At 32.9% G+C, this 144,179-nt stretch overlaps 11 protein-coding genes, 1 long non-coding RNA gene and 2 pseudogenes across 12 annotated transcripts; 5 read left to right on the top strand and 9 right to left on the bottom strand.

The window, feature by feature from the left end:
* The first annotated feature begins 2,372 nt into the window (after positions 1–2,372).
* On the top strand, positions 2,373–3,420 carry LOC132607217 (NDR1/HIN1-like protein 10). The gene has a single exon (XM_060321092.1). It carries the CDS (start codon positions 2,512–2,514, stop codon positions 3,178–3,180), a length of 669 nt encoding a protein of 222 aa, XP_060177075.1. The 5' UTR covers positions 2,373–2,511; the 3' UTR covers positions 3,181–3,420.
* A 2,122-nt stretch (positions 3,421–5,542) lies between these two features.
* Positions 5,543–6,575, top strand: LOC132607216 (NDR1/HIN1-like protein 10). The gene has a single exon (XM_060321091.1). The coding sequence runs from the start codon at positions 5,673–5,675 to the stop codon at positions 6,360–6,362; it is 690 nt and encodes a 229-aa protein (XP_060177074.1). The 5' UTR covers positions 5,543–5,672; the 3' UTR covers positions 6,363–6,575.
* Positions 6,576–9,563: 2,988 nt separating this feature from the next.
* On the top strand, positions 9,564–10,335 carry LOC132607215 (NDR1/HIN1-like protein 3; annotated as a pseudogene).
* Positions 10,336–12,300: 1,965 nt separating this feature from the next.
* Positions 12,301–16,850, bottom strand: LOC132605450 (uncharacterized; annotated as a pseudogene).
* A 7,884-nt stretch (positions 16,851–24,734) lies between these two features.
* LOC132608311 (uncharacterized) lies at positions 24,735–25,268 on the bottom strand. Its single transcript, XM_060322351.1, has one exon. It carries the CDS (start codon positions 25,266–25,268, stop codon positions 24,735–24,737), a length of 534 nt encoding a protein of 177 aa, XP_060178334.1.
* A 5,003-nt stretch (positions 25,269–30,271) lies between these two features.
* LOC132607214 (protein SMAX1-LIKE 3-like) lies at positions 30,272–33,973 on the bottom strand. Its single transcript, XM_060321090.1, has 3 exons — positions 32,535–33,973; positions 31,562–31,736; positions 30,272–31,337 (listed from the first exon to the last, which is right to left on the bottom strand). Exons 1-3 carry the CDS (start codon positions 33,686–33,688, stop codon positions 30,444–30,446), a joined length of 2,223 nt encoding a protein of 740 aa, XP_060177073.1. The 5' UTR covers positions 33,689–33,973; the 3' UTR covers positions 30,272–30,443.
* Positions 33,974–48,807: 14,834 nt separating this feature from the next.
* On the bottom strand, positions 48,808–53,064 carry LOC132605449 (uncharacterized). The gene is made up of 3 exons (XR_009569190.1): positions 52,714–53,064; positions 52,545–52,603; positions 48,808–49,685 (listed from the first exon to the last, which is right to left on the bottom strand). It is a non-coding gene; the product is annotated as an uncharacterized LOC132605449 (long non-coding RNA).
* A 2,600-nt stretch (positions 53,065–55,664) lies between these two features.
* On the bottom strand, positions 55,665–57,215 carry LOC132605448 (F-box protein CPR1-like). Its single transcript, XM_060318595.1, has one exon. The coding sequence runs from the start codon at positions 57,134–57,136 to the stop codon at positions 55,847–55,849; it is 1,290 nt and encodes a 429-aa protein (XP_060174578.1). The 5' UTR covers positions 57,137–57,215; the 3' UTR covers positions 55,665–55,846.
* Positions 57,216–75,391: 18,176 nt separating this feature from the next.
* On the top strand, positions 75,392–79,918 carry LOC132605447 (cytokinin riboside 5'-monophosphate phosphoribohydrolase LOG7-like). Its single transcript, XM_060318594.1, has 7 exons — positions 75,392–75,656; positions 76,818–76,915; positions 77,639–77,669; positions 77,759–77,858; positions 77,979–78,049; positions 78,981–79,124; positions 79,535–79,918. The coding sequence occupies exons 1-7, from the start codon at positions 75,546–75,548 to the stop codon at positions 79,631–79,633; spliced, it is 654 nt and encodes a 217-aa protein (XP_060174577.1). The 5' UTR covers positions 75,392–75,545; the 3' UTR covers positions 79,634–79,918.
* Positions 79,919–84,332: 4,414 nt separating this feature from the next.
* Positions 84,333–89,274, bottom strand: LOC132607213 (2-Cys peroxiredoxin BAS1, chloroplastic). The gene is made up of 7 exons (XM_060321089.1): positions 88,939–89,274; positions 87,313–87,387; positions 86,247–86,328; positions 86,051–86,130; positions 85,010–85,135; positions 84,734–84,847; positions 84,333–84,636 (listed from the first exon to the last, which is right to left on the bottom strand). The coding sequence occupies exons 1-7, from the start codon at positions 89,140–89,142 to the stop codon at positions 84,520–84,522; spliced, it is 798 nt and encodes a 265-aa protein (XP_060177072.1). The 5' UTR covers positions 89,143–89,274; the 3' UTR covers positions 84,333–84,519.
* A 1,718-nt stretch (positions 89,275–90,992) lies between these two features.
* LOC132605446 (putative HVA22-like protein g) lies at positions 90,993–93,993 on the bottom strand. Its single transcript, XM_060318593.1, has 4 exons — positions 93,493–93,993; positions 92,535–92,591; positions 92,153–92,429; positions 90,993–91,401 (listed from the first exon to the last, which is right to left on the bottom strand). The coding sequence occupies exons 1-4, from the start codon at positions 93,609–93,611 to the stop codon at positions 91,120–91,122; spliced, it is 735 nt and encodes a 244-aa protein (XP_060174576.1). The 5' UTR covers positions 93,612–93,993; the 3' UTR covers positions 90,993–91,119.
* Positions 93,994–101,669: 7,676 nt separating this feature from the next.
* On the top strand, positions 101,670–104,631 carry LOC132607212 (transcription repressor OFP8-like). The gene has a single exon (XM_060321088.1). The coding sequence runs from the start codon at positions 101,778–101,780 to the stop codon at positions 102,432–102,434; it is 657 nt and encodes a 218-aa protein (XP_060177071.1). The 5' UTR covers positions 101,670–101,777; the 3' UTR covers positions 102,435–104,631.
* Positions 104,632–128,490: 23,859 nt separating this feature from the next.
* LOC132605445 (transcription repressor OFP13-like) lies at positions 128,491–129,690 on the bottom strand. The gene has a single exon (XM_060318592.1). The coding sequence runs from the start codon at positions 129,394–129,396 to the stop codon at positions 128,710–128,712; it is 687 nt and encodes a 228-aa protein (XP_060174575.1). The 5' UTR covers positions 129,397–129,690; the 3' UTR covers positions 128,491–128,709.
* A 4,771-nt stretch (positions 129,691–134,461) lies between these two features.
* Positions 134,462–140,722, bottom strand: LOC132607211 (ubiquitin-conjugating enzyme E2 variant 1D-like). Its single transcript, XM_060321087.1, has 4 exons — positions 140,530–140,722; positions 136,208–136,347; positions 135,763–135,888; positions 134,462–134,840 (listed from the first exon to the last, which is right to left on the bottom strand). Exons 1-4 carry the CDS (start codon positions 140,561–140,563, stop codon positions 134,700–134,702), a joined length of 441 nt encoding a protein of 146 aa, XP_060177070.1. The 5' UTR covers positions 140,564–140,722; the 3' UTR covers positions 134,462–134,699.
* Positions 140,723–144,179: the final 3,457 nt, after the last annotated feature.

The raw sequence follows: 144,179 nt of genomic DNA, 5'->3' as shown, positions 1-144,179 counted from the left end.
TTTTTTTTCTTGTCATGTAATTAATACTTATTAGCCGTATTTATTTTAGGACGACTTAGTATTTTTAGATTATGGTCATTTTCTTTATGGCTTATTAATTAGCAATATTTATTTTAACCGATTTTATTATCTTTTGTTGAATATTTTAATACAATGTCATCACTCTTCTCACATTTTGTGTTATTTTCTTATGAAACACTTTAATTACATAGTTGTATCTTACTAGGACTAAAGAAATATTTGAAGTAAAAGTTATATATTTTGTATCAAGACTATTCCGAAACCAACCCGAATAACCCGAGAAAACCTGAGGTTGAATAACCCGAATTTTATTGGTTTGGTTTGGTATATAAATTTAAAAACCCGACGCAATTGGTTTGGTTTGGTGTTTAAGAAATCCGAACCAACCCGTTCCATGTACACCCCTAGATATAGATATACTATATTCAAGCACGGAAGGCCTTCTTACCCTTTTCTTGTTGCTAAATGGTATACGACACGCAAGCTTGAAATATGAGATATAAAATTATAAATTGTTTAATCATCGAAAGGAAGAATGTTTAAGATAATAAAAAATGATAAAAAAAAGAAAAATAGAATAGTTTGTAGATAAGCTAATGATGTCTCAAGTTCAAACCATTACTCAAATGTTACTACTATTCAAACTAATAATTAATAAAACATAATTTTGAGTACCGGATCCCCTATACTTTATCAAAAAGAAAGAAAAAAATTTCGTGTAATTTCTTTTTGATTTTCCATCCGATATCTGTAATGGGATAAATTTTTTGATTAATTTGAATTTGTGCTACGTTGTTTAATTACTTTTGTTTTCCTTCTTGTTTCCATCATCAGACAAACCAAATGTCCTAGTCCTACTAAACTGCTTGATAAATCAAATGGCGTCAAACATATCATTTTCAAAGTGCAAATTGTCTTCGTAGAAGTTTCTACTCTTTTTCTTTTTTCCTTTATTTTCGTCATGAACTAAAAATTCAAGAACATGTATGAACTTAATCTTTCACGCGTAACAAATTTTTAGAAATAATAACGACGCTTGAAACCATCTTCACAAATTTCAACATCAATGTATATGTAGTCATAAACGAGACTTTTCATTACCTAATCAATATAATACCTATGGAGAATTAGATATTGACCCTTACAAAATCTGACATCTAACTTGTCTGAATGCTGTTTTATATTCGAAAGGTTAGGTTGGAAAATAAGAAACTCCTAAAGAACGGAAACGTATAAGAGGAAAGTAAATTGAAAACTATATTGAAAAAAAAAAAAAGAGTTTCTCTGTTTTTATTTTAACCTTTCTCTTTATTTTATTTCAAACCAAATATTATGAAATTTTTAGGCAAAACAGTTGTGAATGATATGATAAAACTTAAATTACTTTAGAAAACTGGAGATAATTCACGTTTATGCGGGTCAAATCAAACTTGGAGTAATCTGCTACGTGCGATTCTTTAACGACATTACAATGGAAAAGAACAAAAGATAAATACGTAAAAGTTGTGTATCTCAGACCTTTACGTTAGTTTTCGTAATCACTTGTGAAGTTAAAAATTAACACAAAGTTCCTTCTATTACTCCATCCGTCCCCATATATGTGTCTTAATTATTTTCCTTTCTGGTCTGTCTTGAAAAGAGTGTCTCTTTGTATATTTAGCAAGTTGACAATTCATACATCCTACATGATAAGTTTAAAACCACAAGATTCAAAGAACATTTTAATACATTACACACATCTTAGTTTAGGGCCACAACATTCAAAAGTCACTTTTTATTCTTTAAACCTTATGCCAAGTCAACCTAAGACAGTTAAATTGATTCGGTTTGACTTTTTTTTTTAGTTAAAACCAAACCAATTATGATCAGATTTTATTTTTTAATATCAAATCAAGTCAAACTAAACCACAATCGGGTTTTGTTCTTGGTTTGACTCAAATTGTTAGTTTAATGCAGTTTGTCGGTTTTCTCTGTAAACTCCTACATAGCACAATTTAGATATTTATCACTACCAATTACTATTCTCATGGCATCCCTTTCAAATTAATTCTTCTTAACTAAACACCATCTATAATATACAACACAACATGAAGAAGTCAAGTGGATAAAAAAAAAAAAGAATTGTTGACTAAAACTTAAAGTCAAGGACCATATCTTAAACGGAAATTTCTAAGAAAAGCCCTATTCAGTACATTGATAGTATCAAGGCATTGACAAAAAGCAACCGCGTCTTTCAAAATCTGGCAACACAAAAACACGGCGGTTTCTACTAATCAAACCGTTTATTCTTACCAATTCCACAATATAATTTCCATTCTACACAAATAATATATATACACATTAAACCAAACACCTATATATATTCACCTCCACTCACCATATGATATATCATTCTCATCTATATTTTTGTATTCTATAGTACAACAAAGGAACAAAGAATAGTATAAGTTTGTACTTCAATTTTTCATTCTTATTTTTTGTTAAGGTACTATGCCAGAACAACATTTGAACGGAGCCTATTATGGTCCGTCCATTCCACCACCATCCAAATCCTATCACCGCCGTGGCAGTAGTTGCAACCCATGTAGCTGTCTCTTTGGCTGCCTATGCAAAATAATCTTAACCATTATCATCATCCTTGGAGTTATTGCATTAGTCGTCTGGCTCGTCCTACGTCCTAACAAGGTCAAATTTTACGTGACAGATGCCACGTTGACACAATTCGATTTGTCCACCACAAACAACACCCTTTACTATGATTTTGCTCTCAACATGACTGTTAGAAACCCCAACAAGCGAATTGGGATTTACTACGATTCGATTGAAGCTAGAGCTATGTATCAAGGGGAGAGATTTGCTAGTCAAAATTTGGAACCGTTTTATCAGGGTCATAAAAATACTAGCACTTTGAGTCCAGTGTTTAAAGGACAGAGTTTGGTTCTATTGGGAGACAGAGAGAAATCGAATTACAATAATGAGAAGAATTCAGGTATTTATGAGATGGAAGTCAAACTTTATATGCGTATAAGGCTAAAGGCTGGTCGGATTAAAACACACAAAATTAAGCCCAAAATTGAATGTGATTTCAAGGTTCCTCTGGATTCTAGTGGCAGATCTTCTACTAATTTTGAGTCAAAAAGATGCCATCTTGATTGGTAGATTTTTTCTATCATGTTGGCACCATTATTTAATTTGATCATCTTCACATTTAGATGGAGTTTATTTCTGTTTTTCTTCTTGTTATTGTTGCTTCATCTATTCTTTGGATATTAGCAGATGGTATTGATTAGGGGATTTCTATCCCTTTTCTTTTTCCGATGTTGAGTTAGTGATCATTGATATACATATTATCATATTGTTATTTGGATATGGTTGTAAATAAAATAATGAGTTGCTTTATTTTTGCTGATTTTCTTTATTCTGGATACTTTCGTTTGTTTAACAAGTTATTAGTTTGGAAGTTGATTAAAGTGAATGAGGGCACGTGGGCTTAGAAGAATAGAAGATACTAAAACCAATTGTTAATTTTGAACAAAAGGCCAAGTTGACATTTTCCTTTCACATAGGGTACATAAAGTACAGGTCAAGTTGCACGTTGGATGGTGAGTGAAGGGTATATTGCAGAAAAATACAATTGGTCCCTATAATTGGCAGTTTGGTTCAATGGGAGTTCAATTTGTCGATTTGAATATTCATCTCTTGGTCTCTCTCGTAATATAATTGTTATTCGCTTTGTAACAATTTATCTAACACGCTTTTCATTTTGATTTATCTAAAAACGAATGTCATCATGATATTTTTAGTAATAATTTAACTTTAATATTTTTATTTTATTTTTAACGAAATGATTTATAGCCATATTTAGTCCAAGATTTGTTTTAGATCACAAATTTTAAAAAATTTGCTTTCTCTTTTGAATTTTGTGTTCAGTCAAACAATATCACATAAATCAAAATGGAGATAGCATACACTATAATATCTAGTATCTACGTACAGTAATGTAGGCTCAATACATTAAGGATACGTAAGCATTCGGATCGTCATTTTAGGGGTTGAAAAGGTGCCCAAAGTAAATTTTGTTTGAAAACTTTAGGTTTAAGTGTTCTATATACATAGGCGTCCATTTTTGTTTGAAGACTTATTATCATTAGCTTAAAGTTTTTTATTTTTAGGGTTTAGATTTAAGTGTGTTTTTTAAAGAGTAACTTTATTTCGAATATACGCGAATTTTTGCGCTCGGATGTCCGATTTACGCGATTTTTTTTTTGCAATATACTAAATAAAGTTACGCATTAAAAAATAAGACACTTAAGGAACTCTTAGTGTTTTTTTCCATAAAAAGATCGCAACATCTTATTTTAATAAATCTTTTTTGTTTTTTGCAACACTTAGTGTTTTTTTCAATACTTTGACCAACGATTAGTCGTGTGTCAAGACTCCAAAATGTAAATATTTTATATAGAACCTGATATTTTTTTCTGCGTACTATAACGTAGGATCAATACATCAAGGATACGTAAACGTTCGGATCGTCGTTTTAGGGGTTGAAAATGTACCCCAAGTAAGTTTTGTTTGGAAACTTTAGGTTTAAAGTATTTTATTTTTTAAGGTTTTGATTTAAGCGTGTTATTTTTTAATCAAGGCATAACTTTATTTTGAATATAAATCTAATTCAATTAGATAAAAGCGTATTTAAAAAATACAGGGAGAAAAGTTAGTTGTAAAGTGGTCAAACTTTAGATGGTCATAACTTTGCACTCGGATGTCCGTTTTACACGATTTTTTTTATTATGCATATTTTTTCGAGATCTATGCGGACAAACGGCCATAAGTCAGTTGGCTGAGCCGATTTAAAAAAAAAAACACCTGTTATCCTATTCAATTTCAATTTTCCCCTAAATTGATGTGAAGTTTTTAGTTTTCTTCACTTATAATATGATGATACGCAATAGATTTCAACATAAAAATATCGGGGCAATGTAGTTGTGAATGTCAATTTCACTTTTGTGGTTTCAATTTTCGAAAATAAAGCTGACTAATTTTCTCGACATATAAAGTTGACTAAAATAACCTTATAAAAATAGAACACTTAAATCTAGAATTTTCAAACAAAACTACTAGAAATTTGACCAATATTATAAGATGCATTTTTTCACCATATTCATTTGAGAAGAATTGCAACTTATAATACTTTTAGTATAGATTTTAAATATTTAAATTTTTATTATAAAATATTAAATTTATCTAATCTAATTTAATTTCAAAAATTAGTTCTCGAAAAGAGAAATGAGAAAACAATTTTGTTAACAGAGGGAGGGAGAAAGTTATAAACTCCACTACGTTATAAACAAGTGATAAAATCTTGACTAGAAATAAGTCAATGATAATATTGATTGGAACTTTCTAGGCACAATCTTTTCTGATTTCTACGAAGGTCGCTACAAAAACCACCGCGTCTTTCAAACTCTTAACCATATCATACAACACGGCATTTTCCACTATATAATCTAACATTTAGCTCACCAAAAATATATACATCAACTTCCATCCTTACCCCACCCCTCATATCCACATTTTGCTTCATATACTCCAAAGAAACAAATAAAGTTTAGTTACTTTTGTATTTCTGGTTTCTCTTCAAGGTACTACATATGCCAGAACCCAACTTGAACGGAGCCTATTATGGCCCCTCTATTCCACCACCAACCAAAACCTACCACCGTAGCCGCGGTGGTAGTAGTTGCAACCCATGTAGTTGTCTCTTCAACTGCCTTTGCACTTGCATCTGCCAAATAATCTTCACCCTTCTCATCATCATTGGAGTCATCGCGTTAGTCCTCTGGCTCGTCCTACGTCCTAACAAAGTCAAATTCTACGTGACAGATGCCACGTTGACACAATTCGATATGTCCACTACAAACAACACCCTTTACTACGATCTTGCTCTCAACATGGCTGTTAGAAATCCCAACAAGCGAGTTGGGATTTACTACGATTCGATTGAAGCCAGAGCTATGTATCAAGGTCAGAGATTTGCTAGTCAAAATTTGGAACCATTTTATCAGGGTCATAAAAATACTAGCACTTTGCATCCAGTGTTTAAAGGACAGAGTTTGGTACTATTGGGAGACAGAGAGAAATCAAATTTCAATAATGAGAAGAATTCAGGAGTTTATGAGATGGAAGTGAAGCTTTATATGCGTATAAGGTTAAAGGCTGGTTGGATTAAAACGCATAAAATTAAGCCCAAAATAGAGTGTGATTTTAAGGTTCCTCTCGAGTCTAATGGAAGATCATCATCTGCTAATTTTGAGGAAACTAGGTGCCATCTTGATTGGTAGATTTATTCCATCATGGCACTATTATTGATCATCTTCACATTTAGATGGGGCTTATTTATGCTCCCTTGTTCTTTATATTCTTTAGATTTATTGTATTTCCTATATTCATTGGACATTAGTAGATATTCTTGATTATGGGATTTCTGTCCTTCTGTTTTTCCGACGTTGTTATTTGGATATATGTGGTTGTTAATAAATAATGAGTTTCCTTTATTTTTGCTGATTTTCTTTAATATCACGAGGATACATCAGTTTCTTAAGTTGATTAAAGTGAATGAGGACATGTACGCTAAGAAGATACTACATGCAGTTTGTTAATTATTAATTAGAAGAGTCTGACATTTTCCTTCCAATAGAGAATATAAAGTAAAGGTCAAGTTGCACGTTATATGGTGAGTGAATAGAGAAAAAATAAATTGTCGATTTGAATATTCTGCTCTCTATCACAATATAATTGTTAGTATACAACATAATAGATCATGTTAATTGTCCTCTGTATAGGTTCTCAAATAGCTCAAGTATTATTTTTACTTGATATGAGTACGAGTCATTTCAAGGCAGAGTTAGCTATTAAGGTCAAGTCATTATCTGTTGAGAGACCACAAGATATTTTAGCATAAGATCAATGACGTTAAGCTAATGGCATTTTTCCCCTCCCAAATGATGGAGAACGGTGAATGTGTTGGAAAAATGTTAGAGATGATCACATTAAGCAGAACAAAATAAGAGACAAATAAAATATAATGATAACAATAAAGATAAAACAGAGTTGAAATTGGAAAATCCCGGTTCAAGGCACGCTATGGATGCCGCTGTCTTCAGAGTAGATTTCCGTCGCTACCCTGGTGCAAATAGCAAAGTGACATTCTACTCCCAAGACACAATGAACCACAGGAATCTTTCTAATGTGCACTCAAATAGAAGTTCCGAAGAACTCTTTTAATCTCTCGACTGCTTTAGTAAAGGAAGAAGCACGAATGCAGAATTTTATGTTGCTGGAATTTTTCTACTTCTGAAATATTTTCTCAGTCTGAAAATCTACAGCATGCCTATTATTTATAAGGTGTAGAAAACAACTAACACACCTTTTCAAAGAAAGGATGCAACCGTTAAGATTGGATGATACCTTTTCACAATGAATAGGTGTATCCTCTGTACAATGGGTAACTCCTCTTTATAATATATTGTGTCTTTTGAAAAGGAGGGTTTAAATTTTGAATCACATCTAAAATAAATTCTAACAGAATGTGACTAGCCAATAGGCATTTGCCAATAGAGTTTGTCCTGATTGTGACACACCTGCTGCCATATCGTATGTATACCTCCTCGTCTTCTTCTTTTTAACAGATCCTTCACGTTTTATGTGAGTGTGTTCAGATCATGAGTGTCAAAAGAAATTACGTGTTTGTGTGAATTCGGAAATATATTTTTTGCAAATGTTTGAAGTAAAATTTACTTATTTGAAATTAAAATAACTTAGCATAATTAATAATTCAAAATATTCAAAATAGTGAAAAATATTATGATATCCTCAAATAATAATAGTGTCATATAATAAAATGAGATAAGAGAGAATACTCTCTCCGGTTCAAAATAAGTATCCACTTAGTCTTTTTCACCTTCCTTAAGAAAACACTAACTCCTAAAACAAAATAGGTACTTTAATTGAACTATCATTCATTAATAAGGCTCTTGCTAATTTATTATTTTGAGTAAACAGGGGCATATTTGAAAAAACAAAAAAGTTAATTCCTTCTTGATTTTGTAGGTGAACACTTATTTTGAACTAAAATAAAAAAGTTAAGTGAACACTTATTTTAAACCGGATAGAGTAAAACAAAACGAATGTTGCGTACACTTTTAAAAGTTTGAGAGGCAAAAAAGACAACATCCTACGTCCCTTGAATGCTATAATTATTTCTATGCACAATGGACCAACCGGTAGATGTCTATTTACAACAGTTTCAAACTCAGAGAAACATTCAATAGGACCAGGCATGTGTAAAATGTTCCCTTTTCATAAGGAATACCAAGAGAGTTTGGTAGGATAGGCATATTAGGAAAGTGGTACAAAAATAGACAGCACAGCTGTGCAACAAGAGTTGTGTCAAAAGTATCCAAGTCACAAACGTACATTATTATATGAAATGAAGTTCTAATCGAACTTCCAATTTAGTCACCAGTTCATACTCAACATTCAACAATATGTGTATAATGTGGAATTGAAATTCAATCTATGAAAAACGTTTGAAAACGAGTTAGAAGGCTTATCTTAAAGAAAAATAGAAGTTACAGTAGTTTTAACTATTCGATTCAAATGTGTGTTCTCACTTTCTTTTCTTAATCTCCCCAAAAAAAAAAAAAAGTGAATTTGACTTTAGTATTAAACCACATGAAAAATCTTGTATCCAAATCGGCATAGCACTAGCACTTTAAGTAAATCTCGCTTGTTTGATTTGCACTGTCAATAAGCTCTGCTGCCTGTGTTAGAGTCTGATGTTGTTTTTCGAATGGAAAACCGTTCTCTCTAACTAGTCTTGGTATTATACACTAGTGCGGAGGAGAAAAATGCATTTAAATCACGGATGTGGGACTCTAACATTCTCCGAACGTCTAGGACTTGACATCTCTGGAGTGTGGATAATATAATATAGGGACTGAACATCGGGTAAAGCAAAAATTAAGATAGGTCCGACTCTGTACCATAATAAGAAAATAAACCTTAGGCCTAACTCAACTCAAAAACTAAATCATGAAGTCAAGAAGATTACCCAATACCATAAAAGTTGACCAAACACCCCATATATAGCCTATGTAGGACTCTAACAAAAGTCTTTGTCTAAAAACCAAGTCAATGACGTATAAATCTTTTGAGGGGAAATTACTGGGCCCAATCTTCTTTGTTTACAATCTGATTAATTTCTAAGAAGGTACCAACTAAAAAAAGTAACGCGTCTTTCAAATTGTAACGACTTCAAAACACGGCCTTTTCTTCTATTTAATCTGTACTATCCTATCTCCATCATACACAGAAAACACACATATCCATATTTACATCTATATATACAACCTACCAAGTATCCAAAAAGAAAAGTACACATTCAACTTCATCCACTAAAGCATCATCCTCATATCCACTTTTTGCTGCATACATATATATACTCCAAAGAAACACAAAAAGTAAACTTTTGTATTTCTTGAACATCAACACTCTTATTATGGCCTACCACCGTAGCCGTGGCAGTTGCAACCCATGTAGCTGTCTCTTCAACTGCCTTTGCACTTGCATCTGCCAAATAATCTTCACCCTCCTCATCATCATCGGTGTCATCGCGTTAGTCCTATGGCTTGTTCTACGTCCCAACAAGGTCAAATTCTACGTGACAGATGCCACGTTGACACAATTCGATTTGTCCACCACAAACAACACCCTTCACTACGATCTTGCTCTCAATATGACTATTAGAAACCCCAACAAGCGAGTTGGGATATACTACGATTCGATTGAAGCCAGAGCTATGTATCAAGGCCAGAGATTTGCTAGTCAAAATTTGGAACCATTTTATCAGGGTCATAAGAATACTAGCACTTTGCATCAAGTGTTCAAAGGACAGAGTTTGGTCCTATTGGGAGACCGAGAGAAATCAAATTACAATAATGAGAAGAATGCAGGGGTATATGAGATGGAAGTGAAGCTTTATATGCGTATAAGGCTAAAGGCTGGTTGGATTAAAACACACAAAATTAAGCCTAAAATTGAGTGTGATTTTAAGGTTCCTCTGGAGTCAAATGGTAGATCTGCTAATTTTGAGGAAACCAGATGCCATCTTGATTGGTAGACCATATATTGTTTAGATTATTCTTTTCTTATCTCTTTTGTTTTTTCTATGTGGATTTAGCATTCATGGACATATGCATTATTGTTATTTGGTTCTTGTTGTTAAATAAATAATGAATTTATTTTTCTTCTCAATTTTCTCTCTGAATTTCTTTGTTGTGGATATTTTTATTATTATCTCTTGAATGATTCTTGCTTTCGTTGTTTTAGTATGGACGCTAATTAGAGTTTTGTAGGTTGTGGGTAAGATCCCTAATCCAAAACTATTACTCCTAATTTTTACCATAAAAATCTCTGACTTTTTCTTTCAAATAAAGATTACAAAAAATAAAGGTTAAAGTCTAATCTCCGATCCTCAGGTTGACATGGCAAAATAGTATAACTAGTTTTGGTTGATTTTTCAAACAATTTTGATACATCAGAAAATAACTTACCTAAAACCAATAGTAAAAGCGTCCCCCAAAAAGTTTATACTACCTCGGTCATAATCTTCTCATATTAGGTGAGCTAAATTCGCTTTTCGGACAGACAAATTTGATTGTTCAAGAGATAAGTTTGAAAAGAAAGTCCACTATAAGAACTATAGTTGCACGGAGGCTCCCTCTCATTTCAAAAACCTACCCTTGCACCCCTTGTTGGGCAACACATGTTACATTTTCCTCCTTTTCGATTCACCAACCACTATTTCTTAAACAAGTCATTACGTGGCAGAGAGCTACCTGTTAAAGTCAATTTCATTATATGTTAACGTTAGTGGTTTCCCAATCAAAGAAGCCATAAGGCTTTTTAGTATAGAAATCAATGACGTTACGTTAATGGATAGTCCTTGAGGTTCTAATAAAAAAGTACAATAAACAGAACCTAACTTGACGGATGAGATAAAAATTATTATTCGGACGGTCATCAACAACTCGACTCGTATTAAAGTAACACTTTCACACAGCGACATTCAAACAATAAAAAACTAAGGGCCTGTTTGGAAAGTCATCCAGATAATTGAAATTGGGTGTAATTACACAATTTAGTCTGTTTGTTTGATCAAGTAATTACAGAGTTAGATAAAAATTGGGTGTAATTGACAGGGTGTAATTACACCCTGTAATTACAGGGTTACTTTTTAGTTTGTTTATTTTTTTACTTTAATTTCTTTTTATTTTTAATTTCTATTATTTTGATTTTTTTGATTTTTAATATTTTTATTTCTATTATTTTAATTCTTTTTTATTTTTACTTTTTAATTATTTTTATTTTTTAAAATGTATTTTGCTTTTTATACTATTTATTTTTCATTTTCTTTCTTTTCATTCCCAACCTTTACTTCTTGTGGTTCTATGTGATTGCTCGTATTTTTTTATTTTTTTATTTTATTCATTTAGCATAATCGTGTTATTATTCTAATATTTGAAACTACACCTCTTAATATTGGAAAGAATGAGTCATTAACGAACTTGACATATAACGAGTGACGTTATTAAAGTAGAATTTCATTGTGAATGAGGTTATAGATTTATATTTTTCCTTTCTTTTGAATTATTTACTTAAGTTACGTTAGAACTTACTTATATAATGTTGGAATTTGACATAAGAGTATTATGTTGAACTTTTTCTTTTTTTTTCTTTTGAATTTAGGTTATATTTCCAATTTTAAGTTATTTGCTTTCACATTGCATGTTGTTTATTTTTCACTTACATTTGATGGATTTTTTGTGTCAAACATTTGAATAATGTTATGGCATTATATTTACTAATATTTTTTTTTCAAACATCCAATCCATGACGTTCTCACAAAAAAAGTCTTCTTTTAAGTTTTATAATTAATTAAAATTAAATATTAATTTGAAAAATATATATCAATTATTTTTGTTACAATATTAGTTACAAATATATGATTATTAATTAATATATTTTCAAGAAACAATGTGTTATTAAATAACTAATTTAATATCATTTATAAAGGCAATATTTTTTAAATATTAATTTTAAATTTTTATAATTAAATTTTATTTTTAAATTAAACTGACTTTGTAATTACACTTGTGCAACCAAACAACACGCTTGTAATTACACTGTAATTACGTTATGACAAATAAACAGGTCGTTGTAATTACACCACTGTGCAATTACTAGGCTGTGTAATTACTACCCTAGTAATTACACCAATTCCAATTACCAGGTGGCTTTCCAAACAGGCCCTAAATTATTCTAATCATCAATTTAGCATTCTAAATCAAAACTTACAGGCAAAGACACATTAAAACAACTACACACACAAATATTCTTTGATGTGTTGAATTCCAAATGCTATCATCTATATTGTGTCAACATCGGCTTTCTTTTTCTTCAAGGCCCAAGTGATGGAGACTGGTGAATACGACTAATCCAATAGTCATTTTGCCACAAACACTGTCTAGCATGTGATTCACAGGCTGCCAACGCTGGTTCTTTCTCAATTCCAATTGATGTAGTTCACTAACCCCTGTTAGTATCAGTGGTATAACCCGCCAACACTACGAAAATCTAAATCTAATTCTGTAGACATGTGAGAAGAAGAAAGAGAATGAATCTCTGGTATGAGAAAACGTCAATAAAATCAGGATCACATTAGTAATTTGCAGCTTAAATTATGTGTATCCAAGAAAATGACTGGCCCGAAAGACGAGCTTCGACACACCTAATTTTTTGTATGAATTTCTATAAATACTGTCGTTAATGCTGTATCGACTCTTAGATGTTTATCAGAATATGTCAGGCTCGATTCATGAGGACCAGGCATGTGTAACGTGTTTCCACTTTAAATAAACATGAAAAGAAAAATTGCGAGGACACGCTATATGTGTTTTATAGTTATGAAAGTGGTCTACAAGTAGATAACATATAGGTGCCCACATGTGTTGCCCCAAAGACCCATAGGTCACAGACGTTCTATAAAGTGCTGTTTCAATTGTTCACATGTTAAATACATAAGACATGTATATAATGTTGGAAATTGAAATTGTTGGACGTACATTAGGATAATTGATCAGTTACTTGTTCTACGAAAATGTGTAGCAGGTCAGTCCAAAAAGAATTTCAAACCACCCTCAGTAGAATCAGCAACTATGTCAAATATCAATTGGCACAGTCACAGTTCTCAATTGATTTTAGTAGCAACTTCTATCAATATTTGAAACTTATTGTTTGTGAAAGGTAGTTTGCTTGAAAATTGCAGTTTCTTCTTCATCAGTCTCCTAGAATCTTCAGTTTTTTGGATGTGTTCATGTAAGGTCTGATCACCCACTCAATTTGAGTGTCATCTTGATTCAGTGTTTCCGGCTTTATCTGCAGCATAAAAATTATCCAGTGTAAGCTAGTCAGAGGGTTAACAGATGAGGACATTTAGTATGAAGTATTGGGAACTCAAGAAAAAACAAAACCGCCGCATGCTTTATCAAAGACCATAACCGGAAGACCTTATATCTTTATATTGATACTGAAAAAGAAGTAGAAGAGGATCATGCGAGCAATACATTCATGAGACGATTGCAACTCGAAGATAAGACCTTAATTTCTCGTCAAAGTTTAAAATGGAGAATATGAGTTGCTAACAAAAACAAATGACCAAGCACGCAAAACTCAACTAAACAATACATGTGAATAGTGTGATTACCCCTATTATTATCTTAAAACAATCAATAAATCAAATGAAATACCAATCAAAGCTCTTCCACAGTTCAAAAGCAAGGAGCCAATGCCTGAAAAGTGCAAGATTCTAGATAGCAAGACTAGAGAAACCCTGAGATTAATACTTGAGTTAGCAATAAGGATCCCAAAACAACTGGTAGTTTAGTTGCTTGACATCTATTATTACGATACATTATTAGAAGTTGCAGCAATTCTATGTCTTCGTTTACCCTTCAGACTCTTTCATGAGAAAAATGTGGACAAAAATGATAGCCCTTCTCCCACAGGGATATTTTAATGTAGAGATGGTGGTCTTGCTATAAGGACTGAAAGAGTCAGATTACAGTTTAAGAACCATATGGAAATATGGAGGCAAACAAGACCTCTAAACAAACTATTTTTTGAATTATAATTACCTGGTAGAGCCGCAGTTCAAGTCGAGGGCTAACAACTCAATTGATTTTAGATCTCCATGCTTTTCATAAATGTGGCATCTGCATTTTACAATCAAATTTAGCACAAAGAGCGAAAGAAGCATTCTTTGACAAACATTAGATCTAAGTCCTGTCTAGCATTCCTTCCCTCACAGGAGAAAGGCCTTTTCCTCCTTCCCCTCTGGATACAAGAAATAACCTTTGTTTCGATGTAAATGACCCAAGGAGATCCTTTGGTGTATAGAAGGCCAAAGTATTAAATTTGGACCCACTAAACATTAACATCACATAACTCCTCACTTGACCAAAATATTACAACTCATCCAAGTAGCAGGAATCAGCATAATATTTCTTCATATAAAAAGTTTGGACCGGATATCTCCCTATCCCGTGTGGCCTTCTAATTACACTATGTGGAGTTTCCCCTCCTCTTCCTCTACCTTTATACTCTGTGTCTGCATCAATGTGCTCCTATTTCTTAGAGCTATACCTTTGAGAAGCAACAGTATAGCTTATTACTATTCTTTCTGCCTCCCTGCTCTCTTTTCTTTTGGTAGACTATTGAGTTTGAGACATTACACCCCACTATTAAGGAATGATACATATAAGTTACTCGATGGGGAAAGGTTCCGTTATGCAAACTTGTAGGATCAAAGACATCTCCCTGGAATTATCAGGTTATCAATAAGCAACAATCTGTTTTCAATAAAGATAGGGGTTTGTCTTGCATAATAGGCTAAAAACCACCTATTAAAACAGTAGTCAGCTAGATGCCCAATTGTTTAAGGAAGCTAACGCGAAAGCTATAGCTCACAAACTCCACTCCTCAGACCGTATAATACAATTCGTTGTCAAAGTAGTTTAATTAATATGCACAATAAACCAACCTGAATGAGATATAGTCTGACTGGTTGGCAAATGCGAGTACACGTTTTGTATCAAGCTTGGGCACTAGAAAGAGAAGCTTCAGTATGTTAATTGTCCTCTCACCAAGCTGTAGCAATTGAAACATGCCTCATGAATACAAACAGCATACGAAATATTCCGATAAAAGAAAATTAGACAAGGAGCAAGATAGTTGGGAGTTCTATGAAAGAAGCCACACATTATGGATTTGAGGGCACGAGAATATTCATCATATACTGAAAATTTCATCGATTGTCAGTGAGATTATTGACAATTGAACAGCCACAGTAAAGCTTTGGCTTAATAAAGAGAAAAGACAATTTAAGAATTTCATTGGGATGCATAAAGGGAGGCATACCTTAGTTGAAAAGTTGTTGAAAATCAAATGCGGGTAAGCCTCAGGCATTGTTCCAATTGCTTTTTTGTCCCTAATATCATGTCTTGTAACCTGCAAGTACAGGATATATCAAAGGGTATCATCAGCAACTCACACCAGACAGCAAAAGACTTTCAAACTATACAAAGGAAAAAGTAAGCCCCACTTACCACATTGAGCAATCCAAAGTAAGCAGTCGGACCAAATGGTAAATGACTAACGATGATACCATCAGGAACACCACGATGCTCATGGACCAAAATTACATCTGTAAAATCATGAGCTCGGCAAGTTTCAATTATTTCTGATATCACCTGCAAAGAGGGAATAAAGTAAAACATATCGGATTGACACAAGAATCGCAAAAATAAATAAAGCTTGTAAAAGAGATAGTAAACCAACAGCAAACAAATGTATAATTTTTCAAAATTTTGCAAAAAAAAAAAAAAAAAAATCCTTTGAAGTCAGAGTTGAAGGAGTCAGATACAACAAAAGGGAACTGGCAGATCATTTGCAGTAGCCTCAAGCGACACCTGGTCTCACTTCTACAAGCATGAATCTCTCATGTTTTAAAACGCAAAAGGTCACCACTAGTTTTATTTTTATTTATAGTTTATTTATTTGTTTATTTATTATTATTTTGGGACAAGTTCGGTCATCACTAGTTTTCTCATCATGTACTGAAGAACCAAACAAGAAACGAGCAACATTGGAAGATTCCATAAAGCAAACCAACCTGACCACCATGATTCATTCGTTGTCCATTAGGGAATACAAAATTTAATTCCTGTCACCAAAGAAAAAAAAAGTGACGGAAGATGAAAACTATTACGTTGAGAGAAATGAATGATCAAATGAACTATACTGCAAACACTAGGTTCGACAATAGCAGACAACGCCAACCTTGACAAATTGAGTAAGAGGGGCACTAGGATTTCTTGAAGTTGTAAGCAAAATTTAAGGATCTTTTTCGGTTGCATTTGCATATTCATCATCGATGGTTGATTTAGGCACTGCATCAAAGTCATGAACAAAAAATTAGGCAATATACATCATCATATGACAAAAATGTATAGCAATCACAGAACAATTCTACTTCTACTTGTACCTATAGAGTAAAAAATTCCACATGTGAAATATAAAAAGAAAAACGGGAAGAGATTTAAGAAAAGCACAATAAGCATGATGTACATGAAAGACATATTTTTTATATAAATATCATGAAAGCCATTGCATTCTCATTACATATGCTTCAATTTAGTCTTGATTAATAACCATTAATAAGGTAAACACTCTTTGGGCGCCCACCAACGTGAAGTCGAGAAAAGAGAAAAGCAAAATATTCTTCTCACTCTTTTTTTTTTTTTTTTTTGGGCGAGGGGGGGGGGGGGGGGGGGGATAGGGTCTTCTGCGTATGTTTGTTCGACTGGGAAAGGAATGTAAAACAATAAAAAGTGGTCATTTTTAACTTTAAAGAAAAAAATGCAAATTTTGTAACTGTTCTTTACATCCCTTTCCTTTTCCTGTCAACCAAATGATGAGTCTCATTGTATGTTGTCCACATAGTACTGGATCCCTAATAGTTCCTGTTTTGGATGCATTGTAGGAGTTATTTTGCAGGAAAGTACAACCAGGACAATTTTCCAAGCAAGTGCAGTTTTTGTTAATGGAGCAACTGCAACCAGGACTATTTTGCCAAGCAAGTGCAGTTTTTGCTAATGGAGCAACTGCAACAAGCTTCGGCGCCCCTCCACCCTTAGTCAGGCAGTCCACAACATAAGTTTCCATTGCGTGGTCTAAGACTACGAAGTTTCTAACTTTCTATGACTCGACTTACAGGGGAGGCCTCGACAAATAAGTGAGTTAGCAGCTGCCGGTGAATATACCACAAATTAATAAATTATAGTTGAAAAATGAAATGAATAAAGTGAAGAACAAAGTAAATAAATATTCTTCAGGCTTGAGGCGCGGATATCTCGCTCTCTTTAAGGAGATTCAAGCTTACTGCGGTAATCTTCACCGGTCCAGCAGTAATACTCTGATTTGTCCCCTCCAGGATACAACAGCCCGTCAACGTCGTGTGACTCAAACAATTCCGGACTAGTTGAAGAGTCCAAAGCTCCACCATAAGAACACATTCCTTCAACATAAAAAATTACTCTCTTTTGTAGTGAATTAGTTGGGACTTACTCTCAACTCTATTTTTCACTACACTAACCTCACTTTACAACATATTCTCACACTTCAACACAATATTTCTTTCATATTTTTTGTACACCACAAAGTAAGGATAAATAACTATTTATAGGTGAGGAATTCATCCTTCGAATAATTGGATGAAAAGAGTGGATTAGTGGGTTATTAATGTGAGAATAATGATTTAGAGGTTACATGACTTACAATACATAAAGAGGAAGAATGTGGGTGAGTAAAAGGATTAGTGGTAACTTAAGAACTCTTGTGGGCACATTCAGCTAACTAAGAACGCGTGAAATAATGCTCCAAATGCAGCACTTTAATGTAATATTTTATATTAAAATGCTAACATAAACCAACAGCAGCCAATAGAGTAAGAAGTAATAGCAAATTCAGTCCAATCACAAGAATCTCCTAGTGATGAACTCATTTTTTCCTGGTCAATGCCTTTATATGCTCCAGAAAATAAGTAGCTTAAGAATATTTAGTTCCCTATAGACAATCAATTCTGTATTTATCGAACATAATAAGTAGTAAATTCATGAGCTGTCCAGAATACATCATCAGAACTGGACTTCAGTGAGGCAGCAGTTATCAAGTCAAAATATGGTGTTAATTTATTTGGTGATGATTATATATATATATATATATATATATAAGAGAGAGAGAGAGACCAGATTTTGCTAGGAAGGAACAAAATATAGGGGTTATTGTAGGTAGAAAACTTCAAAAGTGCAATAGGATCATTCAAGCGTGTAGTGCAATTAATTCCATGTGCACTGGCCCTGACACTATGGTTATTAGTAAAAAGGTTCACAGTGATCAATTTTTTAGATTTTGCGCTTTTTTATGGCCTTAGGGATCGTTTGGTAACTTGGTTAGCAGCTAAGCTATTCATGTATTAAATCCTGCATAAGTAGAACCACGTTTGGTAGCATTCTTTTGATACATATAAAATTCAACACACCTAATATGATGTTTGGTTTGCAATTTAGAAACCTGCATAACTAATACATATATAAGTTACGAGGAACCTAATGTATAATTTTATGCACGCACGACAGAAGATAGAATAACTAATATATGAGTATTGAGTAATTAAACTCGAAATAACTAATACCTGCATAAAATAATACATAAATTCTCTCATAACTAATCCATGCATTACAAATCCTGCATAACTCTAATCAGCTACCAAACGACCCCTTAAAACATAGTCCGATGCAATCAACTGTCTACTAAAGTAAGCAAACACACGAAACACGAAAAAACCAATATGTTTATTAGAAAAAGGACGTTTTTGACCCACTTAAGTAACAACAGGGGCATTATTGGACCAAACTATTAATGGATGACATGTTTGTTCAATTTGGCATAGTTTAAGTGCATTTTTTTTTTATCCTTTTCCAATATAAAAATAGTCTAGGTGCATCTTCAAGGTTAATTTTTTTGGCCAAGAGCAGCCTCTATACAACAAAATTCACAAACTATTTGCAGTTCCGTTCGAAAATGCCTTAAACTCATCAATTTAAAAGAATATTATACCTTCTAAGGCTTGTCTAATTTTGCGTTTTTTCCTCATACAACAAGCGTTCCTTTCCCTCTAAGCTTTTTCTGTACATGTATTCTCTTAGCAATCTAATGTTCCTTATGGCTCCCTAATTATTATGTCCTTTTGAGGTTCCGGCTAAGGCTGAAAAATGGAGACTGGCTCGAGTGTTTGATACGGTTACATGTTTTTGGTGGGGTAGAAAGCAGATTATATACATTGGGCTTTGTCTTAACTTGGACTTTGAAAAGTTGGAACAACCAACTTGGAACCTAATAAGCCCAATTAAACTCAACGACACCAAATAGCCGCCGTTTGAAGCACGCTTATTTAAAAAAGGGAAAAGGACATATATGGCCGATCACTCATAAATAATTCCACCCTCTAACTTAATTTTTTCAAATCTAAATTATACCCACTAAACTAATCTCATCCATTAGCCAAAATTAAAATAAGACAATTTTCAAATAAAAATCCAAACACAAAAATGTTTGAGGCAATTTTTATACTCCCTCTGTTTCAATTTGTTTGAACCTATTTCCTTTTTAGTCCATGTCAAAATGAATGACCTCTTTCCTAATTTGGAAACAAATTCACTTTATGAATGATTTACAGCCACACAAATTTTCAATGCTTATTTTGAACCACAAGTTTCAAAAATCTTCCCTCTTTTTTAAATGTCGTGCCCATTCAAATGGGTTCATATAAATTGAAACGGAGGGAGTATATAATATGTGTCATTTGTGTATAAAATATGTATCAGTACCTATCTGTAATGTATATAAACTGTATAAAATATGAATCACTAAGGTATGTATCATTTTTGTATATAATATGTATCATTTGTGTATATAATATGTATCATTTTTTGCATAGAAATTGTATATATAATTCCAGCATGTGTATATAAATTGTATCAGTCTTGTATAGAAAATGTACCATATGTATAAAAAATGTATAATAGAAACCGTATCATTGTGGTATATAATACGTATCACTATTGTATATGTAAAAAAAAAATCATATCATGATTGCATAATATGTGTATAATAAATGTATAATTAACGTATAATTTATGTAAAATAAATGTATGATTAATTCCAACATATGTATATAAAATGTATAATTCTTGTATATAAAGTGTATGTATAATTCCAACATATGTATATATGCTGTAGCAGCCTGTGCTGTTGGGCCGACCAGCGTTGGCATTATTTTGGGCCGAGCGGACTCTTGAGGGTATTAGGCTCAAATATTGGCCAAATGTGGCATTACTTTGAGTCATTGGACACACAGTGTCCTTTTCCCTTTAAAATATGGTCAGTTTTCTTAAATTTTATTTACAATTAACCAGTTTTGGCAAATTTCAAACTGAAACTGATGTTGTCGCTACCAGTGGAGGAGCCAAGATTGTTGTAAAGAGGATAAAAAATTTAAAGAAGTAAACACGCAAAGAAGCTAAGGGGTTTCAACATTAATTATGTATGTATAAAAAATAATTTTAACCTTATACATAAAATGTAATTTTTTGTCGAATGGGCCTCGGACCTTGTCCCTTATTGGCCCTGCCCCTGCTTCGACGTAAAACCTTGGGATTGGAAATTGTACTCTATCAAGCGTAATTTCATAGCGAAAGGTTTAAAGTTTGACAAGTCTTAAGTTTAAATTCAAACCTGAGATCTTAAGTTAGTATTTAGCAAAGCTAGACTTCAACTCCGTAGATCTTGAAAACTTCAAAGTCGATTGTTCGAAGTTGCTTTTGAAGCGTCTAATTTTTATTTATTTATAAATATTTAGCTATTCTTTAAATATGAATCCTGAAAACGGCTATATGTGAACATTGTCCATAAAAGTACCTGATGGTTGGGTTGAGCAAGTATACTGGATAGTGTATAGGACGTTTTGGGCTCAATACAGAGCCCATTAACTATTAAGTCCAATAGCGTTGCAAGTCACCAAATTGATTTCAACTTTTTTTGTGTAGGTACACTCTGGCAGGTAAATAAAAAGTGAAAGTTATTTAATTAAAGAACCGTTGGAAATCAAGAAATAATTATAAAGAGTTATTTAAATAATGATAACGTTTGTATCATTTATAGTTATGCAAATTCATGGTTATGATCCGAATTAATTTAGCTCCAAACATCCCATTTGCTGATTTTAAATTGACCTAGATTATCGTTTAATATATGGCGAGCGTAAATAGCACAACTAAATTTTCATACTTTTTTCTTCGGTTGCAGTGAAGATGATCCATACATGTGTTTGGCCTAGCACTATATTTTTGTAAAACAAACACTAAAACTTTCATTATAAATTTTTGACAAGTTTAAGGGGCTGTACATGTATTAAGCCTAAAGTATTTAAATTTAAAGCACAATCTGCTAGTTGAAGTTAGTTGCATGTAGTAAATCTATTTCATAAATTCATAACAAAAACGACATAAACTGAACAACTTTACATTTTAACTCAAGAGATATTGAAATCTATAGCAAACAAAGACTATAATCACATCTGTCATACATACACTGGACAAGTTTAAATTTAATTAGATCTTCTTTCAATCCAAACACCACTAGCAAAAAAAATTAATAATTAAATAAAAGTAAGTGTTGATAATATATACTCCTATCTGAAAAGGATTACAGTGAGTCTTCATTAAAAAGTTATTGAGCAATGCAGATATACTGGAGGGAATTTTGAAAAGGTTCCTAAAAGCTTATATAATGATGATGTCTTATATTCCATGAAGGCTTCGCACAGAAGTTTCTATAGCCAATAATTCATCTTCTTTTAAGGAATATTTTCAAGAAAATAAAAATGGATTTTTTTCAATCCCAAAATGGTTCCCCTATATCCAGTGCCGACCATGTTGTAGCGTCCACTAATTTTATGTCCAAAAGGCATATTAAGAGGATAAATTATGCCTATATATGAGTACAACATAGATATCTATAGATAAATTGTGTGCCAATGATCAAGAAAATAAGGAGAATATGCTTTCATTTCTTTTTTCCTCATATTAAATTAAGTAATCATGAATTGAAGCGCTTGAAGTTGTTAATTTGAACTTTATAATAAGCTTATATTTATAATCTCTGTGTTTGGAACGAAATTTACAATTTTACTTTCTTTCTCTCAAAGAAATTGGAGGAATCTTACGTTCTAATTAAATCACTTTACCTGATTTAATTAGAACATTTTTACATACTAAATTAGATTGATAACTATAATCTTCTTTTGGTGCTTCGAGAGAAAAAATAACTACTACTTCTAATTATCTAAAATTTGTTGGATTAGAGTTTTAATCGTTTCATCATAGAATACACGACTTAATTATGTCGTTCATATGGGATAATGTACATGCATGTACATCGACTAAAATATATTCAATAAGACAATTATAACGTGCTAGACAAATTCACTGTCTCGGATAAATGACTTATTTGATCGGCTTCTTGGAGCTGCACACCACATGACCATTGATTTATAGGTCAACGCACCAATTATTCATAAGATTTTTTTGGAAAAGGGAAAAGAAATATTATGCTACTGATGGGCTTAAACCCTTCACCTTTAATTGTGAAAGGTAACGAATGAGTTATATACGACTCAACCCTCATCGACTATGGACTTTGTATAGGAGCATTACTGAGTTCTTGGTGAGCCATAGACTTGTTTTGGGGAAGCTATTTACGCATTGTATTTTGTTACTTTGAGATTTGGAATTTGAGTTGTTTCCGAATTTCTATCATTGGACGAGAAGGACATCAATGCAGATAATATTCTTCTTCTTTCTTTCTTATGGGATTTCACTGGGTATGTTGTTGTTATTTCTTTCAACAAGCCTTAAGTTTGTAAAGAATTTCCATGATTACATTAAAACGATTTTTACAACAATCTTAATGTATGATGACTATATTCTAAAGAGTTTGCTCCATGAATTGACATTAAAATCTTGTTTCCTTTGAACACATTTTGAAATTATTTAACTGGGAATAACTGCTACATATGAATCAAATATATTCCCCATTCCCATCTTACAAGAGGGAATATATTCCCTCAAAGAGGAACTTGAGATTAACTATAAACTGGATAATTACCTAACTCAACAAAATTATACTATAGTTTTAGAAAATTCGGTCATAGATTCTTTGTAAAAGAAACCGAAAATAAATCTGCCTACTAATGCTTTTCATGTCTCTAAATTCCATTGGGCTTAAAGCAGATGCGTCGGAAATCTCATGTGATGACTTTTCTTACACAAAAAAGTTCCTTGCGCACGATGAGAGGAAGAAAGTGTTCTTCAGGTTCATATATCTTTATAGCATAAATTATTGTATATGTTCTTTGATAAATATCATTATTATCATAAAAATTTTAAATTATTATTATTATTATTATGATAAGAGGATGAAAAGTGGAGAAAAGGTGAGGCACTGAAAAGGTACGAAAAAGGTGCATAAATAAAAGTACTCTGAGATAAGAAAAGTTTAAAAAAAGCTAACAACTTTTTTGGTGTTAAAAGGGCCGTCCACTTTCTGCAATACTAATACTTTATAAAGAATATTTCAGTCATTAATATAGTTCATGCATGGTGGAGGATCTCACTTTGCTTCCCCACTTTTGATGGATAATCTAAGATTCCATGTAAACTCTTTCACATCTCAATAATATGATGTATGTGTTTCCTTGCAGGACATCACCTAGCTCTCTATATGTATTAGTTTATGCCGACCATTTTTCCCTTTTTCTTTTATCTTCCAATGAACAGAGGTAAATTTAGTATTTGAACATTTCTAGGAGATAATCTCTAAGTGTTAATAATTGTATTCGGAATTTAATAATATTCAATCTTATTATAGGGATAGTTTATGTGACGCGCATGACATGAGACAATCATAGAGAAAGATTGACAGACTTTTAGATTGACATGGTTCTTAAAAAATGTGCACATAACACCTTAGCCGAATTTCACACCAATTAAGTGAGAAAAGTGAAAAGTTTTATAAGGCATAACACAAATCCAATAATACATGGGCTTTTGAATTTGATAATGGTGTAGCCTAGTTGATAAATTTGTGAAGTCTATTGAGCTAAACCGAACAATATGTGTCATGAATTTGGATAGTGACAAATATAATGGTATCAAAACCTGATAGTACTCCCTCAGTATAATGGTGGGGCATACCTCAACAAGGACGTTGAGTGTCTAATGGAGCCGTGGTGTATGACACTTCTTATCGTTACATAAAAATAACAATTTTCATCATTACATAGCAATAAATTTAACAATACAATATAATAAAATAAAAATAAAAATCAAAACAAATTTTATATTTTAAGATAACAATATGAAAGGTAATATAACCATTTAAACAAGCTCTAGTAATAAGAAGGATAACTGGTTGGGTTACACACGGGTATTATATTGGCCCAACCTAGAGTGCGCCCTATAACTCCACGAGTTCAAATCTATATTATCCGAAGCAACCCCAAACACTCTTCGACCGTAATCATAATTATTGCCATCATAATCTGATCTAAATCCATTAGTTTGGTAATTTAAAAACTGGCATGAAGTTGACAACCTCACGGTATTTGCTGAAAATTCCTTATCATTATTATAAGGTACTGCAAGATGAGGCCTTGACCTAGAGAGAATATTTAAGTTATTAGAGGGCTTGTGTTGCCCAGAAATAGAAAATATTAATGTTCTATTGTAGAGCGTTACCAAACCAGAAAAAAGCTTCACAGCATAATTTGCAATTTCTTCTGTCTCATATTTAACGAAGGCAAAACCTTTAGGTTTATCAGTTTCCTTATCATGAGGAATGTACAAGTTAATAACATGACCTGCTTGAATTAGAATATTATATAGCACACAATCGCTTACTCTTTCATCTAAATGTCCCACATAAACACTGCAATTAGGGTTCTCACTCATGGTTGGGTTTGAACTTTATTGACAAATTAAATAACCAATAGAGAATTAGAATAAAGCAAAGACGAAGAAATTTTTTTTACTCAAAATATGAGTTTATGAATGATATGTACAATTCTTTACTTGCATCTCTATTTATAATGAAACAAAACCTACTTTAATTAGAAAATGGAAAACCTATTCCGACATAATTTTGACTACAAGTTGTCTTGATATATATATAAATTAAATAATTAAATTAATAAATACCAAATCCTAAGTTATTTGTTTTATTCATCACCGACTTCTAGATGGTTTAGTAATATGTTGGTATTCAGACTTAGAGTTGAGAGTAACTTCCATATGAGTATACCAAAGTACGAATTTAATATTATTAATAAGTTTTTCAATTTTATTCAAAAAAAAAAAGGACTCTAACCCCAATAAACAAATAGGAAAAAGAGACCAATATCTTTTTTTTTTTTTTTTTGGTTGCATCGCCCTAATGAAAACGGAACTAGACAAAAAAATCTCTTTAACATATGTGATTTGACTTATATATGCCTTTCCTTAACTTTTTAGGGCTCGTTTGGTTGGGAAAAAACTTATTCCGGGATATTTTATACCGGGATTAGTTATTTCCTCCTCAATGTGGAATAAAATAAGACTACAATTCCTGAATAACTAATCCCGAGATTAGTTATTCCGGATTTTTATTTCAACCAAACATGTAATAAGGAGGCACTAAAATTTTATCCTAGGACTATTTTTGCTTATCCTTCACACCAAACGACCCCTTAGTTTTTTCATAGATAACCCTAATGTTATTTTCGTTCTTAAATATATTCCTGAGCAATCACAAAAATAAACATGTCCCTCGAACTAAAGGTGAAAGCCAAGTTATATTTGATTTTTTTGGTTTAATTGTTTAAGGTATATTTGAACTTTTTTAATTGCTCAAGAGCATGTTTTATCTTCTAAGAAATTACTATAGATCGTTGCATGTTTGCTACATGTAACTTAACCAGATGGTGAAAAAAAAAAATTGACACCTTCACCGTACAAAGTTAACTCAAGAAATTAAGTATGTATATTGTTATTTTCTTAAATCAGTTTTAATTTTTTTAAAGTCATGAAGTGATAATTGTGACTCTGTAAGCCCTTTACAAAAGCCGGGTATTATCCGACAAATTCCATTCTTATAGTGATAGGTTCAATTTAAAGTATAATAAAGATTATGCTTTTGGCGCAATAAACTTATTTTAAATTTCAAAAGGAAAAATAACAAGAAAAGAGAAAGAAAAACAGCACATCTTAAAGTTAAGAGATTCTTCTTTAGAAAATTTTAGTACCTTTTCCTTTCGAAACTCTCATATTTTTAATCAAATCAATTTGGATTATTTTAATTAGATTTTTTGGGAATAACACGTTGCTAATATTCTACTAACTTTTCATATAATGCTTTCTGGAGATAAGAATGTTGGGTTTACGAAGATCAAAGTAAAGAAAAGTAATTCTCTTTCCCAAAACGAATCATAAAGCATGAAAAGTAGTGCTAATAACCCTTTTGAGATTTATCGGATTTTCCTGTTCTTTCTCTGCTTCTCTAAAACAAAATGGAAATGTTGATCCTCCTTTGCAATTTGCATAACTCATATTATCATAGTGTTACGTATCGTAATTCATAACACAAACTCATTTTGTGGGTCTTTACAATATATAAGTACCTTTACATTTTAAACATAGAAATATTCATCAAATTCCAAAAGAAGTTTGTTACTGTATAGAAAAAAAAGATATTTGGATTATTGCTGCAAAAAGTACTTTTGGCAAAAAAAAAAAAAAATTGTTGCATAAACTTTTCCTAATGGCTGTTATTGCAACGACGTGCAACAACTTTTTTTTTTGTTGTCAAAAGTACTTTTTGCAACAATAATCAATACTATGGCAACAAAATGAAATTTTTTGGCAACAAAAAAGTTCTTTGCCAACAATAAAACTAAGTTGTTGCCAAAGAGTATTGAACTTTTTGTTGCTATTTCTATACTTTCTTGTATTAGTGGCTGAGCCAAAACTTTAAGTGGATAAAAAAAAATTATATCCAATAAATTCAACAACTTATACATATTGAAAAAGAAAAAAAAAACCATTTTTACCATATTTGCAGTGTATAATTTTTAACAAAGAAGGTTCAATTGACCCCTTGCATCCCTCTGGCTCCTCCTCCCCTGGCACCACTAACTGAGCGTCCTAGCGGAATGGTGGTACAAACGTGGGGGGATTTAAATCATCGGTATAGTGAAATAGTTCAAATTAAAATTAAAATAAAGAACAAAGGAATGGGAATATAAGACAAACTCAAGTCACAGCTAAGGATAGCAGCAGCTTCGACCAGTGCTCCCAGCCAATTTTTTGGTTATCAGGGTGACAGATGAAATATATAGTCATTTTTTGAAGCATACATTATCATATTTTTGTAAGGTTAACGGGATTCAGTGAACCCCTACCATTCACGTAGGTCCGCCTATGATTTTAACCCTTAAACTACTTTAATTAGTAGCATAATGCATAATAATTATTCTTCAATCACCAATTTGGTTAGTTACTTTATATTATGTTTGGCTTATTTCGTCGTGCTTATGCGGGTTACTTGTGATTGGTTTGAGTATGAACAATGACGTATCTCTCAAAGGAAATAATAACTTCAAATTGTACAGTAGGATTTGAAGATTATTCTTTTCTTTGATTAGTTTTCAGAATTAATTAAATAGTTTATTTTTGTTATGAAATAATATAAATGCAAAGACAAGAAATGTATTCAAAGAAGTTGAGCGAGAGAAACTTTATTTCTCTTGAAATTGATGTTCAAAATGAATTGATGTAACTTTCTATTTATAAAATAAAGGAAGTTGCTCAAAGCTTTTCCGGAAGCAGCTGGCATACTGCCTATATGAACTACTTGTTTAATTGAACGCTTCTTCAATAAACTGCTGCCTTTCCGGGAGATGCTTGCAAGCTTCTTGCTTAATTGCAAACATCTTCGAAATTGTTGCAATTCTTTCCAGAAGCGGCTTGTAAGCTGTCTGTCTGATTACTTAGCTTGCAAGTTACTTGATTGGTTGTAAGCTTCTTTAGGAAATTGTAGGAATGGTGAATGGACATCTACCATTCAATGTGTTCATAATGATTCTTGAATTGTTTTAACTTTTTACAAATAATGAAATCGTCTCAAAATGATCATCCTACTTACATTTTTTTTCATATAAAGTCACAAAATTATTTTTTATCATTATAAAATCACCAAACTTATAAACAGTCTCTCAGAAACTAACTATGACCGGAATTATGTTCTGATGCTTTACTCGATCGCTTTCTCTATTCTCAATTTCCAGGAAAAGTCTTCCTTAATCCCCAAGTCATATGCTAAAAGAAAATGATTGCGACTACTAAAATTTAGAATCTTACAAGAACATAATCATAGTGTCTTGGCTTTCTGATTAAAGCTCCCATATAAGCAAATAAAGCAAAAAAAAAAAAAAAAAGTAAAAGAACATGGAATTTTGAACAAAGAAAAAAAAGAAGAGGGGGAGAAAAGGCAAAGGTGAAAACAACAATACATTTACTTTTGATCTGTAAAAACAAAATTTCACAAGGAAAGTTCATTTGGACCAAGTTGTCTTTGAACAAAATTTGTGTTTCAATGAAAAGAAGGAAACCAACCATTTTTTCTTTAATTCCCCAGTCTATAAAAGGGAAAAAATGAGAAAAAATGTCGGTGACATAATGAAATTAATCTCTCTTTTTGCTTTTTCATGAATTTTACCATCCTCAGATGTCAATGATTATCACAAAGACAGAGAGAATCTCACAGCTCAACTCAAGCAGAAGAAGAAAAAATAAATAAAAAAATCCTAACAGCTTTATAAGTGTTTTAGTACTTAGAAGCACCAACAAGCTTTTATAACTGACAAATAGGAATCGTAACGGAGTTTCACCTATAAAATCTGAAACTACATGACAATAGTTATTTTTCAAGAAAGGGTTGATAAGTGGCCAGTGAACTCTATTTCTACGAACCTGAATTAGTTAGGCTAGTAGATTCTGGATACCAAAATTTGATGAAGTCATTCATAACCATGACAATTTTTCAATTACAAAAATTAAAAGATGGTTATTTGTAAATTTGACCCCTAACAACATATGGTTATAAATTAAATAAAACTATGATCAGTCTATTATTGATGTTCAATTGGTACAATAGAAGTGACACATCATAGACTTTACCATGATAATGTCATTATGCCATTCTTGGAGTAACCCCATCAACACTAATTCACTAATTACTCCTTTCTCCTAGCTACTAGGAGTTCCCAAAGTAAATTGGAGTATGGTTCAAGTCTCATTATTGTCTTTGTGAAAAGGATACTACCTGGTTAGAAGCATAAATTTTTATTACTTTTTCTGTGCATTGTGATATGCTTGAATCATTCAGGGCAAGAACAGTAATAGAGAGGGTCCACTTCCACAAGTTCACTAAAAAGGAACTGATGATGCATGTTTATTATCTAGTTATAATCATACGTATTAGCTTATCTTTCAAATCATTCAATAATAATGGTCTCCAGCATTGTGGTGATCCCTTTAGTCCTTTTTTGTGGAAAAAAATATTCATATGATATGCACTTAAAGGCAGTGTCATATAAGTTTTACCGTTCAACCAAATCCAATATTTTCAATATAAAATTTTAATAAATCCTAAATCTTGAACTTGTAATTCTCAAAAGTATGATGGGTTTAATGGTAAGAACATAAAAACTGAACCCATTGATTATTTTAAATTTTAAATTCACCTTTTGTTAATGCACTATAAATTGGGGCCAGCTTATGAATGCTCACTTACTGTATTACTTCATTGTGATTCATATGAATTCATCTGTGACCAATATTATACAAAATAAAAATTAAAAGAACATATAAATATCTGAGATCGCCATGGTAGAAAAGGGCACAAAAGAATCGTGGATGAAGAGAAGAAAACTAGCACTAAGGACCTGTATTGGAAGTTCAATTTACAAAACTTTAGTACAGGAAAATTGAGGGGTCAGAACTCTTTGACCTACTATTTGAAAAGAGAGAAAAAAAAAACCAACAAAGAAAAGTGAAGAAATTAAGTCATCTCATCAAACATAATAATATAACCTATTCTACTATAGTTCTTGAATTTTGGAAACAAATGCATTTGTCAACACTTTGAAGAATCCCAATATCATCATCAATTGACAAATCTTCACCACTCCCATATTGATCATCAATAGAGAGATTCAAATCCAAAGAAACACAAGGACTTGTAGTTTCGTCACATTTTTGCTTCACATTAGGTGAACAAGCTCTTGACTTAGAACCAAAATTCTCACAACTCAAAATAATAATAGCATCATCAAGACTCACTTCTTCACCGTTTAAATTAGTAACTGATCCTCTTTCAATAGCCTTCTTGATTCCCCTTAGAGAAGAATAGTCAATTTCCTCCAAATCCTCTAAGTAGAAAACACAATGAGAATTAGAAGAAATTGCTTGAGCAAATTTATCAACGTAGCTCCAAAACTGTTCATCTCTTGACCTTTTGTTCCTTAAATTAGAACAAAAATTGCTCATAGCAATCGACACGAAATTCGAGTATGATCCAAACACAATATTGGCCAATTCTCTAGCAATTTTCTCCTTGGCATGAACATCAGGACCTTGGAAAAATAGCCAAGTTTCTTCTTTTCCCTCATTAGTTAAAGATTTTTCTTTTCTTCTTATCATTCTGGACCTGCATTGCAATATTGTTGCAGCAATTTCTTGAATAATAATTTCCTTTTGCCATGGGACAATTACTTCCAATGCATTGGATAAAATGTTCAAGTTTTCAGAATTGAACTCTTTGAACTTTGGAACAGAACAGTCCATCTCAATGATCAAATCACTTGAATTAGATGCAGAATTAGGGGTACTTGAAATTGTCTCACATGTTTTTCTATTGGCCCAAAATGGCAAATTGCATGTTGTACTATTCCACTTCTTGTGCAGATCTTTGACTGATACACAGTTCTGATTTTCAAAAGAAAAAAAAAAGAGTTAGTTTTCTTGACAAAAGAGAAAGGAAAAGAAGAAGGAATTGCTTTGATGACTCTCCTAAAAATGTTGTCGCATCCGTGTCAGATCCTTAAAAATGCACCACTTTTGGAGGATCCGACACACATACATCGGCATTTTGAAGTGTCGAGAGCAACATAGGTCATGTGTGGAAAGCTAATAAAAGATTGGAAAATAACCTGATCATGATGATTATTTGAAGTAGTATAGTATTTTTTTTGCCTCTCATCTTTAAGCCATGAAGGTATATTTGACAATGTAGATTCACTGTTACAATAGCAAGTCAGTTGCTTTTCCTCTCCACATGAGAATTCACCTTCAGATGTCTTACTTCTAAGTTCAATTTGTGTATCACTGTTGAGAAAATTCACAAATAAAAACGAATTATATGAGTTGATACAAACATTGCTATCAAGAAATTAAAAGCATGTAAGAAACTAGCTTTTGAGGAATACTTGTATAAATGTAATAAACTAAGGTATTGCTTTTGTTCTTTCTCTTTCTCTTTTTCACCACAAAATCATTGAGTTACTTTATCAAAAGAATTTCAAGAAACTAGCTTCTCAGTCTTTGGATCTATGTTGCACAACTCTTCCAAAAAAAAAAAAAAATTGGTGTGTGTGGATCCTTCTAAAGTAGTGCATTTTTCAAGGATTTAGCACTAATACAACAATATTTTCGAAAATTCCGAGCAACATAACTTTGGATGCAAGGCATATGCATATAGAATGAGGAGGCTATAAAAATCCAAGAACATTTAGAAAATACTGAACACATTATTTGCAAGTTGAAGTTTTGCGGCAATCATCTGTATTTGCAAATACTTAAATTTCAGTTCTTGGAATACTCGTAAAATACTGGAAACTCGTTTGAACGGTATTTCAAATGAAATAATGATTTTCATTCACAAAATTTAAATTCTAACTTTTATTTTTCAAATGAAATCCATATCCTAAAACAATTTTAATTTTCAAATTCCTTTTTTTTTCTAGCTTCAACCAAAACTAATTAAATGCCTAGTACAATCAGACTTCAATTGAAAAGCATGTCAAAACAATCCATTTTAATATGCATGATATCTAAACTATGACAGAAAAGATTATCCTTCCAATTAGGTAACTTTAATAGTAGTACTAAATTGAACTGTTTTACCTGTCAGGGTTGAGACTGAGGCCCAAACTTCCACCAGGTACGGTAACAGGATGCAGGCCCCAAACAGATTCCAATGAATTGTTACCACTTTTGCATCTCATGTAAGTTTGAAATGTTGCAATTCCCACTAGCCAAAATTTCTCAATTTCACCAAAACTACATACCAATCTCCCAATTTCCATAATCATGTGCTCCACAGAACAATAGTAGCTAATAATTCTCCTTTCCCCATAATTAGCTCTATAATCAGCGATCCATTTAAGATCACCTAAGTACAAAACAACTCCTTTTGCTACTAAACTCTTAATAAGACAAGTCAACTCTCCTATTCTCTGGTCAACTTCTTCTCTTTGGATATTACCAAAAGTTGAAAGTGGTAAGCTTATGAACTTAATTTCCTTCAAATCATCAGGCACATCTCTATTTTCAATTTTATTCATCACCCCTTTAATCACACCTTCTAAATTATCAACACATTCACTAACCATCACAATATTTCTCCTTCTTTTGTTCATTAAACTTTCCACTACACTCATCACATCCTCATGTTTAATTGGAAACGGACTTATTTTACTATTTTCTTTAGGCTTAGGAGAAGGATTATTCTGAGAGCAAAGTTCTAAAGAAACAACTTGTTCAACATTGGTTTTAACTTGAGTACTATCAAAACCAGCTTCCCTCATGACTCTACTAACACTAGGATCATCTAAAATAGAAATGATAAGTTGTTCAAGTTCTATTTTTACAGCTAAAAGAGGTTGTTGCTGATTCTCAATCGAGCCCCGCCTTTGGTGGGCTTGGGCTCGCTTGAAGGCAGCAACAAGCGCGTTAGAGATGGAAGGATACTGAGAATGATGATGATGATGATGATGATATTGTTGGCCCAATAACATGGGACTAGAAGACGAAGCAGGAAGACGATTGAGTGCCACGTTGAAGCAAAGCTCTAGGGCTTTGCATTGGAGAGGATGAGAATGAGATTGAAGGCAAGCTGTTTTGAATATGCCATTTGAAGAAGAGAGCATGTTGCTTGCTACATGGAGGGGTGTTACTTGGGCATGGCCGCGCCGTTTCGCAAGTGTAACAGCTTGTTTGACAACACTTGTTGCTTCTATTGTTAGAGCTTGTTGTATCGTGCAGCCTCCTGTTCTCATATTTTTGATGAATATTCAGTTTCAAAGAAGGATGAAAGTAGTAGGAAAGTTGTAGGATTAAGGGAGTGAAAATAATCTTGCTTTCATGTGTACTAGGTTAGGAGTTGCAAAAAACAGAAAGTAGCTAGAAGAAACTAAGATAGTTTGTGATGTGGTTGAGCGGAATTGAAGAAGAGATCCAAGAACTCAAGAAAACCCTAATAAGAAGCCTTTGCAAAGTTATACCAAAGGTGAAATCTATTCTAGGATTGTGTAGAGAGAGAAGAACATAGTAGAAGTAATACAAGGAGGAGGGGATTTTATATGTATATGTTTTTCATGACTTTTAAGTTATATGTATCTCTAGCGGAAGGAATATTTTCACTATCAGGTCATATTTACCTGCTATAACAGGTAATATGCCTTAGGATTATTCCAGGGAAATTTATCTGTAAATATCTGTTGAATGCCTTAATACAGTCAACCTTCTCTATAACGGCGTTATTTCAACAGATATTTTTTTATTGCTATAGCAAAATATTCTTATAGAAGATATATAATATTACATAATATGAAAAATCGGTTCTAAAAAACTTGAGAGTTATAGTGAAACATTGTTATAGATGATTGTTATAAAGAGATTTAACTGTGATATAAAAAATTGCTTACCCTGATAATGTCATTATTTTCTTTTCAAGTGAGAGATTGATGTGTGTGTGTGTAGGGAGGGGGGTGGCGAGGGGAGGAGGTGGCTGTGGTAGCTGTTCTTTTCTTGTAAGTGAGGCAAAATTTTGTAGTGGAAAGTGGAATGCATGTGCTGACAAGGAGGAGGAATTGTACCAGTATTAAAGGCAATTCAGCTTTACCTCTTTATTTAGTAGAATATGTAAACCAAAAAATTAAATCTACTTTTAGTACATGGAATGTGGAAGTGGAACTCTCCCTTTCATGCAATTATTATATTAGTCTCTAGCTATTGATAATTCATAAAAGGTGATAGTACTATACTATTGGATATATATCAACGCATATATTTTACATTTGGAACAGCAAATCTTGGTCTCTGATCGTACCTCAATTCTTAGTGGTCATAACATTTTTGACATCTAGAGAAAAAGGTACAAGAGGACTAAATTGGGACTAGCTAGACTAGACATTACTTTAACTCAAAAGACGGAAATTCCTCCAAACCTCTCCCTTCTAAAAAGCAAAAAAGAATATAATCAATTTCTAAAAGAAATTCTTTACAAAATCTATATGTTAACTTATTGAAAAATATTACTCCTGTGTTCCTTTGTCCAATTTTATGTAATAATCTTTTATTTTTAGTCTGTATATTTGGGAACTTCTAAACTTTCAATTTTACTCTTTATGACATGAATTTTAGAGTCAAACAAATGTTTATGATATGTTTTAATTCACAAATTTTAAATTTTTTTCTTTCTTTCTTAAACTCCGTGTCAAGTCAAACGATATCATCATATAAAATGAGATGAAGTGAGCATGTAACTCTGATGTTAGTTTCTTGAGTTAGTAATTAGAGTGTAATTTAGCATCTAGTTGAAAAGGATTAAACATGTGACTGCTGCATGTAATGGAGAGAAAATGAGGAGAAATTAGAAGGGGGTACGTGTCTGAGGGAATCAGCTAATTCTGGAGTACGATTTTCTTCCTAACTTAAAAAATAAAGGGCCTCAATATAGTAATTGACTACTTATTACATGGACATACTTAAAGAATAAGCTTCAAGCTCTTTATGCATGGGGATTATGATAACTCAGAAGAGCACTTTAATCCCCTCCCTACAATATCTATAGTTTAAGGGTCGAATTTTTTTATAACCACATTGTTTCTTCGGATATTTTTTTTTTACTGTTGTAGCGAAATTTCGTTACAAAGAACATGCATATAATATAACATAACACGAAAATCGATTCCAAAGAAAATATGACTGTTATAGTGAAATACTATTATATAGAATGACTGTTATAAAAACGTCTGATATTTGACTGTACATCAACTATAAATATGTATTTCAGGTCTCATTCCTATTGGGATCGAAATCAGAGGGCGTCATGCTGAAGCTAATAGCCTACACATGAAAACTAAAATAAAAGCATAAAACTATTGAGAGAATAATCTCCCCTAAACAAAACTCTTTAAGGACTACATTGTGGATGCTATTGTATGCTCCATTGATAGAAGAGCAAAACTTCTCCTCCAAGGAAAGAGATAAATATGGTAAAGTACTTTTCCACAAAAGAAATTATGTTTGAAGTAAAACACAATTATGATAAAATTCAAATAAGATAGGAAATTGAGGACAAACCCTAACAAATCTCCCTTTGGCCTGAATTTTCTGACAAAATAATCTTGATCCTCTTTCACATAATCTTCATCACTGCTGCTTGTCATGATTAAAAATATTATGATTTAAAAATTCAGGACAAACCCTAACAATTCCTTCGTTTAAAATTACAACATCTGAATTTTGGACCCGATCGAATGTCTACCCGAAAATGTAGTTGGTTAAGGCTCATTAGACCTTTTGAGTTTTCCTCTTAACTAAAATGATCTCATATGGAATTTTTGTTCAACTTTTATCTTTCAGCAACTTGTTTAATTACTTACAATTTAATCTTTTTAGTTAAAATATCTAATCAAATTACAATCATCGACCACGTAACTATCATGTATTAATTTTAGAATTGGTCCAATGGATAATTTGTGTTTGGTTTTCTTCTCTTTACGTTTATAAGGAAGTTTGTGGGGGCAATTTTCACTTTTGTCTTGGACCATGGGCTTGATTTTTCAGCGTGAGATATATCATATAAAGTAGAGCTATATTCCACTTCGAATCCACCGCATATACCTTTGCTAAAACCGATGAGAGAAGCAAAATGAAATCTAACAAATAAACTAAGATAAAATGTATTAGCACTCTGTATTTCTTGTACACAATTAACGAGAGATCTCCTATAAATCCCTAAATCATCTTTTATCATTCTGGTAGAATGCTTTTAGTCTCTCCAACCCTAAAGTAATTCTCAGAAGGGCCTTTTTTTGGTAAAATATAAACTCCCCAAGAAAAAGAGTCTCTTCTAGTTCTCTGTTTCCTTTTTTGCGGTTTTTTTGCTACATACCCTTTTGAGAGTGACTTTTGGGATCTCAAGAAAACCCAAAAAATGTCTAGTGTATATATGGGGTCCCTAGAAGAATATTAGCATTTCAAATGACTTGACATAAATTGACCTTGTCGTGAATGTGGAATATTGTCTCCAAATTCCAGGCTGTGCCTTTGTTCCTCTTTGTTTGAGCAATCTATACAAATTAGAGAATATTATTCTCCTTGTTTCAATTTATATCTCTTATTTTAGTTGTTTTAAAAGAATGTTACACATTTAGTAATTCTTTACAACATCTCACGTGATATATTTAAAATCATAAGATTTAAAGAACATTTTGCTACATCACACGATACATCTTTAATTTAAGATTACAAAATTTAACAAAATAAAGTTACCTTCTTAATTAAACTAAGTCACATGTAATAAATAGGACAGAGAGCTACTCTTCTCTTTAGCTCATTATTATAGTTTAGATCTCCATAGTCAACACCTATAAATTTCCCTTCGCTCTCACCCCGAACCCCTTACTTCCATTTCACTTTAGATGGCGTGTTTAATTAGGGATAGAGTTTAATACAGAAAAAAGAATTTTTTTTATGTATATGAAACATGTCATGTAATTTATATGACTTAAACAAAGCATGTTATTAATTAGAGGGAAAATGTGAAATATAAAGTGTAGAAATTTCAAATATAGAAAGTTACCATAATAAAATGTAAATGAGTATTTAAAGCAAAAAGGGCCTGGCTACTTCATGACTTCATTCATGCACATATGCATGAAATTAAAGCCAATTTTCTTTTTCTTGTTTTTTCCCCTGGACCTTGGCTCATTGCAGCTATCTTAGTGAATTGAAGGCCATTGAGGGAAAGTAAAAGTATAAGAAAACAGAAACTTTACTAGATTAGTAAATGGTCCAAAGCTGATCAAAGAAAAATTTGTCTTCTTTCAAGAGGATCAGCTAATATGCCATATTTCATATAGTCAAAAAAGCTTTATAGTCTCCCTCCCTCTTTGGTGGCCTAAAAAGAAATTCAAAGGTTGTTTGAATGAAAGTGATAAAGAGCATAGTACTCCTGGAAGCTACAAAAAGGAGTGTTTGAATGAAAGCAAGTAACTTTTTTTAATTAAGCGCACACAAACAAATATCACCCATACAGAGATGTACTATAAGATTCATCTCTCAATCACAAACTGTTAAAAGTTGTTTTAATTATTTATATAGATAAACCAACTGTTATTAAAAGTCACCCCAACAACATGTTGGTAGTTTTGGGTTAAGAAAAACCCAAAAATAATAAATAAATATGATATGATATTGTCTGTTTTAGGTCAAACCCATATGATTTTTTCTAAAAGGTGTCACATCATTAGGAATTTTCCTACCCATTATATGTAACTTTTTTTTCCTTTTCAACTACTAATATAAGGGTTTGTTAGCACAACTAACATATCATAGTTCTTTTAAGTTGGGCCCCTTTGAGATCCGTTAGGCCAAATATAGCTAGCTGGACCTTATCTTTTCATTATTATTTTGTTATTTCTTAGTTACGTCCATGTTTGATGCCTAAGAATACTGCACATTAGACCTACTTTGGACTCACCTATATTATATAAACTAGCTAGTAAGAAACCTGAGTTAATCTCCGAGAGGGAGATCCGTTTTATTATAGTTCTTTTTTTTTTTTTTTTTTTTTTTTTTTTTTTGGTGAAAAGAAAGATTTATTGATCACCACACAAATTAAACAAGTACAAATTAAAATTCCTACTCTACTTCTGAAACCTCAGCATTCCTTGGTCTCAGTACATATCAATAACAAATAAGTAAACTATCGATCTATCTATGTATTCTGATATAGCCTGTCTATCCATTGCCTTCCATATCTGCATTCCTTCCTCTTCTTTTTGCTATTCACCCTTATGTACACCCCTTGTTTTATCATGTCACACACTAGTCTAGGCATTGGCACTGTCATTTGCCATACTGCTACATTCCTTGCCTTCCAGATGCGATATACCAAAGTGATAGACTATGTAACAGTCTATGTAAATATTGTAAATATTCTCTTCTTTATGTATAGTAATTAGGTCCTATAATTTAGCCTAGTATCATTCTGATAGAAGATACCTACTTTGTATATAATGACTTTCATACATCAATACAAATCACGGATTGATTTCCTACATGGTATCAGACTAGGTTTCTCCTAAAAACCCTAGCCGTCCACCTCCCTCTTCTCTCCTAACCCTAGCCGTAGCCGCCACCCCTTCCTCCTCCCTCTTCTCTCTTCAATGGCTGACAACAAAAATTTCCATTCTGCATTAACCGTCACGAATGTGAAATCTTTAATCCCAATCACTCTAGACATGGAAACCGGCCATTATCACGAATGGGCGACACTATTCAAAGTTCTAGCCCGCGTCCACTCCGTACTTGAACACATCATACCACCAATTGACACCACTGAACTCACTGCGTACAACGCAACAAAGGCGGCTAACCTTCCGCTCTGGAAACGGCTAGATGCGGTGGTCCTTCAATGGATATACGCCACCGTATCCCATGATATTCTTACCTCTATTCTCGTGGCGGATGATGTTGCAGAGAAGGCTTGGAATCGAGTTGCTCAACTTTTCCAAGATAACAAGCACTCAAGGGCAGCGTACCTTGAAACTGAATTCAACACCACAAAAATGGCCGACTTCGGCTCGGTTATGGCCTATTATAATAGGCTCAAGTCTCTCGCGGATCAGCTTGCCAACGTGGGGTCGCCGGTGTCCGACCAACGTATGGTCTTACGCCTCCTTGCAGGCTTACCGGAGACATATGCACACTTTGTCACCACCATCCAGCAGAAGGATGTGCTGCCCTCTTTCTCTGAAGTGTGCTCCAGACTCAAGCTCGAAGACGCAGCAGCCAAGGAACGTGCCCGCGATTCCAGTCCCGCGGCTCTACTTGTTGATAATGATACTCCCTCCCCGCCACCTGGCGGCAACAATAATTCAACTAACCGTCGTGATAATAATCATGGCAGGAATTCTAACAGGAACAGGGGAAAGGGGAACAACAACAACAACCGCGAGAAATTCGGCCGTGGCGGCGGCGGACAGACCAGCAACGGCCCAGTGGCCGACGGGACAGCCACCGGCAGGGGGCTACTACTGGCCTGCCTGGCCGCCCCAGCAGTGACCAATACCCCCCTGCCCGTATCCGACGAGACAGTGGCAGCAGTGTCCCACCACACCGCGGCCCGGCAGCGGCATTCTCGGTGCGGGTCCACGACCTCAGCAGGCCTATTCCATGCATGGTCCGACCTATTCTGGGTACACTCCGACAGACGTGGAGGCAGCCATGCACACTCTGTCCATGCATCAACCGGATGATAATTGGTACATGGACACCGGAGCGACTTCCCACATGACTGCCAAATTCCGTGCTAAATTATAGGACCTAATTACTATACATAAGGAAGAGAATATTTACAATATTTACATAGACTATTACATAGTCTATTCCGTGCAATTTTATTATAGTTCATTACAAATATTCTTTTAGTCAGTATGATCCTAACTTTTACAAAAATCAATAAAAAAAAAAATATAATATAAAATATTGATAACTAAAATGTAAGAGATCTTTGTAGAGATCATAATAGTCTATTGAAACTATAACTGCTTATAAGAGATCATTTGCCCACGCTGTTTAATGATATTTGAAAAATTGGCCTAAACGAAAATGAAGCGTTTTGTGCCATGTACAGTAACAGTACTACTACTAATAAAAACCCAACTGGGCAGTGACGGACGCAGGATTTTTTGCAAGCGGTGTCACATTTTAAGATGGAAGTAAATAAATAAAGCATGGTAACATCATATTAAAAACGGAAAAGGCTCAAATATGCCATCGAACTATCGGAAATGACTCATTTATGCTACTCGTCAATAGTTTGGCTCATTATGCCATTGTCGTTACCCTCATCCATGCCATTTTTCATTAATTTGGGTCGGGTTTTTTTTTATTGATTTGAATTTAAAATTGGGCTGGTTTAATTAAACAACGCGGACCTCTGATTGGATGACATAATATATATAAAACACACACACACACACACACAACTCGTGTATATTACTACAACTCTTCTCAATAATTTTTTTATTTTTTAAAAAATATATTCAAAATAACTTTACTAGAAATAATACTAAGCGTTTTTTTCATAGGCACCAAACCAAAAAACTCATTATTTATTTGTTTCTGCATATCGTTCTAAATCAATTTCATTGGTGCCAAAAAGAAAGAGAGGAAAAGAAAAAAGAATAGTAGCACAACTAGAAAACAGTTAAACGAAAAAAATGATCCTAGACTTAATTGGTTAAATATGTTATTTACTTCAAAGAAGTTACATATGATTTTTATATCAAAGAAGTCTTAATTGCTTCAATATGTTATTTACTTCAAAGACGTTACATATAATTTTTATATCAAAGAAGTCAAATTTGGACATTACTGAAGTATTTCTTTTTTCGAAGAGATCTAAACCGGGACATATATGTTAAAAGCTTTAAAAAAGCCAGAATGTAGCTGTTAGAGGTTCGACCTCGGGAGCTACAGTTGAAAACAAAGGCACTTTGACCAACTGAGCTGCGCAAGCCTTTGTGTTGAGAAGTGTCATTTTATTATATTTATTCTTGATTTGTTTCTGTCAGTTAATTATATTAGCATACTTAGTAAAACTTTTCGACGAAGTCGTGCCACGTGACACCCCTGAGCCTAAGGTAAATCCGTCCCTGCAACTGGGATGAAAACAATATTTTGTTCCTGGAATTCAGGAAAAAGATCAAAAATAAAAATAACAAGAGATATGTTTCACAAAACGTCTTCAAAATATTCTCTCCAAAAAGTGATCCAAATTAACATTCAATTTTCCTACAATCGTTCTCAGTAGTATGCATAGAATAATCTATGCCTATATGGATTTGTTTGTGAATTAAATTGCTTTTGAAACCACATAGCCAAGACGCGCAGTGTAGCTCAGAAGTACAAAAATGAACAGCGCTTTAGAATATATATAATACCGTATTTTGCTTTTAGTTATGCTTTAGGTCCCGTTTGTCCATAGATACCAAAAAAAAAAATCACTTTTTTTTTGGAATTTTGGAGTTGGAGTTGTGTTTGGCCATAGTTTTTGAAATTGTAGTTTTTGGTGAAATGTAGTTGTAAAAAAGTAAAAAAAATGAAAAAAATTTAAAAAATAAGTTTTTTGAGTTTTTGGTATTCCGGAATACAACTTCAAGTTGTATTCGGAATTCTCATGGCCAAACGTTGATTCCGGAAAAAAACGAAAAAAAATTCTGAAATAAAGTGAATAATTCTTATGGAAAGGGGGGCTTAATCTTAGAGAACTTTACTTAGCTTGAACCAAAAGAAAAAAGAACCCAGAACTACTTCTAATAATTACTACTTGTACTTCAGTAAGAAGATTTCTCTTAAAAGGTTGTAATTTTAATTTAACTCTAAAGATTAGTTAAATTGACTATCGAAAAATGAAATGAGACAAGTATTTTGGGACGAAGGGGGTGATAATGAGGAAGTATAGGTACTGAAGCCAAGCCAGATTTTGAACTTTATGGGTTCTAAAGTCTTGAATAGTGATAGTAATTGTTAGCCCTCACACCAATAGGTGGTTTGAAGATTAAATATATATATTAATTCTTAGTACTTGGATTCTTAATTTAATTTTATACTTAATACAAATACAAAATTTAAACTAAAGCTATTAAGTTCGACCAAACTCCTACCTAACCTTCTAGCTCGCCAGTTACCACTAAGTGTAAGATACATGTACTTTGGCGCGTATTTGTCGTTGGGTTTGGTTTAAATTTTGAAAATGTAGCTTCCCCGTATATGCATATGGATTTATCTTGTGTGACACTGATAGAGTGATAGTGTAAACAAAATTTACGTAATAAAAGATTATTTATCTTATTTTCTTAATTAGTAGTAGTAGTTCTACTCATTTTAAATAGTTACAGATGTAATTACATTTTAAGGTATTATAGTATATTGAAGTTAAAGAATATGGATGGTGGGGAAGAGTTAAAGGTGAGAAGCGGGAAAAGTTGATCCAATTTTGACATGACAGCCTTCTTATAACGTTAAAGTTGATGTTAATTTTTTCACCCATTATTTTGTAGTGACCCAACTTACGTTTCCATGCACTTGTCAAGCATATATAATAATGAAAATCTAATTAAATGGCAACAGTTGGCTCTTATACCGTGCAATCATCTCTAGAGAATGTTCCCTGGTTGGGAAAATACATAAATACCCCAACGTATACTCGGATTAAGCCTGTTATTCAGTTTGAACCGGACCGGACTGTTAACCGGTTAATAAACCGGCCGGTTTCCGATTTAAAAATCGGACCTGTTTCCGGTTTAAGTTATATGTATACTATATATATATATATATATATATATATATATATATATATTATATGTATACTTATAACTTATATATTATAACTTAAGTTATTTATAGATTAAGTTTTTTCTAAGTTTATAAATTCGTATTTTATAAATTAAGTATATTTATATTATAAGTATATTCTTAGTATATTTTAGTTATTTTTCAAGCATATAACTTTCTAGTTTTTAATTTAAGTAGATGTATATTATAAGTATATTCTTAGTATATTTTAGCTATATTCCTAAGTTAATATAAGTAAAAATATGAACACAAATAAATAGAAGAAAACTCAATGAGCCATATATTTTATTCATTCTTGGATAACATTTATTAGCAAGTTGTAGTTTTTTTTAACTTGCAAATAATACATGAGTTGCAAAGAAATAGTAGAATAATAAAATCACCAATTGTCAATCATTTGGTTAATTTCCCCCATATCATATTCGGTCATGGAGATATCTTCAAAGTCTTCCATTTGGTCCGCTCCACTTGCTATCAAATCTTCAATCTCTTCCTCTTCGCCTTCCACCGCTTGTAATTTTTTGTTGCGTCGCTCCGATCTAATCCAATCGTGAATGCACACTAGTACTTGCAAGCTAAATCCGGATAATGAGTGTCTATGGTCTCCAATTTGTTGTCTTCCTTGGCTAAATGCACTCTCCGAAGCCACGGTTGATATTTGAACCGTAAGGATATCTCGAGTCATTCTTGAAAGTATTGGATAACTTGCCTTGTATTTCTTCCACCATGCTAAGACGTCCAAATCATCTAGTTCCTTGATATCCACATTTGGCTGCATCAAATAAAAGCGATATTCATCAAAGTTTGCATTATGAGAAGGAGTTGGATGTGAATGTAAAACTTTTAAATGCGACAAACCCGACAAGCCCTTTTTGCTACTTTGAGAAGTAGTAGGGCGTGGGACAACGGGTGTAGCATTTTATTCAAAATTAGAATAATGACTAAAAACTTTTCCAAACTCGGCATCAATCGCGAGCTCGGCGTCAGCTAAAGATGGTTCAACTTCCTCTTCAATTTCCAAAAAGGTATAAATTTGACCAACCAATGCTCTAGTATAAGACATTTTTAAACAAGGATTTAAAAGAGAACCCGATATAAATAAAGTTGGGATGGGAAAAAAATACTTCTTACATTTTGTTGCCATATTAAAAATAGCCGCTTGATAAACAGATTTATTTTTATACTCTTGTAAAACTCTAGCTATTTCCTCTAAGTAGGCTAAAATTCCTTTTATCGTGGGATAGAATTGTTTAGAAAAAGCAAGAGTTGCATTATAAAAAATTTCTGAGAGTTCAACACATTCCTTAACATCTTCCCAATCCATAAAATTTAAACAATCATCATTATTAATATTATATTTGTTGTGAACTTATTGTATGGGAATCCTATACTCATATGCTTGTATGTGTATGTGATTGTGCAGGACCTGTATCTCCTATGGGATTTTCGGGGGCTTGTGTTTCATCATCATCAATTTCATTAAAAGTGTCGGTATAATGTTGTTGCATTGCCTCATGATCTAAAAGTGGATTATTTCCACCAACATCAATACCTAAATTAGGTGTTTCTTCCACAAATGTTTCCTCATTAAACCCACCCCTAACAATACCACTACTACCGGCATCACGTCTAAATCTCTTCGCCATTATTAAATAGAATTAATTTAAATCACACTCAAATAAATCACAAGAAAATAAATTGCAACAAATTAAATTGCGTAAATTAAATTTCGAAAAATAAAGATAGAGTTGGAACGAAGGTACCAAATTGCCAGACTAATTTCCAACAAAGTGAAGGCGGCTAGAATTGCAAATCCACCAAAGCTACTTTGGATTGTTGCAAAATCACCAACTCCACCAACAATATTATAATTACAAAATTAATAATTGAAACTATAATAAGACTTTATAATATTTAATTGAGAGAAATTTAAAGTGGTTAATTGTTGCAAAGTAACTATAATTGAGAGATTGAGAGAAAGAGAAGAGTGAATTGGTGTGGATTAAAATGGAAATGGAGAGGTGTTTATATAGGGGTGGGGGATGGGTTAAAGTGTTAAAAAAAAGTTTGGGGGGTTGGGGGGCCAAAATGGGGGTTTGGAACCGTTTGGCAACGACCATTTTTGCAAATGGACCGTTGGCCAACGGTCCAGCCCACAGCCCAACGACTACATTTAAAAAAAAAAAAAAATCGACCGATTTAATCGGTCCGGTTCCGGTCCCAAAAAAATCGAAACCAGACCGGTCCGGTTACCGGTTAACCCGAACCGATTGACGGGCTTAACTCAGATTAATTATGACGCACCCAACCTTTGCGAGAGACCAGTTACCCCCCTGGCCTTATTTTTTTAGTATTTTTGTGGCCTTTTAGGCTGACGTGGCACCAAAAAATTTTAACGCCCAGTTGCACAGTGGAGAGTGTTGCACACTTTCCGCCACATCGGCGACACGACAGTGCCACGTCACTGCCACATTGGTGCTACTTTTCCTTTCTTTTTTTCATTTGATTTTTCTTTTATTAATTATATTTACACTAATTAACCTTTAATTAACCATAAAACCCTCCACTAATTTTATCTTCTTCATCACTAAACCCTTCTTCTTCTCCTTCTTCTTCTTCTTCTTCTTTTTCTTCTTCTTCTTCTTCTTCTTCTTCTTCATTTCAAGAAATCAATCAACCCATATTCTTCCTCCATTAATACACACATTCAACCTATTTTCTTCCTCCATTAACACACACACATTCAACTCATTTTCTTCCTCCATCAACACACACACATTCAATTTATTTCATCAATCATAAATATTTTTTTTCAAGAAATTAACCAACCAATTTTCTTCCTCCATTAATGCACACACATTCAACTCATTTTCTTCCTCCATTAATGCACACACATTCAACCCATTTTCTTCCTCCATTAACACACACACATTCAACCCATTTTCTTCCTCCATTAACACACACATTCAATTTAATCATCAATCATAAAGAGCTTATTTTCAAGAAACATTCAACCCATTTTCTTCCTCCATTATCACACACATTCAATTTCATCATAAACCCCCTTCTTCTTCTTCTTCTTCTTCTTCTTCTTCTTCTTCTTCTTCTTCTTCTTTTCTTCTTCTTCTTCTTCTTCATTTCAGGCCGCCAAACCCCCCCCCCCCCACCCACCCAAAAAAATCGAGATTGTACGGATATAGCGAAGAAACAAAACCAAAAACTCAAAGTTAATTGTCTTCTCTTGATCAACAAGAATCCCAACACATACACCTGCAAGACCAACAAACACAAATCCTAGTTTCTTCCCCCAATTTGCCTTCTTTTTCGATTTCCCATAAGATTTATCGTGCTTTTTATCGTTTTTTTATCGTGGTTAGAGTGTTTACTCTCAAAGGTTGTCGTTTTCGGAGCAAAATGCACAGATTTTGAAGATGGTGGTGGATGGTGGTGGTGCTGACGTGGCGGTGGTGGCAGTGGTGATAAATGACTCACATTTTGCTGAGATAAAGGACTCACATTTAGCATTTGGGTTGGTCTCTAACTAAGCTAAATCTTCTCCAAAATCAATAAAGATTGAAGCTTTAACAATTGGGCATAAAGAATTAGGGTTTAAAAAATTGCAATTAGTTGCTTTAACAATTGAAATGTGGAAGAAAGGGAGGGTGGGGGTGGGTGAGAGGATAAAATATAAATAAATTTTTAAAAACTAATTTTTCTTAAAATATAAAAACTATTTTTACTGCCCTCACTCGCCATTTTTAAATTATAATTTTTTTTTGGTGCCATGTCAGCCTAAAAGGCCACAGAAATACTGAAAAAATAAGGCCAGCGAGGTAATAGGTTGCCCGCAAAGATTGGGTCTGTCATAATTAATCCGAGTATACGTTGGGGTGGAGGGGGGGGGGGGGTTATTTATGTATTTTCCCTTCCCTTGTTCTTGCTTTCATTGTGCTTATTTTTTTTAAAAAATTTTTTATTTTACTTTTTTTAGGTTTTTGTGTGTGGGGGAATGGGTGGGGGTGAGGGCGGGGGGAGTGGGTAAATAGGACTAGGGGTGGGCATTCGGTTCTTCGGTTCGGCTATTTCGGTTTCGGTTTTTTGAAGGTGGACACCGAACGCCAAAACAAATTAATCTGGTTCGGTTCTTTCGGTTTCGGTTTTTTGAAGTTCGGTTTAGGTTTTTTCAATTCGATTTTTTTTTATATGATATTAGAAGCGATCTCATTTACACTAATTCATATTCTCAAAAGCAATAAAACATAAAATTGATAAACTAAAATCAAACAAACAGGATACACAAGAATAGAAAATCATAACCATGATATAGGATTACTAGGTGTTATATACATACAGTAAGTATAACTAAGAAAATACATAAAGGACATACATTAATCCTAAAGACACATCCTAGTCACCTTCATTTGTTAAGAATATTTGATTTTCTCAACTGAAGTGGAAAATTAGGTATGCAAAATTAGCAAAAGAGGGCTTGTTACAATTGAGTTTTTTTGGGCTTAAACTTAATGGGCCTGGACTATTTTAATTTTTTTGGGTAATGTATTAAATTTCGGTTTAAACCAAAGAACTGAAACTCTAAAAACCGAAGTTTCTGAAAACGTAAACCATAAAGTGTTCGAGTTTGTTGAAATATTCCGATGAACCTCCGCTCGGAAAAAAAAATTATTAACTAATATTATACCACTGAGCAGCGAGCTTAGCGAAATTTTTTATTAATAATGAAAATAACGAAATCAATTACAAAATGAATAAATACGCTTTGCAAGAGTAAAAAACTATAATCAACCTAAGAGTATCTCAACTCTAAGTTGATTTCACAGAATATGGTCCTACCAAGTAATGGCAAAATAATTAAAACTACTAAGAAAAAATTGGTTCGAGTACACTACTAAAAAAACAACGTTTAGTGACGGACGTATTCCGTCACTAATCAGCATATATTTGTTGCTAAACATGTGTTGCGACGGATTAGCGACGGAATGTCGTCTGTTGCGATTTTGCGCGTTGCTAACCTATTAGCGACGGAAAAATGAAATCCGTAGCAAATTTAGCGACAGAGTAGCGACGTATGAAATCCGTTCCACATTATAGCAACGGATTATTTTGTTGCTATTGTTATGAATTCCGTGACTAATTTCATATTTCATTTCATCGTTTTAGTAAATTAGCGACGAAAACTATTGTCGCTAATCCGTCGCAAAATCTTTGAATTATTTGTGCCTGCATTTAGCGACAATACAATGTTTGTCGCAGTCTGTAGCCTACTGTTTTCCCTCTAGCAACGACCAAAATCCGTCGCAAACCTGTCACAAATATTTTTCTTCCATTTTTTTTTTAATTTTAAATACACCTGTTAACACATACTAAATACAAAGTAATAAATACCCTTAAAATAACTGACATTCACATAAAATAATATTTATAAAAAAGATTCAAAATAGATAGCGAAATCCTAATCGTTAGGTCCAAAACACCGACAACACCAAGTTGTCAACTACCAAAAGAACCCACACATCCATCAAGTATTGTTAGTGCATAATTTTGTTCTTTCCAACAAAAAGCAGATAACTTTGTGCTTGAGATCCAAGACCATATATTCTTTTCTTCCTTGTTCCCCTAGCAGCTTCGTAATATGCTTCACATTGATCAATATCAGACTGAGATCAACATCATTGCCCTTGGCATCCTGCAAAAATTAAAAGAGCTTTAGCCATCCGATATCTTGTCACGGTTACAGCTTAAGCCGTATAATCCTGAGAAAGAACTACTCTCAATCAATAATGTTTCATTACTTATCAACATCAAAACAGACTTGAAACCAAAACTTTAGACTATAAAGAAACTAAAACAAGCCCCACAAAATGCATATATCACAAGTTAATTGGCTGCTAGCACTAAGCTAATACCATATACCACAAGTTAATTGGCTGCTAGCACTAAGCTAATACCAAATACCACAAGTTTACACCTTCTGCTCATGTTTTCCTTTCTGTTTTACTGATAAGTTTAATCAATTGCATTAATAGCACTTAGATGGTTGGAAAATGTATACAATACACTATGCTTGTGTTGTTCAACCACATCCATTTTAACAAAATATCCCAATTATCTACACGTCATAGCTAGAACCCTTTACACCAAAACTATAAGTAACATGGAGAAAAGTATCCAAATGTTCAAGTATAAGAAAGGTATGATTTCCAGTGACCCTATTTCATAATTCATTAGTTTTGAATTTCATCTACTTACAGCTTCAATAACTTCTTCTGCCAAAGCTTGATAAACTCTAGATCTGCTCATAGGATTAATGCTCCCAAGCAAACTTGAATAACTTAGCTTGCTGGTGTTTTTTGCGTCCTTTAGTATGCAATCAGGGGGTTGCCCCTGCATAAAAATTTAAATTGTATTCAATGGGAGAAATTACTAGCTTAAAACACTAATACAAGCAGAAGTTAAAAAAAAAAAAAAAAAGGCAAAAGGAACCAAAGCACATGCATGTATATGAAGAATTAGTTGGCCATACAACAATCCATAAAGAAACACAATGCAAATCACATGAGAGATGTGAACAAAGATTTAATAAATGCAAGGGAAGTGTAACTGCAATTATAGTGTCAATGGGCATGAAGTAAGTAGAATTATTCTACATTCACATCACATGTATTATTTTATTCTAAAACAAAGTAAAAGTGACACTAATATAGCAGTGAAGCGGTAAACTTTCTTTCCAATCTCAAAGAAAAATCAGCATATATCTTGTTAAGGATGTAAATTTCAGATGAAAGTATCAGTTACTAGTTTATTTGAGTTGGTTAAGTTCTTCCATATTTTGAGTTCTAAGAAATTTCTATGCTATCTTTACATCTTTTCTCCCTAGCTACTCCAAGAATAACTTGAAACAATAACTTTTTACCTTTTAAAGAATCGGACCATGAGTTGACAGAGGAATGTGGAATATGGAAGATTTTGGCAAAATAACGGCTACAACACTAGATCCATCCATATTCACACACCAACTACTACACCAATATTTTTAAAAAGTTTGGAGGCAAGGTTACTTGGGATTTTCTTTTCCGCAGATAATTCCTGTGATCTTCATGCTAAAATCTATAAGTTTTTGAGTTGTAGAATATTTACCAGTAGAATATAGTTTTAGTAAACTGTAGTCTTCAGTCATAAGGACTTGTTAAGGTTCAATCCTCCCCATCTCAACATATGTTAGTACATTAGTTTTCAAGAGTCAATAACAACTGTGTTCTTTTTGGACCGACTAAAAAAAAATAAGCTTCGCATATACAATTAGGTACTAATTGGCATTTGTATATTATAAGAGCTGGAAGGTTAAGTTAGTTGTGGACTTGTGGTGGGGTTGTAAGTACCCATCCTTAGATTAAGTCGCCTTTGGTATATGCAGTAACAGTATTACAAATTCCAGCAAAAGCACACCAGTAACAACATAGAACATCAACAGCAATGCAGATTCATGTTTAGCCCAAAAAAAAAAAAAGCAATGGCTTAGTTCAAAATGGAACAGCAAGTAACCTTATAGCACAACAGTTCCAACACCAAGATATGTAGGAGCTTAATTCATCAGATGCAATGGCCAAATCACAAATACAACAACAGCCCATAAAATGTAGTAGCACATGTCGTTCACTATTAGGCCAAAATGCTATGGCAAAAACCAAGCAACCATTTAATCTCAATTCATTACCGATCATAGAAGCCAACTGTAGGTAATGGCCAAGCAGCAAAACAACAAAATGTAAAGGCAGGAGTCATTAAAATTCAGAACTGCACAACCATTACACCTTAGTTCTCAAAATAGAAACCAAGTGCAGCAATATGTTCTCAGTGCAACAACACTCAAAATTATCTCAAGGTTGTCCTAACAATGAATTTAAAAGTGCCACAACAGCCTTTAAGACAGTACACCTTGACAAGGAGATGTAACAACATAGCACCCTTGATCCTAACAGTGTTTTATACAACAGAATGTGGCAACTACTGCCTGCCCATTTAACACTGATAAGGCTCCAATTGCAGTAACGGTTAACCAAAAATATGCAGTAATAGCTTACCTGAAGTTCAACAGCGAAATGATCCAAAATGCAATAGTTTCTTACCAACAAACCCAACTCCAAATGTGGCTCGAAAAAGCAACAGCAGGCAGCAGTCACTCCATTTCAAGTTTAGCAGCAAATTAGGGATTTCGATAAGCCCCCAAGTTATGCAAAATGTAACTTCTTAGAATAATGGTTTTACATATACAAAGACTCAATCGAAGTAGCCAATTTACATTGCAATTTTACTACTAAAACGTATTTCTTATTCCAAGCAAATCATTCTTATAGACAAGTTAATAAACAGTAATTGAAAACCATGAAACGACATTGGTAATTCATAGATTGTATTCAACCATCTTTATTGGCATTCAAGTTCAAAGGAAACTATTGGAGATATGGTGAGATATGGTCTGCATTTCTGCACAGTTTTTCAGCATTTCTGCACAATTTTTCAGCGTTTCAGCATTTCTGCACAGTTTTTCAGCATTTCTGCACTGCGTTTTCAGCATTTCTGCACTGCGTTTCAGCATTTCTGCACGATTTTCTAAACTGCGTTTCAGTATTTTTTTAGTGTTGTGCTTCAGCAGTGATTTTTTTCTGCACTGCGTATTTGTATTTTTGCACTGCATTTTTCGCATTTCTTCATTGGTTTTTCAGCATTTCTGTACAAAGTTTCATCATTTTAGTACAGTATTTTTAGCATTTTTGCACTGCATTTCAGAAATGCTGAAACGCAGTGCAGAAATGCTGAAAACGCAGTGCAAAAATGCTGAAAAACTGTGCAGAAATGCTGAAACGTTGTGCGGAAATGCTGAAACGCAGTGCAGAGATGCTGAAAAACTGTGCAGAAATGCTGAAACGCTGTGCAGAAATGCTGAAAAATTGTGCAGAAATGCTGAAACGCAGTGCAGAAATGCTGAAAACGCAGTATAGAAATGCTGAAAAACTAGCATTTTTGCACTGCATTTCATTAGCATTAGCAGTACAAAAATGCTAAAAATACTGTACTAAAAGCACACCAGTAACAACATAGAACATCAACAGCAATGCAGCTTTATATCCCATTTGTAACAAAAGCATACATATATCTGAGCAGTAACAAAAAGCATACATATATACCATTTGTAAAAATATAAAGCAGATTAAAGGAAACATATGAAAATATATATAAATATACCTGGAGATGGCTTGCCACATTCCCTCTTGTAACTCCTTCAACATTCATCAGGTCAAAATCTTCTTACGAACATTAGAAACAGGACGAAAAAATTAGTCCATTAATATGGAAGTATCCATATAATAAAAGATACACAAAGACTAACCACAGTGATGCTAAAGAAAATCACCTCCAATGCATAAATATGACTGCAATTTGCGGATACCATTTATGCGGATGACTGCAATTTGAAATCGATTACAGTAGAAAAATCATAGTACAACAGTAGATGATATACTTTTTTTATCTTTTAATATGTACAAACAAAAAGGTTCCTATATACTTTCATGCAGTAAACAAGAAATGAGATACAATTCTTATGTAAGGTCTGTAAAATCAACTTTTCTAGCAGCAGTGGAACTGCTGAATTGCCTTAAGAAATTACAAATACCAAAAGAAGCTTCAGTTTCCATATTCCAAGGGAGCAAATAATACTCCACACCACCTGTCCAACAAGAAAGTGCTAGAATCATTAATTATCGGTTGGCTGCTATAGTCTTGCAACTACAACTTCATAGTGTTACAAATCACCAAATAGCAAAGGGCATATTATACTCCGCAAGTAGAATCAGTAAAGCACAGAAACATACACTTGGCATGATGTCAATCTATGCCTGCACACATAGCTACAATACAAAAAGAGCAAGAACTGCCGAAACGCCCCAAATAGACTCAGCAGAAATCATTCTCACCGTTCTATCAATAATAATTGAATTTTGACATGAGTAATCGTCTTATCTCAAGTAATCGTACTAGTTCTCCACAATACAGCATGAACATTTTAATAACAAAATGACAGAAGGAGATCTAGGAACTACGCAGATCTTGCAGTCTCAATAAATGTCATTTAAAAAAAGTATATCATCTTCTGTGTTTTAACAAAATGCAGTCATTTCTTTGCCTTCTAAAAGACAACAATCATGTCAAGTGTAACAGCTTCTATCAAATGCACAACTATATATTAAGAGCAACAGTTTTACCCCAATATACAACAGCAAAATGACTAAAAGTGCAGCAATTTTTATTCAGGATTTTCGCAATGTAGCATCAATTCTTGTTTGGCAAAAGTAGGCACCAATCAAGTATAGGAGTTTCTATCTCAAAGACCGCATATGTTTTTTGTAAATGCAATCATTCAAACATAGTAAACAACTCTCAAAGTGCAGATACAAAACTCATTCAAATGTAGTAGCAGTTCATCAAATAGCAAAGTAAGGCACAAAATATGTCTCCACTATAGCAGTTGCTTGCCTAAAAAACAATCAGCAACCTGACACTTATTTCAGCTTCTAAAGATGCAGTAACATTTCAACCAGGATGCATCATTGAAACACTCAGAGCAGCAGCAAAAGGCAACGCAGCCAGAAGTTCTGTCTTCATATCATTAATACAACTGAATGACCTCTAAATGGAAGAACAAGCTGAAATAACTTAGTGAAACAGAAAATATCATTCACCTTTTAGTTAAAAAAAATGACAAACTGAAACTGAAACAAAAAAAATTGAGTAAGAAACCCAGTTCACTAACACTGATTTCAAATCACAGAATATAAAGAATGTTGAGTTCTTCAAGCTTTTTCTCGACATGCAACAAATTAAATCAAACTTTAACCACCAAATAATATTATCCTACAAGATTTAGCACAAACAAAGGTCGAATTTCCATTTTCATCAGATTTTGGCCGAAATAGAGATTCCCAACACTTAACCTTCAAATAAATTATAAACCCAACAGTTTTCAAGACACCCAACTTGATTTTAGCCAAAAAAAAAACTTAAAGACACTCTGTCCTTTAGATAATAAGCAAGAAAACACATATATCTTATTTTCGTTTTAGATTTAATGTCAGAAAACACAAAGAAGGAGATAAAGAATAAAGAAACTGCCCATAAAACATACCTTTCCTTTAGATAAAAGTTGCAGTAGAAGAAGAGAAAAACACAATAGAAACCCTAGATTCACATTATTTTGATCTATGTTGTGCTCTCTCTCTCTATGTTAGCAATTTCGCACACACTCTCTCTCTATCTGTGTTGGCTACTGTGTTTGAACTGAAATGAAATAATGTGTGCCCTAGCTAGGAGATATCTTTTTTTACATTTAACGACGGACTAGCGACGGATTTTATAATCCGTCGGATTTTATAATCCGTCGCTGAATAATATATTGATTTCTTTTAATAATTAATGTTGCGACAAATTTTTCCGTTGCTGCAAATATATATTTTTTTCGAGAAAAATTAAAGGCCTAGCGACGGATTTTTCGTTGCTGAATCCGTCGCTAATGAAAAATAAAATTTGTCGCGCCTCTTCTGTTGCTAAATCTGTAGTGAAATTTAAGGCGCCAAAAATTCGCGCTAATTATTAGTGACGAAACTCAGTTTTCGTTGCTAATCCGTCACTATATAATGAGATAAAATTTTAGTTGCTTTTCTCGCGACAAAATGAGAAATCCATAGCTAATCCGTCGTTAATTAGCGACACAATATGGTCTGTCGCTAATATTCCGTCACTAAACGCTGATTTTTTAGTAGTGGTAGCCTTTACATCAATGCAGCTCATAATTTCTCCAAGCTCTCACCAAATGTGGGAGAATATACTTGTCAAGAAGAGAATAAACTACGGTGGACGTTCGGTTCTTCGGTTCGATTTTATCAAACTGCGGTTCGGCTATTTCGATTTCGGTTTTTTGAAGGTGAACACCGCACACCGAACCCAACTAGTTCGGTTCGGTTCTTTCGATTTCGATTTTTTGAAGTTCTGTTCGGTTCGGTCCGATTTTTCGGTTTTCGATATTTATGCCCAGTCCTAAATAGGACTTTGAGGGGGTGTTACGTTGTGGGGTGAAATTAGCAAATAGTAGCTATTTTAGACCGTTATTTAAGTTTTAGTTAGTGTTTCAGTAGTAAATATTTAGTCATATATATTTTAATATGAAAATAAGCATTTTACAAAAATATTCATAATTAAAACATGAAAAAAATTCCAACTGATAAAGGTTCGAACTCTATGAATCGATCATAGAATTTGAACTCCAAGAAATTATCAGACTTAAAATAATTACAATTGAATTACCTTCTCTGTTTTCATATTGAGAAATACAATGGTAATCCTTAATACAACAATATGCAGTACAATGCTTCCTTTTGTTTAAAAATCTAATAAAAACTAAATTACATTAGTGTGAGGTATAGATTAATCGAAATCATAGTTTTACCAATTAAACTAAACTTCTTTTGAAATCTCAAGATAAATTTGAGAACTCAAAAAAGTAAAGGGTCAAAATCTAAGAACTTTGACAAATCAACCTCCTTTGCAACATCAACTCCTCCATTCACAGGCACTAAGCTTTCCAAATAACTATAAGCTTGAAATGGTGCACGAAGCTCATGATTTTCAATAATCTCAAAATCTCCTTTACTAACATCATACAAAAATAAATTTGTCTCGCCTTTAGTATAAACATATTCTCCATTTTCATCATAACACATCTCTTTCCTCTCTTCTGCAACCAATGCCTTAGAATTCTCCCAAAATCCAGCTTCTAGTAAGAATCCTTGAATAGGTTCAACTTTAAACCTCCAAGTCCAAGTCCTTTCATCTTCATTTAACACCCATATATCAAATCCATTATTCATCCATATATCAACTTTTTCAAGATTTGTAGAATAAATCAAAACCAAAGATTCATCTAAATTAAAAAGTCTCAATGTTATTGCTTCCCTTAGGTCAATCACAATGCCTTGAGGTTCAATAGGTGGCAATATAAAATTTAACTCCTCACTAGTCATTTCCAAAGAAACCACAACACTACACATTTCTTCATTTCTAACTTCAACTCCTACCCAATAGGCAACACCTTTTACTACGATCATCCCAGGTGCCATGGGTCTCCAAAATGGACGTATCACTAGTAAAACGCGTCCATCACTTGCTATTTTTCTCCATGAATTCGTGCTCAGTGTGTAAACTTCAACCTCATACTTCCTCCTTGACGTAGCAACTTTCAGGAGTCGAACAATCATGTAGTCATCGTTCCCAGGGTGATAACCAAACCCTAAGTCCGTTACAGTGAGTTTACCTAGGGTTGAAACATTTGGAGATTTTGGCACTGGCTTGAACATGTTAATAGCCGGATTCCATATAACAATCGCGACGCCATTATGGTTAATTAAATTCAAGCAGACTAAGCCATTAGCAGAGCCTACAATTCTTGTCTTTTCAGAAGTCAAACCAAATGGCACGTCCAAATGTAGAGGTGGTGTAATAACATCGCGAGGTTTTGTTAGTGAAGTAATTAATAAACATACCGTTACATCAAGAGTTTTGTGATGGCGACCCATAATTAGGAGATGATATGTTTTTTCTTTGCTAGTTTTTGCAAAGTGTTTCGAGATGAAATTAGGGTTTTTGATTAAAGAACAAAAGGGTTTGGATACGGATTTGAAGCGTGATAACGACTTTACTGGAAGTATCAAAAGAATGTCGATGACAATGTCCCCGGGAAGAAAGGAGCAAAACATCGTTTCTTGAGCAAATTGGTCTGGATTCATGATTATGATTAGATAAAACAATGAAAAAATTGGAGTTCTGAAGCTAAATCATTTGTGATAACAATATGAAAGAAATGAAAAGAGATGTTTATTATGTTAAGCATGTTCAAGTAGGGTGTCAATGTGCATTGACCTTTGATCATTGTTTGGTCTATGTTATTTCTTGAACTCGTAGGGCATGGCATAATCTAAAATCGAATGAAGTAGGATGTCTATATCCATTGACCTTTAACTATTCTTTGGTTAGTGTTTTCTTGACCTTGTGGGGCATTCAATAATCTTAGGAAGTTTCTGATTTTATGGATCATTCATCCTATTTAATGGCTAACATTAAGCATAAAAATTACGAAGTAGTTGAGATTATCTAGTGACTAATACAGGATCATAAGAGAAAGTAGATTTTGGGGTTGAATTTTTGGAAGGACATAGGATTCAAGGAAATTTAGAATAGCACTTTCATCCCCGTGTTATAATTTTACTCCAGTTTCAATAACATCTATATTTTCTTTCCTCTTAGCTAGCCAAGACAAAACTAAACCGATAGCACTAAACTTCTATTTCCATCCGATGAATAATAAACTTCTATAAACATTACCTTCATTGCAAATATACAATAGCCAGAGAAAGCATATTTCAATTTTATGTTAATGGTAATAATATATTTCAACTAAATTATATTATTACAATTTTTTATAATGTAAATATTCCGTTTATATAGCATACATATTATTGTTTATACGTATATTATACAAAATATATCAATTGTACATACACAATATATTACATGTAACTAAACAAAATATACTATACATAGTACTTAAATATATGTGTTATATATATTTGATAGTACCGCTAAGATATGAATTGTCGCATATACCTTGAAATAGAAAGTACATAAGTACAACTAACCAAATATAATATATGTAAGAATAATATGTGTATATCCAAATTTATTTATTTTTAAAATTGACAATACATATATTTTAACAAAGACACTAGAAAGGAAAGGAATGGACCAAAACGAATTCAGCTATTTTTATTATAAAAGGAATAGTAAGAAATAAAGAGATTAGAAAGAAAAAAAGAATCCTCATGAAACAACCGTTATTAGCATTTTTTGAGGAACTAGTTGAGAAAAAAAGGGAACTCTATTTTAGCTACTAATGATATATTAAATTTAGCTACTAATGATATATTAAATTTTGGTGAAAGGGTCAAATACACCCCTCTACTTTAGTTTATTAGTCAACTTTATCCTCCGTTAGCGAAACTAGTCAAATATGCCCCTCGTTAGCCAAAGTGTACGCATGTAACCTTAAGTGAATGGAAATTCCCAATTCAGTCAAAATTTACCATTTAACTAAAAATACCCATGCCCCAACAGTTGACCCGTCCCGACCCATCATCAAATAAATTCACCCCACCCTAATACATTAGCTGCTGAATTCATTACGGCATAGTTGAGCAGGAAAATGCCACTGAATACGAAAACAATGGCAAAAAAATGGTCCTAACACAGAGCACCCCTGGAAAGTTATGTTGATTCCTTACCTTGCTGCAAAAGAAGAATTTATATAAAGGTAAACACGACATAGTCTAGTATTGATCTCACCAACACAAGCAGCTAGGAGTCAAAAAATCAAAATGCTGTGATGTTAAGAATTATTTCTAAGCTGCGATAATAACAGAGACTAATCGAAATTGTACAATAACATGAAACATGGAAAGTTCTTAAAATCTTTCATCTCAATATCCAAAATCAAATGCACCAAAAGCATGAAGATACTTTATTTTTGGATAGGTAAAAAATAGCTAGCCAGAAACATGGAAATATTTCGGCTGCATGAGGGATATTAGGGTGGGGTGAATTTATTTGGTGATGGGTCGAGACGGGTCAACCAGGGGCGGTCCTACCTTGGTGCAAGTGGGATCAGTTGAACCCACTTGCTCAAAAAATTTTATACTACTTATTTATGGAAATTAGTTTTCGAAGAACTTACTGCAGTATATTAACGAGGATTGAACCCACATGACAAAAGGCGCGGCGCGGCGTAATAGTTAATGTGGGTTCATTTTGACCGAAAGGTCAAAAGCTCGAAACTAGACTTGAACCTTTTGCACATGCATTTTTCATATTTTTTCAGAAAAATGGATAGATTTGTTGCTCCTAAATTTCTATTTATGGCTTTTTCACTCTTTCCAACCTTGGGCCGTGCCTGCTATCAAAAGCCCAACTGAATATGTCCATACTCTGTCACTCTGCAAATATTCTTTTATCTCAAAATTTCACCGTTTTTATTTTAAAATGTTTTGATATTTTAAAAGATTCTATTGCCTCTTTCCATGGTCGACAGACACGATTTCTTTCTTTTTAATTTTTTTTTGTTTTAATTTAACTTATTTCATAGTCCAGAATTCTTATATTAAGATTATTAATGGTATAGTTTAGTTTATATTCTCTTTTGTTGTTATTGTTTGCAATTTGTTATTCGTCAAAATAAAAATTTCAGAGCTTTTAATTTTTTTAGTATAAAAGAATAGTAGGTTTAGCATTTTGGTATAGATCACTTGATGTTTGTTAAGTATATTATTCTTTTTCTTATAAATTTTGATAGATTATTAAATTTTACAAAGTAAATATATTTGTTAAATCTTGATTTATGATTTTCATATTTTAAAGCGTGGCCTAGAAAAAGAGTTGTAGGCAAAACCATTTTGAGGTTTTGTTATGAACCAAAATAAAGAGCGGAGGTTGAAACACATTACGTTATGCCTAGTATTGCTTTTACGGTGAGTTACTATCGTGGACTTTAGTTTTTCTTTTTTGAACCCCCTTGCACGAAATCCTGGGTCCGCTACTGGGTCAACCGTTGGGGCATGGGTATTTTTAGTTAAATTGTTATTTTTGGCTGAATTGGGAATTTCCATTCACTTAAGGGTACATGTGTACACTTTGGCTAACGGAGGGGTATATTTTACTAGTTTTGCTAACGGAGAGCAAAATTGACTAATAAACTAAAATAGAGGGGTATATTTGACCCTTTCCATTTAAATTTTAATGCTAAAAATATGTAATGTCATTTTTAATGTTGTATAATTACGTCAAGTTCTCAGTTATATGGAATATCAGTTTTACTTGGGTTTTAATGTGTTATATTGGTCTCCCCAAAAGGCCTAAGTACGGTTTAGCCCATAACCGATCCAACAAAAAGGTCATATTACGGATTTGTTTAACGGGCCACCATTTTTTTGGGTCATTTGCACTTTTGTTCCATTTTGTGCTGGACTTTAATTATTGTCCTTCAAATCGCTTGGTCTTTAATATTTTGTCCTTCAAAATCGAACTTATATCTATAGGGACATAAGTTATGCATCATAGTATCCACAAGTTATGTCGGCATCCTTAAAGAACTTATGGCCGTATAGATATAATTTCGATCTCGAAGGAGAAAAATTAAAGACCTGCCCATTTGAAGCACAAAAATTAAAGACCAGTCCATTTGAAGAGCAAACCGTGCAATAACTTGCAATTTTTTCCGTCATTCTATTGGTCTATCTACTGCATCTGTGACCCAATATTTTTTGCAATCTTTGCACAAATATACATCAATTATATATAAATACGCACATATTATACGTATATTGTATATCTACCGGATATTTTTTGCATAAGAGATTGGATAAAGGCTATTTAAATTAATTCTTCTATTATTAATTCCACAGCATTCCTTTGTAGCCCAATAGGCCATGTCTAAATTGAAGTAGAAAGCATGTAGGCGATGACTTTCACCATCATTAGAACTATTTGAATCTTACACAGAACATCGGGAAGAAGAAATTTCAAGTAATTGGCTTCTAATCAATAAACAACAACACGTTTGATTTCAGATAATTTTGACAAAGACGGACAAGATTTAAGATTATCCCATTATGCCCCACGATGAGGCAATTCCTTTTAAATACTTGTTTTTGGATTTCGATTAATTCGGATCGTGTCAAGTAATGCCCATTAAAGAGGAAGCGCCTGAATTTTTTCACGCTCAGGGCTTGAACCTGAAACTTCTGATTAAGAATAGAGGGATTCATTTCATCCCACCACACCCATTGGTCGTACTCCCCCAAATTTTAGTACCTAGAGGTTACACCCTTTTTTGTGCTTCTATAACCGTCTAATAGTCGGAATTCATGATTGTGACTAATATAAATGTGTTGTATATGGATCATTTTAAAAGAAGCGCTCCTTCGTTCCTATAAGGAAATTTTTCATTTTCAAAACTCGAAAACGTTATTTACATTATACATGAGGAGGGAAGGAAGAAAATTGCTAACGAGATTACAAAGCGGGGAATTGCCCTTTTACTTATGGTTACTGTAGACTTCGCAAATACTAAGCTTTTCTCCACCTTTGTTGAAACAAATCTCTAGACCGATAGAGAGAATTTAAAGAACCTTTCTTATAAACTGATTCAAATTTGATTCAAAAATTAAAAGATCTAGCCAAGCATCTCCAAGATCTAATATGATAACATGTGATTTAGAAAAGAGAAAAATGAGAAAGGAGAAAGAAGAGTTTTTTTAATACATAAATTGCACGTCGACAGTTGTGAAAATTAGTATAATGCATCTCTAATAAGTAAAGTAATGCTATCTAAGTACTGTAACAACTAGTGACAACTAAGCAGATTTGATAAATTCAAGAATCTCCACAAATATTTGAGTACTCTTCTGTTATCTTGTGAACTGGATTTGGTGGCACTAACAAGTCATTTTCTTAGATCTTGAGTATCTTGTAATATCTAGTTTAACAACATAAACAATATTTAATGTCTTTAGTTAGCTGACTAAATTATTGTTCACAAGAGAATTTTATTGATAAGTCTAATTCTACATAACATTATCCAATTTAAAATGGATTCTGCTGTTATATTATAATACTTAGGAATCTTGTTGACCTAATATGTCAAGAGTTAATTGCTTAATAAATTGTGTATGCTAATTCCGTTACTTGTTCAAACTTTTTGTTTTTAGTTTAGACTAAAAAAGATATCATATATTTTGTTCATGAACATCAGTAGAGGTTTTTTTTTTTTGGGCTTATATTGCCTAGGTTGTTCCTTTATGACTTATGAGGGTCACGGAAGTACCAGGAAAGATCAATTGAAAGTGATACTTAGATTTTCCTAATCTAATTTGAATTGAGTGATACTTAGATTATTTTATTACCTTTAAGGAACCAATTCTTATAAAATGACTCACAAAATCAAGTCCAGATGTTATCTCGATTTTTAATTGATAGATATATGAGGTTAAATCTGAAAAAAGAAAAAGATATTACTACATTCTATAATCTTTCTTTTCAGCACAAACAAAGAGAAAGAAGCAATTTTTCTTAAAATTCTCCTTCATTGTCTTTGTCACCGACTTTTTTTTTCTCATCCGGTGTCCGATATCTGCATATGAGCCTCACTAAATCCGGATTCGTGCCGGATATTTCCATATTAGGGGGCAAAGCACTCCCTAATAATGACGACTCCGTACCCAAGGGGGTTTTTGTCAATGACTTACAAATTGCAATAGTTATTTTCCTATTACCAAATAAATGATACTCCCTCCGTCCCAAAAATATTGTGTTAGTTTGACTTGATACGGAGTTTTAACAAATAAAGGAAGACTTTTGAAATGTGTGGTTCAAAATAAGTCTTAGATATTTATGTGACTATAAATCATCTCATAAAGTTAAATTATTTCTAATTATAGAAATATGTCAATCTTTTTGAAACAAACTAATAAACAAAGTAAAATAACTTTTTTAATACAGAGGTAGTACTTCTTACGTCCCGAAATAAAAAACACTTCCTTATTGTGAAACGGAGGTTGAATACATACATGAACCTTTTACGTGCCTGGAAAAAGTACAATACACATATTATGACATTTTAAAAGTGTGAACCTAATTATATCATCACTGTTATCTTTACATTAGGTATTTAATACCGAGCCTATTTCATTTTTACTGTGACTTTAACTCTTCACCGGTACATCTATTGTTTTGCCCCCGACTTCTAAACAAAACTAGGGAAACAACCCGCGCTTCACGCGATCATGAGAAAAATAGCATTGAGTTTATTCAAGAAAATACTTCAATTTATTTCTCATCTTAAACATACTAATTCTCACAAATAAAAATACTTAAATAATTATTAGTCATTTATTGAGAAGCTAAACTTTGTAGAATAAACTACAAAATTTATTAGCAACAAAAAAAAAACATTAGAAAGACCAACTCCTCATACCCTTTAAGGTGAAATTTAAAACTTTATGTTGAATCGTTTTTTGATTCGTGTCAAAATCTTATTCTTTGAAGGATGTATACCTTGTATTTGAAATAAACACAAATAAATTATAAATATATAAAATAAGAAATTGATTAAACTATACTTGTGTTTTTCACAAACTTTAAACTAATCAAATGTTGGAGTTATGTTCACCTAAGTTTCTACTCTCTCCATTTTAACCACGGATAGTTAGCTTCCTAATTGCCGAAAAGAGTGAACGCATTAAGTAATAGCCTTTTCCTCTTATTTTAGTAACATAAAAGATCTTCTTGAATACAAAAAGTACCACAAGTTAGAAAGAATGACTTTTGAAATTCTTAAAATAATATAAAGAAATTTTTTGAAAATAATAAAAAAAATGAGAGAAGATAAATGTGTTGTAAAATGAAGAAAAGAAATAATCATTAAAAGTAGATTGCATGATATGTTACAATGTACAGTTTTTAGTAAATCTCTAATAAGTATAGATTTTGCATGAGTTTATGTGCAAATTTTACTATAACCTTTTTACTTTCTAGAATCAGTTTTAAATAATTTCCTAAGATTTAAACTCATAACTTTTTTATATAAAGAAGCAATCTCAATGGTTCAAATTCAAACACCGGAGACCAAAACTATTTAAGAGTAAAAAGAGTAGTCGTCTCAAATAAAAAGCAATAATTGTAAAGAGAAAACATGGTTACACGTCCCCAACTCCAAAGTTAACATGTAAATCACCAAACATCCTAAAAATCTGACTAAAACAACACTCAAATGCATGTTGAAAATTTAATTAGATGTTCAACTATTTTGGCATGGAATATAGCATGCTATCATTGAATACCATCTCTTACTATCCCACAAATAAGTCTCTCGTAGCTCAAGACGAATTAGAAAGTGAATCCATTGCTTAAAGAATTGCTTTAGAAATATTTTTTTCCCGCAATTGGTAATCACTTCTAGGCTTCTAGAAACTATTAGCATCGGAATGTGTATCATTTATTTTACAACAAAGTTTTACAATGCCTCTATTTATAGGATACCAATATGGAATATCAAATGATGCCATGAACATGACTATTAATTATTTAGGGGGTTACGAAAATAAAAAGTTATGGGAGTAATGGAAATAAAGACTATTAAGTTTTTACATTAAAGAATATATGAGTGGAGGAGTAGTAATTGACACATTTATTCTTGCACAATAAAAAATAGAGAAATAGGAAAAATTGTAAAAAAAAAAAAAGAAAAAAAAGATAAATAAGATCTTTGGCCAAAGAGAGGTACGACATCATTCTTGTATTGCCTAGCTTTGTAATATATATATATATATATATATATATATATATGAGAAAAAATAAATGTTTTAGCAAATGAAAAGATTTAGAATATAATAATAATAATAAAAAGTGTTTTGGGCTGATTCAACCAAAAACGTTACCTGGGCATTCGTTGAATCATAAAGATCAGCATTTACTACTACTACTGCATCTGTCTGCATGGGTTTATTGCTGCATTTACTTGGAAGGCATTTTTTAATTCGATAGTTAGTAGAAAAATCAAAAAATCAAAAAAAAAAAAAAAAAGATAAATATCAATGGAGACCATAGAGAGGTGCAACATAGAATTATTTATGCCTAGCTTTGTATTATATATAGATTGTATTTCACAAATTAAAATGGACGATTAATAAATTGTACTCTTTGCATCTCAATATAATTGTTTTACTTTATTTTTTTATTTGTGTCAAAAAGAATGTTTCATTCTATATTTAATAAGTTAACAATTCAAATATCCTACTATATGACAGGTCTACAACCAAAAGATATAAAAATTATTTTAATAAATTATGTGTATCTTTAATTTAAAACGATAAAATTTAAAAATTTCTTGTTATTTGTTTATATTCATATATCTAATTAATACTAAGTGTGGGCGTTTGGCCATAAAAATTATTCACTTTTTTTCGATTTTTTTTTTATTTTTTTACTTTTAGCGTTTGGCCATAAAAATTACTCACTTTTTTCCGGAGTTGTATTCCGGAATACTAAAAACAAGAAAAACTTATTTTTTAAAATTTTTTCATTACATTTCACTAAAAACTATAATTTTAAAAATTATGACCAAATACAATTCCAACTTCAAAAATTCTAAAAAAATGTGAAAAATGTTTTTGATATTTATGGCCAAACGGGCCCTAAGATACTTAAAATAGAAGGGAGGGAATATGAACCGTATATGAAGGGATGAAGGGAGTGATTAGTGGGTGAAAGGGGGGAAAGTAACAGTAATAATTGTGAACTTTCACGTCTAGCTTATTTTCTGGGTTGATATAAAGTCTTTGACGTCTGATAATAATTTCTCTAAGAGAGAGTGCAGTTATTTCTTGCGCTTCTCAATGCAAAAAGAAAGGTCAATCAAATCAAAGCAGAAAACACAATGATTGCTATATTGTCAGTTCTATTAACATCAATTTCCAAGTTATTTCTAAAGAATAGCTTTTCCAATATGATACTGCAACGCACCTTACCTTCCGCCTTATTGGCGGTTCACCGCTATTTTTCCATGAGAAAATAATTTGAAAAATTATATTTTTGAATAATTTTAATTTTTTAATTTGTTAAAAGTAAGTGTTTTTTATTTGTCAAATATTAATTAAATCTGATGATTAGAATTTATAGAAACCGCAGAAAGAAGAAGAAGAAGAAAGATTTGATTAGACACACATGAAAGCAGTGGCAAATCTAAAATTTTAAATTTATGAGAATTTGTAGTAATCCCAAATTAATTTACGATATTATCTAAATTCATAATAAATTATTTATAAAATATTACTGAAATTTTTAATATTTATACAAGTTATGAGCAAAAACTACTTAGCTTTCATAAACCCATAATTGAGAGCTAGATCTGCTCTACCTGAAAATCCTATCAAATTTCAAAAACAATAATATCAAAAACTGCATGATGGAACCAAAAATAAATTTGGCTTAATGCATAATTAGGTCCTTATATTTAGCCTCAATTGTCAAGTATGCCCTTCAACTTTTGTGTGCATAAGTAATCACCTTAACTTGCATAAAGTTGACACGTAAATCAAAAATTGATGTGACAAATAAATTTTGGAGGTGTCTGGATGATCATTTTGTAAGTTGGAATTTTCAACTGACAAAGTAGAGACAAGTTGAGGTGTCTACTCGTGCACATCTAAAGCTGGAGTGCATACTTGCCAACTATGACCAAGTTTGAGAGCTTGTTTATATATTATGTCTATAATAGTACAAGTTTAACTTTAACCTTATAAAGTTACAATAAATTTCAGAAATAGATAAAAATAACAAAAATTATACCTCCGAATACAAGTTTATGTCATTTCTTTTTTCATAATTCTTGTTAAATTTATATTTAAATATAAATTAAAAGAGAAAATTAGGTATTTTGATCTTTTAATTTTCTTCGAACTTTTCACTTGGATTGAAATATATGGGATATAATTTACCAAAATTCAAATTTGAATGATAAAATGGTAATAATAACTTTCTCATGTATAAAATATTCTCTATAATTAGCAAATTTAAAGAAGAATTAATAAATTATAATTAATAAATGTTGAACGAACTAGTTGTACACTTGTACTATTACTATGCAAGTGGATTAAGTAATTGACCCGGCCTTGTAGGGTTCACATGTGAGCTGCATGCTAATAGAAAAAAAAAAGACTAAATAATTATATTGTGCCATGTAACTGCTAAATTTTTTATGCTTCTAGTTGTACGTATTAAACTTTCATTTATCTGTGTTTTGTTTAACTTAATTACCATTTTAAAAGGGTAATTTTCAGAAGAATCAAGCTACGTAAGTGGTAAATAACGTCATAAGGGGAATTATCTATTTTTACAAAGATTCGGCACAATTAGTAAGAAGGCACTCTCATCTGAAGTCTAATAGTTTTAAAATTTTTAAACCTTCCTATGGACATGGAAAAACTTAAAGTGGGTTGTACAATAAATCATTTTGAATTTAAGTTAGTCTTTGTCTGTTTCAAATTATTTGTCGTGCTTTATAAAAATAGTTATTTTAAATTATTTGTTAGTTTAGAAGTTTAGAAAATTTATTATTCTTTTCTCATTTCCTATGTAGTGGTAATTGTTTTTTAAGACTACTACCAACACCACAATTATGAAAAGATGACACATAAATAAAAGTGAATATTGACTGAAAAGAGATTATTTTTCAAGACATAAATAAGGAGAAAATAGTCAAAACTCTTTTTTTTTTTAAATAGTTTTTTAAGGGCCACGTAAGAAAGAAACACTACTGTTAATTTGAGACGGATGGAGTATGAGTAATATTAGATTGACATGTAAAAGTTTCTTATATTATTATAGTGTACTTTGACGTAGTTCTTATATTATTATAGTATACTTTGACGTAGTATAAAAGATTATTTATTTTTAAGGCAATTAATGAATATTGGTATTGAAAATTACAAGCAATTGCCATTTAAGTGATTTTTAGCGTAAATCTTTCTACATTGTCGGTATACAGAACAAATACTTTGGCTAAACTTATTTTTCTTTAAAAGTTTTTTTTTTCTTTTCAAAAAGTGCTTTTTAAAAAAAATGAGGTATTTGACCAAGCTTTTGAGAGAAAATAATTTTGAGGAGTAGAAGAAGCAGTTTTTCAAAAGCTAAAAAAGTAGTTTTTTCTCAAAAGTACTTTTGAGAAAAAAAAAATACTTTTTAAAAGTTTGGTCAAACGCTAATTGTTGCTCAAAAGTGTTTTTTAAATTAATTGGCCAAACACAAACTGCTTCTCACAAAAAGTACTTTTTAAAAAAACATTTTTTAAAGCGTGGCCAAACAGACTATCATTCTTAATACAATTATAATTAGTATTTGATAAAAGGTTAGATCTATAAATTAAATTTACGTATCCCCGTGAACTCAGTAAATTTTCTTCAGTTTTTATGTTTGTAATAATAAATTTATTAAATTCTGATTTAATTTCAAATTTTGAATTATGAATCCGCATATTAACTAACTTGAGGTCATTATCGAAACGCATAAACTTCAAATTCTGAATACTTTTTATTATCGACGTTATAAATATATTGTGAGATAAATTTTGTTCCTTTGATGGGCACACATATATTCTGATATCTAGAAGGTCAGATCTTTTATCTTAAAATGTAATAAAAAAAATAGATCAAAGTAAGAAAGGGGGAAACGATTATGCTCCATAAAATCTTTGGCTCATTAAACTTTATAATAATAATAATAATAATGGAAAAGGTTATTTCGAGGGGGTGGGGTGGAGATTATCCTATATAATTTAAAACTAGCAACGGCCTAGTATGGTTAATTTGATTTTATAGCTTACCTATGGTCTTTCATTAAAGTGTTGCAATTACTTTGAAAAAATTCTAACTATCGTTGCATTATACTACCCAAGGTGTTTGATGTACCGTCGATTTAGTTATAACTACACTAAGTAGAGATATTAATTTCACTTTAAAATTATCCAGGGGGTAATAGGTCACCCGTAAAAATTGAGTGCATTATAATTAATACCGCTAAATGTTAGTGTGCACTGTAGCTATTTTCCCAAGACCAAAACTAAAATGTAAAAACTTTAAAATGAATTCAGAATTTAAGCCCACAGCAAAACAAACGCATAAGACGGGTAAGAGGAAGAGGAAAATAGTTTTTCAAGATGGAGACTGACTTTTTTTTTTCATTGCAATTGGTTAACAGTAACACAAGGGCCAAAGCCACAAAAATTCGTAAAATAAACATAAGAAAATCTGGTAACTTCTGTGGTTGCCTCTACTACTTCTTTATGTTTATTAAGAATTTATTTCTCGCAATGTTTCTATTTTAAGAAATAAATTTAGTTTGAGATTTAAAAAAATTACATTTAGGCTTCAACATTGTCACGACCCAAATACCACTAAGTCGTGCGGGCACCTACCATATCCCACCTCGATAGGAGAACCCTTCCCTTCTTCAATTTTACAATAATAATTAGTAAATAACGCGAAATTAATTAAGAATCTAACATATATTATAAATACCAAGTACGGAATTTCTAATTCTAAAAACAACCCAAGGAAAATGGTCAGATATAGTACAAGAGCCACTAATCAACGTGTTTGAATAATACATGAGTCTCAAAACTAGAAATACTGTCTAAGGATCAAAGTAAGACAAATAGTAAAGAAGGAGTCCCAGGGGCGGCGGACTCGTCCAATAAGCTCACCCTAGCAAACTCCGTAGATAGCCTCGGGATCAGTGTCGAGGTGCAGAAGTGGTACCAATCTCGTACTCTGCACTCAAAAGGAATGCAGCAAGGTAGGGTCAGTACAAACACAAGTACTGGTAGGTATCATAGGCCGACAACAATTAGCTAACATATACAGAGGAAGAAACTGAAGAATATACATGTTCGCAATCAAGTACAAGTAAAAATCACAATCCAATATATCAGTCCAAATAGAGAAAGACATATACAGAATCCAAGGCATAAAGGGTGATATGAAGAATGAATACGCAAACGCAAGGCAATACGATACAATGCAATGCAATGCCCGTACACACGTGCTATGGCGGTGTAGATCGTCGCCCAACAGCCATGACCCATGGGAGACCCACGAAATCCATGTACCACTCTTACGATCCCGGTAAGGACCTCGGGCCTCGTATACTCTCACGATCCTGGTAAGGACCTCGGGCCTCGTATACTCTCTTCCTTATCATCACTTCCAATCAAGTCACAACATAACCATATAAGGCTACAAGCCCACAATTCAGTCAACGATACCAACCTAGTCCATCCTAACTTCATGCACGAAAGCGTACATGCTTTCTCCGACAGTATCTAACTATACATATGTTTCGCTAATCGAAGTCTAACAAAAAAAAAAAAGGTTAGCCGTAACCTACGTAATAGCCATAACGATTAAAACATTCCCCTACCATTTTCTCAATTATTAGCCAAACATGTATCTTAATCATTAACCTAATGATTACCTTATTTAAATTACTGCTAGTACAACCATTCAATTCAACGATCACGTGACTTGGGTTAAATAATATACCTGCAAACAGTTATGTTTTCCCTTGCTGTGCAAAGTTCATGCGTAGTGTATTTCCAGCTGTCCCTAGACCCTTTCTTTTCTATGCAATTAATGAACTAAGACTTCATATATTAGGTCTTCCACAGATGGGCCACCAAGGAAAAGATATGCGGGCTATCATAGTAGCTTCCTTAATTCATTAATTTCAGTAACCACTTTGTCTACTTTAAAATTTACCCGCTCCGTCAAATAATATATTTACCAACTTATATCTTATATGGGTGCAAATAATATTCATACGAATAAACTATTCACACACGGTAAATAAATATATATACAAAAATTTACCCGTCAATTAAATGACCGAGTCACCTATTACCGCAAGCTATAAACACTAAAATAAGACCACAGAAAAGTGTTTTAGGAATATTAGCTCTAAAAGTGCTAAACGACCAAATAGGTCATTACAAAGATGTAACACCAAAAAATTAAAGTTAGAGTTTCAAATTTAAAATTAAGGATTTAAGTCATCGGTCTCACATCAGCATGCATGGTTTCATTTTATATTCATGGTTTGCGCCATACGGTATGAGGGAGGACCCATAAACGTTACTCTTTCCGTTTTAATCTGTTTGTCTTAGTCATCATTTGGATAGTCATAGAATATTTTCTTTGATCATAATTTTTTAAAATATTTTATAAATATTTTGAATTATTAACGTTGTAATTTATAGTATTTTTTATATAGTTTCTAAATAAGTAAAATTTATTTCAAAACTTTCAAACATTCTATTTCGGAATTCAATCAGAACATTAGTTATGTAGACCTCGTATTCCCAATCAAGTCAAACAAATTGAAACAAAATGAGTAATATAGGAGTTAGGGTTTAAGTATGTTCCTTTTATTTATTTACTTCATCGTTTTAACCTTTTTATTATTTTTTGTTTTTCACATGTTTTTATTTTTAAAGCTTTGATATAAGTTACATAGTATATTCGCATAAAAAGAAGCCAATAATTTTGGATTTCACATGTCCGTATTGGACTCTTTTGTCTTGTTTTCTCTTGAATCAAGGGTCTTTCGAAAATAGTTTTCCTATCTTTTAAGGTGGGAATAAGGTTGACATATACTTTATCTTTTTCAGATCCCACATTGTGAGATTTCAATGAATATGTTATTGTTGTTATAGTTTGTCTATGAGAAAGCAACAACTAATGGTGAAAAGAAAAAAGAGTTATTGGCTAAGAATAAGGTGTGTAAACGTGGCTGCATAAAAGAGTGCAGAAAAAGCTGCGATGTACTATCAACATGACATCAGGCAGTTTGATTTTTTTGATCGATTAAAAGTTCCTCAAAGTGACTAAATTTACAAGAATACCAAGGTTATCTAGAGTAATAAAGCAATAACTAAGGGGTATAATGTTCTTCAAAAAACGGCACCATCAGAACAAAGTTAATAGTACAAATTAGAAAGTTTTTTGTACAATCAGCTATTGCATTGTACGGAACATGTCTATTCACTTTAATTAACTGATCTTTAAAATTTATATTTTGAAAATAACTTTTAAAAATATTCTAATTGTTATTATATATTGTAACATATATAAAATATATTTTATGTACCATCACTTTAGTTATAATTAAAAAATAGAGTTTAAAAATTAAAAATATATGATGAAATTAAGTCTTTGAGATGGAAAGAGTCGGATTTTTTTTTTTGTCAATGTCATGACAATGAAAGTTGTTCATCGATGTGAAAAAAAATTACTAAGAATATGAGGGGAAATTAAAATTTTGATTCTAGATTTTTTCTTTTAAATTATTTAATATCTTATATTTATACCGACAGGTTGATATCTATTTCAAATAACTAACTGTTCAGATCCAAACATAAGAACCATTGTTGTATATATTGAATTTTTTAAAAGCAAAACTAATAAAATATTTTTATTAAATTAATTAAAAAATATATTATATTTTTTTATATTAACAATTATAGATTAAAAAAAATTGTTGCAAAATAGTAAATCATCCAATTTTAATTCCGAAATGAAAATATAAAGTAATACATTTTATAAATGTAAAGAAACAATAATCGGAGACTGTAAAAGAGAGTAAAATAAGTAAAGTATTGACAAAGAAGAAAAACATGGATAAAAGTCACTCCCTCCCTTCACGGTTACTTGTCCACGTTAACATATCAAGAAATTTTTTATTTTTTTTATTTCACCTTTCACATTAATTACTCATTTTCAAATCATTTTCTGAGGCTATTGAGACCATACACCAATAAATATGGATATTATGATAAAATATATACTTCATTTATTAATTCTTAAAGAACGTAAAAAGTCAAAAGTGGACAAGTTATGTGTAGGAGAATTCAAATTGAAGTGCATGTGTGTATACATGAGAAGAGAATAAATACTTAAGTACTATGATGTATGTCCAAGTGGGATAAAAAAGTAGTTGGTTAAAGTGTATAATTTATATAACTTTTGGTACAAATTTGCATTGCTATTTTCCGCTCTCTCTTCACGTTTAAAGTATTGTCAAAGAAGAAAAATGGGGATAAAAGTCACTCCCTCCGTTCACTTTTACTTTTCTATATTAACATATCGAGAGAAAGAAATTTGTGTTCTTATTATTAATTTTACCCTTCACATTAATTACTCATTTTCAAATCATTTTTCAAGGCTATTGAGACTTATACCAATAAATATGAATATGATGGTAAAATATATACTCCCTCCGTCCCATATTACTTGTCACTTTCCCTTCTGCACGCCCCTTAAGAAATCATAAATAAAATATGTATTTTACTATCTTACCCCTATCTCTCTCCAATAAATACATTCTAATCAAAATTGACTATTTTCAAGAACATTCATTACTAAGGGTAAGATGGGAAAGATTTAATTAATCTTATCTTAATTTTGTAAATGAACAAGTAATTTGGACATATATTTTAATAATGTGGCCAAGTAATATGGAATGGAGGGAGTACTTCATTTATTAATTTTTAAAGAACGTGAAAAGTCAAAAGTCAACAAGTATAAATGCACGGAGGAAATAAATGTGTCGAAGAATTAAATTTGAAGTGCATACGTGTATACATGAGAAGAGATAAATATTCAGTGCTATGACATATGTCCACGCGGGATAAAAAAACAGTTAGTTAAACTGTACAGTTTATATAGCTTGTGGTACAAATTTGTATTGCTGTGTTAGTCTTCTCTTCACACTTATATTTCATTTATTTATTAATTCTTAAAGAACTTGAAAAGTCAAAAGTCAACAAGTATAAGTGCACGGAGGAAATAAATGTGTCGGAGAATTAAATTTGAAGTGCATACGTGTATACATGAGATGAGGTAAATATTCAGTAATATGACATATGTGCACTTGGGATAAAAAGTAGTTGGTTAAAATGTACAATTTATAATAGCTTGTGATACAAATTTGTATTGCTTTGTTAGTCCTCTCTTCACACTTATATATATTGTTATGTTTGTTATCTCTTCACACTTACATATATTAGAAATATAGATATAATAGAATATAATCAAAATAGATGAGTACAACATGGAATGCTCTATGTACAATTTGTTAATGCTATGTTGATCCTCCTTCGACACTTATATATAATATAAAAATAATATATATATATATATATATATATATATATATATATATATATATATATATATAAATAGAAAGGAAATGTTAAAAGTGGTCAATTGCTTGGCTAAGACTGTAGAGATGACAGACAAAAGACTATTCTTAAGTAAGCTTTTTAATCTCTGTGTTCCTAAATTGTGGTTATTAATCATTTAAGAAAGGAGACAATGAAAAACATTCTCAAAGAACCAAGTTGACAAAAGGAATCTATTTTTGCTGCCAACCTATTTCGTGATTAGGAAGGGTGTACGCATATTTGAATTGGAAAGCACCATTAAAGTTGCTGGGGGACTAACTAATCCAAATTTGTTAATTATATGTTTCAAATTTAAACTTTATGTATAAAATTTGGAACATATAATTAACGATGAAAACTTACTTATTACTCTACTGCAATCCTAAGTGGATTCTAAAACTCTTTTTCTCATCTTAAGGTAATTTCTAAAATCTTTTTAATATGGTTAAAAAACTTTTATAAAAAAGTATCTACCAAATAGTACCACCATGAAGCAGCCCCGCAAAAGCTTATCTGCATATATGATACACCAAATTAGAAGGGCCTTTATTGCATGCAACAGGAAACATTTGATTATTACTTCTTCTTCAATTTATGTAGCATTTTTATTAGATTCAAATAATATAAATTTTGATTAATATTGATATGCGAAAAATTATAATTGATAGCATTTTCGTATAGTTTTTTAATATTTAAATTTCAATTTTATAAATTAATATTCATAAACAGCCAAAAGTTTAACATAAATTAAAGACGGAGGAAATATATATTTTTTATGTTGGAATATCGGGCAACATATCAAGATTTTCAACTATTTTATTCAGTAAAAAATATTTGAGTTTTTCCTTTCTTGAATAGGGAATTATGGACCCAGTATTCTAATTACATCTCCACCAAAACTTTTGTCTATAAGCAACTAAGCAAGCCAACAAGAAATGAATATTTCCAAGAATGTATATACTTCTTTTGTCAGTTTGTGAGCAATAAAGAATGGAGACACAGAATTTGCAAATAATAGTACTCTATTAAGTACATCTTTTAGCCAATAAGACAATAACTATGTAATAGAAAATCATTTTTATTAATTAGCATTATTTTATAATTGAGCCCTCAACTAAACAATGGCCTATAAAAGTCATCCTTATTCCTTGTTAAGGCCAAAAAACTTTTCAGCTTGTTCTCTACTTCTCTTCTCATTCCCAATTTTCCTTTTTCTTCACTTCTCTCCTTTTGGTCTCATTTAGTAAACAACTAAACATAATATACTACAACACATACACTGACAGTGTGTTTTTCTTTTGAAAAAAAAATAAAAAAAAATGGAGGTAGAGAGAAAATCAAAGTTTCATAGGATTTGTGTATTTTGTGGAAGCAGTTCTGGGAAAAAGCCTAGCTATCAAGAAGCTGCTATTGATTTAGGCAAAGAACTGGTAACAATTTTAAACCTTCTTTTCTTTTCTCCATTTTCTTTCATGAAAAAATAGTACGGAGTATATGGTTTTTAAGCCCCTCCATTTTCTTTTTCTTCATTTAAATGAAATAGAAAGTTTTGTATTTTTTCATGGAAAATAATGGCTTTTATTCGAGTCCCTCATATTTCTTTCCAAGTTTAACATTTTTAACCAGTTTATAAGATGTTCATATTGTTCATCAAATAAAGGTCCAGAGAGAGAGCTATAATCAAGAACCCATCTATTAGTTCAAGTTTCTTTACTCTTTACCTTTTCCCTTGGTAGCCAAAGTTTTTCCATGTTTAGTCTGTTTCTTGTTCATTTGGTGCTATTCTTTTTGTTCAAGAATCAAGAATTCGTTTTTTTTTCCCATTTAATATATACAAAGAACAAAACTTTCTAGGTAGGTATATGATTGTGATGGAAAATGTTTAGGATTTATCTTATGTTTAGCATGAGAGAGAGAAAGAAGTGTATTTTTGTGTGCAAGAATTAATGGAGCAAAATAAAAGGAATCGCTAGCTGTAGCCTGCCTGTAGTAATTAGTTAAGCAGTGTTCTTGCATGATCTAAATTTTTTATGGATAAGTTCAGTTCTTGAAAATTCTCATGTTTTTCCATGGGGAACCGAACGTGCCACCTTGTTATCATGACTCCTTACAAGTGTGTTTTAATTTTGCTCAGTCCTTGATAATATATGCACATGCATCACAAAATATATTAAAATACCACTCAATGGCACGTCTCTAACAACTTGTTTTCTGGGAACGAGGATCTGATTTTATATCGCGTATAATAATGCTAATGTATTCCTGTTAATGATTACGTGTTTTACTGTATGTAAAATGTTGGAGAGAATGAGTAAATAGTACTACCCATCCGAGGGGTTGCAGTGGACACGAATTTTAAGAAAATAAAGAAATACTTTTGAAATTTGTGAATTGAGATAAATGATAGAAATTTGTGTGACTAGAACTCATTTCATTAGGGTTAGTAAATTTAAAGTTGAATTGTTACTGCATATAGAAAGAAATCATACTTTTTAGGACTTACTAAAAAGGAAAGAGTGTCAAATAAATTTGAAGTATTAATTTTTTTGGGATGTGATGATAGTTTGCTAATGATTTTGATGTGTTTGAAGGTGGAGAGAAGGATTGATTTAGTGTATGGAGGTGGAAGCGTGGGCCTCATGGGTCTTGTTTCTCAGGCTGTTCATGATGGTGGTCGCCATGTTCTCGGGTAACCACACCATCCCCTCTCCTGTTTACTTTATGTTTGCATCGAGTTTAACTTCTATACACTGAGCCGTAAAAGAATTCTACAAATTAGTTATACAAAAGTAAGGTTGACAACCTGTCACAACACATTAAATTATTAAACTGATAGTGTATACATTCTGATATCGTTGGTGTCAATGGTGGAGGTGGGATTTTCATCAAAAAGTTCAATCATCTACTAGCATTAAAAATATTGACTAGTATGTACAGTGTAATTTTCCCCTTTCTGCCCCTCTAATTCCGCCCTATATTGGTGTATTTAAGTTAAAGACGATGACATTATAGCCTGGGCTAAATAAGATTGTTGTAATTTTTCTGAAATCTCTTAAAGTTTAGATCTTTATTAGACCTTGCAAATTTCTCAGTTATCAACGAAATTGTCTTGTTGAGGACTACCTAAAGGCAGACATCATGGGATCAAATGTTGGTCTTTTTGATACTCTAATTGATCTGTGTGCCTATCCCTTTTTTGGCACACTAAATGGGTCATTTTCTGAACAATCAATTAGTACCACTAATTAATTCTTGTTACAATGATATTGAACATCTTCCTAAGTCCTAAGACGTAAAAGGTATTCTTGTAAATAGCAAGAAACCTTGAAATATTATTACTCACGTTAAGTATCACTTTGTTTTATTAGTTTTGACTGTTAATAACCTTGTGTGAATATATTTTCTATTGCAGAGTGATTCCAAAGACTCTCATGCCAAGAGAGGTACAACTCAGAACAAACTTTGAGATCATTTTCTATTGAGTTCATTTCATGTTTAAGATATCCTAAATATTTTATGAATGTTGTAACAGTTAACTGGCGGAACTATTGGAGAAGTGAGAGCAGTGTCTGGTATGCACCAAAGGAAAGCTGAAATGGCCCGGCAAGCTGACGCTTTCATCGCCCTCCCTGGTAAATCATCAAAATTTGTTCTTTAATTATCCCCTGATTAGTTGCTATTTAGAATATTGCTGCGTGGATCGTGTCGTGTACATTAGTGACATCAATTGTTCTACTTTTATCAATTTTCAGGTGGCTATGGTACCCTTGAAGAACTTCTTGAAGTCATCACATGGGCTCAGCTTGGGATCCACCAGAAACCAGTAAGACATCTACTTTTTTGTTCAGATTACTTTACATAGACGTATCCATCCGAATTTAGACGTATCCATCCGAGTTTAGTAATGGTGGTAGGTCTTGACTAAGGTCCAAATGAAACATTCTAATGACACTATTAAGCATATACTCAAGTAAAAAGTATGACCGAATTGTATTTAATGACGCAAAGTTTGACACAAAATGTGTTCCCTTGGAATTAAAGGAAAAATTGATGAAATCTTTCTTGTGAAGTTGGCCGTAGCTTGAATTTTTTTCTTTTGACCAAATGCCATCATTCTCCAAAGACCTCTAGAAGGACTTTTGTCATTCAACAACACACATCTAGTCATGTTCTTCTACCTTCTCTATGACTATGTTGCTCGGACCCTCTAAAAATTTTGTCGTACCAAATTCTGCAAAAAAACACTACTTATGGAGGATCCGACACACATCTGTTAGCATTTTTAAAGAGTCCGAGTAAACATAACTTTTAGCTGCAAGCATTTACCATTTTGGCCATTAATTTACAACTGATTTCAACTCTTATACCTCTTGCATTTGAATTAGGATTTTGATAAAACTCAAACAAACCAACACAAATATTCTATATTTGAAATTGTGTGTCACCTTTTTCACGACATACCTTATTTTAAAGTGTCCTTTACTAGTCTAAAGATGTATCCTAATTCTACATTCAAGTAAACAATCCTTGTCAAAATAAAAATGAATTCGAAGAGTATCGAAGCACGTGGTCCTTATTAATTTTGGTTCACATGGAAAGATTATACACGAGATTTGCACGTCCTAATCATCGTCATGCTTCATAATCCTGTTTGAATGGCAAGAAAGTGCTTCTTAAGCATTAGAATAATGATTTTTTTTTTTGTGCAATGAAGGCCATTTTATCGTTGATATTAATATAATCTATTTATGCAGGTGGGGCTGTTGAATGTTGAGGGTTACTATAATTCGTTATTGTCTTTTATCGATAAGGCTGTTGATGAAGGCTTTATTTCTCCAATTGCACGTCGCATAATCGTGTCTGCTCCAACAGCCAAAGAATTGATCAGAGAACTTGAGGTATGAATATATATATTCACATTATTAGACTCACTTTTCTTCATAGTATTTTTAGTAGCATCCTTATTCATAATTTGTTTTGTCAAAGTACAAAAATATAAAACTAGTTTAAGTTCTTTGAACAGTTCCAACTTGAAGCTCTAACTTGATATTTTATTGGTAAAATGTTGTGTCCCAATTGAGGCCTTTCAGACTGATAGAAGCTTCTCCTAATATTTAATAGTACCTTATCTTTAATCAAGACACAAATAGAATGTAACTTATTCTTTTGTTACTAATATTTTACTACTTGTAAGCTTATTCATTTGTCTTCTTCCTTCAAAATGGAAAGGTTATGAAAGATGACATTGAAGTGAAAAGTATGTTATGTATCATTCTTGGCGTCTTTTTAATTTTTTTTTCTGTTGCAGGAACATGTACCAGAGAAGGATGAAATCATATCGAAATTGATATGGGAGGATGAAATTCAAAGATGTAATTATACGCCCGAATCCTGTGTTCCTACATAAAATGTGTATTTTTTTCTTAATTATATATTGTCTTTTGCTTCTTGTCGATTTAGAAATTTCAGTATACCATATACAAATCTGGAAAAAAAGAAAGAAAAAGTAACAGTTTTTGTGGATCTGTGAAGGTTCATTTTGCTCAAGGCATTATGCTTTTGAAGCATCAGTTTTTGTGGATCTGTGAAGATCTATTTTGTTCAGGCATTATGCTTTTGACGTGTTTACTAGTATGTCCTTTTTATTGTAAAGCCATTGGTGTTCCCAGTTAAAAATGTGTCAGATTTCCCACTTTCTTTTCCTTTTCTCCGACTCTTTGTTGTTAAATAAATCTCGAATTTGATCATAAAAATGTTCAACTCAAGATATTTCACACAAACAAGGCTATACAGCAATTTTATAATTTAGTAATTGAGCTTTGGGAACTATATATAGAGAAATAATACTTCATAAGAGATGACATTAGTAAAAGAATTTAAAAAGGAAAATATTTTGGTTCACTCGAACCAAACGCCCACTCCTAATTTGTGGTAATTTCTATTTGTTAGGCATCATTTTAATAACAGACAAGTGTCAAATACGATGGATTTTGGATAATAATCGATGTGACGTAGTTTAGGAAATTAACAATAAATGTATCATTCACGAGTCATGAATTTAATGTAACGATAACATAATTTGCTTTTTGATAAGCACAAAATTACTGACGTCCTTTAATGAACTTGATCTTAACTTGTGTATCTAACAGTCTTTGAGAGAAAAGGAGGAGATCAATATAAAAACTCTACTCCAGTTTTCTACTAATAACCAATGGCCTTCCCATTTGTGTTTTGCGCTTTGGAATATTTTCACGGGGCATATCCTTATAAATCTTGGTTTACAAGTCATTAGCATGTTAATATTTACAAGAAATCTCCATATTCCCATTCTTTTACCTTTATCTAATCATTTCATCTAGTTTAGTGGTTTTGGCTCCCCATTATTTGTCATTCATGAATTTTTTCTTATTCAAACAGATTGAAAAATTAATTATTTCGATTATTTATAACACATACCAAGATAATGTATTAGATGCTTAATGTTTCTTTAGGTCCATCTATGGAGGTAGGTGAGGCAGCAGCAATTTTGCTAACTTATATTTCGCCGGACAAATCTATACAATCCATTTCAATTAGAAAAATTGCAAGACAAATTGTATCTTTAATAACTAGTTGATTATAAAACACGTTAATTATTGCTTCATTATTTTTTAGGTGATACATGAACCATCTAGAAAATAATATGGTCAATTCTTTATTATCTTGATTAGTAGAAAGTTATAAGTTGTAAACCTTTTCTATGAAATAATTGACTCCAAAATATGTGGATGGGGGGAGTCTACAAGGGAGCAAAGCGTGGAATCTCCCAACAGAAATATGATTAAATAAATCGAAGGATCTTAGTGATCGTATTATTCTCATAAAATATTACTATTCTTTAAACAAGTGGTTGTAGACCAGTTCTTAGTCGAATTATGAGGCCATGCATATATAATTGTCACTGTAAGTTGCCATGTGACGGAACATGTCAATAAAACCTACAGTTAAAAATAAAAAATATTCCCATGGAAACCACTTGTATAATGACGTGAAATAAAAAAAAAAAAAAATCCTTTTTGTCTAGAAAGATGATTTTGTTTTTTAACCTTGGCATAGATCTAAATTTGGAAAAAGCACAAACGATGATTTTGTTTTTTAATAATTTGGAGAATGGACAGAGACATTAAACGTAATTTTAGAAGGTCTTCGCACAAAAACTTCTGAGTCTTGGTAGTTTAAGTGAAAGTTTTATAGATTAGTCTCACTAAGATAGCGAGAAAATTAGAGTCCGGAGCCAAAATGAGTTATTTTTGCAGCTATTAGGCCAAAATAGTATGTTTTTTTTTTTTTGACCAAAATGGGTATTTCGTTGGATAACCAACGAAATACCCACACTCACACTGTTCCGGTGCCGAATGATTGTTGCATTTCGCTACATGTGTAGCGAAATGCAACAAATTAATTTTTTATTTCTATTTTTGCATTTCGTTGTGCAATTCACGAAATGCAACAATTTTTTTTTTTTTGCAATTCGTGAAACTAATGAAAAAAATTGCTTTTTTTAATTTTTTTTTTTTTGCATTTCGTTGTGCAATTCACGAAATGCAATAATTTTTTTTTTTTTTGCAATTCGTGAAACTAATGAAAAAAAGTGGTTTTTTTTTTTTTTTTTTTTTGCATTTCATGAAATTAATGAAAAAAATTGTTTTTTTTTTTTGCATTTCGTTGTGCAATTCACGAAATGCAACAATTTTTTTTTTTTTTTTTGCAATTCGTGAAACTAATGATTTTTTTTTTTTTTAATTTCGTTCATCTAAAAACGAAATTGGAATATATATATATATATATATATATATATATATATATATATATATATATATATATATATTGCATTTCGTTGGTAGATCAACGAAATAGGATAATATATATATATATTATTTTTTTGCATTTCGTGTATTAAAAAACGAAATAAGATAAAAAAAAATAGTTTTATCCTATATGTTGAGAAAATTAGTGAGCTTTATTTTCAAAAATTGAAACCACATAAGTGAAATTGACATTCACAGCTACATTACTCCGAAATTTTTATGTTGAAGTCTATTGCGCATCATCATATTATAAGTAAAGAAAACTAAAAATTTCCCGCCAATTTGGGGGAAAATTAAAATTGGAAGGGAAAAAAGAGGTTTTCTAGAAAATCGGCCCGGCCGGCGGTTTGCGCTGCTAGATCTCGGAAAAATATGCTAAATCAAAAAACAAATTGCATAAATCGGATATCCGAGCGCAAAGTTATGACTGTTTAAAGTTTCACCAATTTACAACTACTCTTTCACCAATTTACAACTACTCTTTCTCCTATATTTTCTAACTATGTTTTTATCTAATTGAATTAGATTTATATTCAAAATAAAGTTATGTTTTGATTAAAAAATAAAACACTTAAACAGAGTAGTTGTAAATTGGTCAAAGAGTAGTTGTAAATTGGTGAAACTTTAAACAGTCATAACTTTGCGCTCGGATATTCGATTTATGCAATTGTTTTTTGTGATTTTGCATATTTTTCCGAGATCTAGCAGCGCAAACTGCCGTAGGCCGGGCCGATTTTCTAGAAAACCTCTTTTTTCCCTTCCAATTTTAATTTTCCCCCAAATTGGCGGGAAATTTTTAGTTTTCTTTACTTATAATATGATGATGCGCAATAGACTTCAACATAAAAATTTCGGAGTAATGTAGCTGTGAATGTCAATTTCACTTATGTGGTTTCAATTTTTGAAAATAAAGCTCACTAATTTTCTCAACATATAGGATAAAACTATTTTTTTTTTATCTTATTTCGTTTTTTAATACACGAAATGCAAAAAAATAATATATATATATATATATATATATATATATATATATATATATATATATATATATATTATCCTATTTCGTTGATCTACCAACGAAATGCAAAAAAAAATAATATATATATTCCAATTTCGTTTTTAGATGAACGAAATAAAATAAAAAAAACTATTTCGAAAATTGATTCACGGAATGCAAAAAAAAAAAAAAAACAGTTTTTTTCATTAATTTCATGAAATGCAAAAAAAAACCATTTCGTTGATCAATTAACGAAATGAAAAAAAAAAAAACAATTTTTTTCATTAGTTTCACGAATTGCAAAAAAAAAATAAAAAAAATTGTTGCATTTCGTGAATTGCACAACGAAATGCAAAAAAAAAAAAAAAAAAAACAATTTTTTTCATTAATTTCATGAAATGCAAAAAAAAAAAAAAATCATTAGTTTCACGAATTGCAAAAAAAAAAAAAATTGTTGCATTTCGTGAATTGCACAACGAAATGCAAAAAAATAAATAAATTAATTTGTTGCATTTCGCTACACATGTAGTGAAATGTAACAATTCATTCGGCACCGGAACAGTGTGAGTATGGGTATTTCGTTGGTTATCCAACGAAATACTCATTTTGGTCTAAAAAAAAAAAAGCATACTATTTTAGGCTAATGGCTGCAAAAATAACCCATTTTGATTCCGGACTCGAGAAAATTAGCTTCTGAACGAGCAACTTTTGCCTCGGTAATTACCTAACGAGAAAGAGCTAATGCAAAAGTAGTCATCTATAAATATGCCAAGCAGTTCCATGAATCAATGATAATACACCGGTTACTATGGTTTCCTGTGATCTGTTAAACCATAGGGTAGAACCTATTAGTATTTGTCCATTTAAATATTGGCCCATGAGAAGAGAGAGGAGTTGGAAACAGGAATAGTTTAGAACTTGTTAAGTGAAGCAAAAGATTGGTATATTTCCTGAGCTCAATTATTGAATTATGATCCAATTGTAGGTAAGATAAAGTGAGACTATTTGACACCCATGACGGAAGACGGATCAACCAGGACGGGTCAAAGAGAGAGATTGATAGACTTCTAGGTTAGCAAGTTTATGAAGAAGTGCAACTGCACATGACACCTTAGACGAATCTCGCATCGAAATGGAAGAGTAAAGTGAAGTGCTTTATAACGTTATATCAAAAGTTCGCATAGAAAGTGCGCTTTTGAGCTTGATGATGGAGCAACCCAAGGGACAAATCTGTGAGGTCTGTCGGGCAAAAGCAAACAATATGAATCATGGACTTGGGTTGTCACATTATTTTAAGGTACTGGCTTTCAAAGGCAGAATACATGAGTGTACATATCTATTCTGAAAAATGCCAAAACTCAACCGGTACCTTGGAAAAATGTTACAGAAAAGTATCCTCTCCAGCTTCTCCAAACAACAAATTAGATAAAAGCAATTTCATTCATCCCCTCAAATGGATGCAAAGTATTCTTTGCTGCCCTTGGGATCAGGCTTCATGGATTTCTCCCCAGGCTTCCATCCAGCTGGGCACACTTCGTCTGGGTTATCCTGAACGTATTGCAACGCCTGTTTTGCCGAACCCAAAGGAAATTATAAGCAAAAATATAGTAATTTGATTCAGGTCAAATTATGCAAAAGCCCAAATACATTGGCCAATCTATACCTGAAGAGTTCTCAATGTTTCATCAACGCTCCTACCAATTCCAAGATTGTTAATGGTCGAATGTTGAATAACTCCTTCCTTGTCAATGATGAAAAGTCCTCTCAATGCAATCCCCTGAAACAACACCAGAAAAATCGTGGGAAGCTGATCCCATTTAGCACCAGAATGTGTAAGCCACGAGAAAACACTATCTCAAATGAGACACATTATTTCCCCATCATTTTGGGCTTGTTTTGGAGATAGAAACAATTACGAGAGACTCTCAGAACGACATACCTGATCAGGGATAAGTACATTGTATGATTTTGAAATTGACTTGGTTATGTCAGAAATTAATGGATATTTCAGATCACCTAGACCACCAGACTTTCTATCAGTTTGGACCCATGCAAGGTGGGAGAACTGCAAGAGCAACAGCGTGAAATCAATAATAAAACATCCAAAAGGTACTCAAGAGAGAGCGACAAAAATCATTGGATATTACAACTGAATAATTGCAAACACGTAAATAACTGAGGCATCACAATTTTACTTTCTACAAAATAATATGAAAGAGTCCACATTTTTATTCCTTTTCTATTTATTAACTATAACAAATAACAGCAAAATAATAACAATATCAGGAAAAAGGTATAATTCACAACTAAACGATCTAAAAGTCAAAAAGAAGAAGAAATTTGGGGTAAGTTAGGACTAAGGTCTGCGTACACTCTACCCTCCCCAGACCCCACTTTGTGGGATTTCACTGGGTATGTAGTTGGTGTAATTAAAGGAATTAAAAAGAAATGTCTTCTAAAGTCCAAAGAAAAACCCTTACATACTATTTTCTCTTATATAGAAGTTCATTTGGAACTGTTAAACACCTTTTGGAGTGTATAGTGAATACAAATTTTATTTTACATGAGTTTCTCATAATTCACATAACAACCTAAATCATTATATGAGCAAAGAATTAATTCTCCCCAGCCCAACCTAAACCCACCTTCTCACCCCTGAAAAGAGAGAGAAAAAGTGATGAGGAAGCCTTGTCCATGCCTATACAACAGATAAACTAGATATTGAAGGCCTCTGCTTAAAGTCGTACCATCACAAAGATATAACGATTTGAAAGCAAGTGAGAGAGGCATGATAGTGCAGCAGCACAGTAAGCCATTTAGAACTATCCTTATTATAGGCATTTTGAAGAAATAACAATTAAATTATCACATTATACAGAAGTAAGCATATGAAATGCAGACACTTAAAGCACTGGGTACACACATACAAGTAATGAATTTATAAGTTCATAATAAGAATATGAAGGAAAGAAATACATACCACACTGTCTACGGAAACACCCAATATTTCTGTGTTCAGTTTTTCAAATTCCTCATGACGGTCACTGAAAGCAGTGATCTCTACAGTAGCAGGAAAAGACATTACATTATAACAACACATTTAGCAACCACAATAGTCAGCACAGATTCATTAAAAGAAACTGAAATTAGCAGCAGAGAGATTTCAAGTGCAAAACCTGTAGGGCAAACAAATGTGAAGTCAAGTGGGTAGAAGAAGAGAATCACATATTTCTTCCCGATGTACTCGGATAGTTTAACCTGAATAAAAAGAATTATTGTCATCACAAACCGCAGATACAATTCATAAAATTCGATTAAATGTGTAAAAGTCTAATAGTTCCTAAAGGGTGGGGGGGGGGGGGGGGGGGGGTGAAAGTGAAAAGCTAGGATCATTATCTCAAACTTCATATAACTTAAGATGAGCATGAAACGTTGCATATTGATGTAGTACTACACTCTGTTATTTCTATGTCCTCATTTCTGTCACCAACTGCAATCAGATGGGTTAGCCAACAACGTACGCTTCCCCTCAAGGTTTCTAATTTATGAATGGTGTTTATTCTTAGCCGACAAGGTATAGCGCTTAGCTGAAACCGACTATTTTAGAATTGAGATTCGATTGATTGACTAATGTTTATTCTTTTGGCTAATAAGAGGAACCTCGCTAGATACTTCAGCTTTCAACACTTAACTCCTATGCGGTTTTATTTCTTTTTACATTCTTCCATAACTCTATAAAGAGAACCAGTAAGCCATACAAAACAGTAAGCAAAGGACAAAATTACTTTTTTCATTGTTAAATAGACAAAACTATTTCTTATTTGAACATATCAATATTTCATGCAGAACCTGTCACCTTTAAACCAAAAATCTATGGTTCGTATGTATTATGGACATTGAAGCACAGTTTTGAAGAAAAGTTTAAAACTTGATTGACACCCTGATGAGAAAGAAGGAAAAGACAGTCTTTGACTTCCCGAAGGCAGTCTGCCCTTTCCCTCGGCTTAGTCTAATCGGGGATATGAGTCTTCTTGAGTGAATGAAATCCCTCACGGATGTGGAGCACAAACGCATAGAATGTTTTGCCTTTTCTTATTATCAACTTAAAAGAGAAGTAAAAAACAGAATAGGGAAAGACACTTTTTATAACTAAAAACGGAAAAGAGATGTCTCGAGAAGACTAACAATACCAAAGGGCACCAACATAATACCTGGATGAATTTTTGGTAAAGAACATAATACCTGGATGAATTCTTGATCGAAAACAGCTTCTGCCTCAAAGTCTGGCGCTTTGTTTCCAACAAGTGGGAGTTCACTCTATACATGCAAAACATACACGAAAGGACATCAGATAGAGGAATCTTGATCAATACATAAGCACAACCACCGCAGGGAGGTTATCATCACCTTTTTATGGTGCAAGCTCTTTTATTTTTATTTTAATTTTTTAAGAAGTAAGAAAATTATTAACAAAAAGGGCATTAAATAGCCCGTATACAAGAAGTATACCAAAAAGTAGAAAATCCTACAAGAATACGTGATTTTCTACGAAAGTCACCCAATCATCTATACAAAAAGTAACCTCATGGGTGCACCAAAAAGAAATAAGGGAAAAGAGGCTATTTCTCAAGTGTACAAAATCTTTCTCTATTCCATCAAAAGCTCTCCTATTCCTCTCACTCCATATGGTCCACATCATTGCTAAGGGGACAACTTCACATGCCCTGCATCTCCTCCTCCGTCTTCTACGAGCCCAGCTAAACATAGTTTCTTTCACAGTTCTCGGCATTACCCACTCGAAACCAAACCATCTCATCAACTCCCCCCATAACGAAGATGCTACCTGGCAATGTAAGAGTAGGTGATCTACATCTTCCCTGATTCTTTGCACATGAAGCACCAACTAAGACAGGTAATCTTCTTCTTCCTCAAGCTCTCCGCTGTCAAAATCACTCCTCTCATACCTAACCAGGTGAAGAAGCACAAATTTCTCGGAACTCTAGGGATCCATATCAAGGTATGTGGGAAAACAATCACCTCTCTCGCCAAAAGCTTCACCTAATAGGTCTTAACGGAAAAGGCGTTGTTTCCCCCTGTTTCCCATTTCCAAACATCCTGACAACCCATAGTAATTTTTTGTTGGTTGAGCAAAACAATCAAGTTTTGAAATTGTCGTGCAAGCTCTTATCAACATAGAGCAGAAGAAGCATTAAAAGTTTTGGGACGATTGGAAACTCGAGAATCTTTGACCAGACAATATCTTTTATTTTACTTGGTCTTCTCATGTAACTTTTTGTCTCTCAACACAAACTAAGTTGACTGGATTTATATACCCAGTGGCGGACCCAGGATTTTGAGTTCGGGGGTGCTCTATTAACTATTTATATCTGTTTCCTTTATATTTTCTATACAGCTATATACTCCGTGACTGAGTTTAATGGGTGCTGGAGCACCCAAAATTTGCACATGGGATCGCCACTGTATATACCTAGTCTAATATCTTCTAGATAGTCATGGCCTATATTTTTTGGTCCTTTACATTGGGTTGCAAGGGGTGATCATAAATTCTAACTAAAACCATCGTCATTCAATTCCTTTTTGGCAAGTATGGAGCACACAACATACTGCAATAGTTAATACTAGATATGGACTACAGTTTACCACTCTTATCAGTAGCAAATTATATAAGTGAACATATAGTAATTTTCAATTTACATTACCCTAAAAACAATCCACAAAAATACAATTCACATTGCCTTACAGTTCAAAGGATAAAGTATTGATGACGGCGTGCTTAAGCAAGGATTTAATAGATAAAATTTCAATCCTTGTAAAAAAAAAAAAAGGGGGGGTGAGAGAGAAACTTACAGAGGCACGAACAGCAAAACGACGGCGTTGTGATTGAGCGACACGTGTAGAGAGGGAAGGGGTTACACGAGAAACAAAGGGCTTGCAAGTTCGAAGTCCATTGAAAGAAGAAGGAAGGGATAGTGATTGAGAAATGGGGGAAATGGCAGCAGCTCTAGAGGTGGAAGAAAGAAGTGCAGTTGAAGAAGAAGCAGAGCAAGCCATTTTGGATAGGATATGAAAATCGGTTCTTGAATGGACAGTAGAGAAAAAAGGGAGGGGGTATTTGTGATAAAGATAGGGAGCTGCTTTCTCCCTATCTATTGAATTGCAAGGTATAGGGTGGACAAGTAGTTTGGAGTAGGTTATTTTAGATAATGTAAAGTTCTCAGGTTTTGGAAGGATTTTGGGGGGGTTGGGGGGGGGGGGGGGGGGAATGTATTGGCTGGCTCCATCAGTTTACCAAAATAGGACAAACAAGGGGGATCATATGACCCAAAATGTTCCATAAAATGTGTATTTTTCAATAGTATATCATAAAAATGTTGTGGTGAATTGATAACTACTCTTTTTTAATTGGAATCCAGGTTTGAGCTCTTCTATGAGTGGCCTTTAGAGGGAGTTTTGCTCCAAAATTAGATTTTCCGATGCGGAGCGAAATTTTACTGACTATCTCTTTTTTAGATATATGTTTAATAAAATCTTCTTTTTATCTCTCTTATAATTTAAAAACCTTTTAGACCTCGGTTTTGAAATTGCATTTCAGCAAACTGAAAATCTTATAGGAAGTATATTATGGTCTAAAATTTTATAAATTATTATAAATTTGGACGATAGTCTAATACTCTTGTTTGTAATTGAGCAATACATGAACCCAAAGAAAAGTACAAATATTAAACCCGTATCTAATATTTATCGACAAAGATAATATTCCAGTACTATTTGCATAACTTTTAATTATAGAGACAAATCTAAATTATGCCCTAAAAAGGGGGACAATCATGACGCAAAGCGTGTATGGACGCCAAATGAGACGAAAAAAAAAAAAAGAAGCTTTTTCAATGGATAGCAAAAAGGGGAAGAGGTATTTGCAAAGTAAATCAAGTACTCCAAAAGGATATTCGAGTATGAGGATTAGAGCTGTCAAAATAAGCTGCCCAGCCCAACCCAATCCAGCCCTAAAGGGTCAAAGAATTAAATGGGTTAGGACGGGCTGACCCTTTTGATTGAAGGGTCTGCAAAATGGCAGTCCAACCCAGCCCTAAGCAGGCCACGGGCTAGGACGGGCTAGCCCTTTAAGTTTTTTCGTCTTCCGAAATAATATTTTCGAAGTGATTTTTGGTACAATTTGAATATGAAACTTTTGCAATATGAAATATAATCTTCTACCACCCATTGTTGCGCAAATTCATATCAAGAGAATAAATATAAATTATTATTTTTAATCACTAATTCAGATCACGTTCAAAAGAAATTAAACATAATATAAATTCTAAAACAAAAAATATTACTCCAGTTTCTAATTACTACTTAGTAGTAAGTACATTCTTTTTTCTCATTACTTTTTATGTTTTTGTTTAATTTACTTATATATTTTTTTAAATATTTATCTATTTATTATTCTTTTCTGCCCTCAAGGGCTAACCCAGCCCAACCCTTGAGGCCGGCGGGCCCAGAGAGGCTGGGTTTTTGAGCCTCACTTCTATATGGGCCAAAAAAATCTTAGTCCAACCCTACTTAAATAAAGGGTTGGGTTGGGCAGGCCTCGCGGGCCAAGCCCATATTGACAGCTCTAATGAGGATCAAGTCTTTTTGATAGAGTTAAGTGTTCGGAAAAAGTACGTAGTTGTATTTTTGATAGAGATGTAAGGGCAAATTCGGCAGAAACTTATTAAGAAAAGATGTGGTTTCAAGTATCACAATATCTAGGTACCAGTAAATTTCTTACAAATTTGCTTCTACGTCTACGATACAATGAAATTAAGTCAACGATCTGATTGCGTTATGCGTCACAATATCAGATTCTATAACATTCAACAGGAAAGACAAAAATATCTAACTTATTAACTTAGAACTAAAAAGAATTTCATTTCAAAACTTGAAAGTCAAACAAATGGAGCAGGAAAAATGTAGCAAAATTGTTCTGATCGCATTATAACTTTTTACAAAAAAAATCTTTCCTTTATTGTGTGACTATTTGGCTTAAATGCTCCGTTTACGTCTTAGTTTTGCCCTGGCAGCATGAAGACCATGGTCTTTAAAACTATCATTGTCTTGAAATGAAGCATCCTCGTGGTGCACTGGTTCTGACTTAATAGTATGCAATGTGGAGTGGTGGACGGAGGAAGAAGGCCGTGGTGGTGGTGGTGGTGAAGATGAACCAGGTGGTGGCCTCCTGTCAGTCAGCTGCTTATTATTCCTCTTGAATAATCCGGATGGCGTGTTTGGTGGCGCTCCGCCTGAATGGTTGGTATCATCTTTTTGCTGCAAAAGATTAATGAATAAAGTTGAAATTGATACGTAAAAGAAATCAAGATTAATGTGGAGTAAGTAAGAAAATGATGGTGATGTGATGGTGGGAAAGTAAAAGAAACTAAGGTAATATCAATGCCTTGATGGGCAAAATGCAAATTGTTCATTCATATGTGTGCTTTTTCAAGGTAAATTGTGTTTGGTCAATCTGTCCAACTTAATGTGTTCATCGTACACTCTGTCTATATTAGTCTGCTGCATAATTTTTTGACAATATAAGAACAATTTAAATGTAAACATTCCCACAAATTGATAGTACTCCTAGTAATTTTCAAGAACAAGGTCAATTAAAGTCCAATTGGACAACCTTCTAAAATATTTGCCATTACTCCCCGAATCATATTGTTCTATGTAACCTTTACAAATTTCAAAAATCAGATTGACATTCTAGTGACTAACTTTACAACTATGAATTTCATACTTTCTATTATTACTAACATAATAAACCCATATTAACATCTTAAATTTCATATTTAGTCAAATAATCAGTCATATAAATTTGTAACTGATAAGTCCATCACAAAATTGTGATGAATTTGTAACGATTTTATGATGGTCCACGATTCATATCAATGTGAACGAAATTTATGACGAACACAATGATCCGTCAGAATTCAGTTAACTGAATTGACGTTCTGTTGCAAATTTGTAACGAAACTGTACTACTATAAATTTATAAGCAAAACTTGTCTAGATACAGTACCTCAGGACTGGGTTGTGTTCCTCTTTTAGACTGAGAAGCTATAAAATCAAGCATTTGCAAGAACTTTGCTTGCCCCAATTCTGCACAATTTTGCCAGTAAGAAATGGCCAAGTCCCATCCCTTGGCTCTAAATTCCAATAAACTCCGGTCAATATCTTTTTCATACGTTGCAACATATGGCTTCAATAAGGCATTATAGATGTATGCCGTGCCCTTCGTTTTTGGATACCATAAGTAGATGAAAAGAGCCAATTTAGCCTCACTGTACATTGGTAACCTAAAACAACAATGTAACAGCTAGCGTCATTTTTAGTTTAAATGAAAGTAGAACCTCGGATATCAGCCGAAAGGTTTACAAGTTTTTGACTAATTAAGAGCATACCATGACATGAACAAATCACCAAAGCTTTCAAAGATTCTCAGTGCCGCGACAATAATCCTGAAAACAATCAATTTTTTTAGCCATTATTCAAAGATATAATTTGAGATGATCGATATTCTTTTAAGAGAAAAAAGTTAGAAATTGATGGATAATTAAAGTCGATACTACTGACGTTACAAGATTTATCCAAATATGTCCTTATTCATTAAGGGCAGAAGCTTTCAAACACATGAGACCTTTTTAACAAGGAAAAAGGTCGAATATATGTATGGTCCAAATTTACCCCTAATTTTGAAGAAGAGGACCACTATTCTACATATTCGTCAAGGCTTGGACAAATTAAAAAAATAAGAAATCACCTAGTATTTTTAGTCTTCGTTGAGATTTGAAATGAGACATCATGATTCTCAACTTATTTAGTGACAAGTATAGGTCACATCTTTGGGCGCTTCAATCCTCTAATTAGTTATATTTAAGGATTAATTATATGCTTTAAAAGCCCCAAATCATAAATCATTTATAGTTCAAGTTCTATACACCGAGTTGCGAAGAATATTTATACGATCAGGTCAATATTGGTAAATCTCTATCATAAAATGGAAAAAATGATAACTAACATGTTTAGTGTATAATATAACTTTAATTCATCTCATTATACTTATTATTCATGTTGTTCTCATGATATGGAAATTGTAATTTCTAATAGTACTAAAACTAATGTTCCATTTAATATGCTTGTCTATGCTTTTAAAGCACATTTGAATAATAGTATCCTAAGACATTTTATCAACATATTGAACACTACTCAAGACCAAATATATCTGCAAAACAGTTTTCTCAAACGTTGCTCCTAGATTGTTCAAACCCATTCAAATTCCAGAAGAGAAGAATACAAGAATATAATACAAATCTACTGTTATGAATAAGATAATTAGAAGATCAAAGTGTTTAATATTACCAATATTGGCACCAGAATCTAAGTTCTTCAATCTCCACTCTGTTCTTCTCAATAGTTTTAAAACACTCAAAAGCAGGGTATGCATATCCAAGAACCAATCTGCAAAATCCGCAAACCATAATTCAATCATCAACAGTAAGTATGTCACAATAAAGATTCAATAAATCCACAAAGAACAAAAAATAAACAGCAAAGTGCAGAAGTAACACAGACGAGAAAAATAAATACATACACTAAACCGCTGGTAATGAAGTTTCCTAACATCTTTTACAAAAAGTCAAATACTCCAAAATGATGAATAATGATCAAGTAATCAAAACCCTTTTAGTAACCATCTAAACAAAATTTCAACAATCTTTTAGTAGTTTTTTTTTTTAGAGAAATCTGATAAGAAAACAGAAGTGTAGGATTTTGGTAAAATGACTATTATGTATTAGTATAATTACTCAATGATGAAGGGAAGAAGATAATGTTTTCGAAAATACTTGAGAGGATATAACGGAGAAGAAAGAGGGCCGGAAATAACAAAGAGACTATAACAAACGTGAAAATATAGGAATTAGAAGAAGTTGGTTATATAATTTTTCGGAAACGTGCTAAGCAGTCTACTTGAGTTTTTGGTCAGCGTAATAAAAAAAGAAATTCCATTACATTAAGGGTCATGAAATGTAACTTAATTATATGATATTTAGGAAGGTATAGTATGATAAGAACTCCAATAATACGATTAGAATAATTTTTTAAGTTGTGGAGTTATATAAACTATATTTTTTGTTTTACTGAGTTGACTTAATATTATGTACGTACATATTTGTAAAGATCCAATAACTATACATATTAGAAGGGTTGCGACGGTTGGTTTGGAATGGGTAAAACTTTAGAAGTTAGAGAGAGGCATTTATTTGAAGGATTGTGTTTTTTCATTAGGAATATGTTACATATTATCTTTATATAAACGTAATTTCAGGGAAGTTAGATATCTTGGGATTCTATGAACGAGTTCTACGTTGGACAGTTATTTTATCGTCTGGGTAGTGGTAGTTTCGTCATTTACGCAATCTCTCAGTTTGACCTTTTTTTTTGTTCTTATTTTTGCAGAATAAAATGAATTTGGACTTTGGAGCAAATAAAAACAGCAAAACACAGACGTGGAGAGAAGAGAATCATTGGGGGGAATTTTGGCGATTGAGTTGTACATTTTTTGCTTTAGTGTATGTTTGGTCTGATATTTTTCTTTAAAATAAGTAATTTTCTTATTTATTTTATGTCATTTGGCAACTAAACATAATATATTATTCAAGAAGTATTTATATAGTCCACCTCTCTACCTTTCAAAAAAGGGGTGAAGTCTGCGTACACTTTATACTCCTCAGACCTCACATTGTCGGATTTCACTGGATATGTTAATTTTGTCGTCGTCATGTAAATAAACTCTATAGGAGTGAAAGAGGGGTAGGGGTATGGGGTGATCGATATGGATGGGAACTATGGCCTATGTGGGATGGGGTGGGGAGAATGTCAGTTATGAACTCGTTTTTATTATTTTCATTAGAAAAGTTATTTTTAAGAAAAAAATATTCTATGAAAATAAAAATTGGAATTTTCCACCATACTAAACACACCCTTAATTTGGACGCAGTTTTTGTTTGAATTGGCTGCCAAGATGCTTATTTCTGGTTGCATTCTTGGCCTAATCCTACATTGTGTTTTTATTAAAAATGTTATAACTGGCTGTAGTGACTACTGCTATTCTCTGGTCAAATTGACCTAAATTTTCCGGCTCTTGTTTAGTTTCTTTTAAAAATTAAAATACAGTCACACCTCTCTATACCAGCATCGTTTAGCTATTATAGAGAATGACTGTTATACACATATAACAGCATTGACATTTAAATAATACTTCGCTGTTATAGGCAAAAAAGATGCATAAAATCTAATTTTCATTTTTAATTGTCAAATTCTAAGCCTAATCACACTTTGTATAACGAAGGAAAATCATTTAATGATGAAAATATATATATTCATATGATATTTTTTTGTCATAAATAGCGTATGAAATGATCAAATATTTGGTCAAAATCTATACACTTATTATTGGTAGTCATATTCTATTTTTATAGAGATGGTTAATTATTATTTTACCAAAAAATGAAGATAGCTGTTATATGGGGGAAATTTTACAAAGAGCGTACTGTTATGAAGTTAGTTGTTGTTGTTATAGGTGAAATGCTGTTATAGAAAAGTAAAATATAACATAAAAAATTGATTCCGAAAAAACTTGGCTGTTATAGAGAGGTGTCACATGCGGGTGTCGTTATAAAGAAGTTCAGACTGTAGTCTGTCTGTTCATTTCGTTGATGCAAAAAATAAAGGGTAACTTACATAAATAGCTACCTTTTATTGGCTTCTAACTAGATATAACTATAAAATGCAAAATTACCAAGCGTAGCTACTTTTTTTTTTAAAAAAAACGCGTGTATTTCTATTTTTTTGAAATATAGAGAAATACAGTGAATAGTAAACATGCTCCAGTGAAATCAGAAGCTATTTATGGAATAGTTTTTTTGAAATACAGTGAAATACAGGGAAATACAAAATCGGGTTGAGTAAAAATTGGCTATATTTTTTGAACAAATTCTTCTTTTTCTTTTTAAATGGTAAGTTAAATTAAATCAACCATATTTCACGCATTCCATAATAGTTCACGAATCTCTCTCAACTCTTATCACAATCAAAACTTTTTGAATTCAAAAACCACTAAAGATCTGAAAACTTTCAAATATAGAAAAATATACGCTGCAATGCAAACTTAAAGGCAACATCTGTCCTGTTAATTGACATGCCAACATCTCTCTTTGCTCATGACTTCCATGCTCAAAGAACTGGACACATAATTCAGATATGCAATGGTTTAAGATGATGGACGGTTAAAGGCTCAAGGGTTTAAAAAACTTAAAATGTCCTGAAGAGATGTAGAAGTACAGAGAACCAGAATGGCTACCTTTTGAATGACATAGTTCCCAAAAACATCCGTTATTAATTTTGAAGCATGTGGAAGATGAAATATATCAGAAACTATTTCATAAATTAGAAATACAAAATGCAGAATTACATTGAGATACAGTGAAATACAAAAATCGTGAAAACAAAGTGGAGCAAAAATAGGTTCTACACACACAAAAAAAAAAAAAAAAAAAGAAGATAAATACAGTGAAATACAGTGAAATAATACACTGAAATATACTAAAACATTTTATCAAACACTTGGTGGGCGTGAATCTCCACAACTCTCATCAATGGTGTTTCTATAACTTCTACACTAACCACAGATTCACCAAAAATCCAAGAAGAAGAAAAAGTGAACAACTTTGAGAACAATTCTCCTTTATCATGCCCAGAATTTTCTCTATCCTACAGGTGCCAACTTGAGCTTCGACTCTTTTAGTGTCTTCTCTGTAGATTGCAACAGGTTGGGCTTTTAAAGCAAAATTGACATGGAGCACTTGAGCAATCCGTCTAGTTTAATGGGACTTTGTCATCCGAATTGGCTCCCTCAGCTCCCAATTCCCTTACCCAACTGGTTTTCGAATTTTGTAAACTTTCCTGTTGATCAAGACATTCATTTTCTTCATTTTACCTGTTGTCCTCCTTTATTCGTTACCTACACTGTGTGGGTAACGATTAAGGAAGATGAAATCGTGCTAATAAAGATGATAGATAATGGGCGTATAATACAGTTGAAAATATTGAAGATGGGAGAGAAATTAATTTGAAAAGAGAAGAGATTGGGAGTTATTGGGGAACATGGGCCGTAAGTTTAGGGGAAATACAGAGACGCTTGTAGATCAGTTACAACTGGTAATTTTGAAATTAATTTAAGCTACTAAAAATAAATAAAATAAAAGGTAGTTATTATTAATAAATAAGTCTTAGAGGTAGTTATGTCCAGTAAATTTTCCAAAAATAAACTAGTCACTCTGGCTTTTAAAAAAAAGCAGATAAAGAAGCAAATAACAAGTCACTTTGGCTGATTGGGAGCCATTAGAAAGTTCATACGACGTAGTTAATTTTGAATATTAAAATTAAATAATTTATTTTACTAGTTGAAGGAAATAATTAAGGTTCATTCGTGTGGGTTAACCCTTGGTAATAATTAAATAGGTAAATTTAAAGGGAAAATTAGAAGGGACACACCTATTGGTAATAGGTGTCATTTGAATAAGAGATGTCTTGTTTAAATAGGAACCTTTCCCTCTTGACTGTATACTTGTTCCTTCAGAAATAACCGAGTTCTTGTTAAGAATTCAAAACGTATAGGAATAATCCACCGCAAAAAATACGATCTACACTGTGACTCTTATGGTATAATTTTTGTGATTTCGACATTATTATCACACTATCTTACTTGTGAAACGAATAAGATAATCATGAAAACATAGTTCTTGTTTTCCTTCACTATTTGAAAGATATAATGCAATAAATTTTTCATCTAATTAAGAAAAATACGTCTAATAACGTTGAGATGGATCAAAAGTAATAGTCAAGCTAACTATACTGTAACATAGGACTGTAGCAGTGATAGAGACAAACAGAATCCGCGACTTAAATAGCACAAAAAAAAAAAAAAGTTGAACCAAACTAGTACAAAAAAAAAAAAAAAACATAAGTAGTATTCACGCACGAAATTCATGCGTGAAAGGACCAAACTGCAAAAACATAGTTTTTGGCCTTTCACGCACGAATTTTGTGCGTGAATGGGGTCATCCAATTTTCTCCCCGGATGAGGTCATCAAAAAGAATTTTTAGAATTTTGAAAAAGAACAGTAAATGGACCACTTTCAAGCACACATTTTGTGCGTTAATGGTGTGGTTTTTTTTTTTTTTTTTTTTTTTTTGCGTTACCTTTCCAATCACTTTTTTTCCATACTTTGGGCAAAGATTAGTCATGTTTTAAAATCCCAAAATATCAATATTTTATATAAAACTTAATATCTTTTTTTGCGTACAATAATGTCGGCTCATTACATCAAGTCTACCTAAACGTTTGGATCATCGTTTTAGGGGTTCTAAAGTGCCCCGAAGCAAGTTTTGAAACTTGTAATATTTATAAGGTTTTGATTTAAGTGTTTTATTATATTTGAATGTACAAATTTAAATATTTGATTTAATAATAATTCATCCAATACGAGAGGTCTATACTAATTAAAAAATAATTCATTCCATTTAATTACAATACTAATTCAAAGCAATACAATAATAAATTACAATAACAATACAATCTTCAAGTGAAAAAATATATTTTACCCTTTCACGCATATATTTTGTGCGTACCTAATCTGTTCCTGAAAGTGAAAAAAATATATTTTACCGTGAAAGGGTAAAATCTATGCGTGAAAGGGTAAAATATAATTTTTTCACTTTCAGGAACAGATTAGGTACGCACAAAATCTATGCGTGAAAGGGTAAAATATATTTTTTCACTTGAAGGTTGTATTGTTATTGTAATTTATTATTGTATTGCTTTGAATTAGTATTGTAATTAAATGGAATGAATTATTTTTTAATTAGTATAGACCTCTCGTATTGGATGAATTATTATTAAATCAAATATTTAAATTTGTACATTCAAATATAATAAAACACTTAAATCAAAACCTTATAAATATTACAAGTTTCAAAACTTGCTTCGGGGCACTTTAGAACCCCTAAAACGACGATCCAAACGTTTAGGTGGACTTGATGTAATGAGCCGACATTATTGTACGCAAAAAAAGATATTAAGTTTTATATAAAATATTGATATTTTGGAATTTTAAATCATGACTAATCTTTGCCCAAAGTATGAAAAAAAAGTGATTGGAAAGGTAACGCAAAAAAAAAAAAAAAAAAAAAGCCATACCATTAACGCACAAAATGTGTGCGTGAAAGTGGTCCATGCATACTACTGTTCTTTTTCAAAATTCTTTTTGATGACCTTATCCACGGAGAAAATTGGATGACCCCACAAAATTCGTGCGTGAAAGGCCAAAAATCATGTTTTTGCAGTTTGGTCATTTCACGCATGAATTTCGTGCGTGAATACTACTTATGTTTTTTTTTTTTTTTTTGTACTAGTTTGGTTCAACTTTTTTTTTTTTGGTGCTATTTAAGTCGCGGATTCAGACAAACAGGGTCAGTCTTTAATTAGTTCAACTTTAGGACAAGAGGCCAGTATTATTCAACGGATTTAATTTTGATGGTGTAAAATTATTTTAGACTAATTATATAATTTAATTTGTTATAGCTAATCCCCTAATTAGTTTTATTTTCAAATTAGTAATCTTACTTATTTGTTACTATCGGTATAGTTACTTATGTCCGGATCTGCAGTCTTACATACGTGGTTGGTAGCTTTTACCTATCTAATAAAGTCAGTTTGTGCCTACAGATCTCCAATAATATTTCAGATGCTGTCCCAGAAGTTGAACATGAGGGTCATACTCGAATATTTAATATTATAATGTTGCTTGATGAATATATTGACTTTTACTAGAAATAAAGTTATACACTTGATTTTGGGTAAAATATTAAGTAGGCTTTTTGGACGTAGATTTAGTCGAAAAGTAGAAACACGAGTTTTTGAAGTCGAATAGAAAAATGGTATTTGAAAGTTCAATTTGTGTTTGGACATGCATTTCACCAAGAAAACAAGTGAAATTTTGTGAGTGGAAAATATTTTTCAAAAACTGGTCAAGTCTCATCTTAAAAGAACTAACCAAAAAATCAGTTCAGATGTACCCAAACAATGTGTTGATATTATTTAGTTTTGGAAAAATAGGAAACATTTCTATGTCCATTTGTGAATTGTGATCATGTCTTTTCGGCGTTTATTTTAGGAATTTATGGTTTGCAGACTATCCTGGACCGCCTATGGGAATACACAACTTTCTCATGATTATAAGATGCTTTTATTGCTCCATTTTGTTTTTGCATTTATGACCCCTTTTGGCCATCTCTACAACTGAATGTGAATGGTGGTACAAATTGGATAAAACCTTATCTGAGTTTGGAGGTTTAGACACCATGTGACAACCCCTTTTAGACCCCATTTTTGTGTTACAACTTACATATTTGATTTTTTCACTTGTTATAATCTATTCCTTCTTTCATAGTATTTGCTATTGGAAGTCTTCCTCCATGTTGAAAGAAATTTCATTCTTTTGGCTCCATTTTGTAAGTGTCAATTGATTTATATACAATATACAAGTATGTTTTCTTGGTATATGATTTTTAGACCATATGCTAATTCTAATGTTTATCGACTTCAAGCAAAAGGAGGTACGGTTTCTCTCCAAAAAGATTAGAGGTGTGTCATCAAAACTAAACAAATAAAAAGAGAAAACGAAGGACCCTAATATGCATGACTGTCATCATTATTGGTCACCAATATGACTGTCATTAATTAGTTTAGTGTTAGAGTGGTGAAAATAAATGACTGTTGGAGTAGCACTAATAATAGAAGTAATAAGGAAATTTATTCACACATAATGTTTGAACCAAATAAATAAATGGATCATGTGTGTCATCTGAATTAAACAAAATGTCGGGTTTAAGTTCTATGCTTGATCAATATAAAAAATAGTTACATAATCAAATTACTTACAAAATAAATACAAGTAAATCTGTATGTAATCATTTTTTAACTTAAAAATAAGAACAGATGAATCTTTACGATAAAAATAATTGTTAATTAATCTGATAAAAAGAGTATTTGACCTGCTATAAGTTTTATATATAACTTAAATTCATTACATGTTATGATTCAAAACAAAGTTATCCCGAATTATAACAGGATAGATAATTTCACCTTTTAAAAAAAAAATCCTCTGCTTTTTGGTATAAGTTTTATCCTAATTTTAGTTATCATAAATACTAAATAAATTTAATCCCAAATTTTATACTGGACTAATCACCTGATCCGTATAACCAAAGGGTCCCCAGCTAATTAAATGTTTTACGCTCAACTATATGTAATAGTATGTATTTCAATCAAATTTCAAATTCTAAAAGTCAAATTATTTCTTTTCGTGTAGGTGAGAATAAAAAAATTCCAACTATACCTCCAATTAATGCGGTTTTGTCAGTTATTGGTTACTCCAATTCACACGACATGGAGAATTTATATACGTTTCACCACTCTCCAATTTCAGTGCAGCTCACTATTCACTATACCTTACCTTACACAAACTCATATAAAACGTCTGCAAAATCCTCACTCTCAGTAAATAACTCAACAAAATCTGCAAATGTCAACCCACAAGAGAAAAATCAGTTTGCGCAACGTTGCAGTGAAACTTGGCTGCAGCAATTGTATGTGGCCCAAAATTTCCAGCATTTTCCACCCTAAGCCCCGCCACCACCACAAAATAACCAACAACAACAACAACATACCCAGTATATTCTCACAAGTAGAGTCTGAGGAGAGTGGGTACGTACCCCTGCCTTTGTGGAATAGAGAGGTTGTTTCTGACAAACCTTCGGCACAAAAAAAATGTTTTCAGAACAAGTCCCACAAAACAACCAACAACTACTCCAATAATCATGACTCTTCCTCTAGTTCTTCTAACACTACTACCACCACCACCACTTTTCAAGAATTTGGCAGAATTGGAGGAGAGAGTGTTGCCGTTGAGAAAGATTCCGACGACCCTTACGTTGACTTCCGGCAGTCAATGTTACAAATGATACTTGCGAAGGAGATATATTCTAAAGAAGAATTAAGAGAGCTTCTCAACTGTTTTTTGCAGTTGAATTCTCCTTATTATCATGGTATTATTGTTAGAGCTTTCACAGAGATCTGGCATTGTGTTTTCGCCGTAAAGCCTGGAGTTGCCGGAGCTGAGTCGCCGTTCTTGCAGTGCGGCAGTAGCGGTGGCGGTGGAGAGTGGTGGTCACGTGTGTGACTCCTTTCCTATAAATATATTGTTTACTCCGGACAGAGCTAGAATACGTATTACAAGTTCGGTCCAATTTGGTAGGTTTGTCTAATTTATATTTGTTCAGGGAATTCATTTAATATGTGCGAATTATTAATTTAAAACTGAGTAATTCAAAAGGATTAAAATTCCTAATTCATAAGTTTTGATCCTAGCTCCTCCTCTTTAAGTATTACTCGTCAAAACATATATAGTTAGAGACGGAGCTAAGATTTGAAATTTATGATTAAAGATTTTAATCTTTTTTAAGTTATTAGATTTTACATTAATAATATACGTATTAATAAAAAATTTAAGACAAATATAGAATTTTGTTGAACTTGCTTCCTACCGTCTAGCTCTGCTTGTGTACATAGCAGAATTTAGGGAGTAGTATGAAGATATGAGACCCATAAGTATTTCTTGGGCTCCAGAAATATTTTATTTTGTTGTAATTTGTTTTAGCGTTCTATAGTTAGGGGAAAAAAAATTAGAGTTCACAGCTTCTTCTTTTTTTATTACATTTAGAAATTGATGAAGAGAAAAACTGTCGAAAAGTGAGGTTTCCATTCTCACTTGTCCTTCCTTACATTACCTTTCTTTTCCATACGACATTCCTTGTGTCTCGATCTTTATGATTTACTTTTAGAAAAAAACGTATTTTTAAATGAAAAAAAAACAATTTTACACTTTTTATTTTATCTTTACTTAAAAAATTGATAACCATACTATGAGCCTGTTTGGATGGGCTTATGCCTATAAGCTGAAAACAACTTATAAGCTAAAAAAAATAAGTTGGGGTAGTTTAACTTATTTTTTTTTACTTATAAGCTGTTTTCAGCTTATAAGCTGCTTTAGATAAGCTAAGTCAAATGGGCCCAATTATTTTTTTGAGCTTATTTTAAGCACAAAATGACTTTAAGCTGGTCAGCCAAACACTTAAAAAAACTGAAAACAGCTTATAAGTAACTTATAAGCCAATCCAAACGGGTTCTATGTCGTACTTTTAATTTGCTTTTCTTACTTTTCTTTTTAGTTTATTTAAAAAATAATACCACTTTAAATATTTAGTAATCTTTACATATATTACACATATCGTTAGTTAATGATCATGAGATTTCAAATACTCCATTACTTATATTATTAGATCTCTTTTTGTTTTTCTTTTCTTTCTTAAAAGTCGTTAAGGTATCACCTTATCTGAAAAAGAAACAATAGTACTAACTTTTCCTTTTAATTTCTCTTTTCCTCTTCCTTCCTTTCTTAGTGAACATAAAGCAAGTTTAATTGTAGGCAATTTTATATATAGCTGCTTATTTTATGGTTTCATACATACTAAATTATTTTTGTGAAATAAATCCCAGTAATTTTTCTTAATTATCATAAAATATAGTAACCTTTTGGTTTATAAATAATTTATTAATTTTAATATAAAAAATAACTTCATTCTAAATCTAATCACTTAGATTCTGAATTTGCTTTTGGTGTGGGAGGTCTTCCATTCTCTGTACTTTGGTCAAGGTTCTTGCGGTCTTCTCGTTGTCAGAAAGTAAGCCTGTTAGGCCAAACTTCTAAAAATAACTTATTTTAAAAAATATTTTTTTTAAAAGCAGTTTATATTTGACCAATTAATTTAAAAAGTACTTTTGAGCTGCAATTAGTGTTTGGTCAAGCTTTTAAAAAGTGATTCAATGTGTATTTTTCTCAAAAGTACTTTTCAAAAAAGTGTTTTTGGGCAAAAGCTATTTTTTTAACTTCTGCAAAACTGCTTCTGCTACTCCCCAAAAACACTTATATTTTTTCAAAAGTTTGGCCAAACACCTCACTTTTTTTAAAATAAGTACTTTTGGGGGAAAAATAGCTTGGCCAAACAGGCTATAAGACTTCGGGATTTGGAATATGAGCAAAAAATCAATAAAATCATTATGGCAAAATTAATTAATTAAATAATGACAACTTGAGAGAGGTGTGTTTAATGCAATTGAGAAAAGTGTTCTTGAGTTTATTTGTACCTATCTCAACAATCAATTAATACTCAATTTTAGGAGTTGGCTTCACTAGCTTAGTAATTAATTGACCCATTTTGATCAAGTATTATTTTTTATTTTTCTTTCAGTTTCACTTGTAATGCCTAATGAATGAGCAGTAGAGGAGAATGAATCAGTGTAGTAATCTTGACTTTTTTTTTCTCTTGTGTTTTGAATCTAGAATTTGATCCAAATTTTGATTTTTGATATTTTGTCGTGTTACTTGTACTTTCTGTCGAGGAGCTATTTGCATGGGTTCTTAAGTCTCCTGCAATGTAAAAATTTTCTTACTTATAACTTCTTAACTCTTGCTAGCTTCTGTACTGTCGAAAAACACATATGGAACTCTTCAATAAAATAGGAGTTGGAGTATGAAATTCTTTAAAGTTAAAGAAGATATAAGTATGTTCTACTATACAAGGGAATGACTTGAGGTCATTTTAGAGCCACACATTTGAGAGTGAAATTAATCCTCTGAATTAAAGAGTGTGGATCAGGGCTGGCGGAAAGGGTAGGCAATGGCCACCTTTTTTTTTTTTTTTTAAACACCCTATATGCATATATTTATTATTCTTCAAAAAAAAAGGTGTAGGTTTGAATTGGAAGTTTGAAAAGATATCGGGAAGAAATACAACAGTTATCTTCCTTTTATTATCGGGGGTGGGTCCCGCATTGGGGATATTTTTGGGGAAAGAATGGTAACTTCTTCCCTTTTACGAGGGGGTGGATACGTTGAGCATATTTGGGGGAATGGAATAACTATTCTTGGTAATAGTATATTTGTAGTATCCTTATTTATTTGGATAGGTATTTTATTATCTATATTTACTTATTTTCTTCTATCTTTCATCATTCGTGTACTCTTATTATTATTAAAAGAAGGGAAGAGAGAAGGAAAATCATGATTGAACAAAGAAATGGAAGCTAAAATTATGGAACAAAATTTACCTTACAAAAAGAAGGGAAGAGAGAAAGATATTAAAAAAAGATATTATTCTGTCTATTAATAAACACCACTGTTAATGCCTAAATTTAAGGGATCTGGTTATTGTTTACAGATTAGTTATGTACTAGTGAATCTATCCGCGCTTCGCGCGGTTGTGAAAAACATAAATGAATTCACAAAATTATCTTTTTCCGTAAATATAGTCATGATCTAGGGGTGGCAAATGGGTGGGTTTGGTTGGATTTGGTTTGGTTGAAAATGGTTTGAATAAAAATGGGTTGGGTTTCAAACCGCCCATATTTTATGTGGGTAAATATGAGTTGGGTGATAAATGGCGGGGTTGGTTATGGGTCAACCCATATTATACAAGTGTAATATTATTTCAAGTGTATGCTTATAATTTTTTTATTTTGTCAAGTTAAATTAATTTTTCATATAAATTTCAGGGGTGGGGGTGGGGGTAAGATTTTTTTTTTCATTTTTTATAAAAGTAAAATATATAAAATTGATTTTGGGAGGGGGGGGGGGGGGTGGAGGTAGGGGAGGGGGTGGGGTGGGGGACCAGAAATTCTTTTCCATTATTTATAAATTTTTATAGAAGTAAATATATGAAAATTGAAATTTGGCGGGGGGGGGGGGGGGGGGGTCGTGGAGGGGGTGAGGCGGGGGTAAGAATTTTTTTTTCCATTTTTTATAAAACTTTTATAAAAGTAAAATATTTGAAATTGAGTTTTTTTTTTTTGGGGGCGGGGGAGAGGGGGTGGGGTGGAGGTAAGATTTTTTTTTTCATTTTTTATAAAAGTAAAATATTTGAAATTGAAATTTGTGGGGTGCGCGGGTCGTGGAGGGGTGGGGGGGTGGGGGGTTAGGGATTGGAGTGGAATGTAAGGAAAAAAATTCTCCTTTTTATTAAGCTTTTTATAAAAGAAAAATAAAGTATATGAAATAAAATAAAAAAGTGTGGGGGGTGGGGGGGGCATGGCGGGGTGGGTGGTGAGGTGGGAGGTAAGAACGAAATTTCTCATTTTCAAAATGAGTTGTTTTTTGGTTTAGTGTGTTCTTATATGGGTACTCATATTTTACCCATATTTGCTCATATTTTTATGGGTTAAAGAGAGACTTGAAGCCCATATTTACTCACCTGAAATATGAGTGACCCAACTCACTAACATGTTGGTAAAATGGGCTAATTTTCTAAATATAGGCTCAAATTGCCACCTCTATCATGATCTAAAACAGAGACAAATATATTCACAAATTATTAGAGTTAAAGCTTAAGAATGTGAGTTCACACACAAAATCAAGTGTGACATCAACTTAGTAACTCACCGAAAGCCAACCAAGTAGAATTATATAAAGGGGAATATCCTTCCCATCAAGATGTTCTCGCTTCTGTAGATCAAAGAATGAGGATGCTCATCATATTTTCACTGATCGCGACATCCTTAAGGCTATCTGGAAGGGCTTTAGAGCTCAACTTGGAATCAGGAAGTTTGAAGGTCATCAGGCATCATATACTGGTTTGGTGGTTCTCTGACTGCCCGGGACCTATCAAAAATTCATTTTACAAACACTTCTAATCTTAATCTTATGGATCATACGTTAAACCAGGTGCAAGAGTAAATATGAACAGCAAAAAGACCTTCCATTCCTAAGATTTTACATCAGATATGTCAGGAGGTTACTGTTAGTATCCATAAACAATTTGGACAAATCAAATTAGACATTCCTTGGAACCATCTGATGCATACCACAACTGAAAGATTCTCAAGGTTACATGGAATTTACCCTTAGAAAAAACTATAACATGAAACATTGATGGTTGTTCTGGAGGTAATCCTGGGAACAATGATGGTGGAGGTGTCATTAAGGGCCACACAGTTAGCGGCATTCTCAGCCCCCTCTGGCAATCAGAGAAACAACGCAGCTGAAGCAATGACATTGAACGTTAGGAGTAAAATGGTGTATAGATCATGATTTTAAGAAGTCATAGTACGTGGGTTTGGATTCATTACTGGTGGTTAACTGGATGTTTAATACCTTCAAGCCTCCCGGGAGATACTCTAAGAAGATTTTTTTATATGACCCTAATAATTAAGCTTCTAATTATGGTTGTTATATTATTTTATATACTATTCATTTTAAGATACGGAGCAATATCATCCTCCAAATATTAGGAACCTCAATGTTTATTTTTCCACACTATGCCAACAAACTGAATCCATTTCCTATAGAATTGGGCATGTCCAATTCAATCACTCTTTTGGACAAGGTAATGGCTGCAAAAGTGAGAAAATAATAACCTTGTCATTCCTTCTAAGTTCCTACTGACCCTGCCAAGCTAGGTTGCCTCCATGTCTGAAAGAGATACACAAATGTGTTACATAAGAGGACTTCGATCTAAATGGAAAACTGAATTCATTTAGAAGATGCCGCCTCTTCGTTAACTAAATTCATTATTCAGGCAAGATTTAGCGGTTACAATTTATTAAATGAACTGTTTAAAAATAAATAGGCAACCAATGACTCATCAAATACCATTTCATAAAAACAATCAACTCTATGGAGTAGGTTCATCTCCATCCTCCCACTTACTCCTTGCTTGTTTACAAGAAGATCTGGAATATGTCCATCCTTTACAAAATAAAATGACAACTTTTTCAATAAATTTGAAACAACAGGTAAAAAATCTGTTGCAAAATGTCTTCGGAAAGCAGTTTATTTCAAGAAACAACTACATATATGATTGCGGCCACAAAAAACTGAATTAAAAAAAAATAAAGGGTTATATGCTTGTGGGACTACTGCTAACAGAAATATAGCGCAATACTGGTACCAAAATGAGTATTCAAGAACATACAAAAAATTCAACATGTACTATGTAATATGCTATGAATTGAATGCAATAAAAACAAAGTTTACATTAAATAGGTGAGAGTCTTTGGCCTGTAAACCTTGAGAAGTTCAAGAAACAATATCATTAATATAGCAAGATTCATCTCCGCATTGTTCAAACTCCTGTTAATATACATGAATCTGAGATACAACTCTTGCCCCAAGTTGACTGTACACTTAGTTTAAGAGGGCCCGTTGATTTTACCCAAAAAACGTTTTACTTCTGCCAAGTTGTAGTAAGAAGAGGAAAAGAAGAAGGTGGTATAGGAAAAGAGGAGATTTGCCCGTGAAGAAAAATAGAAGAAGAGAAGGAGGATTGAATGAAGTGACTTTTTTTTTTTTTGGTAACTATTGATTTATATTACTAGGGTAAATATTTACACAGTTCATAATCAGGACCCTCTAGAGTTGGACAGTGAGCCCCAACTTCTAGTTCATCAAATCACAAAAACAAAAATTCATTCTGCTCATTACATGCTCCTGTTTGCTATAGCTTATGGATAAAAGTTCAGCTCTATTAGTCTCTTTGCAATTCTTGGCTTCTTCTCTCCTCTTGTGTATATGTCTTGTATAATCTGTATAACCAGTGCTGTTGTAGTCCTCTTCTTCTGTTGAAACACTCTCATATTTCTTTCCTGCCATGTGTAGTATATGCATCCTGATAGGGCCATTCTGTAGATTTCAGCTTTTGCATTATTTCCATGTGCATGTTTGTTTGCCCACCTTTGCTCTTGGTCCCAATTATATATCTGCCTATGGATCCCCTGCCATAGTAGTATCTTTTCCCACACCACATGTGTCACTGGGCATTGAAAAAATAGGTGATTGTTGCTTTCTGGACAGTTCTCACATAATGGGCAGGTTGGGTTGCAGTTAATGGACCATTTGATAAGTCTATCTTTTGTTGCTAGCCTGCCAGATATAGCTAGGTAATGGATGAAGATCCATCTTGAGCAGCCCTTGTTGTTGCATACCATTTTCCTCCATTGCACCTTTGGGAATTCACCTCTCATTTTGTTATAAGTTTTCCGGATAGAGAATGTTGATCCTTGTAGAAAGTCAGCTTGACTGATGCCAGCAGCCTCTAGGTACTTGTGTGCTTTCATGATTTTCCTTATGACCCAAGATGCTTGTTTTGCTTCTGTGTGCCATATGTCTCTTCCTTTCATGTAGTATGCATGTACCCATTGTATCCATACCTTATCCTTCTTTTTGCACAGGTTCCATAGGTGTTTAAGGATAACAGCTTTGTTCCATATAAGTATATCAGTTATATTTAGGCCTCCTGAAGTCTTTGGTAGGCATAGTGTGTCCCAGGCAACTAATGCCTTCCTTGACTGTTCCGCTTTGCCAGTCCAGAGGAACTTCCTACAGGTTGACTCTATTTGTTGGATGACTTTTTTAGGAAGGACAAAGATTTGGGACCAGAAGGTTTGTATAGCTAGCAGGACATTATTGATCAGTTGTAGCCTACCAGCTGATAAGTTGGTGTTTTACCAACTTATCTCTTCTTTAATCTTATATTTTTGTTATGTTAAATTGAGAAAATAGTGCATTTAATATCATTTACATCTATTTTACAGGTTTTATGTGATTTAGAAGTGATCGGAAGAAACCAAGTGAAAATAAAGTCAAAAAGAGGCCAAATTGGACAGATTTGCAAAACTGTCAAAACTGGACAGTTTTGCAAAAAGGTGACAGATTTGCAAAAACGGGCAGAACTGCAACAACTGAAATCTGGGGCATATTTTGTCATTTTTTGGACTTGGAAAAATTAGGCAACTATAAAAGCAAGACTTGGTGAAATTATTTATCATCTTTGGCCATCTTCCAAGCTTAGAGCAAGAAACTACACTAGGGTTTGAAGATTTGGAAGCACACAATGAGAAATTCTTTACCCATTTCTTCATCTCTTGCTATTTATTGAATATTTATGTGTGTAGTATTTCATTTCAATACTTCAACCTTGTTTATGGAAGTATACATTGTTTAAGTTTGGATTGAATCTCTTGTTTTGCATATGTGTTAAATGATTTTATAATTAATAGAAGTGAATTAATGTTGTTTTAATTATGCTTGTTATTTAATGTTTCTTAAGGGAATTGCTAACCCTAGGACTCGCGCATTTATTTCGATTTAAACTCGGAAGAGGAAAACTCCAGATTGGGAAAGAATAATTAACAAGAATTTGGGGCGTTAACCCTCATCTAATGGAAATCGACCTAGGGATAGGCGACACCACTTGTAGCCATATTCGGGTGTTCTTAATGCTCCTAATTGCTTTAGAGATATTCAATTACGTAATCTAGTTAGTCTTCGGAAGAAGCTAATTTAGAGTCATTATCCGAGGCTGAGTAATATAAACTCACCATTATTTGTAAATCATGAAATACATTGGATCATTACTTGAGCGTAGTTTCTTTTGTATCCATTCTTGTGGCCATTGATCATTTTACTTGCTTTCTAGGTTAGTTTACATTTCCGCATTAGTTATAATTTTCTCCAAAAACCAAAATATTATCTATCGTTTGGCTTAGCTTAGTAAGTGAAAGTTCCTTACTTTCTGAATCGCCTAATATATTGTTCCCTGTGGGATCGACCCCGACTCATAGTTGGGTAAATTATATTGCATACGACCGTGTACACTTTCTCTTTGAGGAGTGGATTTGGACGTTACCACCAGCATATGAGAGGAATTTAGTAGTCCAACTGGTGATCTTTCCTAGCATTTTATCCAGCATGGGTTGACACTGACCAATGGTAAGTATTTTTGAGCTTAGAGGGACCCCTAGATATCTAAAAGGCAAGGTGCCTGTGGTGAAACCTAATGCCTGGGTGATTTCTTGCTGCTCTGCATGTTCTACACCCCCAAAATAGATACAACTTTTGCTTTGGTTAGCTATTAGACCTGATGCCTTTGAGAATAGTTCGAAAACATCAATCAATAGTTTGGCAGACCCAAGCTCCCCTCTACAGAATAATAAAAGGTCATCAGCAAATCCTAATTGTATAAGGTTTAGCTTCTCACATCTATGGTGGAAATTGAAGTCAAGGTTTTGTTTGAGATTTTTCAGGATCCTGCTCAAGTATTCCATTGCAATTACAAAAAGGAAAGGTGATAAGGGGTCTCCCTGCCTTACTCATCTGTTTGCATCAAATGGCTTGGATGGGTTTCCATTTATCACTATGGAGTAGGAAACTGTTGACACACAGGTCATGATCCATCTAACAAAAACATTAGGAAAATTCAGCCCACACAATATTTGTTCTAGATACACCCTATCTAGTGAGTCATAGGCTTTTTGCATATCAATTTTGATCATACATCTAGGTGATACTCCCTTCCTCTCATACCCTTTAACTAGTTCATGACTAAGTATGATATTATCATGTATAACCCTCCCTGGTACAAAAGCAACCTGCCCCTTATCTATTATACTGTCCATTACTCCTTGCATTCTAGAGGTTAGCATCTTTGAGATGATTTTATAAATGGTGGTGCAACAAGAGATAGGTCTGTACTGTTTTATGGAGGTTGGGTTTTGGACTTTGGGGATTAAAGTAACAGATGTGCAATTAATGGCTTTAGGCATGCTGTTTGTGTCAAAGAATTGTAGGACTGCTTTAGTTACCTCATCTCCTATTGTTGGCCATGCGTTTTAAAGAAGCAGGAATTGAAACCATCTACACAGGTGCCTTCATGTCATCTATGCTTTTGAGGGCTTGGTATACATCTGCAGCATTGAATGGCTTGATGAGCTCTGCTTGTTATTTTCTGGTCAGTGTTGGTCCATTATTTAGCATGTGAGGTTGTATAGCTGGTGTTATACCCCATTTTAACCGGGTTAGAGCGGAGTACAACATATTGGAGATTCCTATATTATTTATTTTAAGGAGTCGCCACCTAATTGATTTTACGGTGAATTAGGACACCTAATTATTAACTAAGGTAAAGCTAACTAAACCTCTGTTAATAGTCTGCTTAACCAATATGATTCTAGGTAAGGGTTCTATATTATACTAAAGGGAAAGGGTTAGGCATCCTTTAGAATCCGTTAACTTACGGTTATCCGACCAAACTTAAGTTAATTAATCGATGTTGGATATAGTATTTAAATTTTAGAAAAATGGCTCATGCAAATAAGATTTGTAAAAAAAGATATAACAATTTGTGCAAAAGAAGATTTTAAAAACACCATTTATAAAAGATTTCAAATAATAATGCTGTTTAAAAATGGGACTAGTAATTCGCATAAAAAGAGATTTTAGGATGCTGTTTGAAATAAAGTTTATGAATATGCTAAGGCTCTTAGGCAAACGTGCTAATGAAATTTATAGAATAATATAATAATTAGTATTGAAGGGGATTTCAAATGCTATAGAATTTATAAATATCATTAAGGCTTTAGATAAAATGCTATTTAGAATGAAATTTGTAGAAAAATATGATAATTTGCATAAAAGGAACTTCACAATGCCATTTAAAATAAACTTATAAATGTTGCAAAGACTTTAAATAATAATGCTGTTTAAAATAAAATTTGCATGAAATATATAAGTAGAAAGAAACGTGAGTTTATGCAACGTTTAACTAAATATTTGAAACAACAAGTGGCAAAATATTAATTGATTTTGCAATTTAAGAATATAGACAAGATGCGAGTTTTCTTTCTCCTTTTATTTTAATAACTATGCTTAATTAAGGACATTGCATGATTGACTCAAACTTTGAAGGATTATTTAAAATATGCCTGAATTTACATTTTTTGCACATTGGTGATGTTTTGGAAGTAGTGTAATAAGAATAAAATGTGATTCCCTCAACTCAAAGTGATTTATGCCACTAATTATCCTAGGGATAAATATTATGGGTACCGTCAATATAAAAGAAGAAAGATGAAACTTATGGGAGATTGATTTATGAATTTTCTCCTAAATTTACTACCCAATATGTTAGAATTAACTCACTAAGTTCATCTAAATCAGCAAGAATAAGACAAAGTAAAATGTTAGTCACATAATACAAATCAAACGAAAATGAAAATAAAAAAGAGGGAATCAAATGGGCCCAGCCATTTTGGGACTGTTGGGCCTTGTTCGCTGTTGGGCTTCGGCCCAGCAGCTCTTATTTTTGCTGGGCCGCTGCTGCTTATCACTGGGCAACTGCTGGGTTTCGGCCCAGCAGTCTCCCTTTTCTGGACTGCTGTTGGGTTGATACGGAGAGGAGATTCACGTTGGGCCTTAGCCCAAACCGAATGCGGAGCAGAACGAGTCCTTCGGACTCATACGTGATGGTCATGCATAAAAAAAAAATGAAAAAAAAGGAAAGGGATTAGTATCTAATCAATGAATATGAAAAAATACAAATTCAACAGGTCGGTAGGTTGTGTATACAATGCGTGTGCTTAAGTATATCTCGTATACACATTCATAAGGATGTATAGAAGATTAATGTTTGGAGCATAAGTGTAGCCAAACAGACAGCAGGCATCAAGGATTAAGTTCTGACAATTAAATGAATGGCCATTCATCAAGAATACATGTGAGATTTCAAACCAATTTTCATTCAGTATTTCGAATCGATTTACTCAAGGATGCATGCAATGACAACTGAGTTCAAGAAAGGACTATGGCAGATTTGAACATTCAAAGGTTTATGCATGAGTAGGAACACAGAATTAACTGGACAGAATTGAAACTAAATCAAAATCTGCATCACTAGCAGCTTTTAAATCACCCCTATCCCTCTTGAAATACAAATCAATAATATAATTACCATTATCAGTAAACAGATCCCTTCACCATTACCAACTCCCCTCAACTTCCCAACACAAACAGCTCCAATAAACAACATTTTTTCAAGTCTCTTGAATGTAAATTCCCAACAAAATGGCACAATCTCAACAGGCATAGCAGACAAGTATCACTCTTCTAATAATGCAATCCTTTAAGATTATCAATTTGAGGCAGATTTGAACCCCTCTAATATCTGATCACAATTTCATCCTACTCATCCTACAGACTCGAGAAAAAAAAATGTTTTCTATGCATTAAGAAGACCCAAACACTTGAGCCTACAGTAAGAAACATGGTCATACTATAAGTATTAAACTATTTTCAGTCACCGAGCTAAATTCCATATTGTTGACTAAAACCAACTCAGCTCAGGTACTGGTTTTAACACATGATTACCTTGCACAAATTAAGGGCACTTTTCTAACTCATTTCACTTCCAATAGCACTTTGCTATTAGTTCCCAAATTATGAGAAAACTGATCCTACTTATATGAGATTTAGAAATACCCTTAAAAGAGAAAGAAAAAAAAAGCAGCCATAACTAGAAACTGAAACAAACTATACTGAAACCAAAGTTACACCTAAATATTGTCATCAGTTTGAAGTCTCACCAGTAACTCCAAACTATTTTAAAGTTACACCATATGCTAATGTCTTGACTAGGTATAGATTACAATAGCAACCAAATTAAAAATGGTAAAAGGGTAACAGGCATGATGTTTTACTTGAACTAATACACACTCAGCTAAGTAGATCAGATGAGCTTATGCTAATGCTAAACACTTATCAAAATTCCCATAGAACAAACAGGGACTTTAGTGTAGGAACTCATATCCAGGGGATTCAAACAATACAAAACCAAGGCTGGCATTTTAGTATAGATAGATGAGATTCAGAAGATAGGTTTATGACTTAGTCCAACATGTTGAAACTCATTTTTTAATTACCAGCTGACCTTAACAACATATTCTAGTCAAATAAGGAAGGCAATTGCCATACTCTAAATTAGGTTACCATGACACAAATGACAAATCAAGGCTCAAGTCGAACCAACAACTTTAAAGACATAAAAGATAAATATGCTCTTGCTAAGCTAATATGAAAGAGACATCAGACTGAAACGATATTCACTTTTATGTTAAACTACTGAAACATCCAAATAAACACATACAATTGTATCAACAGGATTTCTGCTAAACTAGTACATGGAATAAGAATAAACCTAACTAACATATGATATCATATAAAGATATAGTCAAGCAAAACCACAGATTAACTGATGCACAAGCAAACCGAAGTTGGGCCTGTATGGCACAACCCAATAGCTACTGAACTGATAGGTGAACAATCATTATTGAACATACAAGCTATACTTAAATTGTTATAAGCTGAATACGTATGGCTGATCAAGATAAGACACAAAATGAAACACTGCAGACAAACTAAGTAGGCACATCCACATAATTGGCAAACTAGAAACTAATGTATAGAACCAATAAAATGAAGACTAAATAATCAATATAGACCCAACTAGCACATGATTAACCCGAATTGGTGCAGAGCATAGAGCTAATCGACTACAATACTGGAAGCAGGATTAACTTAAGCTTAACCGTGCATAATGCCACTAAAACAAACACAAACAGGAACTAGATCATGATAGATTACACGAATCACACAAGTAGTTTAAACACTCAAAACATTTGCTAAAATTTAACTGATGGAAGGTGTATTACCTTCTTCGGGTGCAGCGAAGTGGGTGCGGGGTCTCAAATCTACACTCGAACACTTCGAATCTACTTCGAAACAAACCCGAACCTTTAATTTATATATTCTCGAATCCAAACAGATACCAAGGGCAAAAATAAAACGAAAAAATGATTCAGATTTTTGACTCGATATCAAACACTGATGCAACTGCTGAACGTTAATTTTAGGGAATTTAGGCTATTAAAATTTGTGTATCTTTTGTAAAAAGGGGTTCTTGCGATTCAAAAAAAGTATCAGTCTCTTAAAAAAAGAACCTTTGTCACAGAGATTTCTCCTCCCCCCCCAAAAAAAAGATCCCTTAATTTCTGCTTGGAACGATTATTTATAGCTCCTCTTTTCCCCCTCTGAGGCTAGGTTTTTTTCATTTTTGAAGAGGAGAGAGAGGAGCGGGGGGGGGGGGGACAGGATGGGTGCGATGGCAGAAGGCGTGACAGGGGTATGGGTGAAACGGTGATGGAGAGAAACGTGGTGAGGGGACAAGGTCGAGTGGAGATGTCAGACGCGTGGGATGGCAAAAACAGTGGTGTGTGCGTGCGTGGCGACTAGGGTTTTTTTAGGAATAAAGGGAAAGGGGAGAGACGAAGAAAGGGATGGGGATACGGTGGTATGGTGGAGGCGGCGATGGGGAGGTGGAGAAGACGATGGGAAGGTGGAGAGGCGGAGAAGGAGAGGAAATGGGGAAAGGGAGAAGGAGACGCGGCGGTCGTATGGAGGAAAATAATGGGGAAACCCTAAAAGGGTTTCCTTATTTGGCTGAAAAATGAATTGGACCCGGTCCATTTGTGGATCGGGTCAAATTTTAGACTGGGTATTAAAAGAATGGACTAGTAAATTAAACATGGACTGATCTAAAAAAAATTGAGATAAAAATATGGTCTAGTCCAAAAAATATTAGGAATTAATCGGACTTTGATTTGGGGTCCGGTAAGTTAAAATACGGACTAAGTGCAAGAAATAGTTTGGCTTCTAAATTTGAATAATAGACACATTTTGATTAACGATGTACTAAGGGCGCCAGAATATCATCTAATACGGAAATATGTAATTATAAAAAAGACCCGAGTAAAAAATTATATGATGTCGTAAATGACCGTGCAATAATATTTAATAACAAACGTTATCATTTAAATGTGCGAAATAAATGCGGTGTGTATGCAAAAGTTGGTAAAACGCTCAGAAATGCAAATTTCAATAATACCAAATAATAGCAGCAAATAAATAGCAGTAGTAATACTGCTAATAATAATAACAATAATGATAATGGTAATAATGATAATTTTGATGATAATGGTGATAAAAAATAATGATAGATATAATAATAATAGTAATAACAAATATTGATAATTAAAAATGATAATAATTAATAATAATAAAGATGATAATAATTAATAATAAAATAATAATAATAAATAACAATTATTGATAGTGGCAAAATGTTAATAAATTAATAATAATAACAATAATAGTGGTAATAATAAGATAATAATGATAATAATAATAAGAAATAATAATGATGATAATAATAATAATAAATAACAATTATTGATAAAACAATGATAATAATTAATAATAAAATAACGATGATAATGATGATTAATAATTGATAACAAAATAACGCTGATAATAATGATTAGTAATTAATGATAATAATAATAATAATAATGGAAATAACAAGAAATAATAATTAATGACAATTAGTAATGATAATTTAAGAATAATAATAACAATAATAATAATAATAGTAATAATAATAATAATAATAATAATAACTGCAGCGGAATAATAAAATGTGGGTGTTAATAAAAGACTAATAATTATAGTAAAATTTAAATGCATATTTTTTAATTTCTCAAAACACTAGAAGTATTAATAGGTATTTTGGGGGAGAGGCGGGACAAAATTGGGTGTCAACAGCTGGTATAGCTTGATTTGTTGCCCCCAATAAGTTGTTGTAGAAGCCCAGAACCTCTTCTTCTATGCATGCTTCTGTATTCACAGTGTCTCCATTTTCATTCTGAAGTGTGACAATCAGATTTTGAGCTTTCCTGCTTTTAGCACTAGCAAAGAAGTAGGCAGTGTTGCAGTCTCCTTCTTTCAGCCATTTATTCCTTGATTTTTGTTTGTATATACTTTCCTCAATGAGGTTCCATTTTTTTAGTTTTTCCTTTAACAGTTTTTCTGTGTCATATACATTGATGGCTTGTGTAGGATCCCTCATTTTTCCTTGCAGTTCTTGTAGCTGACCCCTTACTTCTTTAATCTTTTCTGCAACCCCTTTGAATTCTTTGTTGTTAAGATCTTTTAATCCCTTCTTCACCTCCTTTAATTTGGCCCAAACTTCCTGCATATTTGTTGCTATTTCATCAGTGTTCCATCTTTCTTGAACTATTTCTTTGAAGTGTGGATGAGTTGCCCAGCAGTTAAAGAATCTGAATGGTTTTGTTCCTTTCTTTGTGTCATTTCCTATCATCAGGGCCAGTGGTGAATGATCTGAGAACAGGGGGTCTAGCACTTGTACCACCACTGGCTCCATATTCAGCATCCAATAGGTGTTTACCAGTGCTCTATCAATTTTGCTACTCACATGGTTGTTTGTCCAGGTGAAGTTCCTCCCCCTTGTTGGTAGTTCTGTCATTCCTGTATCAATTTTGAACTCTCTGAAATCTTTAATTTCACTTTCCTGTACTGCATTCCCATTGATTCTGTCATCTATACTCGAGACTGCATTGTAGTCACCCAGCAATAGCCATGGTGATTGGATCCTTTGGTCCATCTCCCTTAGTTCCTCCCATAGGGTTTGCCTATCATGAACTGTGTGTAAGCCATAGATAGCTGCCAGGGTTATTTGCATTCCATCTCTAGGATCTTGTATGTTAACTACTATAAACTGAGTGTTGTTCTCAATTTCTGTGATAGTCACCTGCATAGGATCCCATAACAACCAAATTCTGCCTTTATTTGTTGTTGTTGCATTTGAAAGCCAATCCCATCCAGGTGCTATTTTATTGATGATAGTACTAGCTTTACTATTTTCAGCCCTATGTTCTAGTACAGCCAAGACAGACAGCTTATTCCTCCTAATAAACTCCTTCGTCTCCTTTTGCTTATAGGTTTTATTTATGCCCCTCACATTCCATGAAACTATCTTCATTTGGATATGGGAGGAAATACTTCATGATAATTCTGCCCACTTGTACTCCCTTCCTCATTTGCATTATTTATCCCACCATTATTCTTGTCATTTCCTTCATGACGATTTAGGATATGGAAAGTATTACCTATTTGTACTGTTTGATCTGTTGCTGCTGGTGTGGTTTTAGTAGGGGATTTTCCCCTGACCGCTACCCATCCCTCTGTTGCATTTGAGGTGTCTCTCTGCTACATCTGAGTTCCTTGCTGCGTTTTTTGTGTGTGTGTTTCCTGTTCAGATCATCTTGTTGCTTGTCCTTATTGTATTGATTCTTTACAACATTCATATGCTTCCCATTGTCCCTGTCCTTCCACAGTTGTCTAGCTCTGGGAGGCCTTGTTTTTTGCATTGGGGCAGTTGCCTTTGCTTGTCCTTGTATTACTGGTTGTGTATGGTGAGAGGTTGCACAGTTGTGCCCAATTTTAAGCATCTCTCACAATACTCAGGCTCCCAATCATATGCTACTTCTTGCTCGATGAGTCCTTCTCAGGGTACATGAATTTTTACACACTTTGGTAATGGCTTAGTGACATCCATGTCTATCAGCACCCTGGCATAAGACACTCTTGCCCCTGTCGTGGTGCAGTCATCTGCATAGACTGGTGTTCCAAGCCCGCTGCTTATCTTACCAAGTGCTTTCTTACCCCAGCATACCAAGGGTAGGTTTGGGAACCTTACCCAGATCGGGACAGTGCGCAATACTTCCTCCTTGAACAGAAAGTTGTTCGTCCAAGTTTTCACTATTACTGGTCGATTGTTAATGGTACCCGGTCCTGCTAGTAGCACTTTGTTTCTATCCTCCATACTATTGAATCGAATAATAAAGTAATCGTCGTTGTGATAGAAGATTAGGGGTTTTGCACCAAAATTACCTTGGCTAGCTAGGAACCGATCTACTGCTCCTATTGTTGGTGAGTAGCCGATAACGTATAGTATAAGGGCACACTTCCATTTTTCAGCTTCTTCTTCGATGTCCTCTTCTTCGAGTGTGACTATTTTTTGCCCTTCGTTGATTGTGGGTGCAAAGTAGTTCAGATCGATTCCCTTCGATGCCATCTTGCCCGTTACTACATTTGCCCACGTCTGCTTAATTCCTGGTGGCGTATTTTCCGACGTCGAAGTAGCCACTTGCGCAGGGTTTTCCATTTGTGTTTGCAAATCTGGTGTCAGCTTGCCTTGCTTAGTGGGGTTTGTCGTTGGGCTCGTCGTCTTGCCGCCATTTCTATTTGCATGTTCGAGGTTCAGTTCCCTTTGACCTATGACGACCTCAACTGCCGGTGGAGTTTCCCCTTTTTCCGGTGATGTGTCTTGGATCGCTTCCTTTTGGGTCATCTTTTTACCTACGTCTTTTGCTTTTTGTGGTTGATCGATGATCTCCGCCAGTCGCTTTGTGTTTACCGGCGTTGTATTTGTGTTAGCTTGCTTTTGTGTTCGACTTTTCCCCATTTTTCACGGCCACCTGCACACGTTAGCACTTCACTGGTTAACGTGCACCGAGAGCATTTGTGAAGAGAGAGAAAAAGTCTAGGCACAAATTTTATTTCCTTCGAAGTTACTTCCTTTATTTAAGGAGAAGAAGCGACTGTAGCGTTTTATTTTAAAGGAAAAGAAGCGTCCATCGAATTTGCTTAATGTAATTTATCCGTAAAGAGTGTATTATATTGCTGCTACGTGGGTTGAGAGATGAACGGTTACTTTGGGTTGAACTGGAAAACAGTTACTTTGTGCTTAATTACAAGTGCTACGTGGGTGAGGCTTTGGTTAATTCAATTATTTAGTAGATTATTGTGTTATTATTATATAGAGAAATGGAGGGGAAAATGTCAAAAAAAGGAGAAAAAAGATAAATGTATGGAGGCCATAGAGAGGTGCCACATATGATTGTTTATGCCTAGCTTTATATTATATATAGATTTGAAGACCTTCAAATACACGCGTCCAAATACATAAACTAATGAAATGGTAGCTACATATCGTAATATTAAAAAGGATAGCTACTAATGGTAAGAACCTATAATAAGGTAGTTATTTCTGTAAGTTTACCTTAAAAAAACCTCTTAAGACAATGTGGTGGTAACCCCCAACCCATCCTAGAAAAAGGCACGTCGAATTCCACATAAATGTTCAAGTAATTCTCCCCTCATTGGTATCATATCACGGTATAATTTTTGTATGGTTTAAAATTTAGGGAAAGTCGGATTTTCCATTAAAAAATATTGCATGTCAAAATATTTATTAAAAAACATGATGAATGTCCCTATTTTCAACTATGTTATCTCCCTGTGTAGGCTGCTTCAATGTGCGATCCTTGTATCGTTGGATTTGCCTTCTTAAGATCTTTCCAACAATATATTATTTGTTAAATTTAATTATCGGATGGAGGAGAAATGAATGTCAAAAAATGGCTGCTCGACACATAAGCAAATCTGGAAATTTGGCCTGAATACCCAATTTTTTTACTTGTTTTTCTCCCTTTGCAGGCTTCCAGTATGTGCGAAGCATATATCAGTGAAAATAAAATTCGATATCTTTTTAATGATATATTATTTGCAAACAATTGATATTGGATGAAGGAGATACGAGTGCCCAGACTTGATTGCTTGAAAACAAACTCTGAAATTTTGAATTACTTTTATGGTCATTATTGGACATATATTTTGTTTGGGAATTAATAAAAGCTGAGTTCATAAATATTAATTGTTTGTTTTCTTTGACTAATTGCCTCATTGGACGTATGTAATAAAATGGTCTACTTAATTCACTACCAGCTATAGATGACAAATCTAACGAGCTTTGTAAAAGAAGAAAGAAGTAGGTATTAGCTTAGCTTAAGAGGGGGAGGGTTATTCGCACAAATGTCCCTCTTTCGGGGTGGTCTTTAATTTTTGCCACTCAAATTTGTAGTCTTTAATTTTTGTCCTTCAACAATTTTGGCGCGGTTTAAACTAAATATCTAGTGGTATAGTTAGCGTTTAACTTCGGCATATGTATCATAACATCCCACAAGTTAAGCCGCACAAGGCAAAACTTTTAAGATTCCACATAATCTGGAAAAATAAAAACATAAGTTTAGATTTCGCTCAACATAGTTAGCGTTATCTTCGACATATGTATCATCACATCCACACAAATTATGCTGAAAAAGGCAAAATTTCAACACTCAACATAATCTGAAAAACATTACACAACTTATGCCGCATAACTTAATTCCTGCAGAATTTGTCACGAGAGAGGCAAAAGTTCAATTTCTGAAGATAAACAAAACTTATGCCGAGCAAATCATAACTGGATTTTTTTATTAAATAAGCAGCAGGGGAATATGAAGGGTAATTATTAAAGACTATTAGAGTTCGGGGTAATAGGAGGTTATTTGATTTTTTGTGTAGTTTGTAGTAGATGATAGAATATAAATTGTAAAAGGCTAGAGGAACTGATGTCTACAGGTGTTCACGAGAGGGGTTAAATCTGGTATAATTCCCCTGGTTTTTTAACGATCTAAAGGTGATTAATGAAAAGTTTGTTAATTGCCAAAAAAAAAGTATATACATTAAAGACTAGTCCGTATGAAGCAAAATCCCTGCAAAAATTTGTAAGAGGGGAGTTGAGTTGGAGCCCAAGGTCAAACTTCAGAAGATAAGGCCCAATTTAGATACAATGACCCAACATGAGCAGATCAGGAGAAGTCCAGTCCATATTTATTTTGTTCATATCTAGCCAGTTGATTACATATGTAGCCTATTTTGTAGTATGCATTCTAGGGGTGCTTATCGGTCGGTTCAGTTCAGTTTTGTGAATTACCGATTCGGTTTATTGGTTTCGGTTTGTAAATATGCTAAAACAAAATCAAACCGATAAGATATTCGTTATCGGTTTTCGGTTTATCCGTTTTTTGTCCTTAATGGTTCGGTTTTCGGTTTAACCAATAAGAAAATGCTCCGCTAGATTTTTTTTTTTTTTTACATTCTCTTGTTTTCATATGTTCATATATACACTGCTTTCATGCATAAAGTCTATGCAAATTACAAGAAAAAAACTATAAAATGCATTGTATCAATCTTTCAAAAAACAAAACAAGGTCAGTTCACAGTTCATAAAAAAAGCCAACCTCATTTGTTCATTTAAGAAGTGAGGGAGAGAGGTGACACAGAGAGGCATCGCAAGCCCTAATTTCGTATGAGAATTGAGACTTTGAGAGAATAAGCGTGCCTGCGGTAAGTAATTTAGAAATAGGTTTGTATATAAAAATTAAAATATGAAGTCACTAAATATAATTAGGGATAAAAAGGTAATTTTAATATAAGCTTATTGGGTTATCGGTTTAACCATTAATTAAATCCTTAAAATCGGAAACCGAACCGATAACCCAATAAAAAAATTTACAAAGCCGTTTACAAACCGTTAACCCAATAACCCGATATCGATAAACCAATAGTGTTTTTATTGGTTCGGTTTATCGGTTAAACTGATTTTTGCACATCCCTAATGTATCCTCTCTTCAATCAACACATTTTACTCTTTTCGTTTCAATTTATGTACGGAAAAGGGCAAAAAAAATACCCTCATCCTATGAGAAATGGTTTATAAATACCCTTCATTCACTTTTTGGTCTAAAAATACCCCTAAACTTTTTTTTTTTTGCTAAAAAATACTCTCAAACTAACCTAAAACTAATTGATGGTTATTTACAATTTAAAGCGCCACGTGTCCTATTATGATTCGCCATTAAATAAAAATTAAACCCATCCAATTATTAAATCTAAACCCGCCCCTAATAATTTGACGGCCCCTTATCAAAATCCACCGTGCTTAACCCGGCTGGGGTAAGTAATAGTTTAAAATACTTTAATTTTTTTTCTTATTTCACGTGAGAGAGATTCAATTATAATGGAAATCATTATGAACAATTTTCTTCTCTTAATTTTGCTAATTTGGTTTTAAAATGTTTGTACTGTGTCAAATCCGTATCCTTTATTACAATATATAAAGGTTGAAAATGATTTTCCACTACTAATAATATGTATACATATACTATACATTGTATACATGTGATGTATACATGTACATGTAGACATATGCATAATATGTATACATATTTTGCATATATCATAATATACCTATGACATATGTATACAGTTTATTGTAAGCTGATTATTGCAAAAAAAGAAAATATATATATGAGATATACTTTGTCTAAATGTTCAAATACAATGCTTCGTTATATTATAAATCAAGAGATTTTGGGAGTTAATTTTTCATAATTTATTAGAGAGAAATTTTAGGAAGACAGAGAGGGAGTTTGGAAGATTTGAAACTTTTTTTAAGGGATTAATGGGTCATGCATACACCTAAAACGTGGAAAATTGCTAAGAGATGAAACAAAATATTATGAAGAGGCTAAAAAATAGGAGAAGTTTATGGGTCATGTGATACAAAATAAAAAGCCCAAAACATTGATTTTGGCCACTCAATGCCAACATTTAAAAAGATTGTTATTTTTTGCCAATTCTATATAGGAGTTGATATACCATGCCAAATTCTCATGTTTAAGATCACTAGTTTAGAAGCATTTTGATACATTACACACAAATTTAATTTAGAGCCACAAAATTTAAAAAACCTCATTTACTTTATTAATTTTATGTTCAGTCGAAGTAAGACACATAAAATTAACGGGGGAGTAATACTCATCATAGTATTGACTAAAGATTCCAAATCTAACGAATAAAACATAAAATAAAAGAAAAAAATATTAAAATCTCCAGTGGAGACCAAAAGTTATATTTTCATACCCACAGAAACTAACGGCTTTTAATTTCCTCGAATAATAATTACCAGGAAAGGAAACTTTTTTTTTGAAAAATTACATCTCGAAACGGGACAAAAAACATACTGCATAGCTTATGTACGTCGTAGTGCTTCTTCGTGCTTTGAACCCAAAAACTGATGTTACACATAATTATTGGATTCGACTTTAAATTACTATAAATTAATTCAATTTCATTGATTTATGTGAAATATGGAGTATTAAATATTAATTGGGCACAAAATTTAGAAGGTTCGCCCCTTAGACAAGAATCTGGGCTCTGAGATTGAGGCCATCGTCATATATATAATTCTAATTCTTAATTAGCCAAAAAGTTTATCGTTTAATAATATGCTTTTTAGATATTGTTTTTTATTATAATTTGTAAGTTTGTTCAACATATTACGATATGAACTCGATTTTAGGTAGAGACAGCACAAAAAGTGGAGTATATTATGGTAGGATGTCTTCAAGAAATTGCATCTTTAATTATGTCGTCCTTTTTGGTGTGTTATATGAAGATTTAATCTATCAATTAGTTATCAACGCTGAGTTATTTCTTTTTTATCATTTTTTTTAAGTATATATATGAGTGTCTGATTCTAGGCAAAAATATATATTGATGTTGTAATATTTCATTCACTGATTTGTCATGTGAATGGTCTACTTTAATTTGCCTCCTTGAGTAGATGGTTGAAGTGCTAAGAGAAGTTAAAACTTAAAAGTGTCAATCGTTGACAGTGTAAATAATATTATCATAAGTAGGTCACTAAAAAGCCAACCAAATGTTATAGTATATCAAATATGGTTAATCTGAAAAGTGAGTTTATTTTTGTAGCCATTCAAACTACACTCAAGTACGTAAAATTGGCTTAATTAGCTTTCATAGAGAGAATAAATGCATCAATTATACGTAAAAAATTATGAGTATACATATACTAATGTAATCCTCATCTAGTTGACTTACTACTCAACAAGAAATAAAACGCGGGAATTCATTTGGTAGGTAAATGCCTATATGCATACGTTAAATTACTGGATATAATACATGTGTCTTTTATATACGTATTTTAAACTTAATTATAATTAAGTAAAATGTATTCTCTCTTTAACTTTTAACAACTAAAATTAGATTGTCTGATTTAATATCATATATCAAGACAAAGTATGAAAATCTTTTCAATTAGGACACCAATTCATGCAGTTCAAAAATCTTTTCAATTAGGACACCAATTCATGCAGTTCAATCTTTTGGCATTGGCATTCTCTTCTCAACCCATGAGAATAATTTCATTTCTTGTTTTTTTCCTCCATTTCTTTGCTGCTTTTTAGACAGTGAAGGATAAAATTTGGAAGTTTTTGCATTGTTATATTTAAAATTTAAATTTTAAAAGAAGAAAATAACATTTTTGTTTTTACCTTGAGCAATAATTTACATGGCAGATGGAATCCTCTTCGTACCAAAAATAACTAGTACAATTTGCTCTCAGTTTAAAAAGAAAAAGCGAGTTACCACAAAGATACAAAAAGAAGAATACTATAGTTATTTACTTTTCTCAAATTTTGGGTTAATTATGCTTTTGCAGGGAAGGACCACCTCAAAAAGATTCAGTCCCAGCTGTATTGTTGCTATCAATTGATAATAACCTTGCAAATTTGAAAATCCGAGGCTGTGATTATTTATCGCGTTTGGACATGAATTGGTTAATATTTAAAAATAAATAGTATTTGAAGTTACGTGAAAAAATTATATGGAAGAAGAAGTGTTTGGAATAAAACATTTAGTTAGAATTGTGAGTCAAAACTAGTTGATTTGCGCATGTCCCTTTTTTAAATCACAATTCAGATTTTGTTTCTATTTCTTAAAGTTGTGCAAATGTAGTCCTTGTGAAATCATCCTTCCAAACAACGTTAGACTTGAGTCTAATATTGTTTGTTCAATCTTACAGACATAAAATTAAATTATCGTTTAACGTTTCAGTAACTTTCAAAATTCTAGACCATGGTCTTACATTTTCTAATGTAAGAGCACTGTAAGACCGACAACAACAACAACAACATACCCAGTGAAATCCCACAATGTGGGGTCTGGAGAGGGTAAAGTGTACGCAGACCTTACCCCTATCTCGAAAGATAGGGAGGCTGTTTTCCGAAAGACCCTTGGCAGCACTGTAAGACCACGGTCTAGAATTTTGAAAGTTACTGAAAACATTAGACGATAGTCTTACATTTTCTAATTCTAGACCGTGATCTTGCATTTTCTAATTCTCTTTAGCCGAGGCTCTTTCGGAAACAGCCTCTCTACCTTGGTAGAGAGAGGTAACGTTTGAGTACACTCTAGCCTCCCCAGATCTCATTTGTGGATTACACTGGATATGTTGTTTGGTCTTACATTTTCTAATCAGATTTTCGGTTTGCTCAAATGAACCTTTATACAATCATCTAAAAAGTCCATAAATTACAAGAAAAATGAAGAGATGATCATTTACTATACAGTCATCACAAAAAGGGACAATCAACAAAAAAATTATGTGAAAACTTCCCGAAACCTATTTTTAATAATTCAAATTTCATATCTCAAGTTAAAAGTTTGAATAATATATGGCGCAGTTTAATAAGCAATAAACACTTACTCCTACTTAAATATTATTTTGAAATTTTGAAATAAAATCCATAGACAAACGGCTCCATTAATGTATGTGTAAACTGCAATTTCTGCAACATCTGGGCCAATGTGTACATGTTTTTTATCATTGACTGGACCATAGGCTCTGCTCTATTAAAGTCAAATTAGGACTAAGTGTACAACTTTGGATTGTACTATTGGATAAAGTATTTATGACTATATACCCCTAAAATATTTATTACCCAACTATAAGTATTTGGATTTGTTGAGCATTAATAGCTGGGTGCCTATTGAAGCAATATTCATTTGCTGCTAAATTTCTTACTCTCACAACGGAAATATTATTTTTCAACATGTTATTACCTTCTCCCATTAAGGAAAATAATTTTCTTGATTTCTTTTTGTCTTAATTTACAAACAATTGTAATGGTACATGTTTAAGAAAGAAGATTTTGCACAACTTTTAATCAAAAGTTGTCTGTTGAAAAGATGGTCCATTTGATTAATCACCATAAAGTCAAAGAGAAACTTTTCATATTGTCTTTAATTTATTTTATAACTTTACCTAAGAATGCTAGATAGACCAGTAATTCGAAAATGAAAGATAAACCAAAATATAAACGAACTACGCATTTTAATAAATAATTAAATAGACAAACCTTCAATTTACAATTACTTTTTCTCTAGGTTAATAGAAGTGAGGCAAAAACTAATATTTGTATTGGTCTAAAAATTGATATAGCATGTCAGGTCAAAATACAACACAACAATATACCTAGTATAATTCATCGGGTGGTTTCTAAATAGGATAGAGTGTACGCATACATTATCCCTTCTTTTTGACGGGTAGGGAGGCCATGTTAGGTCAAAGTGTGATAAGAAATCTAGAAGGTCAAAGTATGATTAAATGTTATTTCCCTTCCAGTTCATGTTACTTAAGATAAAAATAATACTCCTAGACGTTTGGCTAGGAGTATTTTGACAATAGATCAACAAAAATTATCGTAAATAATTCCTATTTCTTCTGTAGTTTAGTGACACAACAAACATTTAAAAAGAAAAAAAAGGTAGAGCGCAACTATGAATACACCACTAATGGGTTCGAGTCACGCTGGAGGGGAAGTGTGGAAACACTATAAATCCTCCTAAATGGGTGGGGAAAAAAAAAAAATACACCACTAATATTTCATTTCTAATACTTTTTTTTTTTTCAAACATCTGAAGGTGAAACACTATCAACAGTTTTCTCAACAATCTCATCATCCTCAGCTTCTAACAAAGACAAACAAGGAGGACTAGCAGAAAAACTAGAAGAACAAAATGAGAATGGAGAATTTGTGAAAGAATGACTATAAGTTGTAGTAGTAGCATTTTTTGATGAAGATGAAGAAGTAGTAGAATAACTAATCAACAAGTCAAAAAATGCACCAATAATATAATGATGATTGCTTTTCCCATTAACCTTCAAATACCAACTTAATAACTCTTCAAGACACTTCTCACAATCTTTAATCTCTTGATTTGCTTCTACCATCTCTTCCATTGATCTCTTGAAATCCTCAAAAGGGTCCATCGAATCCATCGTTGTTATAACACATGAGTCATTAAATGGTAGAAACTCGAGCCCGTTACTATTACTATTATTCTTTGTTGATGATGACACTTCAAGAATTGAACTAGTTTTTTCCCCTGGCTCAAAAAAAAGCCTTTGTTTCTCCTTTTTTAGGCCTTCAATAACTGCCTCTACTATGTAATCATCAACATTGTTGTAAAAAAATTCAGAGCTGAAAATGTTGTGATTATTTTCAACTCTAAAAGAGAGAGTTTTGAGGTTTCCACAAGGTGGCAATGGAGAAAAAGAACTTTCTTGGATTTTGAAGAGAGAAGGGAGCTTCATATTTTTTTGAAGTAAGAGAAGTATTGAAGTTTGAATGGGTAAAAAAAATTATGTGACCTTTTTTCTTTATGTGGAGTTTTATTGTTGTTGGGGTTTGATGGTTGGTTGTAGTATGAATAGAAGTTTCTTAAATTTTGTTGGTGTGGGGCAATTAATGCTAGGCAGGGTTTGTTGTTTCAAATTTAAGATTTTAGAGGAATGGTGAAAGAAGTTGGCTCCTGAAGAAAAAGGGAAGGATTGTGAGGAGGGTAATTTATAAGTTGTGTGCACATGCATATAAGAGCACGTTTGGATTAGCTGAGTAAAAGTAGATAATAAGTATCTGATGTTGCAAATACTTTTTGGTGTTGAAATTCTCTTAAATTTATAACTAAACAGTCTCATCTTTTAATAGAAATGGTAATAAAAAGTGTTGATAAAAACCTTTTTTTTTTTTTGTTAAAATGACTGAAATGTCCTTAGTTCAATTTATCAAAACATTTTAATATTAAAGTAAGGACAAATGATGGAAATTGAATAGCTATATGATTGAAAAGTTACTTTTTATGAAGGGTATTAATTAAGAGAGTACAAAAGACATTAGAGATAAAATTGTAAAAGATTTGGTCAAATGAAAATGTTTATAAATTGTAAAATGATAAATTAGGGGTGACAAATTTATGGCATTTGACTTATAAGCATTTGACTAATAATTACATTTGATGCTTATCAAACGTGTATATAAGTTAAAAAGTGTGGATAAGCTAGTTTGATCTTATAAGCTTAGTCAAAGATGTAACGTAATTATAGGTAAATCTCTTAGATAAACGTTAACTAAGAATCTATTAAAATGGTATATAACCTGATATCACACGTTTGAATCTATTGATAGTGTAAGAAAATATGTTACGCGAGTAATTCTTAATTCGTATTATATATAATGATGTTTAATTGGGCATGATTATTAAAAATAAATAAATTAAAATAAACTAAAAGTACTTTTAAATTTGCGGTCTATGATGTTTTTATGTCAATAAGTGCACGTCATTAAGCATAATTAAATTTTTTAAATTAAAAATTAAAGTTTTTTTTTTTAAATATAAGCATAAGTCTGCTTATATTTATGAAATATGTTACATAATAGAGGGGTCAAAGTAAAATTAAATTGTGAATGACAAGGTCGTTATTTCCCTCTTTCATAGTAAAGTTTGAATTTTTCTTGGACTTTGTATTGTTGCTGCTCATATTTCTCATTTTTGTAATTATTCTCTGTCTGTGGTTGTGGTAGAATTAAATACTCCAAAATCTTACAAAATCAAAGTTGCAAATTTCAGTAGTATTTAAATTTCCACTAGAACACGTTGGAATTATTTGAGAGCAGTAAAGATGAAGAAGAGATACTCTAGTGTTGTACTCGTTTTAGAGAAAAAAGTGTGTGCTATTTATAATCATTGCTAAAAAAATCACTATTTTCTCATTGAAAATTTTTTAATGGTTATTTCCCACTGAATGTCGTTGGGAAAAATTTAAATAGTAGAGTTTTCACACGGAAACATTACGAAGTTTCTCAGCGTTTCAATGGGTGTCTACTTCCCACTAGGGGTGGGCGTTCGGTTTTTCAAACTTCGGTTCGGTTTTTTCGGTTTCGGTTTTTTGAAAGTGGACACCGAACACCGAACCGAATTAGTTCGGTTCGGTTCGGTTTTTTAATTCGGTTTTTTTTTTTGCATGGGCCTAAAATGGGATATTTTCTGCTTGTAAAATGGACTTTCTTTTTAATTAAAAATGAGCTATTTTATTGTTTTTATGTATATGCTTACCGATTCTTAAACATATATATTTTACCGAATGTAAGCTAGATAATTTAAACACATATGTCGTTACACCTTGCTAGTCCAAACGGTACTATACCGAAAAACCTTGCTCAATCCCTCTGTAAAAGCCTAAAGGTACTATACATAGAACTAGAACTAGAACTGTTAGCACTAGAACTAGAACATTAGCATTAGAACATTAGTAGTCATTAGAACTAGAACACTAGCACAGTAGTCATTAGAACATTAGCATTAGTGAAAAAATGGTGCTAATAGTTTACAGTGCTAATAGCAAACATAAATAAAGTATAAAAAAAATGGTCTAATACATGAGCAATTAGCACCGAGAAAACTGAGAAAACTGGAAATTGGAAAAGACATGAGCAATTAGCACTGTAGCAGCAGCACTGTTCGGTTAAACCGGAACCGAACACCGTACCGAAAAACCGAAACCGAAAAACCGAATTAATTCGGTTCGGTTCGGTTTTTCGGTTTTCGGTGTTTATGCCCACCCCTATTTCCCACCATGCTTTTTTCCAGTGAGATTATTCGGTGGGAATAAGGTGGAAAAATCATATTTTACAACACAAATTTTTCACTGAATGTCGGTGTGAATTTTTTTTTTTCTAGCAGTGAATCTTGAAATTAACAAACTCAATCCTTACCAATAGACATCAGGAAAGATGTCATGCTTAAAAATATATTGTATGTAATATATACGTATATAAATCCTTTTACAATTATTTTTATATGTTTTATCTAAAATGTCACACAAAACTAATTCCTAAATTTAAACATTTCCGATTCTTATATAAATTCACCTTTTTCCATCAGAGTACGGACAGAGTTAGAAATATATTCAGAAGCAAACCTAAAATTTTGACTTGATGGATTAATTCTGTAAAATTTTAGCACTGAACTCATTATAATTTAAATTATAAATTCAGATAAAATATTACAGAAGAAAATTTTCTAGTCTCATCCAATATTTGTAATTATTAAGTTACATATCCACACTATACTACTCAATATTAATACGTTCCAATCCAACAAAAAATAATTTCCTCACCATTCATAAGCCCTTCTACGTCTCAAGAAAAGTCAGCAAAAGAAGAAAAGAGTTTAGCATTGTTTTCATAATTAATTAATTTCAGATATTATTGAACATTTAATTCATGGCGCTCTTTTGGTCTGAAACGTGGCGTGTAAGTAATAGTGTAAGATAGTTTTGAGATTAAAAAAAGAGAAGAGAAGCAGCTGAGGTCCTTCATCAACCGTTTAAACATCGGTAGAATCCAAATAAGATAGAAATTCAGGGCAAATCCTAACAAATCTCCCCTTGGCTTGAATTTTCTAGCAAAATAATCTTGAATCTCCATCTTCATAGAATCTTTATCACTGTTGCTTGTCACGGTTAAAAATAAAGTTAAGAATATTATGGGTTAAAAATGGTTTAAAAAATATTTTATTTTTATTTTCAAAGATGCAGCACAGAGAATGATGAAAATATGGTTGAAAAGTCATCTTCACACGTAGCAGTCCGGACAAATAATCTTCATTATCGTGAAACTGTTTGCAGCTTTATTTGAAAATCTACATTATCGTGAAACTGTTTGCAGCTTGATTTGAAACCGCCTTGAACCTGCCTTGAAACTCGCCGAACTATTGGCCGAACCTGGCGTTGATATCACTTGTTGGGATCGAAATAACAAGGTGTCATGAGGAATCTATCCATTGAAAACCTTGAATGACCATAAATCAGACAACAACAAAAAAAATACTAAAAGTGCATAATACATTGATACAGTTTGGCCAACTGACGTACATATGAGAAACTAATTAAATATATATATATATATAAACTATTGAGAGAAAATCTCCCCTAAACAAGATTATTTTAAGGACTACATTGTGGATGTTATTGTGTATTGTGTGAGAGAGACGAATCTCCATTTTATAGAAGTCCGAAACTTTTCCTCCAAGAAAGGATTATTGAAATATGAAAGAGATCTTTTCCACCAAAAAACCTTTTCCATCCAGAAAACTTTTTTGAAATAAAACACAATTATGGTAGAATATCAAATAAGGTAGAAAATTCAGACAAACCCTAACAACAAGTTCAATTTCCATCCTTCAGGCGGAAAAGTCATAGGAATACTCTCTTTAGAAAGAGGCATGTATGTAATTCATAATTTTGATGTCCCTTGATCATGTATCATGGCCAAATGAGGTCTATGCCTCGTAATGTCATCTTATTTTTGAGAGCTTATTAGAAATTCTACTTGTTTCATAAGAATGGAGGATGTTTCATTTTAAGTTGGTGATAATTCATGTAAGAAACTCACACACCTGATAGTTCAGGTAGAAAACTCACAGAAAAACGACAGTTCAGGTGAGTTTTTGACCATTAACTCTATCTTAATGGTAATTTTAGGATACCAATTTTATTAAACAGCTCGTACTTAAAGATAAGGTTGAGAGTCTCGTGGACTCTTCAACCAATATTCGAGATATTTGGGTTATACATTCAAATGACAACGGTCAAATATCAACCCACTTCTCATCAAACCGGGACTCAATCGGACTTGGGACTCCTTAGAGAGTTGAGACCCATGTCTCTGTATGCCTGAGCTTTCTATAACGAGCCTTGTGACTAAACTACTCAAAGGAAGCATTTCACTATTTATTGCATTGTTGGTGCCCTACCATACGAACCATCGTAGAGTAACCCTCTATAATAATATTTATAATCACCAACTGGTTTAAGTTACCAAAATGTTGCTGGTAGCAAAGGGCTTTCTAAAGTCTAGTAACTATATTTTCTGTTTTAATCTTAAGAGCCCCTATACTGACGGGCGGCGACCAAATTTTTCTTGTCAGTTATTGACGTTTAGGGACCAGAATCAAATATTTAGGAACCATTTTTCCATGTCGCTACTGATGAATTAGAAATCGAGATTTATAAATTGGAATTCCTTTTCAAGTAGCAGATTGTCTATATTTTTCGGAATGAGAAGAGCCTCAAAATGATACATAGTATTAATGCCATGAATTAAACATAGCTGCATATTCCAACTATACAGAATAGTGATTTCTTATCCCAACAGAGGATTTGGGTCCAATACAAGAAGATATTTGTGTAACCATGCAGACCAAATACATATGCAAGAATGAAGATGAGGAGATGAGACAACATTAACAAGAGAAAGCTATCACAAACTTGTTTAACAATGCCAAGCAAAGGGTGGAGAAACAAAAAGGCAAAAGAATGATTCAGACAGTACAAGAACCTATTACTATTAATATTTGGACAAGCATTTAATCTCATTAATCAAACAGCACACAGTGACAAAGTTCATAAAGGATGAAAGCAAAAGTGATCAAGATACCATTGGAGGTAAGAGAAGCCATTAAAGGCACTCTCCCCTGTAAATTTAAACTTCCAATGTCATGACACAGCAACACAATTTTGCACATAGTTGATTGACGGGACCTATATATGTGGTTATGCTAAAAAAAGGTGCCTTCGGGGGGCTGAACTAGCTTGCGATTGTGAGGAGCAGCCATCTCCTTTTTCAGCTGAACCAGTATGTCTTCCATGGTATACTCTCGCTGCCAATTTGCAAGTAAAGCAAACTTTTTTGGTTCCACCTGTATCAACAACACAGAGTTGTGGCTTCCGTTCATCAATTTATTAGACAACAGAACAAGCAGGACCAAACACAAATACAAACACGAACAAAAAGTATGTCAACTAAGAAATGTTTGTGATGTTATTTTCACAATATTACAAGCAAGTGTTGAAATAAACCCCATTTAGCATAGAAAACAGAAGTCCAGAATGTTGTCAAGATCGAAAGCTCTAAACTGGAACGCATTGAGAAAGATGCTTGAGCTAAGCAATACAAAATTTTGGCAAATATAAAATAGAAGTAATTTCGAGTCTTCGTAATTAACTGCCACATCTAAGACAATTATAATTTATAAATGAACAGCTAAAAAACATGGAAATTGAAAATTTGGACTCTTGCCTACTTATGGACATCAGAAGTAAATCCACACAGGAAACAATTGAACAGCAACCATAGAGAAAGATCTTTATCCCAGAGCAAAATACACTTAAATCTATACCTCCTATCCGCAGTGATTCCCTTCTACATGGAATGTCATAAGGAATTACTATGCAAGTGTTAAATTCCACAATGGCAAGGCAAAATCAGATTATCATTATTATATTTTGGATTTCTCTGAGACATTATGATAATGCAGAATCACATTATTATTATTATTATTGATAACCGTGGTATCCAGGCCAGCTTGTGCGCACCTCGACTAATTCCATGGAATACCTGCCACCTCCCACCTACAACCAGGTAACACTGTCCACCAAGGCTAGAACAGATGGGAAGAAATCACCTAGTGTTTTGTCTCTGCTGGGAATTGAACCTGAGACCTTAGGGTGCTCAACCCACTTCATTGAACATTAGATCACACCCTTGGGTGCAGTATCATATAAATCTTCTCGAAGACAACAATGGCATTTTATTCTACCAATATAAAATAGATTGCTTACCACTCCTGTCTCATGGTTGACACATGTCATGTTAATTCGAGAATGGAACCGGACAGTTGGTGGCTTCTCTGGATAATCTTTGTCGCAGAATAACTTCAACTGATAAATGCGACCTTCATGAACGGACTGGAAAGTGGAAACATGGAAAATTAGCCTTTAACTATTAATACGAATACACTAAAATAATGGGAAAGAAGTTAATGTGCTAGTAAACAAGCTATTGAATAGTCCCAGGGAATAACTAACATGCAGCATCACTCAGAGTAAAGCAATTATTGTCTCATCAATCTCCTTGATGCATAACCAAATGACATCTTTGTTTTACAGAACATAATATAATATAGAAGATATACTAAAGATTTTATTTGAAAAGAGAACACGTACAAAGCCTGTTGAAACCAAATTTAGAGATGGTTGAAACTAGGAAAGAGAAAAGAATGCTAACATTGTGAGGACCAATAATGGTGCCAGTCCAGGAACGCATATAGATATCATCTCCATCATCCATCCCATAGCTCACAGTCCCATCTCCAATACCTTTTTCACCACGTTCAAGTTCCTCAAGTAATCTGAAATTCCGAGGGACTGCAAAGAATTAAAATTCTGGTAAGTGAAAGATTTAAAAAAGGTAAACCAAGAATCCATAACATGGCAGATGGTTCTAACTCCCCAAGTAGATGTGCAGGCTAAATGACGCTACAAAAAGCGAGTGCTAGGATCATTGACAATTGCTGCTGCTCCTACCATTTTCAGATCCAAATAGTTGAAGGAGTTACTGCACGTCAAATCATGGTAACAGTTCCAATCACCTAATAAGCTCATATTGAACTACCACTTATTTAAAATGCAAATGAGTCTTAAGTTCCATCACCAACTCTCTTATGCTGGAAAGGATTAGTAAAGTAGATAAAAGTCTACTATGGAGAGTTAAACCTCTCTTGCGTTCAATTTGTATTTTGTGTGAAGAAAATATTCCATTGTGTATAAATAGCTGCTGGATTTTTAGGAGGCTTAACTTCAAACTTCTATTCCATATTGTAAAGTGACTGTGTCTTGGTGTGATATCACTGCAAAGACCTTTAGACTCTAAGACTTATCAAGAAAAAAGTACACTGCAAACTGAATATACAATTCAATGTTGCCTGTACACTATTGAAACCTAAATGTGCTCCCACGCCAAGATACTCCTCCTCTATTTATACAAATCGTTTACATGGCTAGTAGCCTACTCTAGCATAAATTATTTCTCATACATAAGCTGAAGCCTGCTGATGTTGAGCTAAGATATCATCCAATTGGCAGCCTTTTGTTAGCTTTGTCACCTCAGAGGAAAGGAAAGAAAATATCTTATTACATTTCTCACTTTCTTTCCAGCAGCCATAAAGGCGTTCTTGCGGTGGCACTGCTTGAAGAACACGATCAATGGGATGATGGGGCTCAGCTATGCAACCCCTTGAATCAGGAATAATTGATTTTAATAATCGTGGTCTCCGGGCCAACTTGCGCGCACGTCTACTATTCTATCAGGTATCTGCTATCTTCACCGGCACAAGTACCGGGTAATTCTATGAAACCACCTAAGGCCTGGAGAAATGGGAAGAACCACCTGATGTTTTTGCTCCGCTAGGATTTGAACATGAGACTTCATGGTTCTCAATCCACTTCACTGACCACTAGGCCACAACCTTGGATGCAAAAATGCAACCCCTTGGGTTAGATTTTTTTTTTATTTTAACTTCTTCTTGAATATACAGCTCCTAAGGAAGGCAGCTTTTTACTCTCAAGTTAAGTGTAAACTCCAGATGGATTTTAGGTGTTAAGCTGAGCGTTCGTTCCCACAGTTTATGAGCTCTAATATCCAGCAGTCATTAGCATGGAAGAGCAGCCATAGACAAAAACAGACACCAGCAAGTCGCTTCAAAGAATTGTTGAGGCCCATATATGAAGCACAATCTTAACCGGGGGAAATCTGAGAAAGAGGAGGATTACCTATATTAGCTGATGCTTTATGTGCAAGAGTGTGGGCGAGCATGTAAATCATCTCCTATTGCGGTAAAGCGGCTAATCAGTTATGGAGGGTGGCACTTGTTTGGGATGCAATTGGTGATGTCGGGCACAGTGAAAGAGGCTTTGCAAAGTTGCACTCATATGAGGGGGAAGAGAAGCCCAAGGGCATGGAGAGTGCCCCCTTAGCAATCATGTGGGTTATTTGGAAAGAGAGAAATAGGAACGCTTTTGAAGGGGTGGAGCAAGTTTTTGTAAAATTGCCAAGTAGTTTTTTGTCTCTAGTTTCTTTTTTGGAGTACTAACGAGGTCCCTATTTGTATAGAGGTATTGGACCTCTTTTGTTGAGAACCACATTTTGGTGTAGGTTCTCTTCTTTTGGTATATGACTTGAATACGTGGTTCCCACAATTTAATAAAATTATTAACCTTGTCAAAAAGAAATCAAGATTGTCAAGCTAAGCTTTAAATTATGTGTAGTTGTACATAACTTTACATACTGGAAGGTATCACGTTTCCGAAGTAGCAGTCAAGTCCACAATTTGGCTGATGTAATATTACTGTTGGAGTCCCACATCGTTTGTGGGATGGGTTCTAGGTCTCCTTATATGGTCTTGGGCAATCCCCACCTCATGAGTTAGCTTTTAGGGTTGAGTTAGGGCCAATGTCCATTTATCAATTACTAACTGAAATTGTATCAGCTACAACTAAACTACAACTACACCTCAGTCTAAAAAAGTTTGGTCGGCTATACTAATCTTCACTTCTCCGTTTAAGCTCAACTCAAATCATCATCATACCAAATAGAAATAAAAGTGAAAAATAAGTTAGATATATATAAATACTAGTAATAATAACAATAATGATATTAGAAGTTCTCTAACAAGACTAAATCTGATTCCCCACGAACAGATTTCACCTATATGGATTTTTTCTTCTATTGTGCTCTATCTTTAGCTAAGTCTGCAGTGATCACAATGAATTGTAGGTCTTTTAAGACAACTTCCTTCCATGTGATTTTAGGTCTACCTCATTCCCTTTTAACCCCTTCACTCACCATAGTATCATACCTATGGACCAGGTGCATATGTAGGTCGACGTAGGACATGACTAAACTATCTCAAGTGACACTATCTTATTTTATCCTTAATGCATCCACTTGCACCTTCTGGTGATGTGATCATTTTTTTTTATGACATGGGAACCCGCAGCCGCTACCCTTCGGGTGCGCACAGGGTAAACCCAACTCTTGTGCAATAGCTCGCAAACCACACAGAAGATGTGATCATTTTTAATTAGTAGGAAACAGGACAGAACAACCCAACTAGGATGATTCGCACATTAAACTCTGGCAAAGAGTTATGCACCACAGATAAATAAATCCACTATGCTTGTGAAATGATAATTTATGATGAATGTCCTGAATCCTCACCCTCCCTCATAGACAGGGAGGGGAAATTAAAATTCTGCCATGAAGGAGGAGAAAACAAAAGAATGAATACCAATCAAACATTGGCAAATTGTGTTTATGATGTAAGCACAGGGACATTCATAAACTCGAATAACAGAACATGTATGAACTCATTAACTTTAGCTTCATATAATCATGATATAAGATTGTTAACACTATCACCAGGTAAGACTAATAAAAGGTACTGTCACACAAATAAGCCCCTAGCATTTATCCAAGGACTCAATCTGAATTTGAACATTGTAAGACCTGGAAATCCAATTCTAACTGGAATTTTTCAGTTATAAGCACTCCTTTTAACTAATCCATGATGATTTTACTGACAACTATTTACTAAATTACATCATCCACTCCACTACCAAAGATGTATCAACACACCAAAAATTGAGTTATCCCAGCAGCAAGTAGTCTAACTTTTACCAATACCTCACATGAAATAAAGCTCAATTTATGACAATTGCCAGTGGACGACAACAACAACCCAGTGAAATCCCACAACGTGGGGTCTGGGGAGGGTAGAGTGTACGCAGACTTTACTCATACCAAGGTAGGAAGGTTGTTTCCGAAAGACCCTCGGCTCAACAAAAAGCATAAAAAGAGGTCAGATAAGGCTAAGAAATTCAAAGCGAGATGGAAATGCAAATAACGAAAGCGACACAGATAAAATAGGATAATCAAAGTACAAGAAATAACAGATAATAGCAGAAATCAAAGCACAAGAAATTATACTGCGATAATGCGACTACTAATAAGGAAGGATAACGAGACTATCTAGTAGCCTTCTACCCTAATCTGGGTCCTCCAAACCCTCCTATCTAAGGTCATGTCCTCGGTAAGCTGTAACTGTGTCATGTCCTGTCTAATCACCTCTCCCCAATTGCCAGTGGACATAGAAGTAAAATCAACACCAAACTCAAAACACACAGCCTTTAACTCAACCTGTTTATAAACATATACATACAAACAAGATAGACATAAAGAAGTAGTGGGTGCAGTTCCTTGCTTAAAATCCTAAATCAACCTCTTTACAATACTGGGTGTTTCAATCCACTCACTACAATTACTGGGTTCACTACACATCAATCAATAAAAACAAAAAAATAAGGAACCCCCACATGATTAAAGAACAAGATTTCAAAATTCTTGTCTAAAGATAACAAGAATAAACAGTCATATAAACACAAAACATGCATTAAAGAAGTGAAATAAAAACAACCCATGATCAGATTTGAGACAAATTTCAAGCAAAACAAAACATTAAAAGAAAAGGGGGGGTTCCAAAAATGTCTTACCAACAACACTAGATCCACCTGAGCCAAGAGCCATAGCTGATTTTAATTATTACAAAATTGTGTTTTGGGGTTTGTATAAAGAGCGATTTTATGGAAGAAAAATACAAGAAGAAGAGGTCAGTATAGGGAAAGTCAAGAGAGAGGCAGAATCTAATGGAGAAAAACCCAACAAAGAAAAGAGAAAGGAATAAAGAGGTGAAATTTATGATTGGTAGGAAAAATCAATATGCATATTTCTCAAAAACTTTTAAAAGAAAAAGAGAATTTGAATATAAATAAATAAAAGGAGAAAAGAAATTAGGGGTAGATGTACAACCTCTCTATAATTGTCATTCAGCATTTCACTATAACAGTCTGATTTTCTTCGGCATTGATATTTTATGTTATATTTTACTTCTCTATAACAGCATTTTGCCTATAACGGCAATGACATTCATTATAGCGGTACACTCTTTATAATATTATATCTCTATAACAGCCACACTCAAATATTGTGTAATAATATTTTGTAAAAAATATATTATCTATAAAAATAAAATATTAAAATATTTATGATAATCATCATAATGTCATGTACATAGTAAATTTCAAGTACGAATATCTAAAAATCTTCAATTATACTATTAAGTTGTTAGACGGCCTTCAAAGGAAAGCTATTGAATTCCTTTTTGCTGAAACTTTGAACAAAAATCTTCGTCAGTTCAAACGTTATATTATTACTAAGAGACTGGAATTTATGAAATAATCTACAATTTTAGAATTCTTACATCAAATTTGAAAATTTAAATTTGCAATTAATTTTAAATGCATATGTTCCTTAGATTTTAATTCTTTATTGGTATCATATAACTAGTTGTGGATTTCTTAGTAATTTATTAGTCTTTTCAATTTTTAATTAATGAAATATGAAAATCAATTGGGATTTTAAAATTAACAAGTATTTTTGGTTTCGCTTATACTAGCATAAAAAGAAAAGAAAAAAAATAGTGTTTTGTTTATAACAGCTAAATGAAATCTAAACATCAAATGTCAGTATACATACATAACAGCACCTCACTATAGCAGCCATGAAATTTTCAGACAAACGCTGCCATTATAGAGAGGTTTGACCATATAATAACTTGAAAATGTAAGGGAAATACATAAGTTAACCACTAAATTTGTCACAAAAAGTCGTTTGACACTCTTTAGGGATCATTTGGTTGGGAAACAAGTTGTCCCATGATTGTTATCCCACCCTTAGCACTGCAATCCTAGGATTAGTTATATCACGATTTTATCTCAACCAAACGTGGGATAAACTCGTCTCCAATTTAATTCCAGAATTAATTATCCCTTATCCCTCATATCAAACAATCCCTAAGGGCTCATTTGGTATGTTAGGCAAGTATAAATTTTCTTGGGATAAAAAATTAATATTGTCTTATCTCTTGTTTAGTTACTAATTCTGGGATAAGTTATATGTGTCAGACGGTGAAATAATAGTACCGAATTTAGTTATCACTGGATAAAACAATGAGAATGACAAAAGTACCTTTAACGTCCCTCAAACCCCTTTTCTACTAAATAAGGTGGAGGGTGTTTTTGTAAGCAAACAATTATTTTAGAAATTAATACATGTTATTTTTCATACAATAGATCAAACAATCAATAAAAAATAATATCAAAATAACTAATTCCAGCATAACTTGTCTTCAAATCAAACGATCCCCTTAACTTTCCAGGCTTACTCTTATATTTAACTTTCCAGAATAACTAATTCCAGCATAACTTGTCCAACGTTTATTTATATTCTCTAAGCATTTACTACCAATCTTGAGGCTGGTTGTGTGTTATGATCTATTTGCGAAAGGCTATGCTCGACACTTAGTGAGCACCTACCCCAAGGCCCAAGCAAACGGAACAATTCATAAACACTTAGAGCCCATTTGGATTGACTTATAAGTTGCTGAAAATAGCTTATAAGTTGTTTTCAGCTTTTTTGAATGTTTGACTGACCAGCCTAAAGTCATTTTGTGCTTAAAATAAGCCCAAAAAAATAATTGGGCCAGTTTGGCTTAACTTATCTAAAGTAGCTTATAAGCTTTTAGCTTATAAGCCAAAAAAAATAGGAATAACTACATGATATAACAAACAATAGTGGGTATTAACATTTAGTAGCTATAGTTTAATTTAATTACTTCTCATAGAAAATATTTGTGTGTTAATACCATTTAGTAACTATATATATATACACACAAAAAATAGAATACTCATCCCACTATTCACTTCCAACCCATCTCTCCTATCTCTTTCCCCCCTCTTCTCCCCACTACCCCGCCGCCGGCCACCACCGCCACCGGAGCTCCGGCGAAATGCCGTGACCTTTCACCACCGTCACTGCCAGCCCCTTCCCCTTTTCCCGTTCTTATCCAGCCATACCCTTTTTTCCTTTCTTCTCCGGCGCCAACAAGGGAAAAAAACTCAGATCTACGCCGGAAAAGCACCAAATAGCGACGGATCTAAGCATTGTTGGAAGCAAAAATGAAAAAAAACTCAGATCTATAACGGATCTAAGCATTGTTAGAAGCAAAAACGAAAAAAAATGTTGTTGTATTAGCCGGAATTTTTTCCGATCACCGGAATTTTTTCCGATCACCGAAATTTTTTCCGGTCAGATCTAGAAAAAATCTAGATTTTCACTGTTTTTGTTGTATATTTACCGTGTATATAATATTTTTCGCTTGTATTTGTTGTATACATACCGGAAAATATGGCATACTTGTTAATTTTTTGGTGTATCTATGTTGTATACAGTTTTTTCGCTTGTATTTGTTGTATACATACAGAAAAATATGGCATATTTGTTAATTTTTTGGTGTATTTTATATTATTGGTGTATATGTATTCAGTTTTTTAATAGTTGTATTCATGAATACAACAAGCCAATTTATGAATACATATAGTTATTTTATGAATACAGTTGGAAAAAAATTGTTGTATTCATGAATACAGCTAAAAAAATAAATTGAATACACATGTGGGAGCTGGACTGATTTGCTACAGAACGTAAATATTGAAACATTAGCTATGCAGCTTGATTAAACCCTAAATGTTTGCCATTTATGTAAAATGCCCAAAAAAATAAGTTGGCCTACCCCAACTTATTTTTTTTGACTTATAAGTTGTTTTCAGCTTATAAACTATTTTTTTAAGCCCATCCAAACAAGCTCTTAGCCAATTACATAATAACTGTTACCTTATAATATAATAATATAGTTAAAGCAGTCGAAGTTATAATAATGCGTACTTGGGGACAACCAAAAATGTCGTACCTTAGAAGATATTTTATTTAAAAAATCGAAGATATGGTGAATGATAAAAATTATTTTGATCATGATAAGGTAATATCTTGAAATGATGTCTTATATCTTTACAAAGCGAAGGGGTGGTACCTTAGGGTATATTCATATTACAAATGTTACTATAACGGCTCGCGTTTTTTTTTTTTTTTATCATATAAGCGTGTGATTTAGTTTTTGGTGCAACAAGAAGGAAAAAAAAAACTTTTAATTGTTAGGATAAAATTAATCAGATGTGTTTATTTATCAATGATGAGTCGATGATTGCATCATGTTTGAGACCAAAACTAATAGTCCATGATGCTACTT

The sequence above is a fragment of the Lycium barbarum genome, chromosome 8 (genome assembly GCF_019175385.1).
Source record: "Lycium barbarum isolate Lr01 chromosome 8, ASM1917538v2, whole genome shotgun sequence".
In the NCBI taxonomy this organism is placed as follows: Eukaryota; Viridiplantae; Streptophyta; class Magnoliopsida; order Solanales; family Solanaceae; genus Lycium; species Lycium barbarum.
This window is presented reverse-complemented; position numbering and strand designations above follow the sequence as displayed.

Coding starts and splice junctions, on each gene's coding strand:
- LOC132608311 (XM_060322351.1), bottom strand. CDS start 25,268: ATGAGTGAGAACCCTAATTGCAGTGTTTATGTGGGACATTTAGATGAA.
- LOC132607217 (XM_060321092.1), top strand. CDS start 2,512: ATGCCAGAACAACATTTGAACGGAGCCTATTATGGTCCGTCCATTCCA.
- LOC132605446 (XM_060318593.1), bottom strand. CDS start 93,611: ATGGTTTGCGGATTTTGCAGATTGGTTCTTGGATATGCATACCCTGCT. Junction 92,430..92,534: donor GGTGATTTGTTCATGTCATG/GTATGCTCTTAA, acceptor TTGTTGTTTTAG/GTTACCAATGTACAGTGAGG. Junction 91,402..92,152: donor GAACACAACCCAGTCCTGAG/GTACTGTATCTA, acceptor AATCTTTTGCAG/CAAAAAGATGATACCAACCA.
- LOC132607216 (XM_060321091.1), top strand. CDS start 5,673: ATGCCAGAACCCAACTTGAACGGAGCCTATTATGGCCCCTCTATTCCA.
- LOC132607211 (XM_060321087.1), bottom strand. CDS start 140,563: ATGGCTCTTGGCTCAGGTGGATCTAGTGTTGTTG. Junction 136,348..140,529: donor AGGTGGATCTAGTGTTGTTG/GTAAGACATTTT, acceptor AATTCTTTGCAG/TCCCTCGGAATTTCAGATTA. Junction 135,889..136,207: donor CCATTATTGGTCCTCACAAT/GTTAGCATTCTT, acceptor TCCACTTTCCAG/TCCGTTCATGAAGGTCGCAT.
- LOC132605445 (XM_060318592.1), bottom strand. CDS start 129,396: ATGAAGCTCCCTTCTCTCTTCAAAATCCAAGAAAGTTCTTTTTCTCCA.
- LOC132605447 (XM_060318594.1), top strand. CDS start 75,546: ATGGAGGTAGAGAGAAAATCAAAGTTTCATAGGATTTGTGTATTTTGT. Junction 77,670..77,758: donor AGACTCTCATGCCAAGAGAG/GTACAACTCAGA, acceptor ATGTTGTAACAG/TTAACTGGCGGAACTATTGG. Junction 79,125..79,534: donor AATTGATCAGAGAACTTGAG/GTATGAATATAT, acceptor TTTCTGTTGCAG/GAACATGTACCAGAGAAGGA.
- LOC132607214 (XM_060321090.1), bottom strand. CDS start 33,688: ATGAGAACAGGAGGCTGCACGATACAACAAGCTCTAACAATAGAAGCA. Junction 31,737..32,534: donor CTCAGTCTCAACCCTGACAG/GTAAAACAGTTC, acceptor TTTTCTCAACAG/TGATACACAAATTGAACTTA. Junction 31,338..31,561: donor CAAATAATCATCATGATCAG/GTTATTTTCCAA, acceptor TTTGAAAATCAG/AACTGTGTATCAGTCAAAGA.
- LOC132607213 (XM_060321089.1), bottom strand. CDS start 89,142: ATGGCTTGCTCTGCTTCTTCTTCAACTGCACTTCTTTCTTCCACCTCT. Junction 86,131..86,246: donor CACATTTGTTTGCCCTACAG/GTTTTGCACTTG, acceptor CTGCTACTGTAG/AGATCACTGCTTTCAGTGAC. Junction 85,136..86,050: donor GTGTTTCCGTAGACAGTGTG/GTATGTATTTCT, acceptor TTGCTCTTGCAG/TTCTCCCACCTTGCATGGGT.
- LOC132605448 (XM_060318595.1), bottom strand. CDS start 57,136: ATGAATCCAGACCAATTTGCTCAAGAAACGATGTTTTGCTCCTTTCTT.
- LOC132607212 (XM_060321088.1), top strand. CDS start 101,778: ATGTCAACCCACAAGAGAAAAATCAGTTTGCGCAACGTTGCAGTGAAA.